Source organism: Oncorhynchus gorbuscha, linkage group LG19 (genome assembly GCF_021184085.1).
Source record: "Oncorhynchus gorbuscha isolate QuinsamMale2020 ecotype Even-year linkage group LG19, OgorEven_v1.0, whole genome shotgun sequence".
In the NCBI taxonomy this organism is placed as follows: Eukaryota; Metazoa; Chordata; class Actinopteri; order Salmoniformes; family Salmonidae; genus Oncorhynchus; species Oncorhynchus gorbuscha.
The window spans coordinates 16724203-16845570 of NC_060191.1; the positions used below are offsets into that span (position 1 = coordinate 16724203).

The window sequence follows — 121368 nt, forward strand, 5'->3', positions numbered from 1 at the left end:
TCTGTGCCAGTGGTCTATAGACGTCTATATTTATTGACCGTGGCTGTTTCTTATTGATTTATGGATTATGTTTTGATAGCCTGTTTCAGAGCACAATCTCTCACTGGTCGCTGCACGCCTCAATATGAATCCTGAGTTGATATTTTCTTTGTAGAGATTGGCTTTTTAATGGAATATGTCACCCATCTGTGGGGCTTTCTGTCCTTCTTTATTTCTTTCTCTTTTGCCTCAGTTCAATATTCAAAAGGCACTCGCACATTAGAGCTATCTTTGTTGCTGGTCATGGTAACAATTGAATAAGATGAATTCAATCAATTGCAGAAGAAGGAAACCGCTCAGAATGTTTACGCTGTATTTTAAGGACAGGTGTTGTTTGTGTCCAACACTGTATCAGAGGTGTCAAGCTGTTTCTCTTGCAGACATTGTAATTGGATATTGACACAAAACCACTCCTGTCCCTAAAATATAGCGAACACATTTGAACCAACAGTGCCGTTTCCATTACCTGATGAAATTGGGACATCTGTCTAGACTCTCTTACTCTGAAACTCCCAAAGTCAATTCAGGCTACCATATTCAACAGAGGGTGTGTGTGTGTGTGTGCGTGTGTGTGTTTGCCATGCTGAGGTGCACTCATATGCTGAGACAGGAGACTGTCTGGGAGAATGCTGGACTGGGGAGAGCGGTTAGCAGCACATCAGCAGCTGTCACACACGCACACACACAAAAACACACAAACAAACACACAATGCACCTGGCAAGCGCTGACAAATGAAGAGACAGGGCCAGATAACTCCCATTCAACACACACACACACACACACACACACACACACACACACACACACACACACACACACACACACACACACACACACACACACACACACACACACACACACACACACACACACACACACACACACACACACACACACACACACACACACACACACACACACACACACACACACACACACACACACACACACACACACAAGTCCATCCCATATCCTATTCGAGCTAGCCCTCTTTCTTTGTCCTCCTGTATTAAGCTGTCAGTGTCAGTGTCAGATCCACTTCACATAGATAAGGAGTTAGCGTGTGGGTACATGCGTGCTTGTGTTTGTGTTGGTTTTGGTTCATACCACCCACTCTATCTAGGAATCTCTTCCATAGACAGGCAGCTATACATCTTATTGTCTTTCTTTGTGAGAAACGTTGACTGATCTGTTTTATAAAAGGCCATAGTGTATCATGAATACAGTCACAGCCTAACACCTTGCCTTATAATCAGAGGTGTCATGCCCATAAGGGGCACAGGGTTTTTCCTGTTTAATATTTTGTTTTTAATAAATTGTTGTTAATATTGTATCTCTGTAATACTACTTGCCACCTAGCAATTTTATGAAGTTGGCCATAGCTAGTCCAGATTGGTTCCCAATCTCATAACTAGCTACCAAGAAAGTTATTTCAGACTATCAATCAAGTTAGAGTAGCTAGCTTGTCTAACTATCTTAGCTGGCATGGCTGCTGGCAAGATTGGTAGACTTTAGAAAAGCAAATCATTACTAAACTTACTGGAAAAGACACACATTCCTTTCAATCTTTTACCCAGATTTTAACAGAGATGCAAAGAAACATATTACATTTCTTAAAAACACCAGTCAGGAGGATAAAGAGAGCTCCAGAGGTTTGCTTAGTACCCCTCCAGACCACCCCCCAGCCATCTTCACATACTTTGTACCCCCCCAGATTTTGGGGGTGCATGACGCCTCTGCTTATAATGATGTATTATCCATGATGTACAGTGCTGTTATTTGCCCTCTTTCTAATTCTCTACTTTTGCATATGTTTTATACTGAATGTTATCAGATCAAAACCTAATGAGATGGGTGTCATTATGTCTGGCGAAAACCAAACGCTGCAAGTCTACATGGTTAAAAAGCAACACATTTGAAGTTTGGGAAGGGCCTAGTCAAAGTCCAGACCTAGTCCCAATGGAGATGTTGTGGAAGGACTTGAAACGAGCAGTTGATGCTTGAAAACCCACAAATGTTGCTGAGCTAAAGCAGTTCTGCATTCAAGAGTGGGCCAAAATCCCCCCACAGCGATGTGAGAGACTGATCAACAACTACAGGAAGCATTTGGTTAGAGTCATTGGAGCTAATGCTGGTACAAACCGTTATTGTGTAAGGGGGCAATTACTTTTTCACACAGGGGAATTGGGTGTTGTGAAACGGCTAGCTTCGTTAGCGGTGCGCGCTAAATAGCGTTTCAATCGGTGATGTCACTTGCTCTGAGACCTTAAAGTAGTAGTTCCCCTTGCTCTGCAAGGGCCGTGGCTTTTGTGGAGCGATGGGTAACGATGCTTCGAGGGGTGACTGTTGTTGATGTGTGCAGAGGGTCCTTGGTTCGCGCCCGGGTATGGGCGAGTGGACGGTCTTAAGTTATACTGATACAGTTGCATAAATTTGTTAAATAAAATAAGTATTTTTTTTCTTATTTGTAAACTCTGGTACCCTTTATCTAATATTAGGTTTTGGTTGAAGATCTGATAGCATTCATATCAAGAATATGAAAAAATATAGAAAATCAGAATGGGGGCACATACTTTTTCACGGCGCTGTACCACATTCTCAAACACATTATGGCTTAAACTCTGAACAGAGACTAAGTTTATAGTTTACCGTAATAATAAAAAGGTCTGGAGAGCAGATGGAACAAGAGCAGGAATGGGAATATAGGCTCATATAAGCTTATACACATACCAGATACACACACACACACACACACACACACACACACACACACACACACACACACACACACACACACACACACACACACACACACACACACACACACACACACACACACACACACACACACACACACACACACACACACACACACACACACACACAGAATGACTTAGTGAAGAATAACTTTGTTCTGCATTCTCCCTCTCCTCTCCTGCAGTCATGGATCTTGGGAGGTCAGGGAGACAAAACATAGTCTAATATAGAAGGAGAATGCAGGACCACAGCCTTGGGGAGTGAGAAACAGCAGGTGTGTGTGTGTGTGTGTGTGTGTGTGTGTGTGTGTGTGTGTGTGTGTGTGTGTGTGTGTGTGTGTGTGTGTGTGTGTGTGTGTGTGTGTGTGTGTGTGTGTGTGTGTGTGTGTGTGTGTGTGTGTGTGTGTGTGTGTGTGTGTGTGTGTGTGTGTGTGTGATGGGGAGAGAGGGACTGAGAGAAAATGAGATTGGTGAAATGAATAGTGCACTTTCTTTCCCCAAATGAAAGTGGCTCTCATATTTGGGGAAAAAGTGATGGGGTGTGAAGAAAATCCATCTGAAGGAGGGAGGGATGCCAGTATCCCTGATGAAATGACAAAGGCCCACAAACAGAAAACGAATCAGGGAGAAAAGCAGACAAACAGATTGTATAGAAAGCCAAGGGCTCCCCATGAGACAGTTAGAAACTTCACTGAAACTTTACTGTGAGACTTTACATGGAGAAAATGTACTCATCGTTACATGCAATGTACTTAATTAAAGTGGAATGGACAGTGTTTTAACTATTTTGCAGATATAAAACAAACAATCATAATATTTGTCCAAAAAAATCAAACTCCTAGTCAAAGGGTTTCAAACTCCCAACGCGTTATGATGCTGGGTGTAAAGTAAAGTGTTACCGTTAGGCAGAATAGATGGATGCAGTTCAATACAGCACGATTAATATAATTCATCAATACATTTCTTGGTCGTCCAAAAAAGTCTTGCTATCAATTTGTAAATCACAGCTGGCCTGGTACACTGTATGCTTCCTCTACCCATTCAGGATGCACTGTTTCAGTTTCAATGACTCAATATTTTGAACAGAAATGGATGACTGTAACTAAGGCTGGGAATGTCAACAAGTTAGTCATGATCACAAGTCAGTAATAACATGACTAATAGACTAGCACACTTGTGTCAAACACAAATAGGACACACAAATGAGTATAAATGAGTCAACAGTTGAGTTATCTACTTTATAAAATTACAGCTTGATGCGCTCGCATCGGTGAATTCAACTTTAATTGTTTTCGTGTGTCCCATTTACAGTAAGGTGACCAGATTTCTGAAATTAAAACCGGGGACATTTCCAGCTCGGCAAGTCAATATATCATTAAAATATCCAATGTTATTATCTATTAAATAATAAAGGGAGACAATTCCAGTTTCATGTATTTAGTCTAACAGGCACGCTGTGATAGAGAAAACAACTATATTACAGAAACACTACAGACAAGAAGAACTGTCCGATCTGAACAGCCATTCAGGGGTCCTGGTCGGCTGGGTAGAATAAGAGCAGAAGAAAACATGAGCAAAATTGAAAAGACAGACAATAGTCTATGTGAAATACTTAACAACATAATAAAGAAATAAGACGATGATGAGGTTGGTACCTACATTGTATATGTAACAGTATGATTTTAAACCGTCCCCTCGCCCATACCCGGGCGCGAACCAGGGACCTTCTGCACACATCAACAACAGTCACCCACGAAGCGTTGTTACCCATCGCTCCACAAAAGCCGCGGCCCTTGCAGAGCAAGGGGAACTACTACTTCAAGGTCTCAGGGCAAGTGACGTAACCGATTGAAACGCTATTTAGCGCGCACCGCTAACTAAGCTAACCGTTTCACATCCGTTACATATACTTATACTGACCTAATCTGTATATTTCTCAGAATAATATATCTTCTTCAGGATTGCTCTGTCTTTGGCCAGCTTTAACTCCTGGCAGGGGAGGTTGAAGTTTCAAATCAAATCAAATCAAATGTATTCATATAGCCCTTCGTACATCAGCTGATATCTCAAAGTGCTGTACAGAAACCCAGCCTAAAACCCCAAACAGCAAGCAATGCAGGTGTAGAAGCACGGTGGCTAGGAAAAACTCCCTAGAAAGGCCAAAACCTAGGAAGAAACCTAGAGAGGAACCAGGCTATGTGGGGTGGCCAGTCCTCTTCTGGCTGTGCCGGGTGGAGATTATAACAGAACGTGGCCAAGATGTTCAAATGTTCATAAATGACCAGCATGGTCGAATAATAATAATAATGCAGAACAGTTGAAACTGGAGCAGCAGCACAGTCAGGTGGACTGGGGACAGCAAGGAGTCATCAAGTCAGGAAGTCCTGGGGCACGGTCCTAGGGCTCAGGTCCTCAGAGAGAGAGAAAGAAAGTTTGTCTTCACAATAAGCATGGTCTTGATGGTAGGAACAGTGAACCTATTTCTTGCTGCTGTCCATAGATCATTAATTTTGGACAACACTCTCTCGACTGGTGCTTTACTTCCAGGTAAGCACATGACAACAGACGCTAATCTAGCCAGGTTAGTGTGTGGGATGTTGTTCTCTTTGAAGTGGGTAACCACCATGCTCCATCTCTGACTAAGCGGTGTCTCAGATGTTTTCCATTCTTCAAGCGATCCCCCCTTTAGGAACTCTTGCTGGCCAGTAACCTTGTCAGATAATGCATTGATGGTCACATTAGGGCATTTGTCCTGTGGTGTGCCTGCTGCCGTCTGGATCTCTTCACGCTGAAGTTCCCTTTGTAAAAAGGAGACCATGTAAATATTTTAGATGATCTGTGTGCTTTCCCCATGCTTGCAAGTAGTTCACAGCTGTAGTGAAGAATGATTGGGATGTTTTGTGAAAGCTCTCTTTAGACATGGCTCCATTTTCCTCCAGCTCTCTCAGAAGTCCTCTGACCAAAACTGGAATGAAGTTGTCATCACGTCTTGCAGTCAATTTCGCCTCAATATTTCTCAGAATTGCAGCGGACTCCACAGCACAGTGGTCCTGGCCTTCAAGCATCTTGATCGTGTCACTGAATACGGTCAAGTCTCCATGGACAAAGGCCAGACAAAGTTCAGTCAGTGGATCTTCAAACATTGTTCATAGGACAACAGGGCATTCGTCTTCCGAAAAAAAAAAGGATTTCAATGGCACATACATTTTCAGCACTCTTTCTAGAGCAGGGAGCAGGGACAGCCAGCAGACATCACAGCAGTTCGCTCTAAAAATAGCACGAGCAGGTAGTTAGTAGAAGAGATAATGAAGCTGCTGTAGCGAGCAGCCCCCTCTGCTGGACAAAACAAGCACAACGCGATTGTGACGTCAACCGGTACTCTCTGCTGCCCGGTCTTTCTTGCCACATAAAATATTATTTCACTTTGCAGTCTGTTTTTAACGCACAGTTAAAAACGGGGACATTTCCGGGGACAGCTCCAGCCAGGGACAGGCCACCAAAAACGGGGACGTCTGGTCACCCTAATTTACAGTGCAGCAGAGGGAAAGTGTATAGACACATGCCACAGTCCTAGCTAGGCTACTAAAATGTTGCAGTCTAGCTATGGTTTTTGAAGCTTGACAATGTATAACCAAAAAACTAAACCTGCAACAAAACACCATGCAAAGGAGAAACATGTAGACCTAATATAGCAACATTTGAGCAGTAGCCTATGGTGGCTATTCAACTACAATACATTTTGAGTACACCATACAGCAATGCTGCATTCAACTGCACCGGTGATCCATGCAGTACAAGGAGTATTTCTATCTGTAATAACGCCTACCTGTGGGGAAAACTCATTCTGATTGGCTGGGCCTGGCTCCCAGTGGGATGGCTCCAATGTAGGTTGGCCTATGCCCTCCCAGGCCCACCCATGGCTGTGCCCTTGCCCAGTCATGTGAAATCCATAGATTGGGGATAATGCATTCATTTCAATTGACTGATTTCTTTATATGAACTGTAATTCAGCAACAGTATCTATTTATGGCGCTAGATATTTATTTAGCACACTAAAAACACAGAGCCCAACATTAACTAGCTAGCTGCTGGTAGGATGTCATGTCATTGGAGGAATGGGTGAGTGGCTGGCTTTTTACCCTCACATTGTTTTTCGGTGGCTACAGATAGAGATGAAGGTGTCATTTGGTTAGCTAGCAAGAAATGTGAATAGTTTTGCTAACTAGATATGCTGAACTTGAACAACTGTTTTGTTTTCCACAGTTCGCATATCTCTTAGTTGTCAATCAAATGTATTTGGTGTCGATCAAATGGGCGGCCAGGCAGACAAGTTCCCACTCAGTTGTCAAAACGTGGGTTTGGACAAGCATGGTAGGCAAGCTGTAGAAGGACGAGCATGCTACTACTGCAACGCCAACTAGCTGAGAGAGTTTATCTAATGTTCCTTCGTTAGATTTTAGCTCATCTCGCTCTGGCGAGCATTAGTTGTTAATCTTGTTGTTGTTGATATGAATAGGCAACTGAGGGAGAGATTTCCTACCTTTTCAAGGTTGTTTGATCAATTGGACTGTAAAGTTCCCAAATGTAAGAGGACTCCCGTGCTATTCACATATTTGCATAAATAATTTAAATAAAAGGTGTATTTTGAGGCTTTTGGCGAATGTGTTCTAATGATCTAAAGTTGCTTGATTGTCAGAAAAAAAGTAATATTCTTCCTGGGGGTGTATATGAACAGATTTGAATACGATTTCATGTTGCTAAAACGCTGTCAGCTCCACTTTAAACATTGAGCTTTAGTGCTCCTTTGAAAAAGGAAGAGCAATGCAGGGCTGTTGCGGTGACCATATTACCACTCTGGACATGCGTTGGTTATACCCAAGTCTCTAACAACAATTAGGTTGCTAATGGCCTGGTACTGAGGGCTCTATTGTCCCTCTAACCACTTTGACATCAATGAACATGCTATCAAAAATCACATCATAAAAACAGTATCATGCTTTTAAAACTCACCTCACTGTGATTGATGAAACTGAAGAAAGAATTTCAACGCCAGGGTAAAACTGAGTGGAAAATATGGTCGTTGTGGAAGTTGTTTCAAAGCCTAACAACAAAATGGACAGCGCTTTCAGAGGTGATAATTAATTCAAAACGCCCACACGCATATAAGAGCTTATACATATACATAGGCCTATATAGAGTGCATTCAGGAAGTATTCAGACCCCTTGAGGTTTTCCACATTTTGATATGTTACAGCCTTATTCTAAAATTGATTAAATTGTATTTTTTTTCTCATCAATCTACACACAATAGCCCAGAATGACAAACCAAAAACAGGTTATTCTAAATGTTTGCAAATATCTTACAAATAAAAAACAGAAATTATTAAGACCCTTTGCTATGAGACCCAAAATTGAGCTCAGGTGCATCCTGTTTCCATTGATCATCCTTGAGATGTTTCTACAACTTGATTGGGCTCCACCAGTCAAAATTCAATTGAATAAATTCAATTGATTGGACATGATTTGGAAAGGCACACACCTGTCTATATAAGGTCCCACCGTTGACAGTGCATGTCAGAGCAAAAACCAAGCCATGAGGTCGAAAGATCTGTCCATAGAGCTCCGAGACAGGATTGTGTCGAGGCACAGATCTGGGGAAGTGTACCAACAAAAATGCAGCATTGAAGGTCCCCAAGAATACAGTGGCCTCCATCATTCTGAAATGGAAGAAGTTTGGAACCACCAAGACTCTTCCTCGAGGTGGCCGCCCAGCCAAACTGCAATCGAGGGAGAAGGGCCTTGGACAGGGAGGTGACCAAGAACCCGATGGTCACTCTGACAGTGCTCTAGAGTTCCTCTGTGGAGATGGGAGAAATTCTAGAAGTTCAACCAGCTCTGCAGTACTCCACCAATCAGGCCTTTATGGTAGAGTGTCCAGATGGAAGCCACTCCTCAGTAAAAGGCACTTGACAGCCTGCTTTGAGTTCGTCACCTAAAGGACTCTCAGACCATGAGAAATAAGATTCTCTGGTCTAATGAAACCAAGATTGAACTCTTTGGCCTGAATGCCAAGTGTCACATCTGGAGGACACCGGGCACCATCCCTACGGGGAAGCATGTTGGTAGCAACATCATGCTGTGGGGATATTTTTCAGTGGCATACTAGTCAGGATCGAGGAAAAGATGAACGGAGCAAAGTACAGAGACATCCTTGATAAAATCCTGCTACAGAGTGCTCAGGTCCTCAGATGGGGGCGAAGGTTCACCTTCTAACAGGACATCAACCCTAAGCAGACAGCCAAGACCACACAGGAGTGGCTTCGGGACAAGTCTCTGATGTCCTGGTGTGGGCCAGCCAGAGACCGGACATGAACCTGATCGAACATCTCTGGAATGACCTGAAAATAACTGTGTTGTGATGCTCCCCATCCGACAGAGCTTGAGAGGATCTGTAGAGAGGAATGGGAGAAACTCCCTAAATACAGGTGTGCCAAGCTTGTAGTGTCATACCCAAGAAGACTCAAAGCTGTAATCACTGCCAAAGGTGGTTCAATAAAGTACTGACTAAAGGGTCTGAATACTTATGTAACTGTGATATTTCCTGTTTTTGCTTTGTCATTATGGGGTATTATGTGTAGATTGATCAGGGGAAAAAATCAATTTAATCAATTTTAGGATAAGGCTATAATGTAACAAAATGTGGAAATTGTCAACAGGTCTGAATACTTTCCGAACGTACTTTATGAGCCCCCAAAAAATCTAACCTGAATTAAAATTATTATTATGCCTTTCTACAAGACATTGTATTGCTTATTATGCATGGCAGAAAAACATATAAAAAAACATATTTAAGATGTCTTTGGTAAATAATTGATCTAGCCTATACTCCAAAATTAAAATAATTCTAGTAATCTCCTTTAAGTGTCGACTTTATTATTATTAGCTGACTTGCCAAGTTAAATAAAGGTTAAATAAACAATGCAAAATGTATACTGGGTGGGCTGGTTACCTGATGCTATGCTCCAAACTTTCTATCCACGAGTCTTGGAGAGTGTCACGCCCTGACCTTAGAGAGCCTTTTTTATGTCTCTTTTTGGTTTGGTCAGGGTGTGATTTGGGTGGGCATTCTATGTCCTTTATTTCTATGATTTGTGTTTTTATGTGTTGGCCGGGTATGGTTCTCAATCAGGGACAGCTGTCTATCATTGTCTTTGATTGGGAATCATACTTAGGTAACCCTTTTTCCCTCCTTTCAGTGTGGGTAGTTAACTTTGTTTGTGGCACTTTGCCCTGTAAGCTTCACGGTTGTTCAGTTTGTTTCTTGTTTTGTTGGCGTCATTCCGAAATAAAAAGTAACGTACTCTCACCACGCAGCGGTTTGGTCTTCCTTCAACGACGGTCATGACAGAGAGAACATATACGCCAAGGTGACACTGTTGGTTCATTGATTGTGCAGGGCGGCTTACAGTTAGCCTACAATTATATTTAATTTGTATTTGTAAAAACATGATATGATGTTCCCAAAAAGATTTTACTTGGTTTACCAAATTAATCATTGGGCAGCTGCAGGAACAGGGTTGGAGTGCCCTTGGCATACAGAGTTTGGGTGTAATATCACCTAGCGAGAGGCTGCACGCTCCTCAAACAATGGTTGATGCATTGAGTGATGATGCATTGAGTCTGTCATGACTGTCCATGAGGATCCAAATAGGTCAGACAAGGTTTGCAATAAATAACTTAAATCAGACCCCCTCTCACCCGTAAAGGAGGGAAGGAAAGAACTAGTGGGGATGAACAACTCACATCTTGTTGTAAATCAAGGGAGAAGATCTCTCTCTCCAAGATTCACCAAAGGAAATGCTCTTTGTTTCAACATACTTTTTTCTGCCAAAACTCTAACAAGCGAATACTGGAACAATATTTCTATCATAGAATGTGGGAAATGGTCAGAAGCGATCTATGGAACACTAACAATATTGATTGTTACGTTGTGATGTCATTAAAAATGTTATAATGCAAATACTGTTTAACTTGGAAAGTATGCTCACTACATGTATGAAGTTTCCATACTATGCGTTGTGCATGTAATATGACAAATTATGAAAGTGTTTTTGTTAAGAGAGGGATGAGATTTGAAAAGCTATAAGAGATGATTGTTTTTTATAACTTGCTGCAGCTGTACGTTTAAATTGGTTTGAACTTTGAATCTCAACATGAGGTGAAGACGATAAACTCACCTCCCGGACAATCACTGGTACGACTGATTAGCTGTCCTAAGTAAAGTATCTTCAAAACTGAATTTAAGGAGGACCATCCGGTTACTCTGCTCAAACCATCGTATTACGCTACCCTCATCACCCCACTGGGGAACCATCGATCTTCAAAGAAGCATCTTCAAGAGCGAATGGATGGAAAATGGATGGAAAATAGACTCTGACTCAATTACCGGACAACTACAAAGAAGGACAACAGTATAAGACTTGGTGGAACCATTTTGGACAATCAGAGCCTTACAAGCGTTTCCAAGGCTGCCCTGTCCAACGAGAGATCCCCGGCGACCCAGGCATTTCACGTAAATACATTCATGATTTCTCACTCAAAGCAGGCGGCGGTTCATGTGCAAAGTATATGGTTACTGTAAGTGAGAATAGTTTATGACTTTACCAATGTTAATCTAACTGCCCTGCACCATTTACAGTAGCTATTACAGTGAAATAATACCATGCTATTGTTTGAGGAGATTGCACAGTTTTGAACTTCTGCTTTTAACAGCTAGCTGCTTGCTAAGCTGGTAGCCATCAAGCTAACAAGGTTAGTCCCAGATAAGTTTTGCAATGGAGCCTTCTTTGTCTGGAGAAGTAAATGAACTGTTCCAACTCTGTAGGAGCTGTATCTACTACGCTTTGTTTCTGGACAAACTGGATCACTCAGAGTTCCAATGCGGCAATTGTTTGCTTGCCAAGGATTATAGGATTGAAGTGACTTCCTTGATCAAGCAGGTCGCCAGTGGAATGTTTACTTTTTCTATGCCGGTGGCTGGACAGCGTTTGAATCTCTGCCTTGTCGTTTGTCATTGTCCGCCAGAGGATTTCCTCAGCCTTTTCACCAGCCTTGATTTTGGGCAGCTCCTGGTGCTAAAACAATATCCTATCCCAGTGTTTGAGTAAATTACATTACTAAGCTCCTCCAGAATGTTCTACGCCAGGACAATTATGAGATTATGAAGGGCAGCTCTGAACATTTGAAACTGGATATTAAAGAGCTGATTGATTCTCTGCTAGACACTAATAAAATACTCATTATATCTGGCCCTGTGCCCTCTCTGAAACGTGGCATTGAAAGCTTTACCAGGATTCTTTCTCTCTACACCTGGTTACGTGATTATTGCAGCTCAATGGGTGTAACTTTTGTTGACAATTTCAATACATTTTGGAAACAAGACAAGTTTTATAAAGAGGATGGGATCAGCCTGAATACTTTGGCTTCCTTGGCCTTTCACAGCATTACAAGACTGCGTTGAGACAATAACTTACCAATGACCCAAGCACAGCTCAGTTAATCACTACCATTGTGTCGCTAAGTTGTCAAAATACTTCAGCAAATGTACATTATACCAGGGGCATTGGTAGACACAATTTAAGTAACCAATTGCATGTATTTCCAACTTCCCTGAATGTCTCTGCAGATCCTACAGCTATTGTATGCATTAATCCTGTGCCTATGTGTCACACCCTGACCATAGTTTGCTTTGTATGTTTCTATGTTTTGGTTGGTCAGGGTGTGATCTGTGGGCATTCTATGTTGGATGTCTTGTTTGTCTATTTCTATGTCTGGCCTGATATGGTTCTCAATCAGAGGCAGGTGTTAGTCATTGTCTCTGATTGGGAACCATATTTAGGTAGCCTGGGTTTCACTGTGTGTTTGTGGGTGATTGTTCCTGTCTCTGTATTTTGCACCAGATAGGGCTGTTTTTTGGTTTTCCACGTTTATTGTTTTTGTAGTGTTCGTGTTTATCTTTTGTTATTAAACATGAATCAAAGAAACCACGCTGCATTTTGGTCTGCCTCTACTTCACCTAAAGAAAACCATTACACTATGAACCAGAGTTATACTGTTAGCACTGAGGCGGTGTGCCCTAGTAGGAAGTCCACTGTGTGCAGCACACCCTGCACTAACATAACTAACATGAGCATATCTGCTTCTGATAAGCTTTCTAGTAAAGCAATTAAAACAATCAAGCATCCCAGAAAAGTGCTAAAAATAGCCCACGTTAACATATGTAGCTTAAGAAACAATGTTCATGAAATTATTACCTTGCTAGTAACATAACATTCATATTCTGACTATCTCTGAAACTCACTTAGATAATACCTTTGATGATACAGTGGTAGCAATACATGGTTATATCATCTACAGAAAAGACAGAAATGCCAATGGTGGAGGTGTTGCTGTTTATATTCAGAACCCCATTCATGTAAAGCTTAGAGAGGATCGCATGTTTAATACTGTTGAAGTAATATGGCTACAGGTTCATCTGCCTAACCTAAAGCACATTCTTGTGGGAAGCTGCTATAGACCACCAATTGCTAACAGTGAGCATCTGGTAAACATGTGTGAATGGCTTGATATTGTATGTGATCTCAACAGAGGGGTAGATTTTCTGGGTGATTTAAATATGAACTGTCTTTCATCAAGCTGCCCACTCAAGAAAAAGCTTCAAACTGTAACCAGTGCCTGCAGACTGGTTCAGGTTATCAGTCAACCTACCAGGGTAGTTACAAACAGCACAGGAATGAAATCAGCAACATGTATTGATCACATCTTTACTAATGCTGCAGAAATTTGCTTGAAAGCAGTATCTATATCGATCAGATGTAGTGATCACAGTATAGTAGCCATATCTAGGAAAACCAAAGTTCCAAAGGCTGAGCATAATATAATGTATAAGAGGTCATACAATACTATTTTTTTTGTGATTCCTATGTTGTAGATATAAATCATATTTGTTGGTCAGTGGTGTGTAATGAGAAGCAACCAGACGTTGCATTTGACACATTTATGAAATTGCTTATTGCAGTTACTAATAAGCATCCATTAAGAAAATGTCTGTAAAAACTGTTAAATCCCCATGGATTAGTGAGGAATTAAAAAATTGTATGGTTGAGAAGGAAGAGGCAAAAGGAATGGCAAATAAGTTTGGCTGCACAACCGATTGGCAAACATACAGCAAATTGAGAAATCATGTGACTTAACTGAATAAAATGAAGAAGAAACTATACTATGAAACAAAGATAAATGGTATAAAGAATGATAGTAAAAAGCTCTGGAAAACCTTAAATGAACATTTGGGCAAACTCAACTCCATCATTCATTGAATCGGATCGCTCATTCATCACAAAACTCACTGATATTACCAATTATTTAAATGATTTTTTTCTTTGGAAGATTAGCAAACTTAGGCATGACATGCCACCAACAAACGCTGACACTACACATCCAAGTATAACTGATTAAATTATGAAAGCTAAGCATTGTCATTTTGACTTCTATCAACAATGACAAGCCACCGGGGTCTGACAAATTGGATGGAAAATTACTGAGGATAATAGTGGACGATATTGCCACTCCTATTTGCCATGTCTTCAATTTGAGCCTACTACAAAGTGTGTTCCCTCAGGCCTGGAGGGAAGCAAAAGTAATTCCACTACCTGAGAATAATAAAACCCACTTTACTGGCTCAAATAGCAAATCAATCAGCCTGTTACCAACCCTTAGTAAACTTTTGAAAAATGTGTGTTTGACCAGGTACAATTCTATTTTACAGTAAACAAACAGACTTTCAGCACGCTTATAGGGAAGGACATTCAACAAGCACAGCACTTACATAAATGGCTGATGATTGGCTGAGTGAAATTGATCATAAAACGTGGGCTGTTTTGTTAGACTTCAGTGCGTCTTTTGCCATTATCGATAACAGTCTGCTGCTGGAAAAACATATGTGTTATGGCATTACACCCCCTGCTATATTGTGGATAAACAGTTACCTGTCTAACAGATCATAGAGGGCGTTCTTTGATGGAAGCCTCTCCAACATAATCCAGGTAGAATCAGGAATTCCCCAGGTCAGCTGTCTAGGCCCCTTACGTTTTTCAATCTTTACTAACTTCACTGGCTGCGCAGTTAGTTTCAGAATGGGAGGCAAGGAATAAGTTAGTCTTAAATATTTCAAAAATGAAAAGTATTGTATTTTGGACAAATCAGTCACTAAACCCTAAACCTCAACTAAATCTTGTAATGAATAATATGGAAAAGTATCAAGTTGAGGTGACTAAACTTCTTGTATTAACCCTGGATTGTAAATTGTCATGGTCATGGTGTCACGAGTCCGACTAAGGGTGGTTTCCCTTCCCGGTCAGGTGGCGCTCGGTGGTCGTCGTCACCGGCCTATTAGCTGCCACTGATTGTCTTTCCTCCCCCTCCTTGTATGTTTATTGGTAGCACCTGTTTGTGATGACTTTGAGGATAATACAGTGCAACCATCGCGGCTCGCTAACTAAGACTGTGGCCCCCCCTCTCCTTCACAGTGGACTGACGTGAGTAAAACATTTAAACTGGTTAACACTAGCAAGGCTGCTAGCGGAGCACAGACCTGACTAATGAGACATGCTGGACGCGGCCAGCAGAATAAACCAAAATGTCGAAGACTGTTGGAGCATGCTCCGCACAAAATGTTGTCTATATAGATCACTAGGCCCCGTCCCAGCATGTCCCAAAACACTTTGTTGATGAAGGCCTGGAAAACTGAAGGAGCATTAGACAGTCCAAACTGCAGTCTCTATGGGGGTACCACAGGGTTCAATACTCGGGCTGACTCTTTTCTCTGTATATATGATGTCGCTCTTGCTGCGGGTGATTCCCTGATCCACCTCTACGCAGACGACACCATTCCGTTATACATCTGGCCCTTCTTTAGACACTGTGTTAAATAACCTCCAAACGAGCTTCAATGTCACACAACACTCCTTTCTGTGGCCTCCAACTGCTCTTAAACACTAGCAAAACCAAATACATGCTTTTCAACCGTTCGCTGCTCGCACCCGCCCGTCCGACTAGCATCACCACTCTGGACGGTTCTGACCTAGAATACGTGGACAACTACAAATACCTAGGTGTCTGGCTAGACTGTAAACTCTCTTTCCAGACTCATATCAAACATCTCCAATTCAAAATCAAATCTAGAATCAGCTTCCTATTTCGCAACAAAGCCTCCTTCACTCACGCCGTCAAACTTACCCTAGTAAAACTGACTATCCTACCGATCCTCAACTTCAGCGATGTCATCTACAAAATAGCTTCCAATACTCTACTAAGCAAATTGGATGCAGTCGATCACAGTGCTATCAGTTTTGTTACCAAAGCGCCTTATACCACCCACCACTGCGACCTGTATGCTCTAGTCGGCTGGCCCTAGCTACATATTCGTTGCCTATGCTAGGTTAAGCTCCGCCTTACTTCAGCTCACTGGTCACGATAACAACACCCACCCATAGCACGCGCTCCAGCAGGTATATCTCACTGGTCATCCCCAAAGCCAACACCTAGTTTGGTCGCCTTTCCTTCCAGTTCTCTGCTGCTAGTGACTGAAACGAATTGCAAAAATCGCTGAAGCTGGAGACTTACATTTCCCTCACTAACTTTAAACATCAGCTATCTGAGCAGCTAACCGATCGCTGCAGCTGTACATAGTCCATCTGTAAATAGCCCACCCAATCTACCTACCTCATCCCCATATAATATTTATTTACTTTACTGCTCTTTTGCACACCAGTACCACTACTTACACACCATCATCTCCTCATCGATCGCTCCAGTGTTAATCTGCTAAATTGTAAGTACTTTGCTACTATGGCCTATTTATTGCCTTACCTCCTCATGCCATTGACACACACTGTATATAGACTTTATTTTTTTTCTTATATTGTGTTGACTGGACGCTTGTTTATTCCATGTGTAACTCTGTGTTGTTGTTTCTGTCGCACTGCTTTGCTTTATCTTGGCCAGGTCTCAGTTGTAAATGAGAACTTGTTCTCAACTAGCTTACCTGGTTAAATAAAGGTGAAAAAAAAATAAATTTAAAAAATAACGAGATACTCCTAATGACATATGGTCTTGGAAAAAAACATCTACCGTTCATCGCCTGCATGAATGCGCACCAGATTGTGGGCGCTCCTCATGTCCAGCTTCGTAAGTACTGTACCCCGTGCATTTGTTCGATGATGGTTGGGATGAGGGGTGTTGTGTCTTTGGCTATGCCGGATTAAGTGATATGACATGCTATTCTATAAAATATAATATTAATATTACCTTATTGAGCTAATCATGTAAATGTAATTAACTAGAGTCGGGCACCACAAAATAATATTTATAGAGCTGTTATCTTCAGAATAAACACTTAAAGACCTAGTAATATTTTACATCAATAGCCATCAATATTAATCGTCATCTTAATTCAGTCTCATCTGAAAGTTGTAAATTATTGGTTTTCTGCACGAACCCTGGCTAACAAGTTGAACCAGCAATACAAAATTGGGTTAAATTATTTATTTACCAAATACCTAACTAATCACACAGAATTACACATACACATACTTAAATCATAACTTGATTACAAATTACGTCATAAAGGAAAATGTCCCTAGCGGGCGGAACAGATATGACAGCTTGTTACACAAAAGAAAAGGGGCTGGGTTTGAGTGAAAGAGCGGGAAGACTGAGGAACAAAGGGTGAAGCTGTGCTATCATAAATACAGTTTCTTATGCACTCTAAATTACCGCCCATTTGGAAAAGGAAAATGCAATAAATATTTACTCTGAGGTATGCTTCGGTAGGTTGGTGGTAGATGGAAGGCCGTGTTGCCCAACCGAGTCCTTTGAAGAATGTCTCTGGTTGTCAATTGGATACGTTGTAGTAACGTCATTGTGTGATAGACGGGATACTCTGTCTGTTCCTTCCTAACCCTCGTTTGCCATAGCTGTTGCTAACTCAACGGCAAGGAGGTATCACTTCTGTAGTGAATAAGAGTTCAAAGTTCGTACCATTCGCAACCAAAGCTCACGCTGATGTTGTCCTCGTTCTGTAGTTATTATCTGAACCATTCTGACATCGGACCGTCGTTCCTCACGTCCTTGGAAAAGGAGGTTACATTGTCATCAAGGGCTTATATAGGAAGGGAGAGGAGGGAGTGTTTAAAAAGTTTTATAGCCCATGTCCCTTCACAGGGGCGGGCCACTGATTGAGCACATTTTAGAAGCTAAAATCACATTTCATCCCATCATGAAACATTTCATATTCAAACATTTAAATTGAACAACAATTCGACGTGAATCCGATAACTCTGATGTGTAGACTTTCCACTGTAGAGTTTATGTCATCTCATCATTGATGAGAATGTCTCAGATGACAACTGAACAGACATCATATTCATTAAGTACCACCACATATGTTCCATTGGTCGGATTAGCAGAATATAGTTAATTTCCCCCCACCTTCTGATGTTCCCACAATCTCTATGTTAACCAAGGGTTTTGCAAATGTAACATCAGTAGGGTAGAGAGAGGAAAAAGGGGGAAAGAGGTATTTATGACTGTCATAAACCTATCCCCAGGCCAACGTCATGACAGGGGAAAAGGATAGCTGAACTTGATGGTGGCCTTGTTCAGTGTTCAGTAATCAATGCAGAGGAGCAGTCCCCCATCTTTCTAAAAAAATAAGCTTGAGGAGGCTGGTGACTTGCGGATAAAACTCTGCTGGAGACTCTCCTGTACATAGTTCTCCATGGCCTCGGTCTCTGCATAGGAGAGGGGATAGGCATGTCCTCTCGGGAGGGCTGCGTCAGACAACAGGTCAATGGCACAGTCCCAGGGGCGATGGGGAGGCAGGCATGTAGCCTGGGTCTTAGAAAAAACCTGGTACAGATCCTGGTACTCCTCTGGTAAATCCACTTGAGGAGCACAGTCCAGAATTTCCACCGTAGTGGTGTTGACAGACACCGCGAGATACCTCCCCTGATACTCTTGCGACCAACCCAGCAGTCTCCTCTCAGACCAGGAAATAACTGGGTTATGCAAACTCAACCAGGAGTTTTGTTCTGAATGAGTATCCTGGATCAGCAAAGAAACAGGAACAGTAATGTGATGTAGGAGCCCTGTCCATATTGGACCATTATCCAGGGCTCAAACCGGAATGGGTGACAGTAGGGGAACCAAAGGGATGTGTAATTCAGTGGCCAGTGTCTAAAAAATTACCAGCAGCTCCGGAATCAATCAGAGCTAACTGGAGTGAAGGGTGAGAGTACTCATGGAATTTAACGGGAAAACACACTGGTTGATTTGACAGACAAGGAGAGGAGACCTTGCCTCCTACCTGGGTTAGCGCAGGAGAATTCCCTGGGTTGTCACTTCCTTGACTCATAGGGGATTGAGAGCAGGTCGGGGAGAAATTACCCCTTTCCCCACAATAGAAGCAGATGCCCAGATTCCTCCTTTTCCTGAGCTCTGCCTCGGGAAAACGTGCCAAGACCACCTCCATCGGCTCTGGCCATGGAGCAGGTGTAGCCATGGGCTCTGGATTCTGCGCAGGTTTACATCAGGACCGCATGATATTGTCCAGCTGGATCGCCAAGCTGATGAGCTGGTCGAGTGACAGTTTGTCATCACGGCAGGCTAACTCCAGCTGTACCTCCTCCCGCAGTCCGTTGCGGAATACGGTGACCAGAGCCAACCCGTTCCATCCAGTGAAAGCCGCGATAGTCCGGAACTCCAGGGCAAACACAGAGGCGGTCCTAGCTCCCTGGCATAGTTTGGAGTAGACACTCCCCCTCCCTCTCTGCCCTCCACAGGAGCGGAAGAGGAGGGTGAAGCGCTCATAGGCCTCGACCTTGGGCCCACCCATCTCCCAGACCAAACCCTGTCTCTTCTGGAAACAGCCTTGGCATAGCGAGCGAGGTACAGGTCGCATTGTAGAAGGAACCCCTTGCATCTTGCTGTTGCGCCGTTGAAGCACTCCGGGAGGGCCAGGGGTATTCCGAGGACCGGCTCCGATGGAGCGGAGGTAGGCCGTGGTCTTGGAGCTGGTACCGGAATCGGTGCTGGAGATTAGAGGGACTGCACATTCCGCTCCAAGCGCAAGATGGTTGCCAGCACACTGTCCATGGCGACACAGAGTCTGGAGAGACAGTCCTCATGGTGATGTACTGTCCCTAAAATGGTTGCAAGCTTGGCCTTCCCTGTTGTCTCCGTATGTTGGGTCGATCATTCTGTCATGCTGGTATAAAGGATTTGGAGAAAAGGCGCAGGAATACATCATCTGGGGTTTTTAATACAGCCAAAACAAACACGTATACAAACACTGGGATGTGCACAAACAAAAGAGCGTGGGTAAACCTCGTAGTACACAAAGACCCGTAGTACACAAAGCACAAAACACGCAGCACAGGCTGAGACTACGCATAGGTACTCACACGACCAACGTGGAACAATTATCAACAGCCCAATGGGGAAACAAAGGGCACACTTTCACTGCAGTGCACTTTCCCTTAATCTGTGAATTTCCTGTTTCGGGACCTCAGTCAGTGGTCTCCCATGCTGGTCCTGGGAACTCAGGGTGTGTTGACTCCTGTTTGTGTTTTTTATGGTTATGGGCTGGGGCTGGGGCTGGGGCTGGGGCTGAGACTGGAGGGTCATTGAACTGGTGGTTCGTAATAAGGGTCTGTGTGGGGTAGAGAGCAGTTCAGGTCACACGCACTGCTGACAGGCCAGCTGTAAATGACGAGATACAGAAAAAACAACAGAAAACAGTTTTGTCTTGTCTTGTGACCCACCCAGTAACATCAACACGGCCTCTGTCTGGTCCTTAGCTAATACCAAACAATAATAAGCCTGATCAACTTGTCACGTTCTGACCTTTATTTCCTGTTTTGTATTTAGTTAGTATGGTCAGGGCGTGAGTTGGGTGGGCAGTCTATGTTTGTTTTTCTAGGTTTTGGGATTTTCTATGTTTCAGCCTAGTATGGTTCTCAATCAGAGGCAGGTGTCATTAGTTGTCTCTGATTGAGAATCATACTTAGGTAGCCTGGGTTTCACTGTGTGTTTGTGGGTGATTGTTTCTGTCTCTGTGATTGCACCAGATAGGACTGTTTTGAGTTTTCACATTTATTGTTTTTTGTAGTCAGTTGTTCATGTGTACCTTAACGTATTAAAAAGAACCATGGACACTTACCACGCCGCGCATTGGTCCTCTGATCCGTTTCGCCTCTCCTCTTCGGAAGAAGAGGAGGAAATTCATTACACAACTACATTAATCCCAGTCTTTAGTTTAGTCTTTAGTTTGGACCTTGATTAGACTGAGTCTGGTGTTTTAATGCTGGGCAAGAACAAAAACTTGCAAATTCCAATAGCGGTCAAAGCCAAAACTGAAGAACCTTGTTATTATGGGAGGAAGTGGATGCATATTGTTAGTTGCCAGGTAGCAGAAACTTTGCTGGTAAGGAGACAGACCAATCAGAAGGCCAGTAACAATGCCGGCGCTGTGCCCCATTATCAGTTTGTTTGTGTGTGTGTATCTGTATTTCCCCTCCCGCCTTATGAGATAATGACTGCTGGTGAGTGTGTGTGACATGGGTTCCAGAAGAAACCCCACAAATTACAGGCTAATGTAAGACCTAGTCTCTCTCTCCCTCTAGCTATTTCTCTCTCTCTCTCTTTCAATCTTCAAATACACAAAATATGATTATATAGGACTTATAGGTCAAGGTTTAACATCATTACTCAATTCCACCTCTGAAAGCTCCTCTTCCTGTGTTCATAGAACACCATAATTGCTGTGTTTGGGTTAAGGTGAACCACAGTTCTGCTGACCTGTGATTGCTCTCTGTGGTATACTGTGTGTGGTTGGGTAGCAGTGTGTCTTTGTGTGTCTGTCTTTGTGTGGTTCATGATGTGTATGGGAGGGTTGTTTATGTCGTTCCCACACACACACTGATCACAAATACGCACACACAGAGAGGGCTCAAATCAAAATTTCTTGGTTGCGTTCACATCTTTTGCAGATGTTATCGCAGGTGCATCGAAACATTACCATGCTTGACCATGCTGTCGGTCATGTAACTGTTTGTTACATGCAATATGTTTTGTGGACTTCACCGGACAGAGGTTGCTCTTCGGTTTTGTAATGAAAAAAAGGTCTGGTTCAATTTATTCTGCCACTGTGTCTTCATATTGTCTTAGACTTATGCCTATATATCAAGGTCCCAAGGCATATAAACTAACCGGTTGTAGAGCAAAACACAATTATCACAACACATAGGTTGTAAAATGGCAATTTTTTAGCTTCCCCAGTGATTTTGCACATGCACCGCTACTAGCTTACTATAAACTAAGCCCAGTCTAAAGCTTGGGTTCATTAATTCCACTGTGCTCTGACCCCACCTTAAGCATTTAGATTCTTCTTGCTTTCAAGACACTGTTCATGGTGATGTGACACAGTTATTCAGGTATTTCACATTAAGGGATTTACTTGTCCCATCGTGCTCTAGCTACTCCTGTGGTGGGCCGTGCGCATGCATGCTGGCACGGCTGGCTTTTGGTTAAGCGAGCAGTGTGTCAAGAAGCAGTGTGTTTCGGAAAACGCATGGCTCTCAACCCTCGACTCTCCTAAGTCCATACGGGAGTTGCAGCGATGGGACAAGACTGTAACTACCAATTGGATAACACAAAAAAATATATAAATAAAAAGATTGCAGGCTGAGTAGTGTGTGTCAATGCAATAGAATCCGGACATCCTACTCCAATGTGTTCGGTACGTTGCATTGAAAGTGGCTAATATTGCGTTGATTCGGTCACAATAGTGATATGCTCTAAAATGCTCTGGTGACAAACAAACTTTGATGCACTGTTTCCAGTCATCCACATGGCTGGGAGAAACAATTCAAGTAAGTAAATACATTTCGAATATGTTTAAAAAAACAATATATCATTAGCTAACTAGCTACACTGCAGTGTAACTCAAATGAGCTGCTAACGTAGGTAAACTCACCCCATTCCGTACAAATGTGCGCAACCGCAACATTCAAACGAGGCTACAAAGAAAACTAATGGGACTGTAGCGACTGTGTTGACCTCAAAATCTGGGGTGTGAACTACGTTTCTATTCAAGCATCGATCGACATGGTAATGGCTCTATAGTATTGGAGAAAAGTTGAAAAAACTGACCCTCCATTACATCGTGACTTGTCATGCCGTAATGTACAGCAGGCATAAAGCAACTATTTCTGTCTTACAATCTCTCTCCACCAGGTGTAGCACTTCTCTCATCGTTTAAAAACAAGAAATGGACAGTGACGGGGGTAAGTCATATATATTTTAGTCATATTTTGTGTCGTCACTGCAAGTGATCACGATTCTCAAAAAAACAGTTTACTTCTGAAAATCACTTTAGCATAAGGTGACCAGATTTCTGAAATTAAAACCGAGGACATTTCCAGTTTGGCGGTCAATATATATCATTAAAATATCCAATGTTATTATCTATGAAATATAAAAGGGGGACAATTCCAGTTTCATGTATTTAGTCTAACAGGCACGCTGTGATAGAGAAAACAACTATATTACAGAAACACTACAGACAAGACACAACTGTCCGATCTGAACAGCCATCCAGGGGTCCTGGTCGGCTGGGTAGAATAAGAGCAGAAGAGAACATGAAAAAAATTGAAAAAACAGACAATAGTCTATGTGAAATACTTAACAACATAATAAAAAAATGAGGCGATGATGAGATTATATTATATAGTTACCACTTTTACCAACCTAATCTGTATATTTCTCAGAATAAAGTATCTTGTTCAGGATTGCTCTGTCTTTGGTCAGCTTCTCTATGAATACCTGGCAGGGGAAGTTGAAGTTTGTCTTCACAATAAGCATGGCCTTGATGGTAGGAACAGTGAACCTATTTATTGCTGCTGTCCATATATCATTCATATTTTTTAAACTGCATTGTTGGTTAGGGGCTTGTAAGTAAGTATTTCACTATAAGGTCTACTACACCTGTTGTATTCGGCGCATGTGACTAATACAATTTGATTTTGATTTCATGCCTTGTAACTGGAGATTCCTTCAAAATGATTTCCTACAGTTACTGTGTAGGGCACTGCAAGGTTGAGTGACCAGGACCATCTGCAACTGCCTCCTGGGGGAATTCAGGCATGTGAAGGCTACCTGTGTACTGCATAATTTCATGAGGATGGACACAAGGACCAGGAGGGGATCTGCAGCTCACCGTCGTGTGCCAGAGGAGAGGTCTACTGCAATGCAGGATATTTCAAGGATGGGGCCAACAGTGCAGCAGTGGAGGCAATCCGTGTGCAGGAGATCTTCACCTCCTACTTCTTTGAAGAGGGTGCTGTTTCCTGGCAACACCATAGACTACACTTTGCACAACAAAATTCTGTTTTAAGAGCCATCCACATTGCAATAAGAGTATTCTTCCATTTACTTAGCTATGTTACCTGCACTCAACTGCAAATCCCAGTTTCTCTCCTTTTAGAGTTCTACTTCTCTGGTGAGGGTGCTGTTCACGTAAGGGTGATGTCTGTACAAAAACAAGGTATTTTAACAGGCTGACCACACTGCTCGCGTCCTGCCTCTCCCATCTCCTCATTGGTATATAGAAGCAGGTACCCACATGCCATCTCTTCATTGGTTATACCCACGTGGGTGACTGAAAGACTAACGAGGTCAGTGGCGGTAATGCACCTAATTTGGTTGACCGTTTATTGTATGCATTAATTGGCGAAGTAGAGGACCTTGTGCATTTCAGGTCAAATAACAACTCGATGTTTATATTCCAGGACAAATTAGCTAGCAACAGCAAGCTAGCTAAATAGGACAAATTAGCTAGCAAGTGCAAGCTAACTAGCTAAATTGCCATAAATGTTTAATACTTTTCGACCTGTCCCCAAATAAATAAAATTGGTTCAGAGTTTGTTTTGATATTTTAACCTGTGTGTCGTGGTCGCGTTTGGTGTGGGGGGACAAAATCAATTTATGCACGATGGCGTACCCGCTCAGCCAGTTTGAAGTCCACAAAACATATTGCATGTACAGTAACAGACAGTTACATGACCTACAGCATGGTCAAGCAAGTTAATGTTTCTGACATTTTTGGACCACCGAACAATTGATTTAGAACCACAGAGAGTTACCGCAAGTCGCAAAGAAAACAGGAGCTGCCTCCACTATATTCCAGCACCATTTCAACTTCAACATTTCAACATCATCAAATCACCTCTGCTTAGTCTAATACAGTGACAACTAAAATATATTTTTTAACAATTTAGTCCAATTAACACCGTAAACTAAATACGATGTGGCTGCCCATGGTTCTGATTTCTGTGTGTGCGCGTTTGTGCAAGTAGAAAAACATGTTGACTCACCGACTTGTAGAGAAACACCAATGCCATCCTCCTCTCTTTCATGCTGGCAAAACGGTCTATCACTCTGTCGTACGCTACATGCTTTTATTTTTGTTGTTGTCCTAGGCTACCTGGCTAAAATGCTCGCTAGCCCAACTTCCATTCATGGGCAACGTTAGCTAGTTAACGTTAGTCTTCTACATCAAGCTACATATTGAACTTCCACCTTCTCAGGCCAGGGGCACAACAATGTATGAATTAATGGTTAGATCAGAATCGCCGTTATAATCATTGGCTAGTATGGAGAATTAAGTAAAACCACAAGTCCTAATCCCTTTCTCCACCCATGGCTAATTCCAGAAAAGGGCTATGTTTAGCAAGCTGGCTAGCTAGCCACTGGAGGATAACAACACAACCAGATGTTACAAATCAAGTTGTCTGTCAATGATGTATGCTCTCAATGGGATTTGATAGGAGTGACGCCAAATCCAAGCTGGTTTCCCTTAACACTTTTTTTGGTGCGCAAGGATGATTCACAGTTGAGCTTGCTCAATTTCGCTCAACGCTGTTTGGCAAATGTTTTATACTTTTTTTGTCAAGGGAGGCCAGATGCTCGCTGGCTTCCCTTGCCTTCAATGCTATGGGTGGCAACAATGTTATGCTCGTTTGGACCAGACAGCATCAGATAGATGGCCTACATGTAGAGAGACAGAGTGGTGCTGTTTCGCTGTTTCGCTCCTGTGAGATCTATTCAGCCAATTGCGAATTGATGAAAAAAATTCTGAAACACAGAGATGAAGGATAAATTATTTTATGTTATTTAAAAATATATTGGTACGTTTTTGAGGGAAGCCTGGTGTCATGACTTCCGCCGAAGTCGGTTCCTCTCCTTGTTCGGGCTGTGTTCGGCGGTTGACGTCATCGATCTTCTAGCCATCCCCACTCCACCTTTCATTTTCCATTTGTTTTGTCTTGTTTTCCCGCACACATGGTTCACATTACCTCATTAGACTAAATGTATATTACCCTCTGATTCCCCCATGTCTGTGTGTGGAATTGTTCTTTGTGTAGGGTGTTACGCTACAGGCTGGCTTGCGCTAGGTTTGTTTCAAACCTAGGTTTGTTTGTTTTGTTTATTCCGGTTCATGTTACCGTGGTTGTGCTTTGCGCTGCCTCGGCTGTGCCTCGGCTGTGCCTTTGGGCCAGGGTGTATATTAAAATTATCCTGTTATCACCCATCTCTGCTCTCCTGCGCCTGACTTCCCGGCAACCAGTCACTCACCCCTTTACACCTGGCTTCCCTTGGTGTCCATGAATACACACTACTGAGTGTATTTTAGGTTTAAAATGCTGCTGACGTTTGTAATTTCCACATAGAAATTTCCGACTCGATTTACCCTTATGAAAGATGTATCAACCCCAACAAAAATTGGAATTTAATTATAATCCACATAATAATTCATATTTCCTGTTGCTGCAGGATTATTTTCCTGCTGAAGCAAACTGGCTCAAATTAAGATCCTACATCTGTATCTATGTGAGAGAGGGAAGTGATGGAGAGATTCAGTCAGAGAAAGTGAGAGAGATGTGTGAAAGAGTGAGATTGTGAGGCAGAGAGCATGAGAGACAGCGTGAGAGAGTAAGAAAGAGGGAGAGAGAGAGATGATGGTTTGTCTGGGGAGAGCTGGCTGACTCTAAGCAGCAGAATGTAACGTCTTAATAGGCCAGTGCAGTTACACACACACACACACACACACACACACACACACACACACACACACACACACACACACACACACACACACACACACACACACACACACACACACACACACACACACACACACACACACACACACACACACACACACACAGTTTTAAAAGTCTGTTTAAAGTTCCTAATGTGCTTTAAGCAATTTAGCCTTTGGAGAGGAGCAGAGTTCATGCAGGATATTAACCCCTGGCAGTAACCTGCTCTAATTAAATTACCCTCACACACACATCTATAAAACACACACACTCGTCAAAAAGAGGATGAGATTAGTGAGGAGGAGGATAAGGGAGATAAATCAGATGATTACAGTGGGCGTCTGTGCTAGTGGTTTATAGTTTGGGGCGGCAGGTATCCTAGAGGTTAGAGAATTGGGCTAGTAACCAAAAGGTTGCTACATCAAATCCCTGGGCTGACAAGGTAAAAATCTGTTGTTCTGCCCCTGAACAAGGCTGTTAACCCACCGTTCCTAGGCATTAGTCATTAAAAATAAGAATGTGTTCTTAACGGACTTGCCTAGTTAAATAAAAATAATAAATACTGTATTTATTGAATTTGGCTGTTTCTTATTGATTATGTATTAAGTTTTGATTGCCAGTTCAGAGCACAATGTATCACTGGTTGCTGCATGCCTCCTAACATGAATCCTGAGTTGATATTTTCTTTGTAGAGATTGGCTTTTTAATGGAATATGTCACCCATCTGTGGGACTTTCTGTCCTTTGTTTCTTCTTTTGTTTCTTTTTCTTTAGCCTCAATTCAATTAATTGCAGAAAAAGGAAACAGGCCAGAACGTTTACGCAGTATTTTAAGGACAGGTGTTATTGTGTCCTACAGTGTGTTGTAAACTCAGGTTCCCTTTATCTAATATTTGGTTCTGGTTGAAGATCTGATAAGATCTGATAACAAAAATAGAGAAAATCAGAATGGGGGCACATACTTTTTCACAGCGCTGTACCACATTCTCAAACACATTATGGCTTAAACTCTGAACAGAGACAAAGTTTATAGTTTACCGTAATAATAAAAAGGTCTGGAGAGCAGATGGAAAAAGAGGAGAAATGGGAGTATGTGTTTTCTTGTGTCCACTGGGCAGCTCAATGCTGAAACTTAATCATCACAAACGAACATACACACATGCTCACTGCGCATACTCACACACATGTAACCACACACACACATGTAACCACACACACACACACACACACACACACACACACACACACACACACACACACACACATTACTCATGAGTCCATCATATTCGAGCTATCCCTCTCTTTGTCCTGCTGTATTACTGTAAGCTGTCAGTGTCTGAACCACCTTACAGAGATGAGTGAGTGTGTGTGTGTGTGTGTGTGCGTGTGTGTGTTGGTTTTGGTTCATACCACCCACTCCTCTACAGTGCCTTGCGAAAGTATTCGGCCCCCTTGTCCTTGGGTAGGCAGAGGGATTCTTGAAGGGCATCAAGGAATCTTTGTGTTGTCTGAATTTATAGCACGACTTTTGATGGTCCTTGGTTGGGGTCTGAGCAGATTATTTGTTGCAATTGCAAACGTAATAAAATGGTGGTCCGATAGTCCAGGATTATGAGGAAAAACATTAAGATCCACAACATTTATTCCATGGGACAAAACTAGGTCCAGCGTATGACTGTGACAGTGAGTGGGTCCAGAGACATGTTGGACAAAACCCACTGAGTCGATGATGGCTCCGAAAGCCTTTTGGAGTGGGTCTGTGGACTTTTCCATGTGAATATTAAAGTCACCAAAGATTAGAATATTATCTGCTATGACTACAAGGTCCGATAGGAATTCAGGGAACTCAGTGAGAAACGCTGTATATGGCCCAGGAGGCCTGTAAACAGTAGCTATAAAAAGTGATTGAGTAGGCTGCATAGATTTCATGACGAGAAGCTCAAAATTACTAAGACTCCCGTTAATTTCAATCTTTTACCCAGATTTTTGCAGAGAAGAATATTTAGTTTCTTTAAAAAGTAAGCACAGTCAGGAGGATAAAGATAGCTTAAGGGGTTTGCTTAGATATGCAGAAAAACATATTGTAAGGGGTGCGTAACTGGTGGCAGGGAAGTCAGACGCAGGAGAGCAGAACTGGGTAATAACCGGAGCAGTTTAATTATCAAAACCAACGGCATCCAGAAATACAAAATATGGGTACAAAACCCGTCGCCACCAGTCAAAATGTGCACAAGCACTTACAAACAATTTCACACAAACATGGGGGGGGACAGAGGGTTAAATACACAGCAAGTAATGAGGGAAATGTAAACCAGGTGTGGGAAAACAAGACAAAACAAATGGAAATGAAAGGTGGATCGGCGATGGCTAGAAGACCGGTGACGTCGACCGCCACCCAAACAAGGCAAGGAACCGACTTTGGCGGAAGTCGTGACACATACTTAATTTCATATTAAACATAATGATTGTTACGAATCCCTTTTGGCCCGACAGTCTAGGGGAGATGGTAACGAGACCCGTAACATAACTCATGCAAATTATAGTGAAAAAGTGAGAACGAAATAACCACAGACAACTAAATTACCGTCAAACACATGGTTTATTAGAAAATAGGCTAGTCTAGCTTAGGGGGGGGCAGGAAAAGGGGCTGAGCTGGACCCAAGGAAAGAAATAATAAGTATTCAAAAACAACCCTAAACTAGAGTAGCTTATTTCAACAACAGCTAACTAACTAACCAAAAATACAGTGGGTGGTCCGCCCAGTTCTAACTAGTGTTTTTAACAAAGTTTACCTACAGGTAGTGTATGCCCATGCGCGACTTGTCTTGGTTCCCCCTTTTCCCACCAGCAAACAAACAAACACCATAACCAAAAACAATACTCACAGGTGAGGACAAAGTGATATAGAGGTGCTCAAACAAAAGAGAACTCAATACATAAAGCGAGATTGAGACATAGTGGGAGAGAATGAAACGTAGCAATTTACAGAGAGATTGAGCTCCAGAGCAAACAACTGACAGGGTTTTTAAACCAAGGGTAGGAAACAGGAGGAGGCGTGTCTTCTGATTGATGATTGATTGGTGACTGATTGGGGAGTGATGATTTTCACCTGTGAGGGGAGAAGGAGAGAAAATAACACAGGATACATACACACAGGATACCTGTATGACTCTAGATTGCAGGAAAGGTGTTAGGTGTTTGAAAAATGCTAAGTTCTACAACTACCAGCCATCCTTACATACTTTGTACCCCCTTAGATGTTTGGGGCGCATTACACCTCTGCTTATAATAATGTGTTATCCATGATATACAGTGCTGTTAAAAAAGTATTTGCCCCCCTTCTAATTTTCTCCAGTTTTGTATACGGAATGCAAAACTAATATTGGATGAGATGGGTCCCATTATGTCTGCCGAAAACCAAACACTCCATTCCAAAGTAAGAACCTCAGACCAACGGTCAAGCGTGGTGGTGGTAGTGTTATGATTTGAGGATGCTTTGCTGCCTCAGGAACTGGATGACTTGCCTTAATAGAAGGGACGTTGAATTCTGCTCTGTATCAGGCCATCCGTCTGTGAGCTGAAACTGAAGCACAGCTGCGTAATGCAGCAAGACAATGATCCCAAATACACAATCAAGTCTACATGAAAATGGTTCAAAAGCAACACATTTGAAGTTTTGGAAGGGCCTAGTCAAAGTCCAGACCTAATCCCAATGGAGATGTTATGGAGCACTTAAAAGGAGCAGTTGATCCTTGAAAACCCACAAATGTTGCTGAGCTAAAGCAGTTCTGCATTCAAGAGTGGGCCAAAATTCCCCCACAGCAATGTGAGTGTCATGTTTTGTCATTAATTATCATGTCTTGTCCCTGTGCTTCCCATTCTATTCGTTTCCCTCTGCTGGTCTTATTAGGTTCTTTCCCTCTTTCTATCCCTCTCTCTCCCCCTCCCTCTCTCACTCTCTCGCTCTCTCTTCTCTCTATCGTTCCGTTCCTGCTCCCAGCTGTTCCTATTCCCCTAATCATCATTTAGTCTTCCCACACCTGTTCCCGATCCTTTTCCCTGATTAGAGTCCCTATTTCTCTTCTTGTTTTCCGTACCTGCCCTGTCGGATCCTCATCTATAATTCACCGTGCTGTGTCTATGTTTTGCCCTGTCGTGTCGTGTTTCCCTCAGATGCTGCGTGGTGAGCAGGTGTCTGAGTCTGCTAGGTTCAAGTGCCTTCCCGAGGCAACCTGCAGTTCTCGATCAAGTCTCCAGTCTGTTCTCGTCTTTACGAGTAGTATTATGCTTTTTGTTTTGTAAAGTTTATTACTGGATTAAATACTCTGTTTTCGCCAAGTCGCTTTTGGGTCCTCATTCACCTGCATGACAGTGAGAGACTGATCAACAACTACAGGAAGCATTTGGTTGCAGTCATTGGAGCTAATGGTGGCACAAACCGTTATTGAGTGTAAGGGGGCAATTACTTTTTCACACAGGGGAATTGGGTGTTGAATAAATTTAAATAAATAAATAACCAAAAAAATGACACTTATTTTATTTGTAAACTCAGGTTCCCTTTATCTAATATTTGGTTCTGGTTGAAGATCTGATAAGATCTGATAACAAAAATAGAGAAAATCAGAATGGGGGCACATACTTTTTCACGGCGCTGTACCACATTCTCAAACACATTATGGCTTAAACTCTGAACAGAGACAAAGTTTATAGTTTACCGTAATAATAAAAAGGTCTGGAGAGTAGATGGAAAAAGAGGAGAAATGGGAGTATGTGTTTTCTTGTGTCCACTGGGCAGCTCAATGCTGAAACTTAATCATCACAAACGAACATACACACATGCTCACTGCGCATACTCACACACATGTAACCACACACACACACACACACACACACACACACACACACACACACACACACACACACACACACACACACACACACACACACACACACACACACACACACACACACACACACACACACACACACACACACACACACACACACACACACACACACACACACACACACACACACACACACACACACACAGAAAACACACACATGCACACACTCACTCATACACATACAAAAGCACATTCAAATAGACACGCATGCACGCACTCACTCATATAGGCTTATACATACACCAGAGATACACACACACACACACACAGAATGACTTAGTGAAGAATAACTTTGTTCTGCATTCTCCCTCTCTTCTCCTGCAGTCATGGATCATGGGGGGTCAGGGAGACAAAACAGTCTAATATAGAAGGAGAATGCAGGACCACAGCCTTGGGGAGTGAGAAACAGCAGGTGTGTGTGTGTGTGTGTGTGTGTGTGTGTGTGTGTGTGTGTGTGTGTGTGTGTGTGTGTGTGTGTGTGTGTGTGTGTGTGTGTGTGTGTGTGTGTGTGTGTGTGTGTGTGTGTGTGTGTGTGTGTGTGTGTGTGTGTGTGTGTGTGTGTGTGTGTGATGGGGAGAGAGGGACTGAGAGAAAACAACATTGGTGAAATGAATAGTGTACTTTCTTTCCCCAAATGAAAGTGGCTCTCATATTTGGGGAAAAAGTGATGGGGTGTGAAGAAAATCCATCTGAAGGAGGGACAAGGCTCGCAAACAGAAAACGAATCAGAGAGAAAAGCAGAGTCTGTTCGAAACTTTACTCATTGTTACATGTAATGCACATAAATAAAGTATCCGTCAAAAATATCAAACTTCCAGTTTACGCTGGAACCAAATTCTGGTTTATGCAAAACCAAATTCATAAGAGGTTTTAAAAAATGTGTTCTATTTGACAAAACATTCCATGATGTACAGTGTGGCAGGGTTACACATTGCTTGAACGGTCATAACCATGTCATAATATGCCATAACAGCTGACATAACTTGTCATAATATGGTCATAACACTGTCATGACACATATTTAGACCTGTTGTGACATATGTTGCATTAATTTATGGATGGTTAGGACATCTACACATGTGTCTAAACCTACAAAACCTACCACACAAGGAAAAACATTCCATTACACCAGGTATTCCCAAACAGGGGAACACACAGGCAACACACAGGTCTTTCCATCATTGTATGATTTTTGTGTTTAAATGAACTCATTTGCGGACAATGTCAAATGTGATATAGCGAAGCACCTGAGTTGGGTGCGCAATTACGCAGGTACTTTCCCGAAACAGATGACACAAAACAACTGGATTCGTTATCCCTTTCATGCCCTGCCTCCAGTCCACTTATCGATATCTGAACAAGAGAGCCTCATCAAAATATAATTTAATCAGAAGCCACTGCCAGATTTCTGGATTGGGCTGCGCTCAGAGTATCCTGCCTTGGCAAATCACGCTGTTATTAACTTCTTATGGCTGGGAGGCGTTATTTCCACGTTCGGATGAAAAGTGTTCTGTTATACTCACAGACATCATTCAAACAGTTTTAGAAACTTCAGAGTCTTTTCAATCCAATACTAATAATAATATGCATATATTAGCAACTGACACTGAGGAGCAGGCCGTTTACTATGGGCACCTTTCATCCAAGCTACTCAATACATCCCCTGCAGCCATAAGAAGTTAACCTGTGGTGAGTTATTTACAATTTTTGATGAACAAACAAGGTTTTATATGTAAGATGGCTAAATAAAGAGCAACATTATTGAAAATTATTATTATTATATTATTATTTGTGTCCTGCTTCTATAAGAGCACTTTGTCACTTCCCATGAGCCGGGTTGTGACAACAACTCACATTCATTCTTATGTTTAATAAATGTATCGTATCGTGTCTGTGTGGCAGGCATACAATGATGGCAAAAAACAGCATTTGAGAGTGCGCTGACCCTCATTGTAATTGCGCACACATTGATGTTAGACATGCATCTACTCCCAATGCTCTGTTGCTGATGATTGGTATGAATGCAGGAGCAGGACAAGAAACCCTCTTTTTGACTGGAGACTAACATAATGGTAATGTATGTGATAGGCCTATCTGGCTTATATGATTATGATGGTCATAATTCTTCTTGAAAGTGTCAGTGTATTTTCTTTGTCCAAGTAAAGTGACACTGGATGGTCATAATGCTTCATGACAGTGTCATAAAGTGTATTTTCTGCTAGTTATTTCAAATATGATTTTAAAAAGTGTTATTATCATATGGTTATGACCTTGTCATAACTTATTATGTTACTGGGTGTAAAGTGTAAAGTGTTACCTTTGGCAGAATAGAAGGAAGCAGTTCAATGAGGCATGATTAATGTAATTTACCAACACATTTGTTGGTAGTCCATAAAATCTTGCTATCAAGTTGTAAATCACAGCTGGCCTGGTACACTGTTTGCTTCCTCTACCCATTCAGGATGCACTGTTTCAGTTTCAATGACTCAATATTTTGAACAGAAATGGATGACTGTAACTAAGGCTGGGAATATCAACAAGTCAGTCATGATCACAAGTCAGTCATAACATGACTAATAGACTAGCACACTTATGTCAAACACAATGTCTGCGGGCCGAATAGGACACACAAATGAGTATAAATAGTATAAATGAGTCAACAGTTGAGTTATCTACTTTATAAAATTACAGCTTGATGCGCTCGCATCGGTGAATTCAACTTGAATTGTTTTCATGTGTCCCATTTAAAGTGCAGCAGAGGGGAAGTGTATAGACACATGCCACAGTCCTAGCTAGGCTACTAAAATGTTGCAGTCTGGCATTGGTTTTAAAGCTTGACAATGAATAACCAAAAAACTAAACCTGCAACAAAACACCATGCAAAGGAGAAACATGTAGACCTATTATAGCAACATTTGAGCAGTAGCCTATGGTGGCTATTCAACTACAATACATTTTGAGTACACCATACAGCAATGCTGCATTCAACTGCACCGGTGATCCATGCAGTACAAAGAGTATTTCTATCTGTAATAACGCCCACCTGTGGGGAAAACTCATTCTGATTGGCTGGGCCTGGCTCCCAGTGGGATGGCTCCAATGTAGGTGGGCCTATGCCCTCCCAAGCCCACCCATGGCTGCGCTCTTGCCCAGTCATGTGAAATCCATAGATTGGGGCCTAATGCATTCATTTCAATTGACTGATTTCTTCATATGAACTGTAACTCAGCAACAGTATCTATTTATGTCACTAGATATTTATTTAGCACGCTAAAAACATGGAGCCTAACATTAACTAGCTAGCTGCTGGGATGATGTCTTGTCATTGGAGGAGTGGGTGAGTGACTGACCTTTTCCCCTTACATCGTTTTTTGGTGGCTACAGCTAGAGATGAAGGTGTCATTTGGTTAGATTGCAAGAAATGTGAATAGTTTTATTTATTTTTGACGCTCAACGCGTTGCAAGTCCTGCCTCTTCCATCTCCTCATTGTTTTTTTAGGAGGGATATACCTACATGCCATCTCCTCATTGGTTTTTAGGAGCATATACTCATGTGGGTGATTGAAATATGAACTGATGTCCACACTCCGGTGGGTTATGGCATTTCAGGTAAAATAACAATCCAATGTTTATATCCCAGGACAAATTGGCTAGCAACAGCAAGCTAGCTAGCTAAATTGCCATAATTGTTGAATGATTTTTAACCTGTCCCCAAATTATTATAATTGATTCAGAGTTCGTTTTTATATTTCAACCTGTGCGTCCTGATCGCATCTGGTGTGGGGGGACAAAATCAACATGCGCATGTGCGGTCTGGTCATTATGTAACACGTTCAAAAGTGAATACTGGAACAATATTTCAAACATAGATCGCAGGGAATGGTCAGAGGCGAACACTAATGTCATTTTGTTGGTTATTTTGTGATGTCATTAAAAATGTTATAAAGGAAATACTGTAACTTGGAAGGTATACCCACAACATGTATGAAGTTTCCATACTATACAATGTGCATGTAATATGAAAAAGGAGGGATGTGTTTTGAGAAGCTATAAGAGTTAATTGTTTTTTTATAACTTTACACAGTGAGTAGTAACAGCCCCTGAGTGAGGTCAGAGAGTGTGTCCTGCCAACTGTATAAATTATGGGTTAAGAAATTAACATATCAGACCAGAAAAACATGAAGCTGCAGCTGCACGTTTAAAGTGGTTTGAACTTTGAATCTCAACACGAAGTGGAGACGATAAACTCACCTCCCGGACAATCACTGGTACAGCTGATTAGCTGTTCTAAGTAAAGTATCTTTGAAAGCGAATTTAAGGAGCATTACGCTACCCTCATCACCCCACTGGGGAACCATCAATACGGCTGGCTAGCCTATCTTCAAAGAAGCATCTTCAAGAGCGAATGGATGGAAAATAAACTACAAAGAAGGACACAGTAGAAGTCTTGGTGGAACCATTTTGGACAATCAGAGACTTACAAGCATGCTGCAGTAAGGCTCAACCCCATTTTTACAAGCCTGCCCTGTCCACCAAGAGATCCCCGGCGACCCAGGAATTTCACATAAATACATTCATGATTGCTTACTCAAAGCGGGCGGCGGTTCGTGTGCAAAGTACAAGGTTAATGCAAGTGAGAGTAGTGTCTGAATGTACCAATGTTAAGTGTCTCTGTCCCTCTCCCTCTCCATCTCTTCTTTAATAAGCAGCAATGTTGTTGTCATTCCGCTATGGACCTATTTTCTGCATATTAATTCTCCAGTCAGTAACCGGTGCAAAGTGTGTGTTTATCCTATGTTCCCATTTAATTGGCTAGTAAATAAATAAATAAACCAGTTTGTGTAGTACTGAATCATAAGTAAGGCTATGGTTTTTGCAGATGCAAGGAGGTTATGACTGTTCAGAATGATGATATGATACGAGGTTATGATTAATAAGTTGACTGTTTATAGATGTGGTAAAGACCGTTTAGAGTTTAATTAGGGAGATGGTAAGTCTTTAAAGAACTGCTCTTGTGGTGATTCAGATCCTAATGAGTTAAATGTTACATGATTAAGTTAATCGGGTAACAATTAAACATACTTAGTTAATTAGATAAATAACAGTCCTCAGATGAATGTTAGAGTCAAATAACGACACCATCCATCATGATTGAAAAATTAAGGTGACCTCCATTCTCTATTCGAGTACATATTATTTCCCCTACCCCTGTTCCTGCCCATTTGATAATGGGCCATTATAAATCTAAACTCATTTCACATGATAGTTGAGACGATAAAATTGAGAATAGTCTGACGGGTAAATGGTGACTTGATGAGACTAAATCTAGCATATAGGACCTGATTCAAATGATCACTTCTCCTCTCAACATGGGGAAAATATTGTTTCTATTTCATTTAGCAAAGTTCAAATTCTATTATTCTTACTATAAAATCATATAAAATAATGGCACGGGACTTATAAGTATATCTTGTCTGCTAAATGAACAAGACTACAGCCTGTGGAATGGCGCACAGCCAGATAGGATAACATACAGTAGGCCAACTCATGTTCTGTTCTTCTAAAGTCTTTACAAAAAAATATCATAATGTTTCTTCAGATCTGCTTAAAATAAATTATGGATTTATTGAGATGGTGAATATTAAATTGATTTAGACCTCGTCTTCCAAAAAGGCTCACATCAGTAACTTGTATGCGTGGAGGCGTGGAGATGCTAAAGGGGTTCATGTTTATTAGTGGGCAATTACCGTGAGGCTGGCAGAGTTTTGCATGACATTAACAGGCTGACAAAATTCCACGACCGCCACAGCCCTATACACTGTAGGGTTTGGACAAGGCCTGCACACACACACACACACACACACACACACACACACACACACACACACACACACACACACACACACACACACACACACACACACACACACACACACACACACACACACACACACACACACACACACACACACACACACACACACATATATTGGGAGATGGATGGGAGAGGTAAATAGGTGTGTCATGGCAGCGTGATGAAACGAGAGAGAGGAGAATCCATCCTGTCTTCCCTCACACCGTAGTCTGAAATGTGTGTGTGTGTGTGTGTGTGTGTGTGTGTGTGTGTGTGTGTGTGTGTGTGTGTGTGTGTGTGTGTGTGTGTGTGTGTGTGTGTGTGTGTGTGTGTGTGTGTGTGTGTGTGTGTGTGTGTGTGTGTGTGTGTGTGTGTGTGTGTGTGTGTGTGTGTGTGTGTGTATGTGTGTGTGTGTGTGTGTGTGATTCCTCTTGCTTCTGTCCATCTGCTGACAGCATCATGAAATAAGGCTGTCTGTGTGTTTGTTGCTCCCACTATGTGTGTAAGAGACAGAGGAGAGATAATGGTTGAGAATGCAACAGGGAGAGAGGGATGGAGAATAAGAAAGCCTTTTACATTTTTTTCAGTTAGGTGTCTCCCTGGTTACTTGCTCATGATAGGTTGATTAGAGGTCACGTGTGTCATTCCTGTAACAGTGATGTCTTAGTGACTTATCGGTAATCCTAGTTTATATCCTTATTAGATAAACTCATACATAAAACAAGCCTACAAACTAGTGATGCACCGATATGACATTTTTGGCCAATACCAATATCCGATATTTTCCTTGCCAAAAAAAACAATACCAATACCGATAACCGGTATTTGACATTTTTGCTGTCTTTTAAGCATTCTAGTACAATTACACATGGACACAGCGATCTAAGGCATTTCATCTCAGTGCAAGAGGTGTCACCACAATCCTTGGTTCGAGTCCAGGCTGTATCTCATCCGGCCGTGATTGGGAGTCCCATAAAGCGGAGCACAATTGGCCCAGCGTCGTCCGGGTTTGGCCGGGGTAGGCCATTATTGTAAATAAGAATTTGTTCTAACTGACTTGCCTAGATAAATAAAGGTTACACACACACCACACTGACCAAATAGTTATTTGTGTTGCCATTTTCGTATGTCCCCATTACCAGTAAAACATAATCAAAACATTTCCTTGACTTACTTGCTGTGCTGTTTCGTTGTTAATTTGTTCAGTCGTTTCATTCTCAACCAGGATTGCTATGGAACGCCGTTTGGGTCTTCGCATGTCAAAAAAAAGATACGTCAAATAACACTATTTGACATGTCAAATTAGTGACCAATCAGGACCTGAATATGACTGCACGTCACATAGTAATTTAAAGCGTTTTTTACATAGTTATCACACATTGATTACACTATCACTCGCATTTCATATGTCACAACGATTCATCGATACATGTGCTAAGATGCTGGTAAAGTTGTTCTCACACCTACAGTGCTGGTCATCATGGATGCAAACAATGTTCTTCCCCAAAAACATAGCAAAATTACATTTAAAAAAAAAATTATTAATTTATTTCAGATTTATTTAACCAGGTAGGCCAGTTGAGAACACGTTCTCATTTATACCTGCGACCTGGCCAAGATAATGTAACGGCGTTCGTCTGTTGAAGAAAGAGAGTCGGACCGAAATGCAGCGTGTTGGTTACTCATGACTTTAATGAAAGAAAACGCGATACATGAAATAACTGATACTAAATACAAAAACAACAGAACGGAACGTGAAACTAATTACAGCCTGGTGACTACAACACAGAGACAGGAACAATCACCCACAAAATACAAAGCGAAACTCAGGCTGCCTAAATACGGTTCCCAATCAGAGACAACGAGAATCACCTGACTGATTGAGAATCGCCTCAGGCAGCCAAGCCTATACAACACCCCTAATCAGCCGCGATCCCAAATACTACAAACCCCAATACGAAAAACAACATATAAACCCATGTCACACCCTGGCCTACCCAAACATATAACAAAAACACAAAATACAATGACCAAGGCGTGACAGAACCCCCCCCTAAGGTGCGGACTCCCGGACGCACCTCAAACCATAGGGAGGGTCCGGGTGGGCGTCTGTCCATGGTGGCGGCTCCAGCTCGGGATGTGGACCCCACTCCATTAATGTCCTTGTTCCTCCCCTTCGCGTCCTTGGATAATCCACCCTCTCCGCCGACCATGGCCTAATAGTCCTCACCCAGATCCCCACATATCTGAGGAGCAGCTCGTGACTGAGGGGCATCTCGGGACTGAGGAGCAGCTCGGGACAGAGGGGCAGCTCGGGACAGAGGGGCAGCTCGGGACAGAGGGGCAGCTCGGGACAGAGGGCATCTCAGGATAGAGGGGCATCTCAGGACAGAAGCAGCCCGGGACTGAGGGGAAGCCCGGGACTGAGGGGAAGCCCAGTACTGAGAGGAAGCCCAGTACTGAGAGGAAGCCCAGTACTGAGAGGAAGCCCAGTACTGAGATGAAGCTCAGGCAGGTAGTAGGCTCCGGTAAATCCTGGCTGGCTGGCAGAACTGGAAGATTCAGGTTGACTAGCAGATCTGGAAGAGACTGGTTGTCTGGCAGATCTGGAAGAGACTGGTTGTCTGGCAGATCTGGAAGAGACTGGTTGTCTGGCAGATCTGGAAGAGACTGGTTGTCTGGCAGATCTGGAAGAGACTGGTTGTCTGGCAGATCTGGAAGAGACGCTGGGCTGACTGGCGGCACTGGCGGCGCTGGGCAGACTGGGAGCACTGGCGGCGCTGGGCAGACTGGCGGCGCTGGGCAGACTGGGAGCACTGGCGGCGCTGGGCAGACTGGGAGCACTGGTGGCGCTGGGCAGACTGGGAGCACTGGTGGCGCTGGGCAGACTGGGAGCACTGGCGGCACCGGGCAGACTGGGAGCACTGGCGGCGCCGGGCAGACTGGGGGCACTGGCGGCGCCGGGCAGACTGGCGGCACTGGCGGCGCTGGGCAGACTGGCGGCACTGGCGGCGCTGGGCAGACGGGAGACTCCGACAGCGCAGGAGGGGAGAAAAGCGCTGGCTGCGCTAAACAGGCGAGGCGCACTGGAGGCCTGGTGCGTGGTGCTGGAACTGGTGGTACAGGATCGAGGACACGCACAGGAAGCCTGGTGCGGGGAGCTGCTACCGGAGGACTGGTGTGTGGAGGTGGCTCTGGATAGACCGGACCGTGCAGGCGCACTGGAGCTCTTGAGCACCGAGCCTGCCCAAGCTTACCTGGCTCGATGCCCACTCTAGCCCGGCCAATAGGAAGGGCTGGTATGTGCCGCACCGGGCTATGCTCCCGCACTGAAAACACTGTGCGCTCCATACCGTGCCTGCCCGGTCTCTCTAGCCCAACGGTGAGCACAGTGAGTTTGCGCAGGTCTCCTACCTGGCATAACCATACTCCCTTCTAGCCCCCACCCAATATTTTTTTTGGCCTGCTTTTCGGGTTTCCTTGCCAACCGTGTTCCCTCGTATCGTCGGCTCCTAACTCCGGCTGCCTCTGCTCTCCTTAGTGCCTCCACCTGTTCCCAGGGGAGGCGATCTCTTCCGGCCAATATCTCCTCCCAAGTGTAACAACCTTTACCATCCAACACGTCTTCCCATGTCCATTCTCCGAATAATTCATCCTCCTTTTGCTGCTCCAGCTGTCGCTGCCTGTTTATACCAGCGCCTCTCCGTTTTAGACGGCGTGTCTTTTTCTTTGACTCCATTCGCCTATAGTCCTCTTCGCATTGCTGCAGCGAATCCCAGACGGGCTCCTGCACTCTCTCTGGGTCGGCCGCCCACCTGTCGATTTCTTCCCACGTCGTATACTCCATGCCTCTGCTATCCATAACGTCCTCCTTTCGCTGCTGAAGCTGTCGCTGCCAGTTTACACACTGCAAAACAATTCTAACAATATGGGGATGAGGTAGTTGGGTGGGCTATTTACAGATGGGCTGTGTACAGCTGCAGTGATCGGTAAGCTGCTCTGACAGCTGATACTCATAGTTAGTGAGAGAGATATAGAGTTATAGGAAGTTTACATACACCTTAGCCAAGTACATTTAAACTCAGATTTTCACAATTCCTGATGTTTAATCCGAGTAAAAATTCCCTGTGTTAGGTCAGTTAGGGTCACCACTTTATTTTAAGAATGTGAAATGTCAGAATAATAGTTGACAGTGATTCATTTCAGCTTTTATTTCTTTCATCACATTTCCAGTGTGTCAGAAGTCTACATACACTCAATTAGTATTTAGTAGCATTGCCTTTAAATTGTTTAATTTGGTCAAACTTTTCGGGTAGCCTTCCACAAGCTTCCCACAATAAGTTGGGTGAATTTTGGCCCATTTCTCCTGACAGAGCTGGTGTAGCGGAGTCAGGTTTGCAGGCCTTCTTGCACGCTTTTTCAGTTCTGCCCACAAATATTCTATGGGATTGAGGTCAGGGCTTTGTGATGGCCACTCCAATACCTTGACTTTGTTGTCCTTAAGCCATTTTGCCACAACTTTGGAAGTATGCTTGGGGTCATTATCCATTTGGAAGACCCATTTGTGACCAAGCTTTAACTTCCTGGCTGATGTCTTGATATGTTGCTTCAATATATCCACATAATTTTCTTTCCTCATGATGCCATCTATTTTGTGAAGTGCACCAGTCCCTCCTGCAGAAAACACCCCCACAACATGATGCTGCCACCACCGTGCTTCACGGTTGGGATGGTGTTTCTACAATTTTTTTCTGAGGTATTGGCTGATTTATTTTGATTTTCCCATGATGTCAAGCAAAGAGGCACTGAGTTTGAAGGTAGGCCTTGAAATACATCCTCAGGTACACCTCTAATTGACTCAGAATATGTCAATTAGCCTATTAGAAGCTTCTAAAGTCATGACATAATTTTCTGGAATTTTCCAAGCTGTTTAAAAGCACAGTCAACTTTAGTGTATGTAAACTTATGACCAACTAGAATTGTGATACAGTGAATTATAAGTGAATTAATCTGTCTGTTAACAATTGTTGGAAAAATGACTTGAGTCATGCACAAAGTACATGTCCTAACCGACTTGCCAAAACTTTAGTTTGTTAACAAGAAATTTGTGGAGTGGTTGAAAAACAAGTTTTAATGACTCCAACCTAAGTGTATGTAATCTTCCGACTTCAACTGTAAGTCTCCAGCTTCAGTGACTTTTGCAATTCGTTCCAGTCATTGGCAGCAGAGAACTGGAAGGAAAGGTGGCTTTGGGGCATCCCCATAGAGACTGCCAGGGGTCCAAACAACAGGCCCTCCAATTTGACACACTGAACTCTATCTGAGAAGTAGTTGGTGAACCAGCTCCTATATGCAACTGTATCTCTGACTCGTTTAAATACTTTAGAGGACAGTACCCCCCAGGGGTGCATTTATTTGACTTAACATTTAGCATCAGTATATACAGAATGACGTGGCCATCAACTGGACATTCAAATGTTTAGTGATTTCCGTTGTAACAGTTTGCTATGTTTCCATCAATCTAAACACAGCTCAGATGAAAGTTATAGCTCTGGTTTACAGCATTATCCCTCTACACTCCTGGAAGGGGTGAATTGCTGATGTTTTTCACCCTTCCTCTCTAATCAGTGACTGATTTAGTCAACTGTGAAACCAGGTGTGTGGAACTTCTAGGGTAAATCAGAAACATCACTGGACACACTCGGTTTGTTGTTTTTGATTAAAACAAGCAATATTTGTTGAATGCTGAACTTGGTTTTTGCATGGATTCTGCGACACGGTTAGCTTTTAACAGCTAGGACTGCTATTTCTTGTCCTGGAATCCTGCTTAACAGACAGGTTGAAGCCTGCTTGACAGAGCCGCTAATCTTAGTTAGCTAGCTAAGCTGCTAGCCTTCAAGCTAACAAAGTTATTCCCAGATAAGTTTTGCAATGGAGCCCTCTTTGGAGAAGTAAATGAACAGTTCCAGCGCTGTAGGAGCTGTATCTATTGCGTTTGAGACAATGACTTATCAATGACCCATGCCCAGCTCAGTTCATCCCTACCATTGTGTCACTGAGTTGTCATAATACTTCAGCAAATGTACATTATACCAGGGGCGTTGGTAGACACAATTTAAGTAACCAAATCCATGTCCCTCCAACTTCTCTGAATGCCTCTAATCATCCTACAGCTATTATATTCATTAATCCTGTGCCTATGAACCAGAGTTATACTGTTAGCACTGAGGCGGTGTGCCCTAGTAGGAAGTCCACTGTGTGCAGCTCACCCTGCACTGACATAAATAACATAAATTGTATGGTTGAGAGGGAATAGGCAAAAGGAATGGCAAATAAGTTTGGCTGCACAACCAATTGGCAAACATACAGCAAATTGAGAAATCATGTGACTAAACTGAATAAAATGAAGAAGAAACTATACTATGAAACACAGATAAATTATATAAAGAATGTATAGTAAAAATCTCTGGAGCACCATAAATTAAAATTTGGAAAAGGGCAAACTCAGCTTCATCATTCATTGAATCAGATGGCTAATTCATCACAAAACCCACTGATATTGCCAATTATTTCAATGATTTTTTTCATTGGCAAGATTAGCAAATTTAGGCATGACATGCCAGCAACAAATGCTGACACTACACATCCAAGTATAACTGATCAAATTATGAAAGCTAAACATTGTCATTTTGAATTCTATCAACAATGATAAGCCTCCAGAGACTGACAAATTGGATGGAAAACTACTGAGGATAATAGTGGACGAATTTGCCATGTCCTCAATTTAAGACTACTAGAAAGTGTGTGCACTCAGGCCTGGAGGGAAGCAAAGTAATTCCGCTACCTAAGAATAATAAAGCCCCCTTTACTGGCTCTGTCACGCCCTGACCGTAGAGAGCGTTTTATGTCTCTATTTTGGTTTGGTCAAGGTGTGATTTGGTGTTCTATGGTTTTCTATTTCAATGTGTTTGGCCGGGTGTGGTTCTCAATCAGAGGCAGCTGTCTATCGTCTCTGATTGAGAACCATACTTAGGTACCCTTTTCCCCCACCTGTTTTGTGGGAAGTTAACTTTGACTTTGTTCAGGGCACATGGTCCAAAGCTTCATGGTTTGGTTTTGTTCTTTGTTTTGTGGGCGTCATTTTTAATAAAGAGAAAATGTACGCTTACCATGCTGCACCTTGGTCCAGTCCTTCAGCCAGCCGTGACAGGCTCAAATAGCAAACCAATCAGCCTGTTACCAACCCTTAGTAAACTTTTGAAAAAATGTGTGTTTGACCAGATACAATTATATTTTACAGTAAACAAACAGACTTTCAGCACGCTTATAGGGAAGGACATTAAACGGGCACAGCACTTACACAAATGGCAGATAATTGGCTGAGTGAAATTCATGATAAAAAGTTTGTGGGGGCTATTTTGTTAGACTTTGGACATTATCGATAGTCTGCTGCTGGAAAAACGTATGTGTTATGGCTTTACACCCCCTGCTATATTGTGGATAAACAGTTACCTGTCTAACAGATCAGAGGGTGTTCTTTGATGGAAGCCTCTCCAACATAGTCCAGGTAGAATCAGGAATTCCCCAGGGCAGTTGTCTAGGCCCCTTACTGGGTCTCGACCCCGCCCTGTGCAACTGGGTCTTGGAATTTCTGATGGGCCGTCCCAAGGTAGTGAAGGTAGGAAACACCATCTCCACCCCGCTGGTTCACAACACTGGTGCCCCACAAGGATGCGTTCTCAGCCCTGTTCATCCATGACTGCGTGGCTATGCACGCTTCTAACTCAATCATCAAGTTTGCAGACGACACTACAGTGGTAGGCCTGGTTACCAACAACGACGAGACGGCCTACAGGGAGGAGGTGAGGTCCCTCCGAGTGTGGTGTCAGGAAAATAACTTCTCACTCAATGTCCTCAAAACAAAGGAGATGATCGTGGACTACAGGAAACAGCAGAGGAGGCACCCCCTCATCCACATCGACGGGACAGTAGTGGAGAAGGTGGAAAGTTTTAAGTTCCTCGGCGTACATATCACGGACAAACTGAAATGGTCCATCCACACAGACAGCATGGTGAAGAAGGCGCAACAGCTCCTCTTCAATCTCAGGAAGCTGAAGAAATTTGGCTTGTCATCTTAAACATTCACAAACACTCACAAACAGATGCACAATCGAGAGCATTCTGTCGGGCTGTATCACTGCCTGGTACGGCAATTGCACCACCCTCAACCGCAAGGCTCTCCAGAGGGTAGTGCGGTCTGCACAATGCATCACTGGGGGCAAACTACCTACCCTCCAGGACACCTACAGCACCTGATGTCCCAGGAAGACCAAAAAGATTATCAAGGACAATGACCTGCTGAGCCACTGCCTGTTCACCCCACTATCATCCAGAAGGTGAGGTCAGTACAGGTGCATCAAAGCTGGGACCGAGAGACTGAAAAACAGCTTCTATCTAATGCCATCATACTGGTTTACAGCCATCACTAACATTGAGAAGCTGCTGCCAACATACAGACTCAAATCTCTGGCCACTTAAATAAATGGACATAATAAAGGTATCACAAGTCACTTTAAATAACACCACCTTAATAATGTTTACATATCCTACATTACTCATCTCATATGTATGACCATATCCCCCGTGCATCCCGCAAAGGCGGAGGTGTTGCTAACATTTACGATAGCAAATTTCAATTTACCAAAAAAATATATGTTTTCGTCTTTTGAGATTCTAGTCATGAAATCTATACAGCCTTCTCAATCACTTTTTATAGCTACTGTTTACCCGGCCTCCTAGGCCATATACAGCATCATTGAATTCCCTGAATTCCTATCGGACCTTGTAGTCATAGCAGATAATATTCTATTTTTTGGTGATTTTAATATTCACATGGAAAAGTCCACAGACCCACTCCAAAAGGCTTTCGGAGCCATCATCGACTCAGTGGGTTTTGTCCAACATGTCTCTGGACCCACTCACTGTCACAGTCATACTCTGGACCTAGTTTTGTCCCATGGAATTAATGTTTTTCCTCATAATCCTGGACTATCAGACCACCATTTTATTACGTTTGCAATCGCAACAAATAATCTGCTCAGACCCCAACCACGGAGTATCAAAAGTTGTGCTATGAATTCTCAGACAACCCAAAAATTCCTTGATGCCCTTCCAGACTCCCTCTGCCTACCCAAGGACGTCAGAGGACAAATATCAGTTAACCACCTAACTGAGGAGCTCAATTTAACCTTATGCAATATCCTAGATGCAGTTGCACCCCTAAAAACTAAAAACATTTGTCATAAGAAACTAGCTCCCTGGTATACAGAAAATACCTGAGCTTTGAAGCAAGCTACTAGAAAATTGGAACGGAAATGGCGCCACACCAAACTGGAAGTCTTCCGACTAGCTTGGAAAGACAGTACCGTGCAGTATCAAAGAGCCCTAACTGCTGCTCGATCATCCTATTTTTCCAACTTAATTGATGAAAATAAGAACAATCCGAAATTTATTTTTGATACTGTCACAAAGCTAACTAAAAATCAGCATTCCCCAAGAGAGGATGGCTTTCACTTCAGCCGTGCTGCTGCTCCAGTTTCAACTGTTCTGCCTGCGGCTATGGAACCCTGACCTGTTCACCGGACGTGCTACCTGTCCCAGACCTGCTGTTTTCAAATCACTAGAGACAGCAGGAATGGTAGAGATACTAATGATCGGCTATGAAAAGCCAACTGACATTTAATCCTGAGGTGCTGACTTGCTGCACCCTCGACAACTACTGTGATTATTATTATTTGACCATGCTGGTCATTTTTGAACATTTGAACATCTTGGCCTTGTTCTGTTATAATCTCCACCCGGCACAGCCAGAAGAGGACTGGCCACCCCTCATAGCCTGGTTCCTCTCTAGGTTTCTTCCTAGGTTTTGGCCGTTTTAGGGAGTTTTTCCTAGCCACCGTGATTCTCCAAATGCATTGCTTGCTGTTTGGGGTTTTAGGCTGGGTTTCTGTACAGCACTTTGTGATATCAGCTGATGTAAGAAGGGCTAAATAAATCATTTTGATTTGATTCAATTTTTTTTACATGTATATATTGTATTCTATAACATCTACTGCATCTTGCCTATGCCACACACCATCGCTCATCCATATATATTTATATGTACATATTCTATTCATCCCTTTACATTTGTGTGTATTTGTGTGTACAAGGTAGTTGTTGTGAATTTGTTAGATTACTGTTAGATATTACTGCATAGTCGGATCTAGAAACACAAGCATTTTCGCTACACTCGCATTAACATCTGCTAACCATGTGTATGTGACTAAAAATGATTTGATTTGAGAAGCAAGTACAGAGAGTGAACATTTAATGAGGCACCCCCGGTCCCTACGGCAGCGGCACCTGGACCCGACGTCACCAACAAAACAAAAAACCTCCCTGATGTTTCAAATATTGATGTCAGTATTCTACGAGAAGCAAGTACAGGGAATGAACATTTAATGAAACACGGACGAACAGAATACGGACAGCGTCTGGACAGGGGACAACAAAATGACAATAATGCTGACACAGGGATCTAACTGAGGAACTGACAGATATAGGAGGGCCAATCAACAAACGTGAAGGAGTCCAGGGGAGTCCAATGAGTGCAGATGTGCATAATGATGGTGACAGGTGTGCGTAATGAAGGGCAGCCTGGCGCCCTTGAGCGCCAGAGAGGAGGAGCGGGAGCAGGTATGACATTATGGAACAGCGGGGACTGTGAAGAGACACACACACAGGTACAGACACATGTATACACACGCAGGGGCTAGCATTTTGTGTTGTTAGATACATTATGTAGCGGTGTAACAGTGTAGTATGATGTCCTGTTTTATCTTTTGTTTTATGTGTATTGTAAGTGCCTTAATGTGTTTGGACCCCAGGAAGAGTAGCTACAGCTAATGGGGATCCCCAATAAATACAAATATTTACAGGAATATTTACAGGAAAATACAAAAATGACAGGAAAAGTCCAAGTTTTCAAGATATAGGACTTTCAAGACGCTAAGTGTCACTTGCCACACAATCAGGATGATGTCAAATACATTGCATCATCATGATGATGTGGCAAGTGAAACTTTGCTTCTTGAAAGTCCAATATCTGCTGACATGCAAAATATTTATTTTGGGACTCTTAACAGTGGACTAATGAAAAAATACAAAAACATTGTTTTTAAGTGGATTTTTCCTTTAAGTGCCAGGGAGAGAAGAAATGAAGCAGAGCGTGTAGGCCTGCAGGCCTGGAACGTCACAACGGTTTGAGAGGCAGCCTGACACACAGTTAACTGTTATTATACATGACTGTCAGAGTTAAATATTCAACAGCGTGTGGTCAGAGGGATAAATTATAAATAGACTACAGTCAGGAATTTGTTCAAGAGTGGGATTTGATGTCAGAGGGAATGATAGTAACGAAGAAAATGTGTAGAAAGGGGGGATCGTGAGGAGGGAGTGGAGTTGAATGGATGGGAATAAAGGTAAGAGTGTATTGTCAGTTTCCAGGCAGATGAGCTACTGGGAGATGAGCTGGTGGAGACAAGGACAGAGTCTCCATGGTCACTCACACACACACACTGGTCATCCAGGGTGCTGAAAGCTCATCTCTCATTGGAGAATAACTCATTGATGTTTTATGACTGCCGTGATTGAAATGCTATATAGCTTCTGGGATCATGTGAGCGCGTGTGTGTGTAACAAGGAGATATTAGATCTGACCTTTTTAACTTTACAGGCCTCACACGGAGCACCACTGGAGCAGGGTTCAAGAGGGAGATTCCACTGTACAGTATATCACCCAAACTATCACACGCACACATACACCGTTGCTTTCACCAGCCTGTCCATATCACAGGGAAAAGCTCAGCTTGCAACATCTCCCTGTCTCTTTCCAAAGCTTAGATGTTGCAATATGGGAAACTGGACTTTACTACCCTTCTGTTGCGAGGGAGGAGGATAGGAGAATTAGAGGAGGAGCACCATTTCATCATCATCTCTCCATTCAACTAATTTTCATCACCATCTCTACATTCGACTCACTTTCATCATCATCTCTCCATCCGACTCATTTTCATCCCACCCCAGTTCTTCTATGTAAGGTTCAGCCCTTTTCCCCCATCCTCCAACCTCAAATCTCACTCTGATTCAGGTCCCAACTCAAGTAGTTGCATTTTGCCTTAATATGTGAATTTCCTGTTTTGGGACCTCAGTCAGTGGTCTACCATGCTGGTCCTGGGAACTCAGGGTGTGTTGACTCCTGTTTGTGCTTTTTATGGTTATGGGCTGGGGCTGGGGCTGGGGCTGGGGCTGGGGCTGGGGCTGGGGCTGGAGGGTCATTGAACTGGGGCTGGGGCTGGGGTCTGGAGGGTCATTGAACAGTTCAGGTCACACTCACTGCTGACAGGCCAGCTGTAAACGACGAGATATAGAAAAAACAACAGAACACAGTTTTGTCTTGTCTTGTGACCCACCCAGTAACATCAACACAGCCTCTGTCTGGTCCTTAGCTAATACCAAACAATAATAAGCCTGATCAACCTAAGTCTGATTAACTACATTAATCCCAGTCTTTAGTTTGGACCTTGATTAGACTGAGTCTGGTGTTTCAGTGCTGGGCAATAACAAAAACCTGCAAATTCCAAAAGTGGTCAAAGACATTACTGAAGAACCTTGTTATTATGGCCTGCATATTGCATATTGTTAGTTGCCAGGTAGCAGAAACTTTGCTGGTAAGGAGACAGACCAATCAGAAGGTCAGTAACTATGCCGGCGCTGTGCCCCATTATCAGTTTGTTTGTGTGTGTGTGTATCTGTATTTTCCCCTCCCGACTTATGAGATAATGACTGCTGGTGAGTGGGTGTGACATGGGTTCCAGAAGAAAACCCACAAATTACAGGCTAATGTAAGACCTAGTTTCTCTCTCCCTCTAGCTATTTCTCACTCTCTCTTTCAATCTTCAAATACACAAAATATTATTATATAGGACAAGGTTCAACATCATTACTCAATTCCACCTCTGAAAGCTCCTCTTCCTGTGTTCATAGAACACCATAATTGCTGTGTTTGGGTTAAGGTGAACCACAGTTCTGCTGACCTGTGATTGCTCTCTGTGGTATACTGTGTGTGGTTGGGTAGCAGTGTGTCTTTGTGTGTCTGTCTTTGTGTGGTTCATGATGTGTATGGGAGGGTTGTTTATGTCGTTCCCACACACACACTGATCACAAACACGCACACACAGAGAGGGCTCAAATCAAAATTTCTTGGTTGCGTTCACATATTTTGGAGAGGTTATCGCAAGTGCATCGAAATGTTTATGCTTAGCTTCAACAATACAGTACCTAACAATACAAAACAATACACACAAATCCCAAAAATGTAAAGAAGAAATGAAGAAATATCAGAATGAATGTCAGAGTACGGAATATAACTGAATGTATTACCGAACAATATAAAGGCAACAAGCAACCCTTTCAAGGATTTTACTGAGTTACAGTTCATATAAGGAAATCAGTCAATTTAAATAAATAAATGTGGGCATTGTTACATGTTGTCTGAGGTTGTAAGGCCGGTTGGATGTACTGCCAAATTCTCTAAAATGACGTTTGGAGGTGCTTATGGTGGAGAAATGAACATTCAATTACATTCTCTAGCAACAGCTATTGCGGCCATTCCTGCAATCAGCATGCCAATTACACGCTCCCTCAAAACCTGAGACATTTTAAAGTGGCCTTTTATTGCCCTCAGCACAAGGTGCACCTCTGTAAGGATCATTCTGCTAAATCAGCTTCTTGATATGCCACACCTCTCAAGATGGATGGATTCTATTGGCAAATGGGAAATGTTCACTAACAGTGATGTAAACAAATTTGTGTACATCATTTGAGAGAAATAAGCTTTTTGTGCATATAGAACATTTCAGGGATCTTTTATTTCATCTCATGAAACATGGGACCAACACTTTACTTTACATACTTTGCTTTTATACTTTTGATCAGTGTGTGTATATATATATATATATAGTGGCAGATGGCAGGGAGAGATGAGGTGAGTGGTGATTGAAGGAAGATATCTTGCAGCCTGCTGGCTCCACCCCGGGCCTCATATGGACTTCCTGCCCCAACGAGGCAAGCCTGGGGATCATTAAGCCATGGAGTGATTGGGAATAAAAGAGGAAGCGGGCTGCACAAACAGGGAGAGGACTGTGTGATTACACCCCACTGTGTACTGAACTAGTTTGGCTGAGGACCTGGGTTTTGTGATTACCCCTGGAGAACGGCATGGACAACAAGAACGGATTGTGAACTGGTTGCTGAATCCTTACTTCCATCAGCTACAAGAGCATTAGTGAGGTCGAGCACTGATGTTGGGCCATTAGGCCTGGCTTGCAATCGGCATTCCAAATTATCACAAAGGTTTTCCATGGGGTTGAGGTTAGGGCTCTGTGCAGGCCAGTCAAGTTCTTCCACACCGATCTCAACAAACCATTTCTGTATGGACCTCACTTTGTGTACAGGGGCATTGTCATGCTGAAACAGGAAAGGGCCTTCCCCAAACTGCTGCCATAATATTGGAAGCACAGAATCGTCGAGAATGTCATTGTATGATGTAGCGTTAGCCCGAACCATGAAAAACATCCCCAGACCATTATTCCTCCTCCACCAAACTTTTCAGTTGGTCACTATACATGGTGACAGGTAGCGTTCTCCTGGCATCCGCCAATACCACATTTGTCCTTCGGACTGCCAGATGGTAAAGCGTGATTCATCACTCCAGAGAATATGTTTTCACTGCTCTAGAGTCGAATGGCTGTGATCTTTACACCACTCCAGCTGATGCTTTGGCATTGCTTATGGTGATATTAGGCTTGTGTTTGGCCATGGAAACCCATTTCATGAAGCTCCTGATGAACAGCTTTGTTCTGACGTTCCATTTCGTATACTTTATAAAAAATAAAAACAATTCCACTTTGACCTTTTGAGGTATTGTGATTGTGTGTAGGCCAGTGAGAGAACACATTTGGAGCAATTATTTTTGCCCAATTAACCATTTCTTTGTGGATTGTTATTAGTGTTTGGGGTTATTGTCTTGCTGGAAGATCAACTTGATGGCAAGTTCCGACATCCTGGCAGAGGCAACCAGGTTTTTTGTTAAAATGTCAAGGCACTGAGTAAAGTTAATTATGCAGTTGACCTTAGGACGAAGGGCCCCAGGACAAATGGAAGCAAAATAGCCCCATAACATCAAAGATCCACCATATTTAACAGTAGATATGGGGTGGCAGGTAGCCTAGTGGTATAGGGCATTAGGCCAGTAACAGAGAGGTTGCTGGTTTGAATCCCTGAGCTGACTAGGTGATGTGCCCTTGAGCAAGGCACTTAACCCCAATTGCTCCTGTAAGTCGCTGTGGACTGTGTTTGCTAAATTACTCAAATGTAAATGCAGCTACTTTTCTGCATATACTTCTGTATTTAAACACTAAATCCACAACTGGCATGCTTGTCCAAGGAGCTCTATTGTCATGTCATCTGACAAAAGCACCTGTCTCAATCCAAGTGCCAATGTCATTTAGCAAACTCCAAGCATTTTTCTATAATTTTAGAAAAGGCTCAGTGTTGTTATCCTCACAAAGTGAGCTATTGAATGGTATTGAAACCTGGTTTGTCAATAATTGACCCCTACCTTTTTGAGATTTTTTTTATTACTTGTTAAACAAAATATCTTTCTCTCAGCAATTGTATTAGTACAAAGTATTATAATTTCCCAAATTTTTGAATGTATTTGAATGATTTATTTTGTACAGGAATTTTTGCTCATCTTTATCAAGGGCGTAAATTATTTCGGACCCCACTGTATGTGCATAAATATGTCAGGTTAATGTCTTCTGCGGGGAAAGTGCAAAGGCCAAGCAGGCGGTGATGGCGGTAGCCACCAAGCTGGGTTTCAGTGCCCTGGACCGGGGCTTTCTCTCAGTGGCCCGGGAGCTGGAGGACTTCCCCCTGCAGCTGTTCCCCCAGTGGAGGCTCCCCCTGTACATCGCCATCGGCCTCAGTGCTGCCTTCTTCTTCTACCTGCTGATCAGAGACATCATCTATGCATACGTTACCCAGGGCGAAGACATCTCCTTCAGAATCATAGTCTCACTGGCTAACAAGGTACTGGCCCACAGACCCTCTGAGTGTTTGTGTTCTGTTTGTTTCTGTGTGTGTTACCAGCTGTTCAAGGTGTGTGTGTGTTCTCTCCAGGTGTATCCCATTGTGTCTCTGGTCATGCTGTCTCTGTTACCTGCCTGATGTCCTGGCTTCCTTCCTGCAGCTCTACAGAGGCACCAAGTACAGGTCAGACCTCTGTGGGTGTGTGTGTTTGCATGCATGTATGTTCACACGATGTTGCATATGTATTTATGTTGATTATAAGTGTTTATGTATGTTTAACATCATGCGCTTTCCTGATTGGCTGGATGCTGTGCAGGAAACAGCCTCAAATCTTCTGGCACTGGGGTTTGCCTTTCTGCATGTGCTCTATACACTTATCATACCCATACGGTCAGTGGAACACACACTAAAATGCACACGCATACACACACAGTGGCATGTATCTTTCTTTAGTTTTTAGTAAAGAAAGTATTAATTTTGTTCTCAAGTACTTTCTGATGTTCTGGGTCACTGAACACACGGTCTCTCTGGCAAGAACACCTACCTGGCTGTACAACACCCCTAATTAGCCTCGATCCCAAATACTACAAACCCCAATACGAAAAACAACATATAAACCCATGTCACACCCTGGCCTACCCAAACATATAACAAAAACACAAAATACAATGACCAAGGCGTGACAGAACCCCCCCCCCTAAGGTGCGGTCTCCCGGACGCACCTCAAGAGCATAGGGAGGGTCCGGGTGGGCGTCTGTCCATGGTGGCGGTTCTGGCTCGGGACGTGGACCCCACTCCATAAATGTCCTATTTCCTCCCCTTCGCGTCCTGGGATAATCCACCTTCTCCGCCGACCATGGCCTAATAGTCCTCACCCTGATCCCCACATAACTGAGGAGCAGCTCGGGACAGAGGGGCAGCTCAGGACAGAGGGGCAGCTCAGGACAGAGGGGCAGCTCAGGACAGAGGGAGCCCAGGACTGAGGAGAAGCCCGGGACTGAGGGGAAGCTCGGGACAGAGGGGCAGCTCGGGACAGAGGGGCAGCTCGGGACAGAGGGGCAGCCCGGGACAGAGGGGCAGCCCGGGACAGAGGGGCAGCCCGGGACAGAGGGGCAGCCCGGTACTGAGAGGAAGCCCGGTACTGAGAGGAAGCCCGGTACTGAGAGGAAGCCCGGTACTGAGAGGAAGCCCGGTACTGAGAGGAAGCCCAGTACTGAGAGGAAGCCCAGTACTGAAATGAAGCTCAGGCAGGTAGTAGGCTCCGGTAAATCCTGGTTGTCGGGCAGATCTAGAAGAGACTGGTTGTCGGGGAGATCTGGAAGAGACTGGTTGTCTGGCGGCGCTGGGCTGACTGGTGGCGCTGGGCAGACTGGGAGCACCGGCGGCGCTGGGCAGACTGGGAGCACTGGTGGCGCTGGGCAGACTGGAGACTCCGGCAGCGCAGGAGAGGAGAAAGGCTCTGGCTGTGCTAAACAGGCGGGAGACTCCAACAGCGCAGGAGAGGAGAAAAGTGCTGGCTGCGCTGAACAGGCGAGGCGCACTGGAGGCCTGGTGCGTGGTGCTGGAACTGGTGGTACTGGCGCGAGGACACGCACAGGAAGCCTGGTGCGGGGAGCTGCTACCGGAGGACTGGTGTGTAGAGGTGGCTCTGGATAGACCGGACCGTGCAGGCGCACTGGAGCTCTTGAGCACCGAGCCTGCCCAAGCTTACCTGGCTCGATGCCCACTCTAGCCCGGCCAATAGGAAGAGCTGGTATGTGCCGTACCGGGCTATGCTCCCGCACTGAAAACACCGTGCGCTCCATAGCATAACACGGTGCCTGCCCGGTCTCTCTAGCGCAACGGTGAGCACAGGGAGTTTGCGCAGGTCTCCTACCTGGCATAACTATTCTCCCTTCTAGCCTCCCCCCAATAATTTTTTGGGGCTGCTTTTCAGGTTTCCTTGCCAACCGTGTTCCCTCGTATCGTCGGCTCCTATCTCCGGCTGCCTCTGCTCTCCTTAGTGCCTCCACCTGTTCCCATGGGAGGCGATCTCTTCCGGCCAATATCTCCTCCCAAGTGTAACAACCTTTACCATCCAACACGTCTTCCCATGTCCATTCTCCGAATAATTCATCCTCCCTTTGCTGCTCCAGCTGTCGCTGCCTGTTTAAACCAGCGCCTCTCCGTTTTAGCCGGCGTGTCTTTTTCTTTGACTCGATTCGCCTGTAGCCCTCTTCGCACTGCTGAAGCGAATCCCAGGCGGGCGCCTGCACTCTCTCTGGGTCGGCCGCCCACCTGTCGATTTCTTCCCACGTCATATACTCCATGCCTTTACCTTCCATAACGTCCTCCTTTAGCTCCTGCCAGTTCACACGCTGCTCGGTCTGTGAGTGGTGGGTGTTTCTGTAACGACGTTCGTCTGTTGTAAGAAGAGTCAGACCGAAATGCAGAGTGTAGGTTACTCATGACTTTAATGAATGAAAACGGTACATGAAATAACTGAAATACGAAAACAACAAACGAAACGTGAAACTAATTACAGCCTATCTGGTGACTACAACACAGAGGTACAACCCACCAGGTACAACCCTAACTCTGTAAACAAGGGCACCCTCATAGACGTCATCCTGACCAACTGGCCCTCCAAATATACCTCTGCTGTCTTCAACCAGGATCTCAGCGATCACTGCCTTATCGCCTGTATCTGCCACGGAGCCGCAGTCAAACGACCACCCCTCATCACTGTCAAACGCTCCCTAAAACACTTCTGTGAGCAGGCCTTTCTAATCAACCTGGCCCGGGTATCCTGGAAGGACATTGACCTCATCCCGTCAGTTGAGGATGCATGGTCATTCTTTAAAAGTAACTTCCTCACCATTTTAGATAAGCATGCTCCTTTCAAAAAATGCAGAACCAAGAACAGATACAGCCCTTGGTTCACTCCAGACCTGACTGCCCTCGACCAGCACAAAAACATCCTGTGGCGGACTGCAATAGCATCGAATAGCCCCCGTGATATGCAACTGTTCAGGGAAGTCAGGAACCAATACACGCAGTCAGTCAGGAAAGCTAAGGCCAACTTCTTCAGGCAGAAGTTTGCATCCTGTAGCTCCAACTCCAAAAAGTTCTGGGACACTGTGAAGTCCATGGAGAACAAGAGCACCTCCTCCCAGCTGCCCACTGCACTGAGGCTAGGAAACACGGTCTCCACCGATAAATCCATGATTATCGAAAACTTCAATAAGCACTTCTCAACGGCTGGCCATGCCTTCCACCTGGCTAATCCAACCTCGGCCAACAGCTCCGCCCCCCCCGTAGCTCCTCACCCAAGCCTCTCCAGGTTCTCCTTTACCCAAATCCAGATAGCAGATGTTCTGAAAGAGCTGCAAAACCTGGACCCGTACAAATCAGCTGGGCTTGACAATCTGGACCCGCTATTTCTGAAACTATCTGCCGCCATTGTCGCAACCCCTATTACCAGCCTGTTCAACCTCTCTTTCATATCGTCTGAGATCCCCAAGGATTGGAAAGCTGCCGCAGTCATCCCCCTCTTCAAAGGGGGAGACACCCTGGACCCAAACTGTTACAGACCTATATCCATCCTGCCCTGCCTATCTAAGGTCTTCGAAAGCCAAGTCAACAAACAGGTCACTGACCATCTCGAATCCCACCGTACCTTCTCCGCTGTGCAATCTGGTTTCCGAGCCGGTCACGGGTGCACCTCAGCCACACTCAAGGTACTAAACGATATCATAACCGCCATCGATAAAAGACAGTACTGTGCAGCCGTCTTCATCGACCTCACCAAGGCTTTCGACTCTGTCAATCACCATATCACCATCTTATCGGCAGACTCAACAGCCTCGGTTTTTCGGATGACTGCCTTGCCTGGTTCACCAATTACTTTGCAGACAGAGTTCAGTGTGTCAAATCGGAGGGCATGCTGTCCGGTCCTCTGGCAGTCTCTATGGGGGTGCCACAGGGTTCAATTCTCGGGCCGACTCTTTTCTCTGTATATATCAATGATGTTGCTCTTGCTGCGGGCGATTCCCTGATCCACCTCTACGCAGACGACACCATTCTATATACTTTCGGCCCGTCATTGGACACTGTGCTATCTAACCTCCAAACGAGCTTCAATGCCATACAGCACTCCTTCCGTGGCCTCCAACTGCTCTTAAACGCGAGTAAAACCAAATGCATGCTTTTCAACCGATCGCTGCCTGCACCTGCATGCCCGACTAGCATCACCACCCTGGATGGTTCCGACCTTGAATATGTGGACATCTATAAGTACCTAGGTGTCTGGCTAGACTGCAAACTCTCCTTCCAGACTCACATCAAACATCTCCAATCGAAAATCAAATCAAGAGTCGGCTTTCTATTCCGCAACAAAGCCTCCTTCACTCACGCTGCCAAGCTTACCCTAGTAAAACTGACTATCCTACCGATCCTCGACTTCGGCGATGTCATCTACAAAATGGCTTCCAACACTCTACTCAGCAAACTGGATGCAGTCTATCACAGTGCCATCCGTTTTGTCACTAAAGCACCTTATACCACCCACCACTGCGACTTGTATGCTCTAGTTGGCTGGCCCTCACTACATATTCGTCGCCAGACCCACTGGCTCCAGGTCATCTACAAGTCCATGCTAGGTAAAGCTTATCTTAGTTCACTGGTCACGATGGCAACACCCATCCGTAGCACGCGCTCCAGCAGGTGTATCTCACTGATCATCCCTAAAGCCAACACCTCATTTGGCCGCCTTTCGTTCCAGTACTCTGCTGCCTGTGACTGGAACGAATTGCAAAAATCGCTGAAGTTGGAGACTTTTATCTCCCTCACCAACTTCAAACATCAACTATCCGAGCAGCTAACCGATCCCTGCAGCTGTACATAGTCTATAGGAAAATAGCCCACCCATTTTCACCTACCTCATTCCCATACTGTTTTTATACTGTTTTTATTTATTTACTTTTCTGCTCTTTTGCACACCAATATCTCTACCTGTACATGACCATCTGATCATTTATCACTCCAGTGTTAATCTGCAAAATTGTATTATTCGCCTACCTCCTCATGCCTTTTGCACACATTGTATATAGACTGCCCATTTTTTCCTACTGTGTTATTGACTTGTTAATTGTTTTATTCCATGTGTAATTCTGTGTTGTCTGTTCACACTGCTATGCTTTATCTTGGCCAGGTCGCAGTTGCAAATGAGAACTTGTTCTCAACTAGCCTACCTGGTTAAAGAAAGGTGAAATAAAATAATAAAATAAATAAAGAGACAGGTACAAACACCCACAAAATACAAAGCGAACTCAGGCTACCTAAATACGGTTCCCAATCAGAGACAACGATAAGCACCTGACTCCAATTGAGAATCGCCTCAGGCAGCCAAGCCTATACAACACCCCTAATTAGCCGCGATCCCAAATACTACAAACCCCAATACGAAAAACAACATATAAACCCATGTCACACCCTGGCCTACCCAAACATATAACAAAAACACAAAATACAATGACCAAGGCGTGACAAAATTAAACACTTTCAAAACATTGAATAGACAAAATTGTGTACAGATGTAGGACCTTAATTTGATCACTCTGTTGTTGCTGAGAATTTTCCTGTGCTGCAGGATTTACATAAATTCACACCAATACATGGTTACATTAAATAGATTCTCCTGAACTTTTACACTTCTTAGCCAGTAGTTCTGATAGTAGCAGTCATTAGCTAAAAGTGGTCCCCAAAAATGCGTAGTACGTTATATATGTGCACCATGTCATTGGTTTCTCTCTTTCTCTCTGCTGTGGGCACTGAGCCGTTGGGCCCGCCCTGCAACCTCATTCGATAACGCTGGGCATGCCTCTTGTTAGCTGTCACTCAAATGTGAGGAGCTGAAGCTCTTTGGCTAGAACTCAAATTGTTAGGAGGCTGGCCCATATGGGGGAAATGCAGGGAAAATGTTATGGCACAATTTTGTGGCTAATTGAGATAAGAAAGTAATTTCACTCATTGATTATGAATGTATGAACTACACATTGAGACATCCAGCCCAAAGCAGGAGGTTTAAAAAATACTTTCTTAGTCACCAAAGTTCTGTCTCAACAGCGTATGTCTTAACGGCGTTGCACTTTCATGTAGCCTAATTTTGGTCAGTTAATTGCCTAACCACCAATCAAGTAACATTACATTAGTGAAAAAGTGTGAACAGACAAAACATTCAAATCCTGTTGCTGCAGGATTATTTTGCAGTGACACAATACTGGTCATATCAAGATCATACAGCTGTACATTGGACACACACCTACAGTATATAGCAGGATTCCAGCACTGGTTTTGATTATTCCTCTCTCCCTGTCTCTCCCTGTCTCTCAGTGGACCACAGTGTTTGATACCACAATGGCCTGGCGTGCGACTCCTACTTGTCCCTGGGAATTCTAGGATTTAGCCTGTACGTCCTGTTAGGAATCACATCTCTTCCCTCCGTCAGTAACGTTCTCAGCTGGAGGGAGTTCAGCTTCATACAGGTGGGATCAGCAGGTCACACTGAATGCTTAGGCCAGACTCACCTGCTAGGCACAAATCTTCTGCCCATTTTTCCTTGCGATGGAGGGGAAAATTGATAGTTACGTAACGCAATATTATTTTGGACGATGTTATATTGATACTTTGACTCCAAGTATCAATTTGTTGCTAGATAGTTAGCTAGGTCTAGTCGGCTGTGCCCCTGGTATTTTTCATCCATTAGCTTGTACTCATATTATTTTTAAACAGTATGCCAATGTTTTCAGCACTTTTATTTCCATGACTGATAAAAACATTTTCTCATGCTCTCTTGTCTCTCTGCAGCAGACACATAGTGAACAACATCAAATCGCAATAAAATCTAAGTGTCGAATCATGATACACATAGAATCGTGAGAATTGCAATACGTATCGCATTGCACCTAAGTATCGTGATAATATTGTATCATGAGGTCCCTGGCAATTACTGTTCTGCCTGCGTCTATGGAATCCTGACCTGTTCACTGGACGTGGTACCTGTCCCAGACCTATTATTTGACCATGCTGGTCATTTATGGACATTTGAACATCTTGGCCATGTTCTGTTATAATCTCCACCCGGCACATCCAGAAGAGGACGAGCAATCCCTCATAGCCTGGTTCCTCTCTGGGTTTCTTTCTAGGGAGTTTTTCATAGCCAATGTGCTTCAACGGCAGGGTAGCCTAGTGGTTAGAGCGTCTGACTAGTAACCGGAAGGTTGCAAGTTCAAACCCCCGAGCTGACAAGGTACAAATCTGTCGTTCTGCCCCTGAACGGGCAGTTAATCCACTGTTCCCAGGCCGTCATTGAAAATGAGAATTTGTTCTTAACTGACTTGCCTGGTTAAATAAAGGTAAAAAAAATTAAACACCTGCATTGTTTGCTGTTTGGGGTTTAGGCTGGGTTTCTGTACAGCACTTTGAGATATCAGCTGATGTACGAAGGGCTATATAAATACATTTGATTTGAATTACCTGCCCTAATTTGTACACTTATCTCCTTCAGTGTTTCCCTTATTAACGTATTCATGTGGGGTGCAGAGCCAACATCCAGGCCAGAATGCAATAGTACTCCAGGAAAGTAATCTGATTTTCAGCAGACAAGCCAGAGGTTATGCACTGGGGATAATAAGCTGTGTTTCCATCGCTACAGGGAACACACACACTCATTCATAAATGCAACTGGGTCAGGAGAAACTCCGGCTCATTCTCTAATTCATTCATTCCCCACAAATTGGTGCAGTGATTTAAATGTTAAGTTATTCATCAGATATAATATAGGAATAATATATTAGAGCAGGCCAGGAGAATTCACCTTGCGATGCATGTGCAGGGGTGTCATCTGCCCCCAAAATTTGAGGGGACAAAATTACAGTGTCCGAGGATGGCTTGGTGATGGTCCGGACTGGTGGCCTGAAGTTGGAGAATTTGGCATTTTTCAAACATCTGAACAGATGTTTCCTGTAATCTAGAACCATAATCATTAGACTTAATTCTATGTCAAATATATGTTTATTTCCCAGTGTCGTGTCTTTGGCTATGCCGGATTAATTGCTATGACATGCTATTCTATAAAATAATTTATCCGTAATTAATATCAGCTGATTGAGCTAATCATGTAAATGTAATTAACTAGAGTCGGGCACCACAAAATAATATTTATAGAGCTGTTATCTTCCGAATAAACTCTTAAAGATTTAGTAATATTTTACATCTATAGCAGTCAACATTAATCGTCATCTTACTTCAGTCTCATAATCTGAAAGTTGTAAATTCTTGGTTATCGTCAAGAACCCTGGCTAACAAAATTGGGTTTATTTATTTACTAGATACCTAACTAATCACACATAATTACATATACAAAGAAGGAATTATACCTAGATAATTCTTTACGTCATAGGAAAATGTCCCTAGCGGTCGGAACAGATATGACAGCTTGTTACACAAAGGAAAAGGGGCGGGATTTGAGTGAAAGAGCGGGAGACTGGGGGAACAAAGGGAAGAAGCTGTGCTATCGTAAATACAGTATCTTATGCATTCCAAATTACCGCCCATTTGGAAAAGGAAAATGCAATAAATATTTACTCTGAGCTGCGCTTCAGTAGGTTGGTGGTAGATGGAAGACCGTGTTGCCAAACCTAGTCCTCCTACCTCATTGGAATAGATAGTTATGTTGTCGTCAAGAGTTTATATAGGAAGGAAGAGGAGGGTGTGTTTGAAAAGTTTTATAACCTCTGTCTCTTCATGTGGGTGGGCCACTGAGTGAGCAGCCCTAACTTATGAAAACTCACATCTCACATTTTTGAAGCTAAAATCACATTTCATCCCATCACAAATAATTTCATATTCAAACATTTAAATTGAACAACAATTCCATGTGAATCTGATGTATAGACTTTCCACTGTAGAGTTTGTCATCTTATCATTGATGAGAATGTCTCAGATAACAACCGAACTGACATCATATTCATTAAGTACCACTGCACATGTTCAATTGTTCGGATTACCAGGATATAGTTCATTTCCCCCCCACATACTGATGTTCCCAGAATCTATGTTAACCAAGGGTTTTTAAAATGTAACCTCAGTAGGTTAGAGAAGGAAAAAGGGGGGAAAGAGTATTTATGACTGTCATAAACCTATACCCCAGGCCAACGGCATGACACCAGCGTATCTAAGCATACCTCTATGTTTCTCTGCATCTCTGCTCAAATCTGGGTGAAACCTTGCCAGCAGGCGTGCCAGCTAAGATAGTTAGAAAAGCTAGCTACACTAACTTGATTGATAGCCTGAAAAAACTTATTGGTGTCTAGTTATGAGGTGAGACTGGGAACCTAACATTTCTAGGTGGCTAGTAGTATTACAAAGAAACAACATTATATACATTTTTTTTAAACAGAACAAATCTGAGGTGCGCATATTGGGCTGACGCCTCTGTCTGTGTGCGCGTGTGTGTCTGTTAAGGTAGGCCAGAGGTCTGTCTCTGTGAAGGTCAGTCCTTCATGATCATTCGTGATCATTGTTAAATTATACAACAATTTCCCCTTCGCTAAGCCACACCCCCTTCGCTACTTTTTCATCCTTGGGCAGCATTTTCCCGGGAAGCCCAATTTTCTGTTCAAACCACCTGTAACGGCTTTCTTCTGTGGACGAAGCAGAGAACCAAAGCGCAGTGTGGATAGTGTTCATCATGTTTAATAACGACGATAAACGTGAACACTACAAAATACAAAACAACAAATGTGAAAAAAACCTAAACAGTTCTGTCTGGCGTAGCCACATGAACAACCACCCACAAAACCCAACACAAAACAGGCTAATGAAAACAGGCTAATGACTAACACCTGCCTCTGATTGAGAACCATATCAGGCCAAACAGAATGCACACTCAGCTCACGTCCTGACCAACACTAAAACAAAGAAAACACAAAAGAACAATGGTCAGAACGTGACACCACCATTGGAGGCAACCGCTCAGGATGATCTTAAATTGTGTTTTAAAGTAACTGTCCAGTGGAAATATATTCTGTTAACTCTTAACTAGATAAGGTTATTAAGTAATCCTATTCCAATATTTGTGGCCAAAGCATAAATTGGAGAAAAAACACTATCACTTGCTATCCAACGGAGCACTGCGTTTGGTTGACTAATATTCTGAGGTGGGGTTTAGCGAAGGTTCAATTAAGGGAACTTTATCTGGCCAGCCTGTGTTTCCTATGTTTCTCCAGAATTCTCCTTGCACAGGTCCAATGCCTAGATGTATTAGCCCTTTCTGGGATAAACGTGAAGAGACTGTGCATAGGCTATCCTAAAACTACACTATATATTTAAGATAATTGTCAAAAGTTTGGGTGTGCTTGTGCGTGTGACAGGGGCATGCACAGACCCTGAGAAAAGACCCCCATAGAAAAGCATAGAGTAAATCAAATCAAATCAAATGTATTTATATAGCCCTTCGTACATCAGCTGATATCTCAAAGTGCTGTACAGAAACCCAGCCTAAAACCCCAAACAGCAAACAATGCAGGTGTAAAAGCACGGTGGCTAGGAAAAACTCCCTAGAAAGGCCAAAACCTAGGAAGAAACCTAGAGAGGAACCGGGCTATGTGGGGTGGCCAGTCCTCTTCTGGCTGTGCCGGGTAGAGATTATAACAGAACATGACCAAGATGTTCAAATGTTCATAAATGACCAGCATGGTCAAATAATAATAAGGCAGAACAGTTGAAACTGGAGCAGCAGCACAGTCAGGTGGACTGGGGACAGCAAGGAGCCATCATGTCAGGTAGTCTTGGGGCACGGTCCTAGGGCTCAGGTCCTCCGAGAGAGAGAAAGAAAGAGAGAATTAGAGAGAGCATATTTACATTTACATTTAAGTCATTTAGCAGACGCTCTTATCCAGAGCGACTTACAAATTGGTGCATTCACCTTATGACATCCAGTGGAACAGCCACTTTACAATAGTGCATCTACATATTTTAAGGGGGGGGTGAGAAGGATTACTTTATCCTATCCTAGGTATTCCTTAAAGAGGTGGGGTTTCAGGTGTCTCCGGAAGGTGGTGATTGATTCCGCTGTCCTGGCGTCGTGAGGGAGTTTGTTCCACCATTGGGGAGCCAGAGCAGCGAACAGTTTTGACTGGGCTGAGCGGGAACTGTACTTCCTCAGTGGTAGGGAGGTGAGCAGGCCAGAGGTGGATGAACGCAGTGCCCTTATTTGGGTGTAGGGCCTGATCAGAGCCTGGAGGTACTGAGGTGCCGTTCCCCTCACAGCTCCGTAGGCAAGCACCATGGTCTTGTAGCGGATGCGAGCTTCAACTGGAAGCCAGTGGAGAGAGTGGAGGAGCGGGGTGACGTGAGAGAACTTGGGAAGGTTGAACACCAGACGGGCTGCGGCGTTCTGGATGAGTTGTAGGGGTTTAATGGCACAGGCAGGGAGCCCAGCCAACAGCGAGTTGCAGTAATCCAGACGGGAGATGACAAGTGCCTGGATTAGGACCTGTGCCGCTTCCTGTGTGAGGCAGGGTCGTACTCTGCGGATGTTGTAGAGCATGAACCTACAGGAACGGGCCACCGCCTTGATGTTAGTTGAGAACGACAGGGTGTTGTCCAGGATCACGCCAAGGTTCTTAGCGCTCTGGGAGGAGGACACAATGGAGTTGTCATATGTGGGGTGGCCAGTCCTCTTCTGGCTGTGCCGGGTGGAGATTATAACAGAACGTGGCCAAGATGTTCAAATGTTCATAAATGACCAGCATGGTTGAATAATAGTAAGGCAGAACAGTTGAAACTGGAGCAGGAGCATGGCCAGACCTATATTTTATGCAAATCCCATTAATGCCACTGTAAGCAAGCTTATAGCCTACTACTCAAAGAGGGCAACGAGAGGTGAGCTATCAGCTAATCACAGTGAATGTAGAATGAGCTTGTTAGCTAGCTAGTTAGTTTGTTAGCTATTATGTTGAAACAATCTAACTAGATTTGACCTGTGATTGTTCTGCTGCTAACATCAGCCTCTCAAGCCTACTGTGGGCAGAGTGGTGGGGGCGATATTTTCAACAACAAAAAAGAGAAATTAGCTAGTTCGATGGGCAATTCATTTAAATGGCATTAGAGAAAATAGACAAATTCAAACAAAGTTTATTTTCTCATCGGATGGCAAAGGGCAGGTGCTCAAACTCCCTTAGACCTCTATCTGTGCACATGCCTGGCGTATATGTGTGTGTGGTTCATGTGTTTGTGTTCTTTTCTCCCCCACCAGTTCAAGCTGGGTCACCTGACTCTGCTGTTGTGTACGGCTCACACCTACCTGTATGGCTGGAACAAGTTTCTGAGTTACTCCACCTACAAGTGGTACACCCCACCGGGCTACATGCTGTGTCTGGTGATTCCCTCTGTGGTGCTGCTGCTCAAGCTGCTGCTCATCACCCCCTGTGTGGACCGAACCATCACCCGCATACGCCAGGGATGGGAGAGGGGGGCAGATCAGAGGAACCCAAAAGACAGCCAACCACTGATACTGTACAGGACTGACTGCAACCTCAGTGTGATGACAGCTTTGTCTTCAAGGCATGAACTCTTGTTTCTTTGCTATTATTCCCTCAAAGGTTGGCTAACATTCAATCATCATTTGTTTCTAGGATCAAAACCAACAATTTATGTTATGTTTTTTATTTCACCTTTATTTAACCAGGTAGACAAGTTGAGAACAAGTTCTCATTTACAATTACGACCTGGCCATGATAAAGCAAAGCAGTTCGACATATACAACAACACAGAGTTACACATGGAGAAAAACAAACATACAGTCAATAATACAGTAGAAAAATAAGTCTATATACGATGTGAGCAAATGAGGTGAGAAGGCCATGGTGGAGAAGTAAATACAATATAGCAAGTAAAACCCTGGAATGGTTGATTTGCAGTGGAAGAATGTGCGAAGTAGAAATAATCGGGTGCAAAAGAGCTAAATAAATACAGTAGGGGAAGAGGTAGTTTTTGGGATACATTATAGATGGGCTATGTATTGGTGCCGTAATCTGTGAGCTGCTCTGACAGCTGGTGCTTAACTCTAGTGAGGAGTTAAGTGTTTCCAGTTTCAGAGATTTTTGTAGTTTGTTCCAGTCATTGGCAGCAGAGAACTGGAAGGAGAGGGGGCCAAAGGAAGAATTGGTTTTGGGGGTTACCAGAGAGATATACCTGCTGGAGCGCGAGCTACAGGTGGGTGCTGCTACGGTGACCAGGAGCTGGAGCCAGTGGGTTTGGCGACGAGTATGAAGCGAGGGTCAGCCAACGAGAGCATACAGGTCGCAGTGGTGGGTAGTATATGGGGCTTTGGTGACAAAACGGATGGCGGATTGGTAGGATGGTGTTAGTGGAATTCTAAATTCCTATATGTTTTTTTATATTTTCTTACCTTTATTTTACTAGGCAAGTCAGTTAAGAACAAATTCTTATTTTCAATGACGGCCTAGGAACAGTGGGTTTAACTGCCTGTTCAGGGGCAGAACGACAGATTTGTACCTTGTCAGGGGATTAGAACTTGCTACCTTTCGGTTACGAGTCCAACGCTCTAACCACTAGGCTTCCCTGCCAAAACCAAATTCCCACTCTTTCTATTTCATTAATGAGTAGTAAGTTCATTAATTATGCATGAAGTAGATCGAGACCAGTCTTAAAAGCCAGGTAACAGCGTTTAATTCAAGAGAGTACTAACCAAAAATACAAAGAACCTTACATTTTAAAGAGAGAACGTAAAATGACATCATCAGTTTCTCACACTCTCTCCGATCCACACAATAGCGCAGTGTTTTCAGGTCTGGAGATTTCTTCTACTCCCCTCATAAACCAAACATTCCAATCTGTCTAAAAGATATCTTCTCCTCCACTAATGGAATATCAAGGACCATTCTTATCTGTCAGAAAAGATATATCATCCCTCTCCCTTAAACCTCCCGCAAGGTACAGACAATTAATTCGTTTTACTTACATTTTCAGTAACAGCTTAACCAAGAACCCATACATTTCATACCATAACATAATAGTATTAGAATAAATGGTTCTAATTTAAATGTATACATTATTAATAATTTCAACTATAATTTCCTCCAACAGCTGGTCAGTTTAACAGGGTATGTTTAGCAGCATGAGTTAAGGATGCTTTTGAAAATCTAGAATTGGCTTCCTATTAACTTTGGATTGGAGATGTTTGATATGCGTCTGGAAGGAGAGTTTACAGTATAACCAGACACCTAGGTATTTGTAGTTGTCCACATATTCTAAGTCAGAACCATCCAGAGTAGTGATGCTGGACGGGCGGGCAGGTGCAGGCAGCGATCGGGTTGAAGAGTATGCATTTGGTTTTACTTGTATTTAAGAGCAGTTGGAGGCCACGGAAGGAGAGTTGTATGGCATTGAAGCTCATCTGGAAGCTTGTTGACACAATGTCCAGGTGGATCAGAGACTCACCAGCAGCAAGATCGACATCATTGATGTATACAGAGAAGAGAGTCGCCCAAGAATTGAACCCTGTGGCACCCCCATAGAAGCTGCCAGAGGCCCGGACAACAGGCCCTCTGATTTGACACACGGAACTCTATCAGAGAAGTAGTTGGTGAACCAGGCGAGGCAATCATTTGAGAAACCAAGGCTATCCAGTCTGCCGATGACGATGTGGTGCTTGACAGAGTTAATTAAAAGCCTTGGCCAGGTCAATGAATATGGCTGCACAGTATTGTTTCTTATAGATGGCGGTTAAGATATCGTTTGGGACCTTGAGCGTGGCTGAGGTGCACCCATGACCAGCTCTGAAACCAGATTGCATAGCGGAGAAGGTGTGGTGGGATTCGAAATGGTCGGTAATCTGTTTGTTGACTTGGCTTTCGAAGACCTTAGAAAGGCAGGGTAGGATAGATATAGCTCTGTAAAAGTTTGGGTCAAGAGTGTCCCCCACTTTGAAGAGTGGGATGACCGCAACTGCTTTCCAATCTTTGGGAATCTCAGACGACACGAAAGAGAGGTTGAACAGGCTAGTAATAGGGGTTGCAACAATTTAAGAAGATCATTTTTTAGAAAGAAAGGGTCCAGATTGTCTCGCCCGGCTGATTTGTAGCTGATTTCCAGATTTTGCAGCTCTTTCAGAACATCAGCTGACTGGATTTGGGAGACGGAGAAAAGGGGAAGGCTTGGGCGAGTTCCTGTGGGGGGTACAGTGCTGTTGATCGGGGTAGGGGTAGCCAGGTGGAAAGCATGGCCAGCCGTAGAAAAATGCTTATTGAAATTCTCAATTATAGTGGATTTATCAGTGGTGACAGAGTTTCCTATCCTCAGTACAGTGGGCAGCTGGGAATCAAATCAAATCAAATTTTATTTGTCACATACACATGGTTAGCAGATGTTAATGCGAGTGTAGCGAAATGCTTGTGCTTCTAGTTCCGACAATGCAGTGATAACCAACAAGTAATCTAACTAACAATTCCAAAACTACTGTCTTATACACAGTGTAAGGGGATAAGGAATATGTACATAAGGATATATGAATGAGTGATGGTACAGAGCAGCATACAGTAGATGGTATCGAGTACAGTCTATACATATGAGATGAGTGTGTAGACAAAGTAAACAAAGTGGCATAGTTAAAACTTGTTAGGGAGTTTTATTCCTCTGCTGGTAGCGTGACTACAGCTCAAGCTCATTACCATAACGCACAATGCGCAAAAATATTCCTAAAAATATTTAACCTCCACACATTAACAAGTAAAATAGCTCAAATGAAAGATAAACAAGTTGTTTATCTAGCCAGCAAGTCAGATTTCTAAAATGTTTTACGGCGAAAACATAGCACATATTTATGTCAAACCACCACCGCAGACATAGCTCATTAGCATAGCCAAGTAGGAAAAAATATGCAATCAACAAACGCAGGATTAAAAGAAAAATCATTTCACTAACCTTTTGAAATCTTCATCAGATGACAGTAATATAACATGTTACACAGTACATTCATTTTTTTTCAATAATATGCTATATATATCCATAAATCTCTGTTTACAATGATGCATCGTTCAAAAAATGCTACTCAAATGTCCTGAGAAATGACGATAGCCCCGGCAGATAACGTCAGCTAAAAAGGAATACACATCATAAACTTTGACTAAATATGCATGTTTTACATATGTATAGGAAGATACACTTCTTCTAAATGCAAACGCTGTGTTACTTTTATTTATAACATTACATTTTGCATTCACTAGGCAAAAATAGGGAGTCGGCACTCCCACATTAGCATAATGACTCCTCTATCTTGGAGTCGACAGAAACCCAAAATTAATACATAAATATTCCCTTACCTTTGCTGTTCTTCCATCAGAAGACCTGTAAGGGATTATACTCACCAAATTAGCGTTCAGTTTTCAAGTCTGCGTCTTTCGGTTCTCAAAATAGCCTGATTTTGGTAAAAATGTAGTCAAAATTGAAGTGGTTGCGCACCAAAACTTCGAAAGTATATATAATATGTCGAGTAAACTTGTCAAACTATGTTCATAATTAAGCTTTAACATGTTATAAAGGTCTACAGCAATTGTGAGGACTAAGCGAAACACACACGTCTTTTAATCGATCCTGAGGGAAAGAGAGAAAATGTACAGAACGCCTTTCAGGGCACTGTTTTTTTGGCGTGACCGAGACCTTTCGGCACGCTCAACATCTCGTGAGCACGCGATTCACACACTGACAAGCCCCATAGAAGGCAGCCTTCACGCTGAACACGTAGAAACTGTTCCCAGAGCGGTAGCTTTTTGGGAAGTGCGTTAATGATGACGTCAAAGCAGAGGCAACTTTTTCCATTACAAGAGAGATTTTGGGAGAATGCATGCCCTGACACTTCTGCTTTACATAGAGACAAAATCTAAACGGATTTAGAATTGTTAGAGTGTTTTCTATTCGATAATATTTTTTTATATGCAAATATTAGCAACTTTTGAAAAAAATGTATCCTGTTTTATATGGGTACCCAAATCCTCCAGAAGGGGCAGTAAACCGTGGTATCCTGAACAGGTTAAAGTGGCTAGTGATACATGTATTACATAAGGATGCAGTCGATGATGTAGAGTACAGTATATACGTATGCATATACATTTACATTTACATTTAAGTCATATATGCATATGAGATGAATAATGTAGGGTAAGTAACATTATATAAGGTAGCATTGTTTAAAGTGGCTAGTGATATATTTACATCATTTCCCATCAATTCCCATTATTAAAGTGGCTGGAGTTGGGTCAGTGTCAATGACAGTGTGTTGGCAGCAGCCACTCAATGTTAGTGGTGGCTGTTTAACAGTCTGATGGCCTTGAGATAGAAGCTGTTTTTCAGTCTCTCGGTCCCAGCTTTGATGCACCTGTACTGACCTCGCCTTCTGGATGATAGCGGGGTGAACAGGCAGTGGTTCGGGTGGTTGATGTCCTTGATGATCTTTATGGCCTTCCTGTAACATCGGGTGGTGTAGGTGTCCTGGAGGGCAGGTAGTTTGCCCCCGGTGATGCGTTGTGCAGTCCTCACTACCCTCTGGAGAGCCTTACGGTTGAGGGCGGAGCAGTTGCCGTACCAGGCGGTGATACAGCCCGCCAGCATGCTCTCGATTGTGCATCTGTAGAAGTTTGTGAGTGCTTTTGGTGACAAGCCAAATTTCTTCAGCCTCCTGAGGTTGAATAGGCGCTGCTGCGCCTTCTTCACGACGCTGTCAGTGTGAGTGGACCAATTCAGTTTGTCTGTGATGTGTATGCCGAGGAACTTAAAACTAGCTACCCTCTCCACTACTGTTCCATCGATGTGGATAGGGGGGTGTTCCCTCTTCTGTTTCCTGAAGTCCACAATCATCTCTCATATCAGTGGCACTGTATTGTCCTCAAAGCGGGCAAAAAAGTTATTTAGTCTGTCTGGGAGCAAGACATCCTGGTCCGTGACGGTGCTGGTCTTCTTTTTGTAATCCGTGATTGACTGTAGACCCTGCCACATACCTCTTGTGTCTGAGCCGTTGAATTGAGATTCTACTTTGTCTCTATACTGACGCTTAGCTTGTTTGATTGCCTTGCGGAGGGAATAGTTACATATTCAGTCATTTCCAGTCACCTTGCCCTGATTAAAAGCAGTGGTTCGCGCTTTCAGTTTCACGCGAATGCTGCCATCAATCCACGGTTTCTGGTTTGGGAATGTTTTAATCGTTGCTATGGGAACGACATCTTCAACGCACGTTCTAATGAACTCGCACACCGAATCAGCGTATTCGTCAATGTTGTCGTCTGATGCAATACGGAACATATCCCAGTCCACGTGATGGAAGCAGTCTTGGAGTGTGGAATCAGATTGGTCAGAACAGCGTTGAACAGACCTCAGAGCGGGAGCTTCTTGTTTTAGTTTCTGTCTGTAGGCAGGGATCAACAAAATGGAGTCGTGGTCAGCTTTTCCGAAAGGAGGGCGGGGCAGGGCCTTATATGCATCGCGGAAGTTGGAATAGCAATGATCCAAGGTTTTTCCCGCCCTGGTTGCACAATCGATATGCTGATCAAATTTAGGGAGTCTTGTTTTCAGATTAGCCTTGTTAAAATCCCCAGCTACAATGAATGCAGCCTCCGGATATATGGATTCCAGTTTACAAAGAGTCAAATAAAGTTCGTTCAGAGCCATCGATGTGTCTGCTTGGGGGGGAATATATACGGCTGTGATTATAATTGAAGAGAATTCCCTTGGTAGATAATGCGGTCTACATTTGATTGTGAGGAATTCTAAATCAGGTGAACAGAAGGACTTGAGTTCCTGTATGTTGTTTTGGCCACACCACGTCACGTTAACCATAAAGCATACGCCCCCGCCCCTCTTCTTACCAGAAAGATGTTTGTTTCTGTCGGCGCGATGCGTGGAGAAACCCGCTGGCTGCACCGTCTCCGATAGATAGAGGTTGCTCTCTGGTGTTGTGATGAAAAAAAGGTGTGGTTGTATATTATTCTGCCACTGTGTCTTCATATTGTCTCGGACTTGTATATCACAGTCCCAAGGCAAATTAACTAACAGTTTATATAACAAACAATGGAATTATCACAACACAGGTTGTAATTTGGCTATGTTTTTACTGGCTTAGCTTCCCCAGTGATTTTTTTCCACACGCTGGTTTAATGTGACTAAGAAAACGTTGAAAAAACATTTTTGCATCTGAGCTCCTAGAGCGTGCGGCTCTCCTTTATTTTGTTAAGTGTTCCACTCCGCTAGCCAGCACCTTGCCTAAATAGGTATGCATTTCTTTCGCCTCCAGATTACTTTAAACTAAGCCCAGTCTAAATATTGGGTTCACTAATTCTACTGTGCTCTGACCCCACCTCAAGCATTTTGATTGTTCTTGCTTTCATGAAACCAGTGTTTCAAGACACTGTTCATGGTGATGTGACACAGTTCTTCTGGTATTTCACATTCTGTGCTTTTTGAAGATACAAGCTTATTGTTGCACACAATGGAATGTTGGCATCTTTGAACAAAAGCCATTAGAGGTAAGGTAGTATTACAACAAACCAAAGTGCATCTGCTGTTGTGTTATTGTCATGAACTGTGGACCTGTGCTTGTGTGAATCCAGAAAGACCACAGTGATCTGGCATCTCTCCAGGTCTGGTATTCCACTATTATCTAACCTCCCTGCTTCCCAGAAACCACTGGCCTCTCCTCAGAGACACTGAAGAGTGAGTGCCATGGGTTTCCTTCCCACACACACACACACACATGCAAAAACACACCGCTCTTCTTCCAAAATAGTTTCCGGCATGGGAGAGAGACTACTCCCTTCCCTCCTCCCTCCAGGAGCATGCCCAGACACAAATAAAGACTACGTCTGTAGTGTCAGTCAGACTATCATCTGGAAAACTCAGAGGAGCTGCTCCAACTCTGAAGATTATTGTTTGTGACATGTAATGCGAAAACATTTAATGTCCTAGCATTTATTGACAGTGCTCTGTCTGGACTGTAACTCCGTCTAGAGGAGGTGTCTGCTGAAGAACTTAACGAAGTGAAAGGGATGTTCATCCTGCGAGCTCCATTTATGTGGATGTACTTTTTTCTGTGATTGCAACTTCAGGAAGGTATTTTAAATTCTTTAGTCTTTCTGACACTTTCTGTTGACTATCTACGACTCGAGGAGATCTTTGCCTGTCTCTGTTCAGGCATGACGGGTCAGGAGAGGAGTGAGGAGAAGAGTGAATGTGTGTCCCTGTCGCCGATGAGGGAGGCTGTGCCTGCCCCACCTGAGTGTGAGAGGGTGTGTGTGTTTGGGACGGGGGACCTGGGGCGCTCTCTGGGCCTGCGTCTGCTGCAGGCAGGGTACGGGGTGGTGTTCGGCAGCCGACGGCCCCACAGCAGCAGCAGCAGCCTCATACCCCACGGAGCACAGGTACAATATAAAATAGATCTGGTGACATGTTTTTACGGTGTTGTAAATGTATTTCAATATATTTGTTTATGTTTGAAGGAGTATATGTGAATATACTGTATTTGTGTTTATGTGTGTATCAACATGTTGATGATGTATATGCAGGTCCTGGGCCATGCTGCAGCTGCTCAGTCAGCCCATCTGATCTTCATTGCAGTCCAGAGAGAACACTACGACTTCCTGGTACCACTGGCCAATCAGCTAAAGGGAAAGGTAGCATATATGTTTTATTACTTTTGCAATATGTATGAATGTCTGTTTTGTCAGCATGTAACTGTAAAGTTGCCGAATATAATGTATATCCCAGTGTATTTAGCCAGTATATTCTATGTCCCAGTGTATTTCAAATCAAATTTGTATTGGTCACATACACATGGTTAGCAGATGATATTGCGCGTCGAGCGAAATGCTTGTTTATTTAGCCAATGTATTGTATGTACCAGTGCATTTAGCCAATATAATGTGAATTCCAATGTTTTTGGCAAATATAAAGTATGAATCAGTGTATTTGATTCCATATTGAATTGCAGGTGTTGGTGGACCTCAGTAACAACCTGAGGAAGAATCAGTACCCAGAGGCCAACGCAGAATACCTGCAAAGGTGAGCGCTATACAGTAAATGTTGTTATTATGTGTATGTTTTTTGTAAATTAGGAATGTTTTAATATGTTGATGTGTATGTTGATGTAATGTAAATGTGGTTATATGTACATGAACAGCCTGGTCCCTGGAGCTGAGGTGGTTAAAGGCTTCAACACCCTGTCTGCCTGGAGTCTGCAGAATGGACCTTCAGATGCCAACAGACAGGTACACGAATCAAGGTTCAAGCCATGCCCATGAAACCAATTGGCTGCTAGATTCAAGTCAATATACACTACATGTGTAGTGTGTACACTACATGTGTACAAAAGTATGTGGACGTATGTGCTCGTCGAACATCTCATTCCAAAATTATGGGCATTAAAATGAAGTTGGTCCCCCCTCTGCTGCTATTACAGCCCCCAGTCTTCTGGGAAGGCTTTCCACTAACATTGTTGCAGGGACTGGCTTCCATTCATCCACAAGAGCAGTAGTGAGGCTCTCTGTCAGTTTTCCAATTCACGCAAAAGGTGTTCAACGGGGTTGAGGTCAGAGCTCTGTGCAGGCCAGTCAAGGTCTTCCACATTGATATGACAAAGCATTTCTGTATGTAGCTCGCTTTGTGCACAGGGGTATTGTCATGCTGAAACAGCAAAGGGCCCCAAAGTTGCAACCGAGGACAGATGATTTTTACTACGCTACGCACTTCAGGACTCAGCCACCCCGTTCTGTGAGCTTGTGTGTCCTACCTTATCACGGCTGAGCTGTTATTAATCCTGGGCATTTCCACTTTGCAATAACAGCACTTACAGGTGATGGGGCAGCTCTAGCTGGGCAGATATTTGATGAACTGACTTGTTGGAAAGATGGCATCCTGTGACGGTCCCATGTTGAAAGTCACTGAGCTTTTCAGTAAGGCCATTCTACTGTCAATGTTTGTCTATGAGATTGCATGGCTGTGTGCAGATTTTATACGACTGTCAGCAACAGGTGTCGCTGGAATTTCAGAATTTCACTCATTTGTAGGGGTGTCCACACACTTTTGTATAAATAGTTCATCTACAGTGCCTTCAGAAAGTATTCACATCACTTTACATTTTGTTGAGTTACAGCCTGAATTTAATTTGATTACATTTACATTTTCTCTAACTGGCCTACACATTACCCCATAATGTCAAATTTCTACACTGTATCGGCAGCCTCTGGTAAGACAAGGGGTTGCGGTCTACATATATTTGTAAACAACAGCTGGTGCACGATATCTAATGAAGTCTCAAGGTTTTGCTCGCCTGAGGTAGAGTATCTCACGATAAGCTGTAGACCACACTATCTACCTAGAGAGTTTTCATCTGTAATTTTTGTAGCTGTCTATTTACCACCACAGACCAATACTGGCACTAAGACCACACTCAATGAGCTGTATACCACCATAAGCAAACAGGAAAACGTTCATCCAGAGGCGGCGCTCCTAGTGGCCGGGGACTTTAATGGATGGAAACTTAAATCCGTTTTACCTCATTTCTATCAGCATGTTAAATGTGGGGGAAAAAAACTCTTGACCACCTTTACTCCACACTCAGAGAAGCATACCATTCGGCAAATTTGAACATAATTCTATCATCCTGATTCCTGCTTACAAGAAAATATTTAACCAGGACGCACCAGTGACTCGATCAATAAAAAAGTGGTCAGATGAAGCAGATGCGAAGCTACAGGACTGTTTTGCAAGCACAGACCACAGACTGGAATATGTTCTTGGATTCTTCTGATGGCATTGAGGAGTCCACCACATCAGTCACTGGCTTCATTAACAAGTGCATCGATGACGTCATCCCCATAGTGACTGTACATACATACCCCAACCAGAAGCCATGGATTACAGGCAACATTCGCACTGAGCTAATGGTTAGAGATGCCGCTTTCAAGGAGCGGGACTCTAACCCGGAAGCTTATAAGAAATCCTGCTAGGCCCTCCGGCGAACCATCAAACAGGAAAAGCGTCAATAGAGGACTACGATCGAATCGCACCACACAAGCTCCGACAGTCGTCGGATGTGGCAGGGCTTGCAACTTTTACAGACTACAAAGGGAATCACAGCCGAGAGCTGTCCAGTGACATGAGCCTAACGGACGGGTTAATTACTTCTATGTTCGCTTCAAGTAACACTGAAACATGCATGAGAGCATCAGCTGTTCCGGATGACTGTGTGATCACGCTCTCCGCAGCCGATGTGAGTAAGACCTTTAGACAGGTCAACAATGACAAGGCCACGGGGCCAGACGGATTATCAGATTGAGTACTCCAAGCTTGCGCTGACGAACTGGCTATTGTCTTCACTGACATTTTCTCCCTGTCTGAGTCTGTAATATCAACATGTTTCAAGCAGACCACCATAGTCCCTGTGCTCAAGAACACTAAGGTAACCTGCCTAAATGACTACCGACTCATAGCACTCACGTCTGTAGCCATGAAGTGCTTTGGTCATGGCTCACATAAACACCATTATCCCGGAGACCCTAGACCTACTCCAATTTGCATACCGCCCCAACAGATCCACAGATGATGCAATCTCTATTGTACTCCATACTGCCCTTTCACACCTGAACAAAAATAACACCTATGTGAGAATGCTTTTCATTGACTACAGCTCAGCATTCAACACCATAGTGCCCTCAAAGATCATCACTAAGCTAAGGACCCAGGGACTAAACACGTCCCTCTGCAACTGGATCCTGGACTTCCTGACGGGTCACCCCCAGCTGGTAAGGGTAGGTAACAACACATCTGATCCGGGAGCCCCTTAGGGGTGCGTGCTCAGTCCCGTCCTGTACTCCCTGTTCACTGATGACTGCGCGGCCAGGCACGACTCCAACACCATCATTAAGTTTGCCGATGACACAACAGCCTGATCACCGACAACGACGAAACAGCCTATAGGGAGGAGGTCAGAGACCTGGCCGTGTGGTGCAAGGACAACAACTTCTCCCTCAACGTGATCAAGACAAAGGAGGTGATTGTGGACTACAGGAAAAGGAGGAGCGAGCACACCCCGATTCTCATCGACGGGGCTGTAATGGAGCAGGTTGAGAGCTTCAAGTTCCTTGGCATCCAGATCACCACCAAACTAACATGGTCCAAGCACACCAAGACAGTCTGAAAGAGGGCTTGACAAAACCTATTCCCCCTTAGGAGACTGAAAAGATTTGGCATGGTTCCTCAGATCCTCAAAAGGTTCTACAGCTGCACCATGGAGAGCACCCTGACATGTTGCACCACTGCCTGGTATGGCAACTGCTTGGCCCCCGACCGCAAGGCACTGCAGAGGGTAATAAGTAAGGTCCATTAAATCACCAGGGCCAAGCTTCCTGTCATCCAGGACCTCTATACCGGTCGGTGTCAGAGGAAGGCCCTAAAAATTGTCAAAGACTCCAGCCACCCTAGTCATAGACTGTTTTTTTACCTTACGGCAAGCAGTAACAGAGCGCCAAGTCTAGGTTCAAGAGGCTTCTAAACAGCTTCTAATCCCAAGCCATAAGACACCTGAACATATAATCAATTGGCTAACCAGACTATTTGCATTGCCCCCCCCCCCCATCTTTTACGCTGCTGCTACTCCCTGTTATTATCTATGCATAGTTACTTTAATAACTCTACCTTCAAGTACATACCAAATCAAATCAAATGTATTTATATAGCCCTTCATAGCCCTGTCTGTACAGGGTTTATGAGAAAACTGAGGATGGATCAACAACATTGTAGTTGAGTGAAAAGAAGAAAGCCTGTACAGAATAAAAATATTCCAAAACATGCATCCTGTTTGCAACAAGACACTAAAGTAATACTGCAATAAATGTGGCAAAACGATTCACTTTTTGTCCTGAATACCAAGTGTTATATTTTTGGGCAAATCCAATGCAACACATTGCTGAGTACCACTCCATCTATTTTCAAGCATAGTGGTGGCTTCATCGTGTTATGAGTATGCTTGTAATCGTTAAGGACTGGGACATGTTTCAGGATAAACAATTAATGGAATAGAGCTAAGCATCAAAGCCTACTTCATTCAAACATACCCTCGTAAAACTGACTATCATACCGATCCTTGACTTTTGTCATTTACAAAATAACTGCCAACACTCTACTCAGCAAATTGGATGTAGTCTATCACAGTGGCCGTTTTGTCATCAAAGCCCCATATACTACCCATCACTGCGATCTGTATGCTCTCGATGGCAGACCCTCGCTACATATTCGCATATTCGTCACCAAACCCACTGGGTCCAGGTCATCTATACGTCTGTGCTAGGTAAAGCCCAGCCTTATCTCAGCCCACTGATCACCATAGCAACACCCACCTGTAGCATGCGCTCCAGCAGGTATATTTCACTAGTCATCCCCAAAGCCAACTCATCCTTTTGGCCACCTTTCCTTCCAGTTCTCTACTGCCAATGACTGGAACGAATTGCAAAAATCACTGAAGCTGGAGTCTTATATCTCCCTCTCTAACTTTAAGCATCAGCTGTCAGTGCAGCTTACCGATCACTGTACCTGTACACAGCCAATCTGCAAATAGCACACCCAACTACTTCATCCCCATATTGTTATTTATCTTCTTGCTCTTTTGCACCCCAATACCTCTACTTGCACATCATCATCTGCACATCTATCACTCCAGTGTTAATGCTAAATCCTGCAACTGAAAGGTTGTTAGAGAGTTGGGCTAGTAACTGAAAGGTTGCTAGATTGAATCCCGAGCTGACAAGGTAAAAATCTGTCGTTCTGCCCCTGAACAAGGCAGTTAACTCACTGTTCCTCAGCCGTCATTGATAATAAGAATTTGTTCTTAACTGACTTGCCTAGTTAAATAAAGGTAAAAAATAGATAAATATAGATTTTTCTGTTGTGTTATTGACTGTACGTTTGTTTATGTGTAACTCTGTGTTGTTGTTTTTGTCACACTGCTTTGCTTTATCTTGGCCAGGTCGCAGTTGTAAATGAGACCTTGTCCTCAACTGGCCTACCTGGTTAAATAAAGGTGAAATAAAAATACAATAAATAAAAGCATGAGAAAAAAACCTATAGGAAAACCTGGTTCAGTCTGCTTTCCACCAGCCATTGGTAGCTGAATTCACCTTTCAGCAGGACAATAACCTAAAACTCAAGACCAAATATACACTGGAGTTGCTTACCTAGAAGACAGGGAATGAAAATGATTGTCTTACTTTCTCTCCTCTGTGCTGAATAAGTACAGCTTCATTCTGGAGCTAGAAACCTGTATTGTGCATTGTGGGGGACAATTAACCAATTCTTGGTGGATTTTATTAGTGCTTGGGGTTATTGTCTTGCTGGAAATACACTTTCATCCAAGTTCCGGCGTCCTGGTAGAGGCAATCAAGTTAATTGTTTAAAAAATCCATGTACTAGGTAAAGTTAATGATGCCATTGACCTTAACAAGGACCCAAGGACCAGTGTAAGCAAAATATCATCTCGATTCTGTCTTATGTAGCAACATTTGAAATGGTGTTTTTTTGCATTTTACAAAGTAGAGGCTCAGAGCTAGAAAATAGTATATCATACACTACAGTTGAGAAACAATGGGAAAGTAATTCTGCTTTGAAACCTCAGTTTTAAGAAAGAACACCCATTCAGCATCATTCACACCCTCTTAAGCCTTAGCCCCACCCATCTCTTTTAGGATTCACGCGAGGCCAAAGATTTCATGACTAAAGGTTAGTTTAAACTAAGTCTATAGACAGTTGTTGCATTGACATCAGGAACATCAAAACTGTCGTTGTCGTTAGGAAAAAGTATAAACACAAAAACGAAAGGCTGCATTAGCAGCTTGGTGGTCCAAAATAGCATAACTAATGTATTTAAATAACCTCTTAGGGCTAGGCCTCTTTTTTCTCAATTTCCGCCTGAATGACATGCCCAAAGTAAACTGCCTGTTGCTCAGGCCCTGAAGCCAGGATATGCATATAATTGGTACCATTGGAAAGAAAACACTTTGAAGTTCATAGAAATGTTATAGTAATGTAGGAGAATATAACACAAAAGATATGGTAGGAGAAAATCCTAGCCTAGCCCTTAACACCAATAAACCCACCCATTTAAAAATGGATTTAGTATACGTCAATCTAGCAAACCCGGCAACTAAAAGCAACTTTCCAAACAATGTTTTGACTTGTTTCTAGCTTGTTAGCTAGCTAGCTAATGTTAAGTTAGCTGGCTAGCCAGCTCAAATAATGACCATATCATAAAGCTGACAGCATCTTAGCTTATTTGTCTTCATTATTACAGGAAAAGAAACTCACAACAAGATCGTTATTTACAAGTTGATGGTGAGCCAATTACAGAAAATAGCTTGCGGTTGTGAGTGTGACGAAATAAAAGCATGTCATTCTACCGTAGCATTTTAGTACTTGGACAATGTCTCGTTGGCCTAACATTATACCCTAATTTGACTTTGGTGCAGGTCATGTTCTTCATGATACCATCTCTGTTAAAAACATACAATATCAATTAAAATCAAAGCTACTTGCATAGTGGAGTCTTCTGTTTAGACATGTAGTGAGCCAGCCAGCTAACGTTAGCTAAACAATGAACCATAATCCCAACTCATAATGTCCCTACCCTTCATGAATCTGCAGGTAGCTAACCAACCAGGTTCAATATTATCTACGTAGCTAGCTAATGTTAGGCTATAACTAGCAATGCAAATGGCTCAGAGATACAAATAATATTACTACACAGATTATACACATAACGTTAGTAAACTAGCCAGCTAAAGTTAGCTAGCTAGCTAAATATATGCTTTCATTTGAAATGAAAACAACTTTCTGACAAAATAGAAACATATAATATCTGAAAATGTAGCTAGCTAGACTATCTTACCTGGATAGACGGATAGACACTTCCCCCTCTCTGTCACGGATACCATGGTTGTCCTTAGTTTTAAGATGCATTTTATATGTGTTCTCTTTTCGACTCCCTCTGCATATTTGCAATCAAATGCCAGAATTTCCTTAGCTATCATAATCTAATTCCACTGATTTCAAAACTCGGTCCTCCAGAAAGTGGTGAACAACACTTTTGCAGTTCTACATGTACTACGTGATATCTTTAAAAAAAAAAGCCGGAGACAAGTGTTTTCTCCATCTCCTTAGCTATCATACTCTAATTCCACAGATTTCAAACTCTTATGCAGTTCTGTTTTAGAAGCCGCGTTAGACAGGATTACCTACACATACTAACCAGCTCAAGTAGACAGAAGCGTGCTATATGGCAGTCCAATCCGAACTCATCTCTCATCATATCCAGCCAATAAACGCATTTTGCTTAAAAAAGATTACGTTCAAATAGCTCGTGTACCCACGACATACACCTAGTTTTCTGAAACGGGTCACATTTTAGAATAAGGCTCAGTTTCGTTAACCTCACAAAGTGAGGTATTAAAAACAGGGGTGTCAATACCTTTTTTAAAGATTATTACTTGTTAAATAAAATATATTTCACTAAGCACAAGTATTAGTATAAAATAATATAATGTCCCACATTTTTGGAACATACATTATAGCTCAGTATTTGAATGATTTATTTTATGTAGGTATTTTTGTGCATATTTATAAAGGTGTCAATAATTTCAACTCCACTGTATGTGCATAAATATATGTCAGGTGTATATCTGCGGGGAAAGTGTGGAGGCCAAGCAGGCGGTGATGGCGGTAGCCACCAAGCTGGGTTTCAGTGCCCTGGACCGGGGCTTTCTCTCAGTGGCCCGGGAGCTGGAGGACTTCCCCCTGCAGCTGTTCCCCCAGTGGAGGCTCCCCCTGTACATCGCCACTGGCCTCAGTGCTGCCTTCTTCTTCTACCTGCTGATCAGAGACATCATCTATGCATACGTCACCCAGGGCGAAGACATCTCCTTCAGAATCATGGTCTCACTGGCTAACAAGGTACTGGCCACAGGCCCTCGATGTGTTTGTGTTTCTGTGTGTGTTATCAGCTGTTCAAGGTGTGTGTTCTCGCCAGGTGTGTCCCATCGTGTCTCTGATCATGCTGTCTCTCTGTTACCTGCCTGGTGTCCTGGCTTCCTTCCTGCAGCTCTACAGAGGCACCAAGTACAGGTCAGACCTCTGTCTGTATGTGAGTGTGTTTGCATACATGTATACAATACAATGTATGTATATGTGTGCATCTACACTACATGACCAAAAGTATGTGGAAACCAGCTTGACAAACAGCTCATTCCAAAATCATGGGCATTAATATGGAGTTGGTCCAGCCTATGCTACTATAACAGCCTCAAATCTTCTGGGAAGGCTATCCATTCGATGTTGGAACATTGCTGCAGGGACTTGCTTCCATTCAGCCACAAGAGCATTAGTGAGGTCGGGCACTGATGTTGAGCGATTAGGCCTGGCTAGCAGTTGGTGTTCCAATTTATCCCAAGGGTGTTCCATGGGGTTAAGATCAGTGCTCTGTGCAGGCCAGTCAAGTTCTTCCACACCAATCTCGACAAACCATTTCTGAATGGACCTCGCTTTGTGCACGGGGCATTGTCATCCTGAAACAGGAAAGGGCCTTCCTCAAACTGTTGCCACAACATTGGAAGCACAGAATCATCTAGAATGTAATTGTATGCTGTAGCGTTAAGATGTCCCTTCACTGGAACTAAGGGGCCTAGCCCGAGTAGCGTTCTCCTGGCATCCACCAAACCCAGAGTAGTCCGTTGCCAGAGAACGTGTTTCCACCGCTCCAGAGTCCAATGGTAGAGAGCTTTACACCACTCCTGCCGACACTTGGCTTTGCGCATGGTGATCTTAGGCTCTTGTGTGGCTGCTCACTATGGAAACCCACCTCATGAAGCTCCAGACGAACAGTTATTGTGCTGACGTTGCTTTCAGAGGCAGTTTGGAACTCTGTAGTGAGTGTTGCAACCGAAGACAGACGATCTTTACGTGTCACACGCTTCAGCGCTCGGCGGTCCTGATCTGTGAGCTTGTGTGGTCCACCACATCGCAGCTAAGCTGCTGTTGCTCCGAGACATTTCCACTTCACAATAACAGCGCTTAACTTTGACCGGGGCAGCTCTAGCAGGGCAGACATTTTAGGAACTGACTTGTTGGAAAAGTGGCATCCTATGACAGTGCCACCTTAAAAGTCACTGAGATCTTCAGTAAGGCCATTCTAATACCAATGTTTGTCTATGGAGATTGCATACCCTTGCTGACAGGTATATCAAATCGAGCACTGAAATAGCCAAATCCACTCATTTGAAGGGGTGTCCACATACAATACCAGTCAAAGATTTTAGAACACTTACTCATTCAAGGTTGTTTTCTTTTTCTTTACTATTTTCTACATTGTAAAATAATAGTGAAGACATCAAAACTATGAAATAACACATCAGGAATCATGTAGTAATCCAGAAATTGAAACCCTAACCATCTCAATTTGGTAGAGGCCAGGTCATCTGATGCAGCACTCCATCACTCTCCTTCTTGGTGAAATAGCCTTTACACAGCCTGGAGGTGTGTTGGGTCACTGCCCTGTTGAAAAACAAATGATAGTCCCACCGAGCCCAAACAAGATGGGATGGCGTATCTCTGCAGAATGCTAGGCAAGTCAGTTAAGAACAAATTCTTATTTTCAATGACGGCCTAGGAACAGTGGGTTAACTGCCTGTTCAGGGGCAAAACGACAGATTTGTAGCTTGTCAGCTTGGGGATTTGAACTTGCAACCTTTCGGTTACTAGTCCAACATTCTAACCACTAGGCTAGACTGTCTTGGTGCAAATAGGGTTATCTTCCCTACCTAAGGAAAGAAATTCCACAAATTAACTTTTAACAAGGCACACCGGTTAATTGAAATTCCATTCCAGGTGATTACCTCATGAAGCTGGTTGAGAAATGCCAAGTGTGCAAAGCTGTCATCAAGGCAAAGGGTGGCTATTTGAAGAATCTCAAATATAAAATATATTTGATTTATTTAACACTTTTTTGGTTATTACAGGATTCCATATGTTATTTCATAGTTTTGAAGTCTTCACAATTATTCTCGTAATAATAAAGAAAAAACCTTGAATGAGTAGGTGTTCTAAAACTTTTGACCAGTAGTGTACTTTTGTGTGTAGATATATATATATATATATATATATATTGTATTTTTGTTGATTATAAGTGTTTATGTATGTTTAACATCAGGCGCTTCCCTGATTGGCTGGACCGCTGGATGCTGTGCAGGAAACAGCTGGGTCTTCTGGCACTGGGGTTCGCCTTTCTGCATGTGCTCTATACACTTATCATACCCATACGGTCAGTGGAACATTCACTAAATGCACACGCAGACACGTGCACACACAGTGGAATGTGACTTCCTTTGGATTTTAGTAAAGAAAGTATTGATTTTGTTCCCAGGTACTATGTGAGGTTCAAGGCCACTGAACGCACTGTCTCTGTGGTAAGAACACCTACACATTTTCAAACAGTGAACAATGGATAGACAAAATAGTGTACAGATTTAAGATCTTAATTTGATCACTCTGTTGTCGCTGAGATTTTTATGCGCCGCAGGGTTTACATAAATTCACACTAATACATTATATTAAAGAGATTCTCTGGAACTTTTTGTGTACTTTTTGGCCAGTAGCTCTGAAAGTAGCACTCACAAACCAAAAGTGGCAAAAACGAATACTTCGTGACACCACGTCATTGCTTTCTCTGTATCTGCTGTGGCCACTGAGTCGTTGGGCCAGCCCTGCAACCTCATTGGTTAATGCTGGGCTGGCCTCTTGCTAGCTGTCACTCAAATGCGAGGGGCTGAAGCTCTTTGGCTAGAACTCAAATTGCTAGGGAGCTGGCCCACATGGGGGAAATGTAGGGAAAATGGTGATGCACAGCTCCAAGAAAACAGTCACTTTTCAAGTATTTTGCGGCTAATTAAGGTAAGAAAGAAATGTATGAACCACATATTGAGCCATCCAGCCCAATGCAGGAGGTTTAAAAAAATCAAGGATTATCTTAGTCGCCAACGTACTCAAGCATGTCTTAACAGTATAGCACTTTTCATGTAGCCTAATTTTGGCCAGCTAATAGCCTAACCACCAATCAAGTAACATTACATTGGTGGAAAATTGTGAATGGACTAAACGTTCAAGTGCTGTTGCTGAAGGATTATTTTTTGCTTTGACAACACTGGTCATATTAAGATCCTACATCTGTATATTGGACACACACCTACATTATATAGCAGTATTCAGGCACTGGTTTTGATTATAAACACTGGTTTACACCTCTCTCTCGCTCAGATCAGAGAGAACAGGACCACTGAGTTTGATACAACGGCGGCCTGGCGTGGCGACTCCTACTTATCCCTGGGAATTCTGGGATTTAGCCTGTACGTCCTATTGGGAATCACATCTCTTCCCTCCGTCAGTAACGTTCTCAGCTGGAGGGAGTTCAGCTTCATACAGGTGGGATCACCAGAATGGAGCACACTGAATACTTAGACCAGACATTGTTACTAGCGTTGGGTGAATAAATCGACACAGTTACATATCGCAATAATATTTTGTACAATATTATATTGATACTTTGACTCCAAGTATCGATTTGCCTAGCGCTAGTCAGCTGTGCCCCTGGTATTTTTCATCCTATAGCTTGTTCTCCATCTTTTTTTAAAATAGTGAGCCAACATGTTTTCAGCACTTTTATTTCCATGACTGATTAAAAAAAAACATTTTTCTCACCCTCTCTCGTCTTTCTGCAGCAGACATACCGTATCGCACCTAAGTATCGTGATAATGTCGCATTGAGGTCCCTGGCAATTCCCAACCCTACTTTGTACACTTATCTCCTTCAGTGTTTCCCTTATTAATGTATTCATGTGGGGTGCAGAGCCAACATCCAGGCCAGAATGCAATAAAACTCCAGGAAAGTAATCTGATTTTCAGCAGACAAGCCAGAGGTTATGCGCTGGGGATATGAAGCTGTATTCCCATCACTACAGAGAACACACACACTCATTCATAAATGCAACTGGGTCAGGAGAAACTCCGGCTCATTCTCTAATTCATTCATTTCCCTCAAATTGATGCAGTGATTTAAATGTTAAATTATTCATCAGATGTAATTTAGGAGGAATATATTACAACAGGTCAGAAGAATTCACCTAGAGATCGTGTGTGTGTGTGTGTGTGTGCGCGCGCGAAGGGGCGGAATGCCCCCCAAAAAATCTGAGGGGCACAAGGTACGTGAGGATAGCTGGGTGATGGCTAGGCCACCCATCTGGAAGATGTAGCATTTTGCGTTTGTCAAACACCTGAAGCAGCTCTTTCCTGTAATCTAGAGCCATAATCATTATGCTTAATTCCATGTATCCTCCTGACTGGTGGTTCTTTTTTTAAAGAAACTAAATATTCTTCTCTGCATCTCTGCTCAAATCTGGGTAAAAGCTTGAAAGGAATGTGAGTCTTATTCAGTACATTTAGTAACTGCTTGCTTTTTTCAAGTCTACCAACCTTGCCAGCAGGCATGCCAGCTAAGATGGTTATACAAGCTAGCTACTCTAACTTGATTGATAGCAAAGAATGGCTTCTTGGCAGCTAGGGTGGGGTAAGATAAAAACAGTTATAAATTAACTAGTTAGATGGGCAATTCACTTAGATAACAAACAAAACAATAGACACAAATGTACACAAAAAGGTTAAATTTCTCATGGGATGGCAAAAGAGCAGGTGCTCAAGCTCCCTTAGACCTCTATCTGTGCACGTGCCTGGCATGTGTGTGTATGCGTATGTGGTTCATGTGTTTATGTGTTATTTTCTCCCCCACCAGTCCAAGCTGGGTCACCTGACTCTGCTGTTATGTACGGCTCACACCTACCTGTATGGCTGGAACAAGTTTCTGAGTTCCTCCACCTACAAGTGGTACACCCCACCGGGCTACATGCTGTGTCTGGTGATTCCCTCTGTGGTGCTGCTACTCAAGCTGCTGCTCATCACCCCCTGTGTGGACCGAACCATCACCCGCATACGCCAGGGATGGGAGAGGGGGGCAGATCAGCGGAACCCTAAAGACAGCCAACCACTGATAACTTAGACACACACACACACACACACACACACACACACACACACACACACACACACACACACACACACACACACACACACACACACACACACACACACACACACACACACACACACACACACACACACACACACACACAGAGACACACACAAAATAACACCCTCAGTGTGATGACAGCTTTGTCTTCAAGGCATGAACTCTTGTTTCTTTGCTATTATACCCTCTGAAGTTGTCTACCATTCAATCATCATTTGCAATGTTTCTGGGATTTAAAAGAAACAGCAAGAACATTTAATTGATATGCAGTCATATTTATTTTTGTATTACACTGTAAACATTGTTGAATTTTAATGCATATATTTTTAACCATACGTAAACCAGACACTAGCTTTCACTGGTGAAAGCTCTCTTTCTCTCTCTTGCTCTCTCTTGCTCTCTGTGTATATCCTCTCTCTTCTTTGACTGATTGTACAGTTATCCCCATATGAAACATAGGTTTCAGAGACGTATAAAAGTGTTTCAATTTATATTTTGTGTCTGTCTGATACATCTCCAGTTGCAGGTCAGACACATAAAAACACATTTATCAGTGTGATCCTCTCTGGGGCTGAGTGTTTTTATTTCCTCCAGAAAACAGACTCTCTGAAACCCAGCAACAGGCTTCCCTTTCATCACTAGATAGACAAAGTGGCCCACAGTGTCTTCTGTTATAGGGAGCACTTCCTTTGTGGTGAATATAACTGGCTGTTTGTGTAGATGCCAAAGATCTAAATACATAGATGAAGAGGCAAAGCACAAAGACACACTCCCATAAACAGCTTGAACCAACACTAAAAACACAGGAACAGTGTGAAAACAATGTTGATTCAACCAGTGTGTGCCCAGTGAGATATTTTAGACATGATTGAAGTGACAAGGTTAATTATTTGTATTGCATCAATAAAATAAATGGGTATATATTCTTCCTCACTTACTTACTTAATAAAATACTACACACACAAAATATGAAGTGAAGTTCCATTAGCCTATTAGACTTTTGGAGAAATTTGTGATTTCTTCATGAAAGAACAGTTAGTGGCAAAAGTGACACACAATCAGTGGCAACCCCTCACTCAGCCCCACCTGTTTATCTAAATAAATGTCATATTTTTTGTTGACTGTTTTGCATGTTATTTTAATAATAATAATGTAAAAAATATATATTATTGAGTTAATAAAGCTGCATACAAAAATCTTAGCTAGCAAGTTAGACAAGCAGTCATCGTCATGATTCCAGTCGATAATCTACTGGCTAATCCTTGTCGTATGAAGAGAAATTCGAGATAAAATGTATCGGTGCTCATCGGCCATTGAACATACAGTTGAAATCGGAAGTTTGCATACACTTATGTTGGAGTCATTAAAACTAGTTTTTCAACCATTCCACAAATTTGTTGATAATAAACTATAGTTTTGGCAAGTCAGGTTAGGACATCTAAGTTGTGCTTGGCACAAGTAATTCTTCAACAATTGTTTACAGACAGATTATTTCACTTATAATTCACTGTATCACAATTCCAGTGGGTCAGACGTTTACATACATTAAGTTAAATGTGCCTTTAAACAGCTTGGAAAATTCCAGAAAATGATGTCATGGTTATGTTATGGCTTGGGATGCTTCTGATAAGTTCATTTACATAATTTGAGTCAATTGGAGGTGTATCTGTGGATGTATTTCAATGCCTACCTTCAAACTCAGTGCCTCTTTGCTTGACATCATGGGAAAATCAAAATAAATCAGCCAAGACCTCAGAAAAATAATTGTAGACCTCCACAAGTGTGGTTCATACTTGGGAGCAATTTCCAAACACCTGAAGGTACCACGTTCATCTGTACAAACAATAGTACACAAGTATAAACACCCTGGGACCACGCAGCCGTCATAAAGCTCAGGAAGGAGACGTGTTCAGTCTCCTAAAGATAAATGTACTTTGGTGCGAAAAGTGCAAATCAATCCCAGAACAACAGCAAAGGACGTTGTGAAGATGCTGGAGGAAACAGGAACAAACGTATCTATATCCACAGTAAAACGAGTCCTATATCAACATAACCTGAAAGGCCGATCAGCAAGGAGGAAGCCTGTCTCCTAGAGATGAATGTACTTTGGTGCGAAAAGTGCAAATCAAACCCAGAACAACAGCAAAGGACCCTGTGAAGATGCTGGAGGAAACAGGAACAAACGTATCTATATCAAGAGTAAAACGAGTCCTATATCAACATAACCTGAAAGGCCGATCAGCAAGGAGGAAGCCACTGCTCCAAAACCGCTATAAAAAAGCCAGACTATTGTTTGCAACTGCACATGGGGACAAAGATTGTACTTTTTGATTGTACCCTCATCACTTTCAAACGCTCCCTAAAACACTTCTGTGAACAGGCCTTTCTAATCGACCTGGCCCGGGTATCCTGGAAGGACATTGACCTCATCCCGTCAGTTGAGGATGCATGGTCATTCTTTAAAAGTAACTTCCTCACCATTTTAGATAAGCATGCTCCGTTCAAAAAATGCAGAACCAAGAACAGATACAGCCCTTGGTTCACTCCAGACCTGACTGCCCTCGACCAGCACAAAAACATCCTGTGGCGGACTGCAATAGCATCGAATAGCCCCCGTGATATGCAACTGTTCAGGGAAGTCAGGAACCAATACACACAGTCAGTCAGGAAAGCTAAGGCCAGCTTCTTCAGGCAGAAGTTTGCATCCTGTAGCTCCAACTCCAAAAGGTTCTGGGACACTGTGAAGTCCATGGAGAACAAGAGCACCTCCTCCCAGCTGTCCACTGCACTGAGGCTAGGAAACACGGTCTCCACCGATAAATCCATGATTATCGAAAACTTCAATAAGCACTTCTCAACGGCTGGCTATGCCTTCCGCCTGGCAACTCCAACCTCGGCCAACAGCTCCGCCCCCCCCGTAGCTCCTCACCCAAGCCTCTCCAGGTTCTCCTTTACCCAAATCCAGATAGCAGATGTTCTGAAAGAGCTGCAAAACCTGGACCCGTACAAATCAGCTGGGCTTGACAATCTGGACCCGCTATTTCTGAAACTATCTGCCGCCATTGTCGCAACCCCTATTACCAGCCTGTGCAACCTCTCTTTCATATCGTCTGAGATCCCCAAGGATTGGAAAGCTGCCGCAGTCATCCCCCTCTTCAAAGGGGGAGACACCCTGGACCCAAACTGTTACAGACCTATATCCATCCTGCCCTGCCTATCTAAGGTCTTCGAAAGCCAAGTCAACAAACAGGTCACTGACCATCTCGAATCCCACCGTACCTTCTCCGCTGTGCAATCTGGTTTCCGAGCCGGTCACGGGTGCACCTCAGCCACACTCAAGGTACTAAACGATATCATAACCGCCATCGATAAAAGACAGTACTGTGCAGCCGTCTTCATCGACCTCGCCAAGGCTTTCGACTCTGTCAATCACCATATTCTTATCGGCAGACTCAACAGCCTCGTTTTTTCGGATGACTGCCTTGCCTGGTTCACCAATTACTTTGCAGACAGAGTTCAGTGTATCAAATCGGAGGGCATGCTGTCCGGTCCTCTGGCAGTCTCTATGGGGGTGCCACAGGGTTCAATTCCCGGGCCGACTCTTTTCTCTGTATATATCAATGATGTTGCTCTTGCTGCGGGCGATTCCCTGATCCACCTCTACGCAGACGACACCATTCTATATACTTTCGGCCCGTCATTGGACACTGTGCTATCTAACCTCCAAACGAGCTTCAATGCCATACAGCACTCCTTCCGTGGCCTCCAACTGCTCTTAAACGCGAGTAAAACCAAATGCATGCTTTTCAACCGATCGCTGCCTGCACCCGCATGCCCGACTAGCATCACCACCCTGGATGGTTCCGACCTTGAATATGTGGACATCTATAAGTACCTAGGTGTCTGGCTAGACTGCAAACTCTCCTTCCAGACCCACATCAAACATCTCCAATCGAAAATCAAATCAAGAGTCGGCTTTCTATTCCGCAACAAAGCCTCCTTCACTCACGCTGCCAAGCTTACCCTAGTTAAACTGACTATCCTACCGATCCTCGACTTCGGCGATGTCATCTACAAAATGGCTTCCAACACTCTACTCAGCAAACTGGATGCAGTCTATCACAGTGCCATCCGTTTTGTCACTAAAGCACCTTATACCACCCACCACTGCGACTTGTATGCTCTAGTCGGCTGGCCCTCACTACATATTCGTCGCCAGACCCACTGGCTCCAGGTCATCTACAAGTCCATGCTAGGTAAAGCTCCGCCTTATCTCAGTTCACTGGTCACGATGGCAACACCCATCCGTAGCACGCGCTCCAGCAGGTGTATCTCACTGATCATCCCTAAAGCCAACACATCATTTGGCCGCCTTTCGTTCCAGTACTCTGCTGCCTGTGACTGGAACGAATTGCAAAAATCGCTGAAGTTGGAGACTTTTATCTCCCTCACCAACTTCAAACATCAGATATCCGAGCAGCTAACCGATCGCTGCAGCTGTACATAGTCTATAGGAAAATAGCCCACCCATTTTCACCTACCTCATTCCCATACTGTTTTTATACTGTTTTTATTTATTTATTTTTCTGCTCTTTTGCACACCAATATCTCTACCTGTACATGACCATCTGATCATTTATCACTCCAGTGTTAATCTGCAAAATTGTATTATTCGCCTACCTCCTCATGCCTTTTGCACACATTGTATATAGACTGCCCATTTTTTTCTACTGTGTTATTGACTTGTTAATTGTTTTATTCCATGTGTAACTCTGTGTTGTCTGTTCACACTGCTATGCTTTATCTTGGCCAGGTCGCAGTTGCAAATGAGAACTTGTTCTCAACTAGCCTACCTGGTTAAATAAAGGTGAAAAAAAAAAAAAAAAAAAAAAAAAAACATCTCAAGACATCAGTCAGGAAGTTAAAGCTTGGTCGCAAATGGGTCTTCCAAATGGACAATTGTTAAGATATTTGATCAAGGTTTAAGATAAATTATTAAATAATTCTACCCAGAAACTTAACCATTAGGGATTAGAGTTTGTGTAGCATGAACAAAGAGTAATTAAAAATAATAAACACAGCTCCAACTACAGTGGGGAGAACAAGTATTTGATACACTGACGATTTTGCAGGTTTTCCTACTTTCAAAGCATGTAGAGGTCTGTAATTTTTTTTATCATAAGTACACTTCAACTGTGAGAGACGGAATCTAAAACAAAAATCCAGAAAATCACATTGTATGATTTTAAAGTAATTCATTTGTATTTTATTGCATGACATAAGTATTTGATACATCAGAGAAGCAAAAGTTAATATTTGGTACAAAAACCTTTGTTTGCAATTACAGAGATCATACGTTTTCTGTCGTTCTTGACCAGGTTTGCATACACTGCAGCAGGGATTTTGGCTCACTCCTCCATACAGACCTTATCCAGATCCTTCAGGTTTCGGGGCTGTCACTGGGCAATACGGACTTTCAGCTCCCTCCAAAGATGTTCTATTGGGTTCAGGTCTGGAGACTGGCTAGGCCACTCCAGGACCTTGAGATGCTTCTTATGGAGCCACTCCTTAGTTGCCCTGGCTGTGTGTTTTGGGGTCGTTGTCATGCTGGAAGACCCAGCCACTACCCATCTTCAATGCTCTTACTGAGGGAAGGAGGTTGTTGGCCAAGATCTCGCGATACATGGCCCCATCCATCCTCCCCTCAATACGGTGCAGTCATCCTGTCCCCTTTGCAGAAAAGCATCCCCAAAGAATGATGTTTCCACCTCCATGCTTCACGGTTGGGATGGTATTCTTGGGGTTGTACTCATCCTTCTTCTTCCACCAAACACGGCGAGTGTAGTTTAGACCAAAAAGCTCTATTTTTGTCTCATCAGACCACATGACCTTCTCCCATTCCTCCGCTGGATCATCCAGATGGTCATTGGCAAACTTCAGACGGGCCTGGACATGCGCTGGCTTCAACAGGGGACCTTGCGTGCGCCATGCAGGATTTTAATCCATGGCGGCGTAGTGTGTTACTAATGGTTCTTTGAGACTGTGGTCCCAGCTCTCTTCAGGTCATTGACCAGGTACTGCCGTGTAGTTCTGGGTTGATCCCTCACCTTCCTCATGATCATTGATGCCCCACGAGGTGAGATCTTGCATGGAGCCCCAGACCGAGGGTGATTGACCGTCATCTTGACCTTCTTCCATTTTCGAATAATTGCGCCAACAGTTGTTGCCTTCTCACCAAGCTGCTTGCCTATTGTCCTGTAGCCCATCCCAGCCTTGTGCAGGTCTACAATTTTATCACTGATGTCCTTACACAGCTATCTAGTGTTAGCCATTGTGGAGAGGTTGTAGTCTGTTTGATTGAGTGTGTGGACAGTGTCTTTTATACAAGTAATGAGTTCAAATAGGTGCAGTTAATACAAGTAATGAGTGGAGAACAAGAGGGCTTCTTAAAGAAAAACTAAATGGTCTGTGAGAGCTGGAATTCTTACTGGTTGGATTTTTGTTTTAGATTCCGTCTCTCACAGTTGAAGTGTACCTATGATAAAAAAGATACAGACCTCTACATGCTTTGTAAGTAGGAAAACCTGCAAAATCGGCAAACAAAGAGGATCCTTAAGCAGTCCTCCAGGACTGTTTCCAGGTATGGTCGTTTCAATTCGTGTTCAGTGGACATATTCCCCACAAAGTGAAGTGGTCGTTCGCAACGACGTGATGTGTCAATTCTGTTCAAGGTGGAAGCAGATCGACTTTTCAAAGCGTTTGTTGATGGTTGAAACACAAAGCCTGTGTTTGATGGTTGATTTTGGAGAGCGTTCACAATTTCGGCAGTTTTTTCCGCTAATTGCATAATTAGGGTTGGTATCGCTGCTGAGGTCAGAGATCAATCCTTTTTACGGGTGGAGGTTCACTAATTAGCGGAGGAGTGGTGACCACCTCCTTTGATAGTTTGCACATTATTAGAAAAATGTTGAGAAAAAAATGTTGGGAACATTCAAAACCATGGTACACTCCTCCCTAAGGCTGAAGCCACATGGGATTCCCACTGGGGCAGGACTTCTGTCAGTACTGGATTACTGAATGGGTTTTGCAAAAACCTAATTTTACTGATTGATCAATTTAATGATAAATCAAACCTGTATAGGCTATTTGGGAATTGAACTTTAATTAACCTGAGAAGTTGCTTCATCTAGGTTAGTTTGTAAAATGTTTACAATGTCTTATTTAGAAAACTCATCAATTTGGATATTATTTAAAAGATCTATTTGAGAATGTAAATCTGGCAATTTCACTTATTATTTCAATTGAATAAGACATTGGTATCAGTGTGGAACGAACCACGAACTGCACCGTGGTCTACTCGCGTGCAAACACGAGAGAGACAGAGATAAATATCGCTGGTCAAGCTAATATCTCCTGAATTTCAATCGGCTGGCTCTTTGTCCTCGCTCGAGAAATTAATAATGACCAAGCCTACACGCGTCTAAAACATGAGAGGCAGAAATAGCCCTGCGTTTGGCCAAACGCTCTATTTCTCAGATTTCTATCATTAACTTTATCAGCCCAAATACAGAAATGTATTTGCTTACGTTACCCACTGACTACGTCAGAACACAACACAGGGAATCTTTCCAGAACACACACACACCCAATAATGCTGCTTGTCTACCACTCCAAAAATGTGTATAATAAACTTAGTATATTATGTAATCTGCTTTTCAATTTTATATAGGCTGAATCCAAATGTAGGCGTCATCCTATTTTAGATTCCTCGCACGGGGGCACCAATATGTTTATGTTCAGACTGTTTTCGGATCATCGAACAATGTTAAATTCTTGGTTATCTTCACGAACCCTGGCTAAGTTGAATCAGCAATACAAAATTGGGTTTAATTATTTATTTACTAAATACCTAACCAATCACACAGAATTACATATACACAGAATGAATCATACCTTGATTACAAATTATATCATAAAGGAAAACGTCCCTAGCGGACGGAACAGATATGACAGCTGGTTACGCAGAGGAAAAGGGGGCTTGGTTTGAGTGAAAGAGCGGGATTGTCACGACTCCCACCGAAGGTGGCTCCTCTTCCTGTTCGGGCGGTTTACTTTTCTGTTAGTTTTGTCTTATTGGTTACAGCTGTTTCTTGTTTAGGTTTTGGTTAGGGCTATTTAAGCCGGTTATGCCCGCCTGCTTTTGTGCGGGCTTGTTCCTCTGTTCATTTTGGTGGTTGTGCTATTTTCTTGTTTTCTCCGGACTGTTTGGGTCTTGTTTTTGGGCCGGTCATTTGTATGCGCCTGGTGTTTTGGCGTGACCGTTTTCTGTGCCGGAATAAACACGATTGTCCTTTACACTCTGCTCTCTGCGCCTGACTCCGCACCCACTACTCCTAGAAGTGCGTAACAGGGATGACTTGAGGAACAAAGGGAGAAGCCATGCTATCGTAAATACAATATCTTATGCATTCTAAATTACTGTCCATTTGGAAAAGGAAAATGCTATAAATATTTACTCTGAGCTGCGCTTCGGTAGGTTGGTGGTAGATGGAAGGCCGTGTTGCCCAACAGAGTCCTTTGTCCTTTGAAGAATGTCTCTGGTGGTAATTTGGATACGTTGTAGTGTCGTCGTTGGGTGGTAGATGGAATACTCTGTCTCTTCTTTCCTAGCCCACATTTGCAGCTGTTGTTGCTAACTCAACGGCGAGGAGGTATCAGTTCTTTAATGAATATGAGTTCAAAGTTCATACCATTCACAACCAAAGCTCACACTGAGGTTGGCTTAGTTCTGTAGTTGACATGTTAGTCCTTTTTAACTTCTTGACGCACCCATCCCGTTAGCGGGATCATTTTCATCAACATCCACTGAATTACAGAGCGCCAAATTCAAATTAAATTACAAAAAATATTTAATTTTCATGAAATCACAAGTGCAATATAACAAAACACATCTTAACTTGTTGTTAATCCACCTGGCATATCAGATTTCAATAAAGCTTTTCGGCGAAAGCTATCCAAGCGTTTATGTAAGCACATCTCTCTCAGTAGACAAAATATTATAAACAGCTAGCAGCCAAGTAGATTGGTCACGAAAGCAATAATTTAAATCACTTACCTTTGATGATCTTCTGATGTTTGCACTCACGAGACTCCCAGTTACACAATAAATGTTCCTTTTGTTCCATAAAGATTGTATTTTTATATCCAAAATACCACCCTTTGTTAGGCGCGTTGTGTTCAGAAATCCACAGGCTCGAGCGGTCACGACATCGCAGACGACAATTCCAAATAGTATCCGTAAAGTGCGTAGAAAGATGTCAAATGTTTTTTATAATCAATCCTCAGGTTGTTTTTACAATATATAATCGATAATATGTCAACCGGAATGTAGCTTCTTCCATAGGTGAGAGAGAGAAAATGGCTGTTGCGCATGAAAAACTCTGCTGGCACATAGCCATCCACTGATGCGATGGGTTCTTTCTCGCTCATTTTTCTAAATTAAAGCCTGAAACTATTTCTAAAAGACTGTTCACAGCTTGAGGAAGCCATAGGAAAATGAATCTTGTTGATATCCCTTTAAATGGAGGCAAGGCATCCAATGGAACAGAGACCTTTCAGGAAAAACGGCACTTCCTTGTTGGATTTTCCTCAGGTTTTCGCCTGCAATATCAGTTCTGTTACACTCACAGACAATATTTTGACTGTTTTGGAAACGTTACAGTGTTTTCGATCCTATTCTGACAATTATATGCATATTCTAGTTTCTGGGCCTGAGAAATAGGCAGTTTCAAATGGGTATGTTTTTTTTGCCAAAAACTAATACTGCCCCCTACACTCAAGAAGTTAACGTATGAACCGTCATCCTCACGTCCTCGGAACAGGAGATCAAGGCTTTATATAGTGGAGGGAGAAGGGTGTGTTTTCTTAGTTTTATAACCCATGTCTCTTCACAGGGGCGGGCCACTGATTGAGCAGAGCCCTATCCTTATGAAAACCCAAATCTCTCATTTGGAAGCTAAAATCTTTTCACCGATCATTTTATATTCAAACATTTAAATTGGGCAACAATTTCATGTGAATCTGATTACTCTAATGTGTAGACTTTCCACTGTAGGGTTTATGTCATCCTATCATTGATGAGAATGTCTCAGATGACAACCGAACTGACATCATATTCATTAAGTACCAACCCATATGTTCAACTGGTTGGATTACCAAAATATGGTTAATTTCCCCCATTTTCTGATGTCCCCAGAATCTCTATGTTAACCAAGGGATTTTCGAAAATCTCACAGAGAGAGGAAAAGGGGGTTGGGGGGTATTTATGACTGTCATAAACCTACCCCCAGGCCAACGTCATGACATTGGTATAATGCTATTTTTATGAATGTGTTTTGTGAGTGTTTGTAAAGTACTTAGGGCTGCAAGTTTATCAATGTTATATCAAAACTTGTGACTGCTATTGTTCATCTGGATCAAATAAATATTTATATTGTTATGTTCTTCAATACATATCTACAGTATTAATGAAAACCCTGATGTAAAATTCCCGGTTTAGGAATCATTTCTTGACGAACTCAAAAAATTAAGATTTATTAAAGTTCAAGTTGTCTATTATGCTGATGTTTCCTCTTGTTTGACTGAGTCAATATTTCTATAAGTAAGGGAACTGGTGAAAAATAATACCTGTTTAGGTCAATAATGCTTGTCATGTTTGCATGATATACCTGTTTCCTTTTTGTGTCATAACTGCTGATGATAGAAATGAAACAAGTAGAAGAGGAAACAAGTAGAAGATAAGTATTCAGCTCTCTCACACACACCAACAAGGCACTCTGACAACCCATAAGGTAAGATCATGTATTTTACAAATTCATGTTAACCATTGCCCTGTGTAATGTGCCGTCTTTTGTGTGGGACATCAAATGGGTGTCCTGACTCTGTGGTCACTAAAGAACCCATGGCACTTATGGTAAAAGTAGGGGTTAAACCTTTGTGTTCTGGCTAAATACCCCATCTGTCCCTCATACCATTATGGCCACCTAATCATCCCCAGCTTCCAATTGGCTCATTCATCCACTTCACCTCTGTACCTATTCCCCAGGTCTTTGCTGTGCAAGAGAACGTGTTCTCAGTCAACTTAAAAAAGCTTATTTCAAATAAAAAATAAATAGCACCATGAATCTAACTTAAATGGTCTGCTCATTAGTATACAGGGCAAATGTTTTTCACACAGCTATGATAAATGGTATATTACTGTTCTGCTCAGTAACATACAGGACAGATGTTTATAAAATGCATTAGAAAAAGTTAATTGATTAAGACAAAATAACAGTTTTTTTTATTCTTACGAGATGGAGAAATTCCTACTAGTAATTGTGGTGATTACAACATGCTGTGCTGTACCTCAATGTAAGATAGTCACTGTGATAACTGCAATGAAATGTGACAGTAGTAGTAGATAGTAAAACTTATTCTGTTTAGATATGTTTAACGGTTTGTCTTAGCTCACTACTACTTAAACTTTTGGTAGAGTAGACAATTTGCACCTGTTAATTTTTCCAAGTCGAATGAAATGTAAGATGAAAAATGCACATAGTCTTTTCTGCTTGAAAATAAAGCATCCAACATTGAAAAGAACAAGAAAGCATTCCATTGTAGAACACAACATGTTGTTGTTTCCTGTTTCAGGATTCGTTCAGCGGGCGATTCAACCAACATTAGTCATTTGTTGGCCTGCTGACAGATGTCCACATTTGGGACTACGTGCTGTCTCCATGTGAGATCCAGAGGTACAGAAACCAGATGTCCTTCTGTAGCTCAGTTGGTAGAGCATGGCGCTTGGAACGCCAGGGTAGTGGGTTCGATCCCCGGGACCACCCATACGTAGAATGTATGCACACATGACTGTAAGTCGCTTTGGATAAAAGCGTCTGCTAAATGGCATATATTATTATTATTATATTAGATGAAATTGACCACCAGCGACATGCTCAACAGGCCTTTCCTTCCAGACTAAAGGCAGAACAGACAATCAGACTGTAACCATTAACCCTCAAACAAATTACAACCAAGTATCTTTTATGCTATCTGGTAACTTTCCATAATTGTGTAAATTGAAAAGGCCATGACACTAGATGTCGTTCAGCTGACAGTATACCATAAGAAACTGACAATTTAAATAAACGGTGAGCTTACTGAGTATGTTGCGTGATTTAGCTGTCAGTGGTTCTATCATGCTAGGATAAATATAACCTTGTTACGAATGTCAGAGCTGCTCGAAGGCGTGAAATTAAACATTAATGCAAAGGCAGGATGTAAGCCCGTGTGTTTCACAATGTTGCTGGTGTCGTTACAACTTAATACCGTCCCGAAGATATGCACTGATATCTAATTTTGTAGATCAGCGTTCACCCATGCACTACACACAAGCACACGCACGCACACATACACACACGCACACACACGCACACATACACACACACGCACACATACACACGCACATGCACACGCACACATACACATACACACACACACACACACACACACACACACACACACACACACACACACACACACACACACACACACACACACACACACACACACGCACACGCACACGCACACGCACACGCACACGCACACGCACACACAACCTGCTGCAAAAAGTAACAATCTAATATTAACATCAGCAACCTGATAATATGAGAATAACACACACACACATGCACACGCACAAACAACACACACGCATATGGTAATATGAGAGTGAAAACTGTTGCCCAAAGCAGAACGTTTCACAGGAGGCATCCTATTATCCAGCATCTAACATGTGCATGTGTGTGTATGTGGATAGCATTGGTTTTCAACATCTGAGACCATACTAAGATAATGTTTGTTGCCATAGCTATAACCATAGTTATAACTGATCCTCTGTAGACCTCTGGAAGGTTTAACAGTAGAAAAACAACAACCACAGGTCATATATCCCAATACTCACATTTTATTCCCAGATGTTAATACAGAAACACCACTGAGGATTCTAATACTACACACGAAGTAGTGTAGAACATTCATCCCTCGTAATTTTCTTATCAAACCCTAAACTGTGTTTTCTGCCTATTTAATTTATTAAACTGCAGTTATTCATGTTCTGTGGCAGAACTTGCCTTGGTGTGAATTCATTCCACAGTCATTTTGTGTTTAAAATAATTCCTTGTGGCAGGAAATTCTACATCAGCAGAGGAATGCTGATGTTTTACAGTAGTCTGTCTGGCTGGAGTGAAGATGGTGGGTGTAGGGACTGCGCACCCATACCCTCCCCTTCATCTACTCCCTGCGCAGGCTTTTTGCTCCACCCCCTCCACCATCCACACAGAAGGCCAGCCCTCATGGCCCAACGACCTCAGGAGCACCATCAAGAGCATAATGTCGGGCTGCATCACAGCCTGGCACAGCAACTCCACCGCCACGGACCGCAAGGCTCTCCAGTGGGTGATACGTGCAGTCGTACGCACCATTGAACACACATTGCCTGCCCTACCGGAGACCTACAACACCAGGTGTCGCAGGAATTCCAAGATAATCATCAGGGACCCGAGCCACCCAAGCCATGCCCTGTTCTCCCAGCTTCAAACACTCAGACGTGGGCAGTACAGGAGCATCATGGCAAAAACTGAAAGACTGGCCAATAGTTTCTAACCTCAGACCATCATGCTGCTGAATAGCCACCACTAGTCAGCTACATGCTCCCCCCTCCCCCTGCTACTCCCCTTATGGACATCCCCCCCTCCGCTACTCCCTCCCTACACCCTCAAATCTCACTTACCTTACCTGCTGCTTCCCATATGAACATTCCACTCCTGTTGCAACCATGGAGTGGTTTTTGCTGTGAAAAACCTCATTCCTCCAGCGCATCACTGAATCCCCTGTTGGTGCTGGACGCAGACAATGAAACAAAAAAAGCTCTCAACACTTCCATTCAAAACACACCACACTGGGGTGGGTTCGGAACACCATATCTGGGAATGTGTACTAACTGTGATGCCCTCAAAAACCCTGCAATCACTAACATCTTTCGGCATCTTTTCTCTAACAAACTCCCCCGAACCACTCCCCCAACACCACACAGATAGACTGAGAAGCAGCTTCTGAATCAGCCGGGTACACCAAAAAACATCACCAAGCCCTCCTGTCCAACCCAGACACCACCACTCTCCAATTCTCCCTCTCCTAGGCTTAAGCAGAGACCCAGCGTACTCTTTGTGCCATTGAGGACAACTGGTGGGTCCAAAAGGCAGATGAGATCAAAAAACACCCAAAACACCATAACCCTTGTCAGGTCTGCCAAGGGCAACACGCTTTTCAAGGACCACCAAAAATCTTAGAGAGATGGCGGAGCACTTCGAAAACTTCCTCAACCACTCCAACCCCACAGACCTGCTCAACCTCGACAAACTCCCAGACATCCCGCCCATTCAGGGACTACACATCCCACCAAAGTTCCCTGAGGTCCACCAGGTGGTCAAATATCTGAAAAACAACAAGTTCTGGACATCCCAGCTACGATCCTGAAGCATGGGAGATACCTCTTCCTTTGCCACTTGCATCGTCTCATCAAGTCTATCTGGCTATCCAAAACCATACCACTGGACTGGAAGGATGCAAGGATGCAAATGTTGTAGTTATCTACAAGACTAAGGGTGATAAAGCGGCTTACGGCAATAGCATTCTACACCATCAACTGTGAGATACTCAGGCAGCAGCTCACCAAACTTTGGGTGCCACCCAAGTTTCTGAGCATTCTAAAACTGTCACACCCTGTTTCACCTGTCTGTTTCACCTGTCCTTGTACTTGTCTCCACCCCCCTCTGGGTATCGCCCATCTTCCCCATTATCCCCTGTGTATTTATACCTGTGTTTTCTGTCTGTTGCCAGTTTTCTTGTTTGTTCAAGCCTACCAGCGTTTTATCTCAGCTCCTGTTTTTCCCTAGTCTCTCTTTTTTCGTCCTCCTGGTTTTTAAACTTTGCTTGTCATGACTCTGTACCCACCCACCTTGTCCTGACTCTGTACCTGCCTGTCTCTGACCCTGAGCCTGCTTGCCGTCCTGTACGTTTGCTCCACCTCTGGATTACCAACCTCTGCCTGACCTGAGCCTGCCTGCCGTCCTGTAACTTGGCCTCTGTTCTGGATTATTGACCCCTGACTGCCTTGACCTGTCATTTGCCTGCCCCTGTGTTACAATAAACATTGCTACTTCACACAGTCTGCACTTGGGTCTTACCTTGATGCCTGATAAAAAACAGTTCCATGAAGGAATGCATGCCAGAGTGGTGCTCAGTGGGCTTCAATCAGAACCCTTCAACATAGGGTTATGGGTCAAGCAAGGATGTGTTCTGGCTCCAGTCATATTCAACATGCTCCTTGTTGCTGTCAAACACCTGTCACACAACTCCCTCAGCTCAATCGACAGAACCCAGCTACAGTACCATCTGGCTTGCAACTTTTCAACCTACAGGACCCCTGCTTAGTGTCATGTAACTATTGTTAATGTTCATTCAGGATGCCAAATTGCATGTCACAGGTACAAGGCCATCATTGATGGTCATCAGAAGACTGGGCAGGGGAGAAGGAAGTGGGAGTTCTACTCCATCATGGAGGAGGTCCTCTCTGGTGAACCCTGCAGTCATTTTTCATCTTTTCCCACACACAACACTCACATCCCACACCAACCCCAACATCACTACACACACAACATACAGCACACAATACTAATTACACTGTCACTCAACCCAGCACCTCTGCAAACACCCCACACACAGCACACTACAGTAACACTGATGCACTCTCATCCTCTCCCTCTGCTACAGCACCTTATAACTCTCATGCCAACACCACTCCCCATTCTCAACCCAAAAAGAAGACCAAAGGAGATGCTCGAGGCAAAACTGGACAATATCATCACACTTCAGAAACAGACAGTTCAAGCACAGAGTGTTAGGAACAATTATCTTAAACAGTTTACCGCTCCACTCCAGAATTTCAAAGAACAGTAGCCTAAATCTATTTATTGATTTATTGTTTAATTGTACACTAATAATGAATTATCCCGACAATTTTCCTTGTTCGTATGTTTAATCATCTTTAATAACTAATTGTTTTGGAACATGTTTTATTCAAATGGAAACTTAATTAACACAAATAACACACACACACATAAATACGTGTGTGGTTGGGTATTCATGTGTGTGTGTGATTGTAGAACAGCTGCCCTTTGGGGGTCTGGGGCAAGGGCAGGGACAAGGGCAATGGGGACCTCCACTGTTATTTCCTCCATTATCCCTTCATGGATCAGGGCCAATTTCTGGAGAACACATGCACTGGCAATCCTATGGTACTTTGTTAAGAAGGCACATGTCCAAGTATAGCAGTCTCCTCCACTTGAGTATCCCAAACGCCCTCTAAATGTGTCCACGTGTTGAACTGTGGACCTGGTTGAAATGCTTTTGTTCATCTTCAAGGTGGCCGTTGTTTCTGAATGGGACAATTAAGTCCACGCTCAGGGCGTATGCAGAATCCCAGAGCAGATGGAATTGGGTTGGTCTCCAGGTGGGCCTTGAGGTCGCTGGTCCTTTACACTCTGACATCGTGCGTAGAACCAGCATTCCCTGTGTAGATGTTTGTAAAAAATGAGCTGGCTGTCGCACACTACCTAGAGTTCCTGTGGCCATCAGCCACAGGAAGGCCAACACCCTATGTTCAATGGGTCCACCTCTATGAGACACCAGAGGAGCCAGGTCACACAGTATCTGGAACAAAGCAAAATAAGAATCTGTTAGCTCTGTCCTTCAGCTGAGAACATTTAACAATCTTGAGTAATCTGCTATTCATTGGTGTTGTTGATTTACTGCACAATTGCTATGTAAAATCTGCCAGTAGATGGCAGCAGTAGCCTATTGCTAGTCCGTTTACAAAGGTTTACAGTGCAGAGTATCTTAAATAGTAGGCTGTAATTTATGAGGTTAGTGTTAGTAAATTAATTAATGATTGGTAAATTGGTAAATCACTACTTTTTAAATCTGGACACTGAAACATCATGTATTTGCCTATGTTTTGATATATAGAAATATATATGTTTTTTTTATCATTCTTTTAATTCAGTTGCATAAGAGGCAATTCTACTGACCAAACAAACCGCAAATGAAGACTGCAAAGCTGTGATTGGCTAGCTAGATCATTTTTATTTTTTATATTGTTTCATCTTTATTTAACCAGGTAGGCCAGTTGAGAACAAGTTCTCATTTACAACTGCGACCTTGCAATGAGACTGGGCTTGTTTGTATTATGATTGATATTATTTTATTCAGGAAATCAGACAGCGTTCAGAATTGTTTAAAGAGGAGTATGCACATATCATAAATAGAACTTCTATTATAATACATGCAAAATATAATATGCAAATGTGGTGCAAAGTACCTGGAAGGTCTTCTGACCCATCTGAAAGTGATCCCGAAAGGAGAGGTCACTGTATGTTGGGATTATCACCTCCACATAATTCAGTATTCTACCGGACTCATCTTCAATCCCATATATAGCAACTGCTAGTAGGGGAAACGGTGCTTCAATAGGATCGGGAACAAAATCTTTTAAAAAATCTTCCACAATTGCTCCAGCAAGAACAGCTGCTCTTCTTGCTACATCCATTTAATTTTGCCAAGAACTAACAGAAATGGAACATTGAAAACGTTCAACAAACTCTGTACAAAACAATCTCATAGTTTGCCACGAGCATTCACAAACCAAATCCTTGTGGAACACACTTCTGGTCTCCTCCTTCTACCTCTCTGTCAGCCTCCAAGTCAATACCCAGAAAACAGAAATACTTGCTTGACTCATCTACAGTACCCCAGTGTGCCCTTCAAAGTGGTACCCCATTTCATCTACCTTGGTGCTGCCCTCTCCCCTACATGCTCCATTGGCAACAAAATCCACACTCTATTTAGAATCCAGCACATCCTAGAGCTAACCTGGGAGGACAGATTACCCAACATCGAGATCCTTGACAACACCAAGTCTTGCTGCATTGAGGCAAGCATGGTTAAACGAATCCTTCACTGGCTCGTCCCCACGTGATGCACATGCCTGATCACCGCCTCCCCCGCTGAGTTCTCTACTGCCAACTCGATGCAGCCAAACGCCCCACGCTGGAGGTCAGAAACATAAACGTTGACTAAATCCCTTCAGCCTGGAAACCTTAGCACTGGTCAGGTGCACCAAGCAGTATACCGGTGCAAGATGGATTCAGCACCTGGAAGACGCTATCTTACAAATGAAATACAAGAGACTCACCCCAATACGCAGCTGGGATAATGCAATCCGACTCCCAACACAGCTGCACCAGTGTGTTGCTCTCGCATCGGCCTCCACAACCAGATGAAGTGACACAAGCACCAAAAGATATAACCCACCCCTACCCCAGCGTCCCCAAGGGGAGCACCGTCATCATCGTCTTCGATGGACAACCAAGATAGTGTGTGTGTAGGCATGTGTTTGTTTATGTGCGTGTGTGTCATACTAATTTAAAAATCAACGAATAGTGGGAAACTACGCGATCACGCATGACATATTCTCAGTATGCAAAAATATGTTTTATAGTGTGTGGATTTTTGAAAATCAAGTGTGGTTTAAATGCCAGGATGTTATACTCATTTCGGCACTTCATCTAGTAGATTTCGATGCACACTTTTCCACATTGCATTGGAAGAAGTGGGCTGCAAATGATAGGCCCTAGTTCTCTTCAAGAAGCCAAACAACTAAGCTAGGCTACATATTTGGGAAGATGACGAATAGCAAAGCTTCTGCGGTGGTGTTTAAATGTAGGTGTCACGCCCTGACCTTAGTTTTCTATGTTTTATGTATTATTTTGGTCAGGGCAGGGTGTGACGAGGGTGGGTGTGCTTGTTTGTCCTGTCTAGTTTTTTTTTGTATACCTAGAGGTGTTTGTTAGTCTAGGTTTATTATAAGTCTATGGTGGCCTGAATTGATTCCCAATCAGACAGCTGTTTATCGTTGTCTCTGATTGGGGATCCTATTTAGTTTGCCATTTTCCATTTTGGTGTGGTGGGTTATTGTCTATGTGTAGTTGCATGTCAGCACTCGTGTTTATATAGCGTCACGTTCGTGTTGTTATTTTGTTAGTTTGTTAGTGTTCTTCATTTAATAAAGAGGAATGTATTCATCTCACACTGCGCCTTGGTCTCCTCACTACGATGAACGTGACAGAATAACCCACCAAATAAGGACCAAGCAGCGTGTGAATGAGGAGCGGACATCCTGGACCTGGGAGGAGGTAATGGCAGGGGACAAGACCCTGCCATGGAAGCAGGAGGAGATAGCACAGGAGGAAAGGCGATGATACGAAGAGTCAAGGCAACCACAGAAAACCCAAGATAATTATTTGGGGGAGGCACATGGAGCAGTCGGCGGAACCGAGGAGTAAACCAGAGCCAGTCTGGGAGAAGGAGAATTCGGAGGAGAGAGAAATGGGGGAGTTGTTGAGTTGGTGGACGACGCACGGATTTGGAATAAAATAATGTGTTGTCAGTTTGGTGCCACCTGAGTCAGCTCTCCGTACTCGTCCTGAAACGTGTGTTAAAGTTCCGGAACAATTGATGCCGGCTATACACACCAGGTCTCTAGTGTACCTTCAAAACCCAGTGCGTCCTGTTCCTGCTCCTCGCACTCGCCCTGAGGTTGCGTGTCCCCAGCCTGGTACCACCGGTGCCGGCACCACGCACCAGGCCTACAGTGCGCCTCGGCAGTCCAGTATGCCCTGTTCCTCCTCCCGCACTCTCCTTGAGGTGCGTGTCACCAGCCCGGTACCACCGGTGCCAGCACCAGGCTTCCAGTGCGCCTCCAGGGTCCAGTACACCCTGTTTCTGCTCCTCGCACTCGCCCTGAAGTGCGTGTCCCCAGCCCGGTCCAGCAGTGCTGGCACCACGCACCAGGCCTACAGTGCACCTCGGCAGTCCAGAGCGTCCGGCGACAGTCCCAGTCCAGAGCGTCCGGCGACAGTACCCAGTCCAGAGCATCCGGCGACAGTCCCAGTCCAGAGCGTCCGGCGACAGTACCCAGTCCAGAACGTCCGGCGACAGTACCCAGTCCAGAGCGTCCGGCGACAGTCCCAGTCCAGAGAATCTGGCGACAGTACCCAGTCCAGAACATCCGGCGACAGTACCCAGTCCAGAACGTCCGGCGACAGTCCCAGTCCAGAGCGTCCGGCGACAGTACCCAGTCCAGAGCATCCGGCGACAGTACCCAGTCCAGAGCATCCGGCGACAGTACCCAGTCCAAAGCGTCCGGCGACAGTACCCAGTCCAGAGCGTCCGGCGACAGTACCCAGTCCAGAGCGTCCGGCGACAGTACCCAGTCCAGAACGTCCGGCGACAGTACCCAGTCCAGAGTGTCCTGCGACAGTACCCAGTCCAGAGCGTCCGGCGACAATACCCAGTCCAGAGTGTCCGGCAACAGTACCCAGTCCAGAGCGTTCTGCGACAGTACCCAGTCCAGAACGTCCGGCGACAGTTCACAGACTGAAACCTCCGGCGACGGGCCACAGTCCGGAACCTCCAACGACGGGCCACAGTCCGGAACCTCCAACGACGGGCCACAGTCCGGGGTCTCCAGCGACAGTCCAGGGTCTCCAGCGACGGTCCCCAGTCCGGGGTCTCTATTGACGGTCCCCAGTCCGGTGTCTCCAGCGACGGTTCCAGTCCAGAACATCCGGCGATGATCCACACAGCGAGGGTCCCCAGCCCGGGGCCTACGGCAAGTATCCGCAGTCCAGAGCCTCAGACAATAATCCACGGGTCTGTACTACAAGAGCGGTCTCAGTGTAAAGAAGGGGAGGCGGCGTCCAGAACCAGAGCCGCCACAGAGGTTAGATGCCCACCCAGACCCTCCCATATAGGTTTAAGTTTGCGGCCGGGAGTCCGCACCTTTGAGGGTGGGGGGTGGGGGGGTACTGTCACGCCCTGACCTTAGTTATCTTTGTTTTCTTTATTATTTTGGTTAGGTCAGGGTGTGACGAGGGTGGTATGTGTGTTTTCGTCTTGTCTAGGGTTTTTTGTATCTATGGGGTTTTGATATTGTCGAGGTAAATGTAGGTCTATGGTGGCCTGAATTGGTTCCCAATCAGAGACAGCTGTTTATCGTTATCTCTGATTGGGGATCCTATTTCGGTTGCCATTTGCCCTTTTGGTTTTGTGGGTTATTGTCTATGTGTAGTTGCCTGTCAGCACTCGTGTGATATAGTGTCACATTCGCTTTGTTTCTTTGTTAGTTTGTTTAGTGTTTTTCCTTCATTAAAAGAAGAAAGAATGCTTATCCCGCAGCGCCTTATTCTCATCAATATGACGAACGTGACAGTAGGTTAAGTCATTTTTTTCTCTTTAAAATGATCACAAGTAGCCTTTTGCGATAGACTACAGCTTTGAAAACAGAAGTGTGTTTTTTTCTCATTGAAAAGTGTGTCTTGTTCTCTTGGCTTTCATCAGAGATTTTAAACTAAACACCAAACCCTCTTTTGATTTCTGAATGTGTCTGCACCTGGGACTCGGGATGTGGCTGCGTTACTGATATCATGTTAATCAGGCCTTTTGATTTGAACATATGGATTGTTTTACTTTTGTAGGCTTTCCAGGGTTTCCAAAACTCGTGGATTAAGACCCAGCAGTCATTCTGATCTCGTTCCCAGAGTTTTAGTTTAATATGTTGCTGTCCAGCGGTTCTGAATTTGCCATGCAACCAACTGTCCAAGATTGTCTATGCACTAGCCTTCTGATTTTAACATTTGAAAAGTTTTGGTGTGTGTACTAGGATATTATTTCATTTATACATGCACTTTGGTTTCACTAATGAATATGTTGAAATTGGACATAATTATCTGTTTCTCTCTTCAGTATTTTTAAATAGGATAAATGGGCTACATATATATAGTATGGACTACAGTATATGCCTAAACCAGCCTGAGTAGACTATAACTCCATTCCTATTCAAGTCAGAGTTTAGATAAATTCATCCAATTGGAAATGAGCTATTATCAGCGATGGATGTCTGTTGAATTTGGAAAAATCCACCTGCACTTGACCCCGCCCCACCTACTCATCCAGTCAGGAGCCGCTACTGTTTTGTTGCGGCTGTGGCATAATGCATGCTTTTTACTAAACAGTACTTGTTAAATAGTATATGAAGATGAGTACATAAACTCGGCAAAAAAAGAAACGTTCTCTCACTGTCAACTGCGTTTATTTTCATCAAACTTAACATGTGTAAATATTTGTATGAACATAAGGTTCAACAAATTATACATAAACTGAACAAGTTCCACATACATGTGACTAACAGAAATGTAATAATGTGTCCCTGAACAAATGGGGGTCAAAATCAAAAGTTTGCTGAAATATAAACGCAGTTGACAGTGAGAGAACGTTTCTTTTTGCTGAGTTTATGTACTCATCTTCGTATACTATTTAACAAGTACTGTGTGGCTACCAGCTGCAGTGCATCTCCTCCTCATGGACTGCACCAGATTTGCCAGTTCTTGCTGTGAGATGTTACCCCACTCTTCCACCAAGGCACCTGGAATTTCCCGGACATTTCTAAGGGGGAATGGCCCTAGCCCTCACCCTCCGATCCAACAGGTCCCAGACGTGCTCAATGGGGTTGAGATCCGGGCTCTTCGCTGGCCATGGCAGAACACTGATATTCCTGTCTTGCAGGAAATCACGCACAGAATGAGCAGTATGGCTGGTGGCATTGTCATGCTGGAGGGTCATGTCAGGATGAGCCTGCAGGAAGGGTACCACATGAGGGAGGAGGATGTCTTCCTTGTAACGCACAGCGTTGAGATTGCCTGCAATGACAACAACCTTCAGTCCAATGATGCTGTGTCACACTGCCCCAGACCATGACGGACCCTCCACCTCCAAATCGATCCCGCTCCAGAGTACAGGCCTCGGTGTAACGCTCATTCCTTCAACAATAAATGCAAATCCGAATATCACCCCTGGTGAGACAAAACCGTGACTCGTCAGTGAAGAGCACTTTTTGCCAGTCCTGTCTAGTCCAGCGACAATGGGTTTGTGCCCATAGGTGACGTTGTTGCCGGTGATGTCTGGTGAGGACCTGCCTTACAACAGGCCTACAAGCCTTCAGTCCAGCCTCTCTCAGCCTATTGTGGACAGGTGCTTTGCTGGAGGGACAGGAGAGACTGGTGCATTTCACAAAATAGATGGCATCACGAGGGAAGGAAAATTGTGGATACATTGAAGCAACATCTCAAGACATCAGTCAGGAAGTTGAGGCTTGGTCGCAAATGGGTCTTCCAAATGGACAATGACCCCAAGCATTCTTCCAAAGTTGTGGCAAAATGGCTTAAGGACAACAAAGTCAAGGTATTGGAGTGTCCATCACAAAGCCCTGGCCTCAACCCCATAGAAAATGTGTGGGCAGAACTGAAAAAGTGTGTGCGAGCAAGGAGGCCTACAAACCTGATTCAGTTACACCAGCTCTGTCATGAGGAATGGGCCAAAATTATCCCAACTTATTGAGGGAAGCTTGTAGAAGGCTACACAAAATGCTTGACCAAAGTTGAAATTGTTTAGGGCGATGTTACCAAATACTAATTGAGTGCATGTAAACTTCTGACCCAATGGGAATGTGATGAAAGATATGAAAGCTGAAATAATAATAGTAGAGAGAATGATTTCTGACATTTCACATTATTATATGAAGTGGTGATCCTAACTGACCTAAGACAGGGAATTTTTACAAAGATTAAATGTCAGGAATTGTGAAATTGAATTTACATGTATTTGGCTAAGGTGTATGTAAACTTCAACTGTATGTCTTGCTCCCATGCAGATTTTGTATTTGCATAGGAAGGTGGATTAATAGCAGGCATCTAAAAATGGGTATTGGGAATATTGTCAACCCTCAGAGTATCGAATGAGACAAATGTCTTATCAACAAATAGGTCACAATAAAGACCAGACCGTTCCTATGCCAAACCACAAACCTAGGCTACTTAATTGGGAAGATAACGAATAGCAAAGCTTCTGTGGTGGTGTTCAAATGTAAGTTTTTCTCCTTAAAATGATCACAAGTAGCATTTTACGTCTATATCTTTGAAATATACGTTTAAATGTATTTATTTTTTAACCTAAAGTGGATTTCTGTTTTCTCATTGAAAAGTGTTTCTTAATCTCTTGGTTTTCATCAGAGATTTTAAACTAAACACCAAACCCTCTTTTGATTTCTGAATGTGTCTGCACCTGGGACTCAGGATGTGACTGCGTTACTGATATCATGTTAATCAGGCCTTTTGATTTGAACATATGGATTGTTTTACTTTTGTAGGCTTTCCAGGGTTTCCAAAACTCTGTCCTTGTGTTGTAACAAGGTAGGGGTGGTATACAGAAGATAGCCCTATTTGGTAAATGACCAAGTCCATGTTATGGCAAGAACAGCTCAAATAAGCAAAGAGAAACGACAGTCCATCATTACTTTAAGACAGAAAGGTCAGTCAATACGGAAAATTTCAAGAACTTCGAAAGTTTCTTAAAGTGCAGTCGCAAAAACCATCAAGCGCTATGATGAAGCTAGCTCTCATGAGGACCGCCACAGGAAAGGAAGACCCAGAGTTACCTTTGCTGCAGAGGATAAGTTCTTTAGAGTTACCACCCTCAGAATTTGCAGTCCAAATAAATGCATAACAAAGTTCAACTAACAGATACATCTCAACACCAACTGTTCAGAGCAGACTGCATGAATCAGGCCTTCATGGTAGAATTGCTGCAAATAAACCACTACTTAAGGACATCAATAAGAAGAATAGACTTGCTTGGGCCAAGAAACACGAGCAATGGACATTAGACCGGTGGAAATCTGTCCTTTGGTCTGATGAGTATTTCTGTGACACCAAGTAGGTGAACGGATGATCTCTGCATGTGTGGTTCCCACCTTGAAGCATGGAGGAGAAGGTGTGGGGGTGCTCTGCCGGTGACACTCTCTGTGATTATTTATTTATTTTAATTCAAGGCACACTTAACCATCATGGCTACCACAGCATTCTGCAGCAATATGCCATCCCATCTGGTTTGTGCTTAGTGGGACTATGATTTGTTTTTCAACAGGACAATGACCCCAAACACACCTCCAGGCTGTGTAAAGGCGATTTGACAAAGAGAGATGGAGTGCTGCATCAGATGACCTGTCCGCCACAATCACCCGACCTCATCCCAATTGAGATGGGTTGGGATGAATTGGACCGGAGAGAGAAGGAACAGCAGCCAACAAGTTTTCAGCATATGTGGGAACTTCTTCAAGACTGTTGGAAAAGCATTCCAGGTGTAGCTGGTTGAGAGAATGCCAAGAGTGTGCAAAGCTGTCAAGGCAATGGTTCCCTACATTGAAGAATCTCAAATATAAAATATATTTTGATTTGCTTAACACTTTTTTTGTTACCATATGTGTTATTTCATAGTTTTGATGTCTTCACTATTATTCTACAGTGTAGAAAATAGTCAATTAAAGAAAAACCCTTGAATTAGTAGGTGTCCAAACTTTTGACTGGTACTGTATGTTGAAATTGGACATAATTATCTGTTTCTTTCTTCAGTCTTTTTAAGTAGGATAAATGGGCTACATATATATAGTATGGACTACAGTATATACCTAAACCAGCCTGAGTTGGCCTATAACTCCAGTCTATTTATTTAGAGTTTAGATAAATTGATCGAATTGGAAATTAGCAATTGATGTCTGTTGAATTTTGATCCACCCTCACTCAACCCCACCCCACCTACTCAGCCAGTCAGGAGCCGCTACTGCATTGAGGCTGTGGCATACTGCATGCTTTTTACTAAACGGTACTTGCTAAATAGTATGCCATGATGAGTACATAGTATGTAGTACGCTAGCTTGGGTATTCGGACACAGCAACCCTCAGGAAACAGAAAAGCTCTGTCCATGTTTGTCAAAACTATCTTTATCTCACTCGAAGATAGCTGTCCATTTCTTCTGCTGTCAGTGAAACAGGATGAGAGAGATGGCAACCTATTCTCTATATAGTGCACTACTTTCCCTGGACAAAATATCCTAGTTTCACTTCTAGTAATTATTATCCTTACACCTCTGAAGACTAGACACTTCCATGGCAGTTGGAATTATCTACAGCCTTTTATCTCTGAACACTACCCCCCACATACCCCCAATGGGACCTGGTCAAAAGTAGTGCACTAAAAAGGGAATAGGGTCCGATTTGGGATGGACACACACAGTATGCCTTCAGGAAAAAATGAATGTTTGAAACCATTCACTTCATCCAGGGAGAACCTATGTCTGTTATCCATCTACAGAGAAACAATATATTCCCAAGTGCAGGATGAAGTGTATCCTTGGCACTGAAGTCAGTTTAGCATTTATTGCCCTAGTGTTTCAAAAGTTAGGATTTGGGAAGGGTAAACACATCCTAGACATGCACCGGTTCTACGGCAAGTAGAAGATTAATAGCATACAGGGCAGGCTATGCAACAGAAAAAGTGAATAGATGGTGCTAATAATGAACTTAGAGGATATAACCCGTTTTGTATGGACATTGCCATTGGGGGCTTCCACCACCAATATTAGCTTTATACTTTTTTCAAATACAAAAGAAGAAAATTACTACTTTAATAACGAGATGGCCTCAATGGCACTGTCCTTGTTCACAGATGCCATACTGAAACATACAAAGATGGGTCCCCTAACTGACTCTATTGACCAGACTTAAACGTAACTCTCAACTAGCTGCCTTGAACACTACTCCTCCATTACCTCAGCATGAGCTGCTACTCATTGCCAATCAGCCTCCACACCAGTCCTCACTCTCCTTAATCCCCATGACTTATACCCGACCAAACTAACATTCCTCCTCTCTGTTCTGCAGTGCATTACACTGTAATATAAACAGTTAATTTAAATTAATTACAATTATCCTTACCCAATATGGAGAACTTATTACTAGTGCTTGTGGTAATATAGTCACTGATAACGGTAATGAAATGTGACAGTAAATAATACACTTATTTTGTAATGTTGGGGCTTTTGTTTGCTCATTTTACAAGCTCTCGCTAGAGTGCACACTTTGTAGCAGTTTTTCTAAGTTGGGTGAAATGTAACTATTTAAGACTACATAGACCAAAGGTGAAATGAAAGATTTTTTTGATCAGGAAAAATTTGTTCACTACAATCTGTCTGCAGACCCCTCAGGTAAAAATGTTGACCTTTCCACAAGAGACCGACACAGCTCATGTGAGACTAATGACTTAGAGAGAAATCTCACACACTGAAAACAAACTGAAGTTTTTTTTCATTGACTAATGTTCAACTTATTAAAACAAATTTAACTTTTTGCAAGTTGTATGTTGCATGAACCATAACCATTTCTCACCAGGTTTCTCCCTGTCCCTCTACATGTGTCTCCAGGTTTTTCACAAATCTCAGAAGGAACCACATCCTGTTCTCCCTTGCCACACTTATAGATGACGCTTTTGTCATCTTCAAGAGGACGGTAGCAGGTGAGATCGAACAATGTTCCAAGAACGGCGCTGAAATCTTTGATGGCCAGGACTACAGCCTCAACACCTGGCACTCTCTGCGCCTCTGCGACAGACCTTGGACAGATGTGGCTAGATGGCAAACCCAGCACCAGGACATTCCTCCAATCTGAAGCCATCAAAGGAAGGCTTTTCGACCGGCAACAGTCATTCATTGGCCTGCTGACGGATGTCCACATGTGGGACAACATGCGGTCTTCCTGTGAGATCCAAAGGTACACTAACCATGCAATCTTCACCCCTGGAAACGTTCTCAACTGGGGGGTCCTGGACTTCCAGACCACAGACCGAGTACTGCTGGAGAACAAGCAGTCCGACTAACCGTTCAAACATGTAATCAATCAAATAAATTGTCAAATGACGTTATGCTATTGGGTAATGTTCTGTAATTGACAATTGCAATGCCGTACCAGTCTTTCAGTTGTGTGGACAATATACCATACGCTGTCATGCACCCTACAGCAGACAACAATTAACACCAGCAATCTGAGAATAACACATCCTCCTGCAATATGTCAATGAGTAATATACAAACTCTTGCCCAAGCAGAAAATGTAACCAGAGGCATCCTATTATCCATCATCTACAGCAATATTTATCTGCAATTTTAGGCAAGTAGGATTGGTATTCAACATCTAAGACCATATTAAGGTAATGGCTGTGTTCGAGCAGCTACATTTTGTCCCCATAATGGAAAATGCTTTGAAAGGTGGTGACAAAGATGAAGAGTTCATGCAGGGTGTTTACCATTAGGGTGGAAAAATAGTCAGTTCCTGTCTACTTAATGGAATGGCTCTCCCACAAACCCTAATGTGATAGCAGCTGGGTCTGGTCTATTTAGTTAATTGACTTCAATTAAACCAGCAAGTGGGGTGTTTTGCTTCCTCTTCAGTCTCTGGCGGTGACCAACGATTGATGTCACTGCCTTTCAAAGTGTTACATTATCGGAATAAAAACCAACTGACTTGCACCTATATTTCGACATTCATAAACTTCAGAAAATCCTTGTGATGAAAGGTCATGTAGTTTTTTATATTCTCCTTCAAGTAACTGCAGTTTCTTCCCAGCAATATGCAGTCATCACCTGTATTGTGGGTAGCACTATTTGTCAACCAATCAATTAGGGGGTTTTTGGTTGAGCAATGCAAATGTGACAAACGGGAACCAACTTTGCTGCAACTTTAAAGCTACAGGGATACAAATGAGGGATATTTGAGACTTCTTTAACCAATTTAATTGTACACGTTTCAATAGAAAAGTTTATTTCCTTTATATTGAAACATATAAACACAAAACATGTAAAGTGTTGGTCCCATGTTTCGTGCTGAAATAAAGGATCCCAGAAATGTTCCGTAAGCACAGAAATCTTATTTCTCTCAAATACTGGGCACATTTGTTTACATCCCTGTTAGTGAGCATTTCTCCTTTGCCAAAATAATCCATCCACCTGACAGGTGTGGCATATCAATGAGCTGATTAAACAGCATGATCATTACACAGGTGCACCTTATGCTGGGGACAAAAGGTCACTCTTAAATGTGCAGTTTTGACTCGACACTCAGCTGTTGCCAGATATTGAAAGTTAATTTCTCTACCATACATACATAAATTTGAGAAAATGTGGCAGTACATCCACCCGGCCTCACAACAGCAGACCACGTATAACCACGCCAGCTCAGGACCTCCACATCCAGATTCTTTACCTGCTCGATTGTCTGAGGCCAGCCACCCAGACATCCTTGATATGTTTCTACAACTTGATTGGAGTCCACCTGTGGTAAATTCAGTTGCTTAAACATGATTTGGAAAGGCACACACCTGTCTATATAAGGTCCCACAGTTGACAGTGCATGTCAGACCAAAAACCAAGCCATGAGGTCGAAGGAATTGTCCGTAGAGCTCCGAGACAGCATTGTGTCGAGGCACAGATCTGGAGAAGGGTACCAAACAATTTCTGCAACATCGAAGGTCCCCAAGAACAGTGGCCTCTGTGAGGGGAAAATGATGTATTCACCATATTTCTTGGCTATGTAACAATTATTTACATAACGAACAGTAAGATATTTCTGTCCTGTAAATGCTGTATTTTATGGTCTCCACACTAGCACCCTGCAGCTAGTCTGGGTGTTGAGGACATGGGTTTGTACTAGAGATAGCTTGAAGCTGACAATTGATTTGTGTTGGTGATAAAAACCTAAAAGCTAGCATTCTATAGACAAGATGTGGTGTGTGTGACTCGAGATAGAGAGAGCCTGGAAGAGTTAAGAACAATGCCTCATTGTCTCATCTTCCTGGCCTCTGGGAAACTAAATAAAATACCATCCTGTGTAGATAACCAAGGTGGCTTATGGGAAGGTTAGAAGTGACTGACTAAGCAATCTTGGTATCAGCTAAAATAAAACTGTGCATCGTCTGTAACGGCTAGACTCTCAGTGCAGTCAGTCAAAACTGGTGGGCTGACGGTCTCATTATTGCAATAATTAATCAATATTAAATAAAGATGATTGTTTGAAGAAATTACCAAGACCAAGTCTCTCTCAGTACTGAATTTCCACGACACCTCCATCATTCTTAAATGGAAGAAGTTTGGAACCACCAAGACGATTCCCAGAGCTAGCCGCCCGGCCAAACAGCAATTGGGGGAGAAGGGGCTTGTTCAGGTAGGTGACCAAGAACCCGATGATCACTCTGACAGAGCTCCAGAATTCCTCTGTGGAGATGGGAAAACCTTCCAGAAGGACAATCATCTCTGCAGCACTCCTCTGTAAAAGGCACATGACAGCCCACTAAAAGACTCTCAGACCATGAGAAACAAGATTGAACTCTTTGGCCTGAATGCCAAGTGCCACGTCTGGAGGAAACCTGGCACCATCCCTACGGTAGAGCATGGTGGCAGCATCATGCTATGGCAAGGTTTTTCAACGTCAAGGACTGGGAGACTAGTAGGATCGAGGGAAAGATGAACGGAGCAAAGTACTGAGAGATCCTTGATGAAATCCTGCTCCAGAGCGCTCAGGACCACATACTGGGCAAGGGTTCACCTTCTAACAGGACAATGACCCTAAGAACACAGCCAAGACAACGCAGGAGTGGCTTCGGGACACGTCTAAATGTCCTTGAATGGCCCAGCCAGAGCCCCGACTTGAGCTCTATCAAACATCTCTGGAGAGACCTGAAAATAGCTGTGCAGGGACGCTCCCCATCCAACCTGACAGAGCTTGAGAGGATCTGCAGAGAAGAATGGGAGAAACTCCCTAAATCAAATCTACCTTGTCACATGTGCCAAGTACAACAGATGTAGACCTTAGGGTGAAATGCTTACTTACTTAACCAACAATGCAGTTTTAAGAAAATTAACTGTTAAGTAAAAAAATAGATAAGTAAAAAGTAACAAATAATTAAAGAGCAGCAGTAAAATAACAATAGCGAGGCTATATACAGGGGGTACTGACCAGAAAGTTGGTACAGTTTGTTTTCTTCCTGTATTGAACACAGATCATCCCTTCTTCAATTTTATCGATTATTTATGTAAAAAAAATACCTAAAGTTGTATTACAAAAGTAGTTTGAAATGTTTTGGCAAAGTTTACAAGTAACTTCTGAGATATTTTGTAGTCATGTTGCGCAAGTTGGAACCGGTGTTTTTCTGGATCAAATTCGCCAAATAAATGGACATTTCGGATATATATCGACGGAATTAATCGAACAAAAGGACCATTTGTGATGTTTATGGGACATATTGGAGTGCCAACAAAAGATGCTCATCAAAGGTAAGGCATTAATTATATTTTTATTTCTGCATTTTGTGTCGCGCCTGCATGGTTGAAATATGCTTCTCTCTCTTTGCTTACTGGGGTGCTATCCTCAGTTACTAGCCTCGTTTGCTTTCGCCGAAAAGACTTTCTGAAATCTGACATGTTGGCTGGATTCACAACAAGTGCAGCTTTAATTTATTATCTTGCATGTGGGATTTCATGAAAGTTAGATTTTTATAGTCATTTATTTGAATTTGACGCTCTGCATTTTCACTGTCTTTTGGCCAGGTGGGACGCTAGCTTCACACATATCCCAGAGAGGTCCAGGATGGTAGGAAGCTTGGCACCAGTGATATACTGGGCCGTACGCACTATCCTCTGTAGTTCCTTGCAGTCAGAGGCCAAGCAGTTTCCATACCAGGCAGTGATGCAACCAGTCAGGATGCTCTCAATGGTGCAGCTGTATAACTTTTTGAGGAGGTGAGGACCCATGCCAAGTCTTTTCAGTCTCCTGAGGGGGAATAGGCTTTGTCGTGCCCTCTTCACGACTGTCTTTGTGTGTTTGGACCATGATAGTTTGTTGTTGATGTGGACACCAAGGAGCTTGAAGCTCTCAACCTACTTCACTACAGCCCTGTCAATGATAATGAGGTGTGCTCGGTCCTCCTTTTCCTGTAGTCCACAGTCTCCTTTGTCTTGATCACATTCAGGGAGAGGTTGTTGTCCTTGCACCACATGGCCAGGTGTCTGACCAAGTCCGCATAGGCTGTCTCATCGTTGTCGGTTATCAGGCCTACTACTGTTGTGTCATCAGTAATCTTATTGATGGTGTTGGAGTCGTGCCTGGCCATGCAGTCATGAGTGACCAGGGAGTACAGGTGGGGACTGAGCACACACTCCTGAGGGGCCCATGTGTGGAGTATTAACGTGGTGGGTGTGTTGTTACCTACCCTTACCACCTGAGGGCGGCCCGTCAGGAAGTCCAGGATCCAGTTGCAGAGGGAGGTGTTTAGTCCCAGGGTCCTTAGCTTAGTGATGAGCTTTGAGGGCACTATGGTGCTGAACACTGAGCTGTAGTCAGTGAATAGCATTCTCACATAGGTGTTCCTTTTGTACAGGTGTGTAAGGGCAGTGTGGAGTGCAATAAAGATTGCATCATCTGTGGATCTGTTGGGGCAGTATGCCAATTGGAGTAGGTCTAGGGTTTCTGGGATAATGGTGTTTATGTGAGCCATGACCAGCCTTTCAAAGAACTTTATGGCCACAGACGTGACTGCTACAGGTTGATTGTTTTTTTAGGTTACCTTAGTGCTCTTGGACACAGGAATATGGTGGTCTGCTTGAAACATGCTGTTATTACAGACTCAGTCAGGGACAGGTTGAAAGTGTCAGTGAAGACACTTGCCAGTTGGTCAGCACATGCTCGGGGTACTCATCCTGGTAATCTGTCTGTACCAGACGACTGTGGAACAGCTAATGCTCTCATGCATTTTTCAGTGTTACTTGCCTCGAAGCGAGCATAGAAGTAAGTTAGCTCGTCTGGTAGGCTCGTGTCACTAGGCATCTCGTGGCTTTGCTTCCCTAGTCTGTAATAGTTTACAAGCCCTGACACATCCAACTGGCATCAGAGCCAGTGTAGTACGATTCAATCTTAGTCCTATATTGATGCTTTGCCTTTTTGATGGTTCGTCGGGGAGCATAGCGGGATTTCTTATACGGTTAGAGTCCTGCTCCTTGAAAGAGGCAGCTCTACCCTTTAGCTCAGTGAGG

General features: G+C 43.3%; 1 protein-coding gene and 2 pseudogenes across 2 annotated transcripts; all 3 read left to right on the forward strand.

The window, feature by feature from the left end:
* The first annotated feature begins 23773 nt into the window (after window positions 1-23773).
* LOC124006020 lies at window positions 23774-73643 on the forward strand (annotated as a pseudogene).
* Window positions 73644-73877: 234 nt separating this feature from the next.
* LOC124006473 (metalloreductase STEAP4-like) lies at window positions 73878-89120 on the forward strand. Of its 2 annotated transcripts, XM_046316512.1 has the most exons (11): window positions 73878-74128; window positions 74210-74436; window positions 74581-74688; window positions 75006-75076; window positions 75195-75282; window positions 82733-83011; window positions 83088-83182; window positions 85263-85373; window positions 85476-85518; window positions 86366-86530; window positions 87894-89120. In XM_046316512.1, the coding sequence occupies exons 2-11, from the start codon at window positions 74212-74214 to the stop codon at window positions 88155-88157; spliced, it is 1449 nt and encodes a 482-aa protein (XP_046172468.1). In that variant the 5' UTR covers window positions 73878-74128; window positions 74210-74211; the 3' UTR covers window positions 88158-89120. The 2 variants fall into 2 exon arrangements, with proteins under 2 accessions (XP_046172468.1, XP_046172467.1); XM_046316511.1 differs by having other exon boundaries at window positions 73878-74436.
* An 18894-nt stretch (window positions 89121-108014) lies between these two features.
* Window positions 108015-116165, forward strand: LOC124006022 (annotated as a pseudogene).
* The last annotated feature ends 5203 nt before the right edge of the window (window positions 116166-121368 follow it).

Bases quoted from the DNA above. Each gene is read 5' to 3' on its own strand.
- LOC124006473 (XM_046316511.1), top strand. From the start codon at position 74,212: ATGACGGGTCAGGAGAGGAGTGAGGAGAAGAGTGAATGTGTGTCCCTG. The intron at 74,689-75,005 runs GTAGCATATATG...ATTGAATTGCAG, and splicing joins CCAATCAGCTAAAGGGAAAG to GTGTTGGTGGACCTCAGTAA. The intron at 83,183-85,262 runs GTCAGACCTCTG...GTTTAACATCAG, and splicing joins TACAGAGGCACCAAGTACAG to GCGCTTCCCTGATTGGCTGG.